Source organism: Vicugna pacos, unplaced genomic scaffold (genome assembly GCF_048564905.1).
Source record: "Vicugna pacos unplaced genomic scaffold, VicPac4 scaffold_19, whole genome shotgun sequence".
In the NCBI taxonomy this organism is placed as follows: domain Eukaryota; kingdom Metazoa; phylum Chordata; class Mammalia; order Artiodactyla; family Camelidae; genus Vicugna; species Vicugna pacos.
The window spans coordinates 28,160,768-28,275,291 of record NW_027328740.1 but is presented as its reverse complement, the minus strand read 5'-3'; the positions used below and the strand labels follow the sequence as shown (position 1 = coordinate 28,275,291).

The 114,524-nt window shown below is 44.6% G+C and overlaps 2 long non-coding RNA genes across 2 annotated transcripts; one reads left to right on the top strand and one right to left on the bottom strand.

Moving 5' to 3' along the window:
- Nucleotides 1-19,308: 19,308 nt before the first annotated feature.
- Nucleotides 19,309-24,475, bottom strand: LOC140693114 (uncharacterized). The gene is made up of 4 exons (XR_012068784.1): nucleotides 24,292-24,475; nucleotides 22,651-22,901; nucleotides 22,296-22,493; nucleotides 19,309-19,531 (listed from the first exon to the last, which is right to left on the bottom strand). It is a non-coding gene; the product is annotated as an uncharacterized lncRNA (long non-coding RNA).
- Nucleotides 24,476-52,491: 28,016 nt separating this feature from the next.
- On the top strand, nucleotides 52,492-109,856 carry LOC140693109 (uncharacterized). Its single transcript, XR_012068778.1, has 12 exons — nucleotides 52,492-52,766; nucleotides 53,219-53,358; nucleotides 57,797-58,015; nucleotides 81,236-81,357; nucleotides 81,794-81,854; nucleotides 82,013-82,110; nucleotides 82,388-82,612; nucleotides 88,659-88,858; nucleotides 89,162-89,288; nucleotides 101,220-101,346; nucleotides 109,169-109,218; nucleotides 109,708-109,856. It is a non-coding gene; the product is annotated as an uncharacterized lncRNA (long non-coding RNA).
- Nucleotides 109,857-114,524: the final 4,668 nt, after the last annotated feature.

Sequence of the window (114,524 nt, the reverse complement as noted above, 5' to 3'; positions counted from 1 at the left end):
CTGTGGTATAGTTTACAGGCAATTGAAGGGATTTTGAGAGGTAATTTTAATCCAATAATTGTCACTTTCTCTGCAGTAGATTAGGTCCAAAGTCATGGTGAATCTGGCAGGGATCCTGCCTGAACTCCAGCCTTGGACATTGGAGGACCCACCCAGGAATCATCCACTTAGCTCTCACCAAAAGTCACTGTAATAGAGAAGAACAAATCTGACTCCATATTGGATCTGTTCCTTTTCCTTTAACACTCTGCCGTGTTTTCTAGGCTTAGACTTGCTAGTTATGCACCTTTTGTAAAACAATGTTGCCTTTAGCCTGAAATAAACAGGAGAGCCTATTCCCAAAACTCTGAGCTTTAAGGATATAAATACTTTGCACTCCTATAAAGATAACAAGTGGCAGAATAGAAAAAGTTTGTTTTGTTGCAGGTTTTGCAGAAACACCATGATCTGACCCACGTGGACAGCTGCAAAGGATTCCAAGAACAAAGAATTCCTACACCAACAAGTTTGCAACAACCAACCACAGCCCCTCCCCTTTTTAGTAGAAAAGGAGCCTGAAGTTGACATGGGGAAGATGGTTCTCCAAGATATTAGTCCGCCATTATCTTGTTTTGCAGCTGTTTACGTAGACCAGGTCATAGTGCCTCTGTAAATCCTCTAACAAAACAAAAGTAGTTTTCTATTCTACAACCTGTTGTCTTTATACAAGTGCAAAAGTGTTAATATCCTTAAAAATCAGAGCCTTGAAAGTAGGCTCTCCTGTATATTTAAGGCTAAAGGCAACATTGTTTTACAAAGGTGCAGAGCTAGTAAAACTAAGCCTAGAAAAGAGGGCAAAGGGTTAAAGCCAAAAGGACAGATCTTCTATGGAGTCAGATTTTTTCTTTTCTATTATACTATATTCTATTTTTGTTTTAAGTATATAAGAATAAAGTTTAGCCTTTTCCCATTTTAAATTGTGCAATTTTAAGGAGCATTAATTGCATTCACAGTGCTGTGAGACCAGCACCACTTGTTTCAGACTATTTTCTTCCTCAAAGTAAAAGCTTGTATACAAAGAGCACCCCACGTCCTACCTCGCCCAGCCCATGACAAGCCCTAATCCCCTTTCTCTCTCTATGTCTTTACGTATCCTGGAGGTTCCCTATCAGTGAAATCGTATAAAAGGTGGCTTTTTTTTTGGTTTGTCTGCCCACATATCTTAAGTAGGGACGGGTGAATTATTTTTTTTTCACGTGAATTAGCATTTTTGTATTTTGAGAGGAAAGTCCAGATGGATTAAAGATGAGACGTACCATATGAAGCCCTTTTAGTAACTCTGTGTATAATCTCGGGGTAGGCACTGCTGTTCTAAGTGTGAAATCAGAGCCAGAAGGGAGATGCTTAGCTCTTCTTGTGGCAAAATCAAACCAAACAAAAGCAGAAAACAAAGGCCAAGAAAGACAGCTGGAAAGACAACCCACAGCCTGGAAAAACATTTCCTCATGACCCAAGGTCGGAAAAAAGCTTCACATCCCTGTGGTCCAAAAAGCTCTTGAAGCCCAGTGTTCTGAAAAGAAACAAAACACACAGAGTCAGTTCCAACGAGAGGCAGTGCAGGTGGCCGGTTTGTGCTGGAGATGCTCGACCTCTCAGGTGAGGACACAGGCAGACAGACAGACTGCAGAGACAGCATTGGCCACCATCACCCTGGCAGGTCTTTACCCCGGTGACAACCAGCCATGGTGACAACGTGAGCAGGCAGAGGCCCCAGGAGGTATCCTGGAAGGAAGAGCAAATGGACGCTCCTCTCCGGCAGAACAAGGTGTAGGATACATCAAAGTGCCACAGGTGCATCCCTTCCCTAGCAGTGCTGAGCCTTAGAGAAGATCCCACCAAAGTGCTTGCACAATTTTCAAAGATAATGTTTCTTCAGTAACATGAATTCAAAATAATCAATATGTCATCAAGGGATTTTCAGAAGTGACCTGCCCTGGACCCGTACAATACACACACATAAATACACACATATACACATAAATATATACACACATACATACAGGAAAAGAGACAGACAGACTGAAACACAGAGAAGCAGGGGGAGACAGAGAAACAGAGAGAGAGACAACTCAGAGAGGCACTGAGAGACAGAGACAGAGAGAAAGAACACTGGAGCTGGTAATGAGTGGAACTCACATACATTTTCACAAGTCAGTCTATGTGTCAGAACCTGGTCCCAAAGTCGATCCACCCTCCAGGGGATGGTGTGGGGATCCCACAAGGGTGTGGGAACAGAAGGCAAAAAATAGGAAGCCATTGTGGGCAGCCCACCACAGAGGCCGAGATGGGACACTGGGCCTGTATGTCAACATGACAGAATGACCTAGGAGGTTGTATGCCAGAGCGGACGATGTCAGAGTTGTATTTAATTTCAGTCTCACGACTGTGAGCGGGGAAGCAAGCAGCAAGGAAAGTGACTTTCTCCAGACCCCAGGGCAGACCCTGGCCTGTGTGGGGCGTGCTTTGCACTCCGCCAGCCCTCTGTGGGGTCCTTCCTTTGCTGAGTCTGTGCACGATCTCCCTGTGATGCCAGCCCGTGGGGGTGACAGATGCAATAGGTGTTTCTAGGTCTAGAGACAGGATGGCTTCTCTAGGAAGCAGGGGCCAGAATGATCCCCACTGTGCTGATGGGGGATTGGGGAGACCCTGAGAGGCACGTGGCTTGTCCAGGATGATAACACTGCTGAGTAGGGGGAGCCAGGTCTGAACCCAGCTGTGTCTTCAGAGCTGCGGCACTGGTTGCATCCAGGCCTCCCCAGGGCTATGAGGGGGCTGAGTTGGTGTCACTGCGTGTGGACATGGCATGGAGTGAGAAATGAGAGACTGGAAGCCCAGAAAGGCCCTTGAGGAGCTTTGTGTCAGGAGGAAGCTTGGAGAAGTGGACCCCAGGAAGTGACCTCACTTCCCTGGCAATAGAGCCCAACAGAACTTGGAACCGAAGTCGCCAGGCACCCACTCTGTAGAGAAGTCCCTACTCAGCTCACCTGGTTGGAGACAGAGGCATGTTCTGCTGCATCCCATTATCCTGAGGCCGCAGGCCCCAGAAAGCCCGCAGCGAGGGCCTCTACCAACGCTGCCGGCACTGGGTCAGGTCTCACCCAAGGCACCTCTGGCCTTTTGGCCAGAGAGACCCAAAGGTAACACAGGGAGGCCCAGGGCAGGCCCCTCCAGGCTGGGCCACCACTCAGATCCCATCCAGGTAGCCACACGGCCCCATCCTGCCTGGTGGAGGTGGAGCAGTCAAGTTGGGGATGGGTATCTGCCTCAAGAAAGAGCAGGACAGAGGCCTGGGGGGCCCGGTCACATAGACAGCCCAGGACAAAGCTGGCTGGCTGGAATGTGGAGAGCCCGGGAAGGGTCCTGCTGCCCGAGGTGGAGCCCATGCTCTCTGGGTATGTATATTCCCTCCCGGATGTCTGAGCTGAACAAGGTTCTGGTCTGATCTAGCAGCAGAGGGTAGAGTCTACAGAATCAGGAGTGTTCCTGGCCGGGAAGGACTCTGAGATTCCATGCTGGGTCAGCTGCTGGTCACTATCATTGCAGAGCCAGATACCACATATTGAAAAGAAGCTGATGAATAAGAACACCAACGCCCCCTCCCCAAGTGAAGGGCTGGTGTGTCACTCTTCTGAGGGCCAGCGCAGGCTCCTGGTGGGTCTGGATATGGAGGGGTCCCCACCACCATGGCCCACAAATCAGTGGGGCAGGCCTCCGACCCAGACATCACCCAGAGCTCTCCCAGGTACCTACCCGGGGCTGACGGGTAGCTCAGCACACCCTGGTCTGACCTGGAGCACCGTGCCCACCTCGCTGCAAGTCAGGTGGAGGACCAGGAGCCCCCGAAGCAGAGACCAAAGGTCATAAAAGCAGGGCTGGTGTATGTGTGTAGGTGAGGGTGGGGCGAAGGCTGGGCCACACAGGGAGGTGTCCCTAGAGGCTACTGTTGGGACCAGAAAAAAGAATGGCCTCAGAACACCTGTCTGGAAAAATTCAGTCACAGAATACATCCTGTGGCCACTTTCTGGGTGGGAGCTGTCTGGAAAGCTCTGGGAAGATTTCTGTCCTTGTAGAGGCACATGGAAAGGGAGGCAGGTGAGTAAATTTTTCCTCTCTCACAGCATGAGATCTTCCACAAGACTTAAAACTCTCTCCACTTCCAATAGTTACAGAGGAGGCAGGGGCAGGGGAAGATGTCAGAGACCAAAAATGGGACGAACTGGATCCAGCAGGAGACCTCGAGCTCCCTCCTGCCGCTCCTGCAGCTCCTCCTGAACCTGCGTCTGCAGCTGGACTGCTGGGCAACGGAGAAACAGTTCAGGCATCACCACCACCTGGGGTAGAGCCCCCTCTGCACCCACCCACACCTTCTTCTCCAAAATGTTCTCCAAAATTCCACCGTCAGTCCCCCCACAAACTTGACGTCCCTTCCGCTGGAGATGTTTTTGTTTCATTTTCTTTAGTTTCCTTTGCTTGTTTCACATCATTTATGACATCCTTTATTTTTCTTTTTAGAGTTTCATGTAATAAAATGTAGACTTTTCCCCTTTTAAATTGTGCAATTCAGGAGCATTAGGGGCATTCACAATGTTGTGCGACCATCACCACCATCTAGTTTCACACTATTTCTTTCCTCAAAGTGAAACCTTGGATCCAGAGCATGCACTCCCCTCCCTCCTCACCCAGCCCCTGACAACCCCAAGTCCTCTTTCTCTTTGCGTGTCTTTACCTCTACTGGTTGTTCCCTGCCAATGAAATTTTAAAAAAGGATTTTTTCCTTCCTGCCCACATGTTTTCAACTGGGGCTGAGGATTTTTGTTTGTTTTCACTTGAAACAGCATTTTTATTATTTTCAGGGGATATCCAGAGGGATTAAAGATGTGATGCACTAAATGAAGCCCTTTTGGTAACTCTGTGCATAATCTCAGGGTAGACACTGCTGTTCCCCCTGTGACACCACAGCCAGAAGACACAAGGGAGATGCTTAGCTCTTCCTGTGGCAAAAACAAAACCAAACGAATCAAAGAAATTAGTAAAAACCCAGAAAAATTGCTTGAAAGGCAAACCACAACCTGAAAAATTCATTCCTCATAACCCAAGGTTGGAGAAATTTTTCCCATCCCTGTATTCCAAAATCCTTTTGAAACTCAGTGTTCTAAACAGAAACAGAACAGGCATGGGCAGTTCCAATGAGAGGCAATGCAGGTGGCCAGTGTGTGTTAGAGATGCTTGACCTCTCAGGTGAGAACAGAGGCAGAGAGAAACACTGCAGAGACAGCATCGGTCACCATCACACTGGCGGTTCTTTAGTCAGGTGACAACCAGCCCTGGTGACAATGTAAGCAGGCAGAGGCTCCAGCAGATCCCCTGGAGGGAAGAGCGAAGGGACGCTCCTCTTCAGGAGAACAGGGTGCAGGACGCATCAAAGGGCCACAGATGCATCTCTTCCTCAGAAGATCTGATACTTACAGTTCATCCCATTAAAATCCTTACACACCTATTCAAAGATGCCTTTTCAAGGGTGTTCATCACAGCACTGGTTGAAACAGTCGGAATTAAGGCAACACTAATATTGATGGAGAGGGGATGGGGTCCATTCGTTCTGGTTCATGTGGATGAATGAATGCTGTTCAGTTGGAAAATTGGGTGCCCGGTCTAAACCCAACGTCAAGGAGGCCTCAGGGTGGAAGTATGCAGACCCACTCTCTGCATCCAGTGTCCCATCTGCACGACCACATGTGTGTGAAATCAATATAGATGGAAATTGATCTGATTGTGAGTGTGTGAGATACAGAGATGGAGAGAGACATACTGAGAGACACAGAGACTGAGACATAAGCACCAAATCATTCATGACAGACACCGCTGTGGGTGGGAATTACAAATCACTTCTTTTTTAGGCAATATTTCAATTTTTTGTACTGTGTCTGTATTACTCTACTAATTCTAAAAGGATTAAAATCCTATGCTAATGTGACCCATTCATTACTCATCTATGGAGTACTTAAAGTACATTAATCCTATTTTTAAAGGAATTTAAAGCCTTCTCAGGACTCAGTTCCATGTCAGCTCAGTGGAAGCAGAGGTTCTCCAGGAGGTCGTGTCTCTTCTGAATCAGCATCCAATAGAGGTGAGCAAGAAGTACCCGACTTGGACACTGAAGACTACAATAGATGAGAGAGTCTGTTGAGAGAAATGAAGACCTATATTCAAAGAGAATAATCCCATATTCATGGAGCAGAAGGCTTCATTCTACTAAGATGACAAATGTCCACGAATAGATCTAAGGATTCAAAGAATGCCTACCCAAATCCCAGGTGGTATTTTGCAGGAATTGACAATCAATCTAAAATTCACGTGGAAAATCCAGGGGGTCAGAATACATGAGTGAATCTTGAAGAAGAAGAACAAAGTTCGAGAAATGGAAAGTCAGATGGAACCCACGGTTAATACAAAACCTCTTTAAGCTGAAGATAACTGAGATTCAAAAGATGCAGAAGAAAACCTGTCATGGAAGCCAATTCTCTCCTTTCCCCTTTCCCTATTAAGTTAGGTTGATAAAAAAGGCTTTAACTTTCACCATTTAACATGGTAGGTACTTTTCTGGTTGGCTCCTGCGTGTGCATAAATAAAACGTTTCTCTCGTTCATCTCCTCTTTACTTCTGTGGGCTCTTTGGGAGGGACTCTGGATTATGGGGACCTGCTCTTTTCTCACCTTCTTTAGTGAGATCTTTTGTCCATGGTGAAGTTCTTAAAGAAAAGAAAAGTCTCATTGGCTTTGGGTCAGATTTGGAAAATGTATACCTTTGGAGACCCCCTGGAGGAACAAGGGGGTTCAATACTGCCTGGAGAATTGACTTGTCAAAATGCCTAACAAGACGCTATTTGCAAGGTTTTTTTTAAAAGATTCTTATCCTAAAACAAATCCCCTATCTAAACCTTTTGGATGATCAAATATAAAGAAAAAGGAGAATCATGTCTGGCCTAACACTTGCTTAACGAAACGGAAGGACAGAATCAGTTTCAGACCAAAACTAAAAATGCATTTATACCATCAACCCTCCCACTCTTTTGTACACTGTCCTCATGTAATCTGCCAGATGGCCCCCTGGAGAAGGCCCTTTGCCCGGAACTCGTGCTCAATTTCAGAGCTCGGCCAAGCGGGGGGTTGGTCCCCAGGGCCTGAGAGGGGCTATGTGTGAAATCTTCTCTGCTGAGACCCAGTGGGCTGAAGGGAACTGTGTTCTCTGAGGGAGAGAGAGCACACCGAGCCTCTGTGGATGCATCTCTGAGATCCTCCCAAAGGCACACAGCTCTAACTCTGGACACGGGAATTTTTGATTGGCATCTTAGTTGGAAATCTCCTCCTGGATAGAAAGAAGCAGATTCAAGATGTTGCAATTGGATGGGCAGGTCGGCCTCTCGAATTAGTCGATGAGGAGGACACGCAATTCTCTGCAGAAGTAGGAACACCCATCCCTGCTCGGCTGACGTCATGTACAGAGAAACAGAGACACGACTCTAGGGGGAATTCAAAACCCACCAACCTTTCTTACCGACGTCAACGTCCACACTTTATTCTCCTGTCAGGTCTCTGCACAAAAACTGTGGCTCATCCCCAAATATCACATACCCATCACCCTGTACCACTCTGTGTCTGTGTCCAACTCGAGCATTAAGGCCTGTGACCGTTACTGTTAAATCGTGTCCCCCTTTCAGCCCGTCTCCCACCATCATCCCAGCCCAACCTCAGTGTCTCTCTCCAGGTCAGCAGCACTCTTCCCACTTGCTTCCCATCAGTTTACCTTGCCCTGCTTCCATTGCTTATTCCCCATACGTTACCCACAACGGTCTTATTAAAGTATGAATCAGATCAAGTTGTTCCGCTTTGCAAAATACTTTCGTGATTTTCCATTGTATTCAGAAGGATATCCAGAGTCCCTACCAAGGCCCTATGTGATCCGGGCCCTCACCGATCTCTGCAGCCTCAGCTCTCACCGTTCTGCTCCAGCCCATCTTCACCGCCCCGATGGTCCCCACCAGGACAGCTGCGTTTCTAACTCCAAGTCTAGTACTTACACTTCTTCCAGCCTGGGAGGCTTTTCTTGTCTGTTACCTACGTGGCTTATTCTTTTGCTTTATTCAGGACTTTGTTCAAATTATTTACCCTCAGAGAGGACTTACCTGACCAGATTATTTAAAATAGCACGCACATATTTCCTATTCAAACATTTTCTCTCCTAATATGCTTTATGTTTCTTTGTGGCAATTATTAGTACCTGGCAGTACATCATATATTTATTTGCTTACTGGTTTACTGTCTGTCTTTCTTACTAGACCTATATTCATGGAACCACAAATAACTGTTTTAACCAGTAACTTTCAAACCACCTTTAAATGAATTCTTTTATAAGATGAGAATTTCAGAGGCTTCCACGGGTTGCTTAGGGGAAAAAAGAAAAAGGATTCAGGTTGAACTAATTTATTAAGGACCTGGGAGTTGGTTATTTATTTTATACATAGTAGTGTGTAGCTGTTAATCCCAAACTCCTAATCTAGCAAAAGTCCTAGCTGACTACTATTTTTAAAAGAGTTTTTTTCTTTTTAAACTGGGGTTGTTTGAGATCTCTTTTCTTCTTCATTATTTTTCTTTTTTTAAAGATTTTTTCTTATTATTTTTTTACATTGAGGTACCGCAAATTGAATCCAGCATGTACTCTACCCCTTGAAATATACCATCCCCTCCAAAGGGGATGAATTTCACAATAATTTGACAATACCATATTGAATTAAGATTTTTGTTCCATTTTCCCTTCATAGAGTTTATAACTGAGGGAGAGAGTCAGAGGAAGCCCTGGGCCAACCCTTCCTTCTCAGCGGGTCACTACACAGCAGAGGAGCTTGGCTGTCTCCAGGCCCAGCTCACCTTTCTGCTCTGAGGGCTGACTCAGGCCACTTCTCTTAAAAGTGGCGTGTTAGTAGCAGCAGAAAGCCAACTAGCGAGCAACAATGGCAAAACTGACCCACCTGCAGTTGGACATCATCTGCTTTGAAACGAACCTCTTAAATCTCTTCTTCATATTACTCGATGGTTTTCAAAAATATTCCCAAGGAGATGAATCTCACTGCATTTTTCTGGATTTCTTGGGTCTTCTATGACTTTAACTGCAGGTTTGATTTTCTGCACAACATCTGCAGGGAAGCCAGGCAGACCACGTGAACAGACCCTGCAGGCCGCGGCTGAGGCCTCCGGTCAAAGCATCCTTGTTGTGCAGAGCCTACGTTCATGGGACCAGTTTCATTACTGCTATAATTAGTTCTTATCCAAGTGTCCCACCGGAAATGTTTCTAGATAGAACGTGGCCTGACGCAGATGAGCAGTGGGGATGTGGGGTGCAGATGGCAGAGAGACTAGAAGGAGAAAAGGGAAATGTGTCTTCAGGCTTCAGTTTGGAAGATTTCTGATTTTTATATGAACATTAAACTTGGTCAGGCTGAAGCACCGTTTGCTCTAAGACGGGGTGATGTACACATATCCCTACAACTTCTAAAAAATATGTTGAAGCTGGGCGTGACAGCCTAGGGGACAGACAGCTTTGAGTGACACCTCCATTCCAGGATGCCTATGGTCTCGGGCTCACAAAGAGGAAAAGAATACACATATTTTGCCTCTGTAGTTCTATGTGAAATTATTTTGACCCTTGCCTGATGGTGTAAGATCAGAGAGCATGTAGTCTTTCTTACATTGCAAAGACGACAATTCTTCTTGATGAGTCAGCACACTGTTTCCGATGGCCCGGGGTCTGTGCCAGACATTAGCTGTCTAGACAAATACCACACGGCCCCCCATCCCTCAAGGAGATCACAGTGTGTCGTGGAAGATACAAATTTAAATAGATTTTCAAAACAATGTGGTAAGAGTCACTTGGCATCATATATACTATATGTTCAGAGGTGCTCTTGCACTGCCTAGGGCTGTGTTCTAGAAGGTAGGGAAGGTGTCAGAGAGGAAATGCTTTCTGCACTGACATCTGACGGATTCCAGCAAATCTCTAGACCAGGAGAGTGCGTGGTGGGGACGGGATTGTCAGCAGCTTGCCTGTCTCGTGCAGACCCCTGGTCATGTCTAAGAGCACTTTGCACATAGGGAAGGAACGTCAGTGAGGCTAGAGGCTGTGAGGAACTAACGGAATCTGAGGCTGAAAAAAAGCAGCAACTAGGTGATGAGAAGGTGTGACGTTAAATCAGGGAGCATGGACTTCCTCACACACGCAGCGTGGAATTCTTTGGGGTTTTAAGGAGGAGAGTGACACAGATTAGTCATTATAAGTGAGCAAAGTGGATTTTTCACTCTAAAGAACAGCACTGGGGAGACTAGCAAGGGGTGTGATTTAATACAGTGGGAAGCAAGAAGCAGGGACATAGTTGGGGGACATTAAGTAATAGAATTGTAGTACTGACGGGGGTGAGGGAGTGGAAAAGTAAAGGAAAACTCCCAGATGTTTGGCACAGAAAAGAGATGGGGTAGTGATGCCATTGTTTGAAAAAGTAAAACTAGTTCTGAGAGAGTGTAAATCCAGACAAACAGAGCTTGAGGTTTTTATGGGCTAATCAAATGGGAATGTCTACTTATCAATTAGAAGTATACTTCTGGGACTGAACTGAGATGTCCATGCTGGAAAAGATTTGACAGTTAATCAGTGGACAGAGAGCAGTTGAAGCCACGGGAATAAATGCCACCCACTGACAGTTTACCAAAGAAAAGGGAAGGAGGGCACTTCTGGTTCAGAAAATATGGCAGACCAGAATCTTGTAGACCCACTCACTTAAGACACATAAAAACGTAGGACAAAATGCCGCCAGTGTTTTTCTGTTTTTTTTAAGGGCACCTTTATTGTGGTATGATACCTGTACAATAAAATACACATATTTCACATGTACTACTTGGTGAATTTGATAAATGTCTACACCCAGAAAACCATAACCATGATCAAGATAGCTAACATGTCCATCACTCCCCAAGAGGGGCACTTTTCGATTCCCCATATTTATCCCTTCCCATCCCCTTCTCTCCCTGAGAACCATAAGTTTGTTTCTCTATGTCTGTGGATCTGTTTCTCTTCTGTATTTAAGTTCATTTGTGTCTTTTTTTGATTCCACATATAAGTGATATCATATGGCATTTTTCCCTTTTTCTTGTTTACTTCACTTAGAATGACTATCTCTACGTCCATCCATGTTGCTGCAAATGACATTATTTGTTTTTTCATGGCTGAGTAGTATTCCATTGTATAAATATACTACTACTTCTTTATCCAGTCACCTGTCAATGGACATTTGGGTTGTTGCCATATCCTGGCTATTATAAATACTGCTGCTGTGAGCATTGAGGTGCATGTGACTTTTTGAATTAAAGTTTTCTCCTGACATATGCCCGGGAGTGGGAAGGCTGGATCATGAGTTAAGTCCATTTTCAGTTTTTAAAGGAACCTCCACACTGACTTCTCTAGTGACAATGCAGCCCATCTTGTGAAAGCAGAGCCATGCTCAGAAAGTAACGGGTATTTCTAAGGGCCAGACATGATGCGCAGTGAGTGTGGCCTGTTCAAGAATCAGAGGGCAGTCTGCCAGGGCTGGAGGAGAGTGACAAGGGAAGTGTGGTACAGGTAGGAGTCAGACCATGTGGGGACATGGCAGGCTGGGATAAGGAGCCTGGACTTCCAGTAATCCCTTGGTAACCATGGGGCACTGGTTCCAGGACTCACCCTGAAGTCAACATCCATGGATGCTGACGCCTCTTGTATAAAATGACATAGGACTTGCATGGGACTCATGTACATCCTCCCATCTACTTTTATATATATATACAAACTATTTTTTATTGAGTTATATTCATTTTGCAAAGTTGTATCAAATTCCAGCATACAGCACAAGTTTTCAGTTATACATGAATATACACATATATTTGTTGTCACTTTCTCTTTCACTGTGTCCTCCTGTGTACTTTAAATTATCTCTAGATTACTCGTGGTATCTAATACAACAAGAATGCTATGTAAGTAGTTGCCAGTGTATGGCAAATTCAAGTGTTGCTTTTTGAAACTTTCTGTTTTTTCAACAATATTTTCAATCCACCGTTAGTTGAATTTGCTGGATAGGGAGCCCATAGATACGGAGAATCCCCAAGCTCCTCCTTCCCACATCCTATATTTTCACTGCAAGCACTGAAGGGGTCCAAACATAAAAGAGACCCATCTACCTGCTGGAAACCCTGAGAAATTCCGTCAGCGTATGTAGCGCAGGAGAGAAGGCTTAGGGCCAACTAGTGGGAAAGGAGGGCCTGCCTGGAGAGGATGGAGGAAGGACAGTAGTGGAAGCCATCACGTACTCTTACTGGAACTAGCTGACAGCAGTGAGGGACGCCAAGGAACTGGGTACACGTCACGTGTGGGGCGATCCTGGCCACCAGGTGCAGGGTTCACATAACTGGGACCCAGTTTGCAAGATCAAAATAACAAGGAGGCAAAGGGGCTGCCTCAGTCCCAGGATCCTGACAACGGCCACAGCGACGTGACCCCAGCTAATGCGGTTCCCCTAGTGAGCCAGTAAAAGGAAATTCTGAGCCAAGATATTACAGATTCCACCACAGCCACACGGATAACTAGATCTCTAACCTGACAAAATGTAACCACCAGAAACAGGAATCTTTCCTTTTCTCTTCCTTTGGAACTTTGGACAGGGAGTCACACATCTTTGAGGGGAACCACCTATAAACAAATAGAGAGCTCACTTTTTCAGGAATAAGCATGGAGAAAAAGAGTGGGGTGATGGTTTAAAGCAGAAGTCAAAGTTGAAGCCAATCTGAGTAATGGTAAAAACATGCTACTCAATGAATTCGAGTTATGGCAAAAAGAAGGAGGAAGGTTAAGGAAATCTCTATTAATATCCATTCACCAAAAAAGAATAGCCAGCCATAAAAAGACAGCACCTTAAATTAATAATGTTTTTTTTTTGGTGGTGAAAAACAGTGCCTTAATTTAAAACAAGGCTTGGGCCATCAACAACACTCTGAGAGATGTTGATGAGGAGAACATAAATCTGCATATAGATATGTAAGTTTTCCAAGTCCACCGCTCGAAAAAAATTAGTCAATCATGTGTCCAGTTGATTGGGAAATCCCAATAAGTAAATAACTCAAAAGTGGGAAAGACATGGGATTAAATATTGGTAGTGAGCAATGAAATCCAAGATGTATATACCTATATTTTCTTTGTTAATGTAACAAACTTAAAGCAACTGTCTAAAAAGTAGTAACTGGAGCACACAAACACACACACACAGTTTAGAACAACAGAGAGGTAAAATATGCTAAATTTATCATTATTGAGGAACAGGATCTAATAGATTATTTCATTCTTGAGACTCTTATAGGATTACTGGTCCAATTGAATATAAATTTATAAACTTAGAGATGATTTATAAAGATTCAGAGAGAATTTTCTTTAAGAGGCAATATAGCTTCCAAATCACTGAAGAGAAAATTAACAATAAAAAAATTAATTAATCCAGGTAATATGGAGTAACACTGACCATATTTACCACCCTAAAGTAAACCACAAAATGGATAAAATATATGAAGCAATGATTTTTAAGACACGTGGAAACGATCATCCACTAGGACCTTGCCTTGCCACCTCGATACCAAGGCTCCTAGGCCTCCTACTGCCATCACAAAGGATGTCCACCAGGAGGCGACATTTCCTTCCTCTGCTCCTACTGCAGAGCCAGTCCTGAGCAGTCCTTTTCCAGGTGTTGGCAGGCAGCTCCCAGAAGTGCTCTCGTGGGCCTTGGTCCCTTTTGGCCACCAGCAAAGGGATCAAGGATGAGCAGTGAGCCTCCTTCCTCATCCAAGACCTAGGAAACTATCTGACTTCTGAGCAGCCCTTCACTCTTGTCTGCTGTCTGGTACTCTCCACCTGGCTTCCCGAGTCCCCGGCATGGGCAGCCTGCACGCTGGACACAGCCCATCAGAATCTGTTCCCCCGCCAAGAGGCCACGCATGATTGTGAGCAGGGCTCCAGGCCTCTGGAGCAGCGCGGCTTGGACTGGGTCCTGGCCCTGGGCGCACGAGCTCCATGCCCTTGGTTGAGTCAGTTAACATCTCTAAGCTACAGTTTCCTCATCAGTAAAATGAGGACATAATCAATATGGAAAAAAACCAGAATCTGAGAGGGACTAAATTTCTGGTGATTGATAATTTTAATTTTGATTTATACAGCAAAAGACATCATACAATTTTTACTACTTCGTATTTCTAAAGGACAGCTTCTACTATTAAAAGTAATGCATGCACGTACACACAAACACACGTGCAGACACACTGGCTCTGGTCCACATACATCCCCACGAGCACACACACATGGAGTCTTGTACCACACACACACCCACAACATACACACAACCACACACGTCCTCAGGCGCACACACACACATAACATAGAGAACCACATACATCCCCAGGTGCAAGTGAGCACACACACACACAGTCATGTACCACACACATCCCCAGGTGCATGCGTGCACACACACACGTCTTACACACTTTGGCGTTATTCTAAATCAATTTACAATGAGGGTCACAGTGTCCCTTGTTTTATCCACTCAGAAGATCCTGACTTTGGAGCGTGAAGCAGGAGCCCCTCCTCTCTGGAGATGGTCTTTACCAATTACAGTCTCAGTAGAGCCAACATAACTGCTCTGGACCTTTGGAAGTGCAGGGCCAGAGCATACCTGGGAGCTCACATCCTATACATGTAAACATGTTAAGTGCAGTAGGTTCTAAAGTCCTGCCTTTACAAATAGACGTTCATTATAAGGTGGAAGGCCAGGTTCAAATTTAGAATTCCAAGACACAGGGGAGTCCGGCAAAGAAAGTGAGCGTGTGGTGAGAGCTGATTCCCAGTCTCTGACCACTTGCCTGACCCTTTTCTTCCCAATGCTGGGTCCATCCCTTGCCACAAGTGGCCTTGGATGTTCACAGGGGGACACTCAGAACTCACATCCGGGATCTGCTCATACCCTCCATACATACAGCTGCCCTTTGGCCTCTCTGTGAGTACTGGGAATCTGAACTTCCAGGAGAGCCGATGCAGGCACTAGGAATTGGTCAGGGGCTGCTGAGGCAGGGCATCTGGGGTCCTGGGTTTCTAGAGCACGGGATGGAGCCAATGACCCTGTCCCCTTGGCCCTGCTGACTCCACCCCATGGAGGGCGTGGCCAGAGGAAGTGTCAGGGCCAGAGGGACCCTCTGCAGTGCAGGACCCAGTGCAGCGGGCCCCCTTGCCGGGGCCTAAGAGCAGAAGGCCTAAGGAAAGTTCTGAAGAGGCTGTAAGGTATCTTCATTCCCATTAATTAAACAAAAATAAAAGCATACCACAGGCGAGAGTGGAAAGGGATTTGTTAGAACAAGGGAAGGCACTTGCCAAGGTTTGGCCATAGAGGGCTGGTGGGCTTGCCAGGTTGATGAGGAACCAAGAGGCCGTTAGTCCCCTCTGGGTCTAAACACCTCCTGAATTCCTCCGGGTAACACTGAAATGCAGTGAGACATGGAACTCTCTTAAGTTGTTAAAATCTTCATGGTGAGCCATTCAACTCTCTCCTCATTCTTGGCAACGAAAGCACGATAAACACAGGCCAGAAACTCATCAGCCTGTTGGTTGGTTCACTATCCGTCTGGCGCCTCCTCTTGTAGGAGCCTTTATCACATCACCCAGGGCTGACCCGGCTCAGGATTATAGCTGATTTTCCACAGGTGGCATCACTTGCTAGTGACATGAAGCAGGCACGTTTGCCACCTCCCAAACACTGAGGCTCCTCCTGGGAGGAGCCTGCAGACCCCCAGTCCAGCCTCTGCACCACGATGTTCCTTAGTGTCACTACCGGTTTGCTGCCTTGGCCTCTAGCTTTGACCAGATCCTCGCCAGATTGTCGATAAATATCACCCATATACCTCATCTAAGCTTGCGGTCCAGATGTGACCATGGTTCTTATTTTCTTCCCATCGATGGATTGTTTGATCTTTGTGTAATCGTGTCGGCAGGAAGGCCAGTACCGCCCTCTTGAGGCCTCCCCGAGCCGCCTCTGTGTATAACTGTCCTAGCGCCCCAGGGGATCGGGTCTGAAGCCTGGCACTCAGACACGAGGATGTCAGCTGGAGAGACAGGAATCCACTCCTGCCGTGGCTTCTGCTGTGGCTCAATGTGGCCATAAAAACGGATCCCACAGGCCCTGACGTCACTTGACTCACTGCAGGGATGCTCCCACACTGCCGCATTCCCCCCAGAGACCGAGGGCTTTTGGCTTGTTCTGGAAGGCCCCACCCCCGAGGGGACACTGGGTCCAGTGGAGCATCCAGCCTGCTTCCCCGCCAGCCCTTAGGGCCTTTGTGGGGCCTGGAACATCAACTACCTTCCCCTTAGGGACTCCTTTGTCCTTTCCAGCCAACAGACCTAGGTCATAAGCACCTTAACTCACCTGAGGGTGTTTTCCTCACTTCAGGGGCAGTGAGGACTGGGCTTCTTCACACTCCAAGTGCCCCCGGTCTGGATGCAGACAGTCTGGCTCTCCCCCCAGTCCTGCAGGTTCCGGCCACACCTCCTGCTGGTCACGGAGTCTGTGCTGTATTCTCTTCCAGGACAACAGGTGCACTCTGCCCCCCGCCCTGTCCCCACCAGCAGTGGCAGAGGTGGAGGACAGGCGGGTGAGCTTGGGCCTGAGACACTGCCCTGAAATCAGTGCCCCAGAGGCCGCTGGTGACTAGAGGGACCACGGGGAAGAAGGCAGCATGGGATGGGAGGGGGAGGAAGGTTCAGGATAACGAGATGAAAAGGGGAACAGATAGCACCGTGAGGACCTCGACCATGAAAGGGAAGAAGATAGACAGTGACAGCTGGAGCGGTGTTGGCGTTAAAAGCTGCGGGCATTTTCATTTAATTTTATTAATTACCATTACATATAGTGACATATTTTTATTTGATTAAAGATTAGGTGCCATGTCATATAACAGGATATAGTATATTATTTATTAAATAATACATAATAGTAGATATACTAGCATGTTATGTTCTGTTTATTTATTATCAGATAGTATATAATACATATGTAGTTATTTATATACATAATATATAATTCATGCATCTATATAATATATAACACATAACAATGTAGGATTATGAATATTATATTTTATAACAAGATTACATAACAATAATGATGTAATATTATCCATTGTATATCTTGGCTCATGACACATTCTCACCTTAGGTGCCTGTCAGAAGTATTTATGTATTAAAATTAATATTATAAGAAACAGTTGTGAACCTGTCACCCAGCACCAGAACAGGACTATTGACAGTGACATACTGTGTCCTATCCTGCCCTAGGCCTCTTCTCACAGGAAGTAACCAGCATCCTGAATCCTGGCTTACACTTGCCTTGTGTTACTGTCACACACACAACATTTAAGATCAGTTAAAACAAATGAACTGCAGGTACATGCAACGAAGTGGATGCATCATACACCCTATGTTAAATTGAAAAAGTAAGCCCAAGAAGGTAGCCTATAGTGTGCTAAGCTTTTAACTGTGTATATATATGTCAACTAAACTCACTAAATTAAGAACAACTACAGCTAGAGTCCAGGTGGGAGAGGGACAGATAAAAGGTGAGGTGAGCAGATTTGCTGCAGGTGAGCGAGTTCCCTTCAAGTAACATGTCATTCTCTCTGAAGCAGGAGGCAAGGCCATCTGCTGGGAGTCAGGGAAGAGACAGAGGGAAGCTTAGAGGTGTGCAGAGAGCATAGAATGTTGACACCACTGTGTGGCAAGTGGGGAAATGTGCTCACTAGAGAAATCCTGGAGGATTGCCTGGCAGTGGCAACATGCTGGGCATTGATTTGTAGTCTTAGAAATCTGTGCTGGGAGAGCCTGCTGCCTGCAGGCTCAGAACAAATAGAGCTGGGTGAACCGAGATGGAAGTCATCCTGGTGAGGAAATGAAAAGATCAAGGGTCAAGGGAGTTTTGTTTGTCATAAAGAGAGTGCTGACTGTGGATGCAGAGCTGGAAGGTGGGGAAGTGGAAGTAAGAGGAACGTGGACAGGTAGGAAAGCAGAGGAGTCAGTGCATGATGCCCCAGTGAGGGTGAAGGAGGGCCAACGAGGCTGGTGGAGAAGCAGCTGGATGGCTAGAGTTGGGCACATAAAGGAGAGAGGCTGGACCTGGGGTGGAGACACGCCCGGGTATGAGCCCGGGGGTAGGGTGAATGGGAGGTGTCTGGCTCAGGCTGACGGAGAAGAAGACCCTACAATGACCATACTGGGTGGTGGAGGGAGAATCAACATTGACGTCTTGATGGTAGGCGGTGAGGCAATACAGAGTTGGTGGTCCAGCTGCTCCTGACTGAGGCAGATGAGCAGGGAGGCCAGGGTGGCAGGCACTGCTAGGAATGGACTGGGTTTTCCAGGTGTTCCCAAGAGAGGAGGAGAAATCACCTCATGGGAGAAAGTGAGCACAAGGAGGTCAACCCAGGCTCCTGATCAAACGGAGAGTGTGAGGGGGCAAATCGTCAACTCCAGAGATGGTGGCCTAGGAAGCAGGGACCATGGGTGAAGTGAGGGGACACTCAGAGAAGAGAGAGAGATGAGTCTTCTGGGTGTAGGGGGAAGAGAGGCCCCAGGACAAAGGAGCACAGGGGCACAGTGATGAGGATGGACTGGCTCTGTTGTGACACTGCAGGAATGGCTGGATCTTTGTCCTGAGGGCTTAGTTTGGGGGGGCTACTGGCCTCATGAGGGCCCCCCTCTCAGCAGCCTGGACAGATGCTCCCGCTCCTGATAGCTCTGTGGCCACCACTGTTCCCGGAAGGGCTCTGCCTCCATCTTCTATCAGACATTCCTGCCCAGTCCCCGACTGCCAGCGAGGGAGCCTGGGCCTCAAAGCCGTTTGCCGTGGAGGGACACAGGCTCCTTGGAGAAGCAGGCTGATCTTATTTTTCTCCGTAACCCACGGCCTAGCAAAGCGCCAGCCTATGGGTGGGCCATTCAGGGGCTCGGATACTTCTTAAATTAACTCAAAGCAGTAGAATAGCAGAGCTGGAGGAAGTGACCACTGAGCTCACAGAGTTCACTGCCCACACCCCCATTCTACAGATGAAGAAACAGAGGCCAAGCAGCCAAGGTCATGCTGCTCTTTAATGCTGGCCTCTGTTGGGCATACCAAGTGATGAGCTGCACTGAAGGGCCTGAGAGGGGGCTCTGGGGTCAGACAGCTTGGGTTCAAGTCCCACCCCTGCCATTTACTAGCTGTGTGATTAATGACTGTCCTTCCTGTAAAGTGCCACCTCATTTGTTTGTCATGAACACAGAGTTCCTTGAACAGCAGGACAGAATTCTTTAAAGGTTTGCTGTTGCTTTTGTTACTATTATCACCAAGTGAACCCTGAAATGAAGAACAAAGACAGCAAGATTTTTTATTTTAAAAGATTTTAAAATACGATGATGACTGTTTGATTTAATCTATTCAAGTTTGCATTTGACCATTATTAACAAACAACTGCACAATGGATGACTTTTGAGGAAATGTTACTACATGTCTTTAATTCTCACTAACTACACAGGCTATTCAACAGGAAGCAATTTTTTTTCCAGGAAGAGGGACAAAAAGTTAACAATATCTCTGTACCTCTCGGTTCCCAGTGAGTTGGTTGTGATCTGTCAACCCAACTTTGGGGAAATGCCCTCTCCTCCTGGGCTCGCTGCACTGCCACGTGGCCTCCAGGGAGCGATTTACCCCCACACGAATCCAGTATCTTGGTTCATATCTTTGCTTCAGATCCCTCAAGGACTGCCCATGCACCAGGGCCCCATCTGCCCCGCCAGTCTCACCTGCTGGCCTCCAGGAAACTATCCTGGGTCTCAACCATCCTCTGTTCCTATGCCCGCCCCACTACTCTTCATTTTGTCCTTCAAGTGTGGGCTCCTGTGGCTTGCCACCAAGCAGGGGTCTCCCAGTCCTCCACCTTGGGGAACTGCATCGTCCTGCACAGTGCCTAGCGAAACTGTGTGGAGGCCGGAAGAATACAGAACAACAGGTGCTCAGAGGGGCTGCCTTTCCCACTGCAGGGGCCCTGGAGAGCTTTCTCCCAGCTGGTTATTCACAGGCGCTGAAGCTGTGGAATCTCGATCTTACCAATTTAAAGGGCATCATCACTAATTACAAAAGAAATCATTTTTTCAGTAGCAAAAGGAGAAAAGACTTTGTGCCCCATGCCCCCATCTTTCTTCCTCCGCCTTCAGAGGTGATTCTCACTCTCTGGGCAAGGGTAGAAAGCAACAAACAGAATATTATTTTTCAATGATTCTTCTTTCCCACTCTGAAGATTGCATCCCAAGACTGATGAAGGCTAGGATGGTTTGGCTTCCCTGTACTGAGTATTCAGAGGCTCAGGGTGGAGGGGGTTAGGGAGATAATTCAGCATTATGGAACCAAACAGAGACATTAAAAGGTTCTACTCTAAACAGAAAGGAAGCAGGATGCTATAGAAATGGGAAAACCATCATTGGAAATGACATAACGAGTTACAAGACAATAAACATGAAGATGTAAAAAAGAAAAAGTACATCAAAATACAAAATGGTGGGAAAGGGAGACGGTAGCAAGAAAAGATAGATTTTTTTCTCTTTCTTTTTCCTTTTTCTCATTATTCTTAGGATGTGTTGGAGCCTACGTGATTATCACTCTAAAGGAAATAGATATGGTAATGGGTTGATATACTTGAAAAATAGGGTAACCACAAATCGAAAGGATATAATAGAGTTAAAAAAAAAACCAAAAAAGAAACAAACTCTAAATGGCTTAAAGACTTAAACAGACAAGACGCTAAAAAACTCTCAGAAGAAAACATAGGCAAAACATTTTTTGACATATATCTCAGCAGGGTTTTCCTAGGGCAATCCACCCAAGCAACAGAAAATAAAAGCCAAAATAAACAAATGGGACCTAGTTACACCTATCAGCTATTTCAAAGCAATAGAAACCATAAGCAAAACGAAAAGACAACCTATGGATTGGGAGAAAATATTTGCAAAAGATGAGACTGAACATGGCTTAACTTGTAGACTATAAAAATAGTTCATACAACTTAATAAGAAAAAAAAAACAACCCAATCCAAAAATGGGCGGAAAAACTAAACAAGCAATTCTCCAATGAAGATATACAAATGGCCAATAGTCATATGAAAAAAAGGCACAATATCACTAATTATCAGAGAAATGCAAATCAAAACTACAATAAGTTATCATCTCACACTACTCCGAATGGCCACCATTCAAACATCCACTCACCATAGATGCTGGAGAGGCTTGGAGAAAAGGGAACCCTCCTACATTATTGCTCGGAATGTAGTTTGGTGAAGCCAATGTGGAAAACAATATGGAGATACCACAAAAGACTAAAAAAAGACATCATTTGATCCAGCAATCCCACTCCTGGGCATATATCCAGAGGGAACCTTAATTTCAAAATATACCTTCACCCCAATGTTCACAGCAGCATTGTTTTCAATGGCCAAGACATAGAAGCAACCTAAACGCCCACTGACAAATGACTGGATAAAGATGTAGTATTTATATATAAAAGAATATTACTCAGTTGTAACAAAGAAGGAAATAATGCCATTTACAGCAACATGGATGGACTTGGAGATTATCACACTAAAGTGAAATAACTCAGACAGAGAAAGACAAGTAACATATGATATCACTTATATGTGGAATTTTTAAAAAAGATACAAATAAACTTATTTACAAAACAAAAACAGACTCACAGACTTCGAAAACAAACTTAGGAGTTTGGGATTAACAATTACAAACTACTATATGTAAAACAGACAAACAGCAAGGATTCACTGTAGAACACAGGGGAAAATGTTCAGTATCTTGCAACCTATAATGGAAAAGAACCTGAAAAAGAATAGACTATGTATATGTACAACTGAATCACTATGCTGTATACCTGAAACTAACAAAACAGCTGTATATCTGAAACTAACAAAACATTGTAAATCAACCACATTTCAATTTAAAAAAAAAGATAAGCTCTAAATAGCTGTATTCAAAGAAAATCTTCAACCCTTACCTCTTACAAAAAGTAAAATGGGAAGCTTGAGCAGGACCAAATTATACTGAATGAGAGGTTACATACCTTCTCCAGCACGTGGCCCATGGTACACATACATCGTGTTTTCCTTCAGGTAAGAATGGCCCTTAATGCCCTGGGAGCGAGTCCTGCTGGGACAAAGCCTCTGTGGCAGTGGCCTCCTTGTCACCGCTCCATCTCACCAGAAGGCCAGGGTTTTCAGAGGGGAGGGAACACAGAGCTCATACACTTCAGATATATTTCCTGAGAAAAATTGTGGAAAGACCAAATTCACCTGCAGTGCAGGAAACATGAGCACGGCCCCTAAGCAGACTGACAAGCCCGAAGCAAGACGGCCCGATGTTCACATCGGAACCAGAACAAAAACCGTCTGGCCCCAGTTAAACGATCACCATCTCACCTGCAATGAACTGTTCGTACTCAGTGTCAGGGATGTTTCTGTTGAGACTTCAGAGATCAAAAAAGTCAGACCAGGGAATCCGGACCTGGTGGATGTCCAGGCTCTACCAATGGTAGAGGCGGCCCCAAGGGGGTATCACCAGCACCGACTCCTCCATTTTCAGCAGGGTCTTCAGGAGGAAGGCGATATGGATACAGACGCCCCTACGGAGGCTGAAGCCCTCCGGAGGGTTGACATAACACAGAAGGTACCTGGGAGGGAGCAAAGGAGAGCGGGTCTTCAGGGCCAGGTCTCTGCACAGGAATCCCGGCTTAGATAGAACAGATACAATGGGAATCTCTGCACAGCACATGGCCTAGACTCAAGACACGTTCAGCAGCTTCTGGTTTGTATAGTGGAGGCACTGCCCACCGATCTCTGTGTGGCCAATTATTTCGAGTCCGGGAGCACATGCAGAAGACATCTTGGCATCTGTCTATCAACGCTAAGCACCTGACTAGTACCTGAGCACCCGTTCTCCAGGGGCCCTCAAACTTCTTGGCCTAAAGACCCCTGTACACTCTTAATTACTGAGGACTTCAAAAGGCTGCTATTTATGTAGGTTAAATCTATCAATAGTTCCTGTGTTAGAAGTTAAATAAGAACTTTAAAAAATGCTTATGAGTTCACTTAAAAATAATAACAACCTACTATATGTTACCATTAATACTCTTAAGCAAAAAATAAGTATATTTTTCTAAACAAAAATCATTAATGAGAGGAATAGCAGTGATTTTAATTTCTGAAAATCTCTTTTGGACTGGTGAGAGCTTAATTCTATCTGTCTCTACATTACCTGTTTTGTGATATCACAGACCAGGTTTTCCCTGGAAAACCCCACAGGAAACTCGGGAGTGCAAGAGTGTGCAAAAGGCAGGTGACTTCCCGGCGTTCCTACGAAAATAGTCTTGCATCTCAGGGGCCTCGGACTCACTTTGATAACTGCTGCCCTACCCTAGGCGAGACTCTCCTACACAAGAGCCAGGCAAGTGTCCTGGCTTCTTTAATGAGTTACCGCAGCAACACCCCTCCCTTCTCTGTGTTAATGTTTCCCACAACCTCCATTACTGCAGATGAGGATGTAATCCTCAACTGAGGCCTCTAATCCCAGAAGACTACCAACCTTGAAAGGGAGGGCCCATCTACCATCTCTACACCCCGCACAGTCTATTTTGAGTCAAGCCCTAGATAACTGCTAATTGACACTGACCCTTGTCTTACTCCTGAGTTTTATCGAAGGAGCCAACATCTGGATGGAACTGAAATTTCCCTGCTGATATACAAGGCTGATAAACCACCCTATTCCAACATCTGATTCTGGGGCTCTTCAAAACCCGGGTAAGGCCCCGCTTCATAAAAGACGGGTCCTCCACCTGCCCTTCCCAGGGGTTCTGGGAGGCCGCGGCCACGCAGGGCTACCCGGACTCGCGGTTCAAGCCCCAGAGCCCGAGGGGGAGGAAAGCCGGAGGCTGTGCCCCAGCCCTGTCCCCCCCGCCCCAACCCGCTCCCCAGCACCACAGCCCTCCCCGGCCGCCACACCAACCGGGATCCCACAGCGGTCCATGTCCACTGGCCCCGCCAACGGCACGGCCGTACGTTTACCGTCTGTGAGACGCCGCCCCAGAAAGGATGTCGGCCGCCGACTGACGCGGCCAGAACTAGTGGCCCGGCCAAGCAAGCCGCCATCCCCAGCAGCAAACACCGCCATGGCTCCAGGCAGCTGCACACTTCCGGAGCCCGCTGCCTGCCCCAGAAGCGCACGCCGGCCCGCGAGGGGCGCGGCGTCTGTATCCATGGCAACGCCGCGGGGCCCTCCCCTAGCGCTTGCGTCTTCGTCCTCCCGAGGCTAGACGTGCGAGGGCAGAACTTTCGGAGCCAATGGGAGCCAGGGCGCGGCCAGGACGGGGGTGGGGGGAGGCTTATGGGGCAGCTGGGCGGGGCCGGGGCGGGCGGGGCCGCGCGGACGTCCTCACCAGCAGGTGGCACCGGCCGGAGGCTGGGGCAGTGCTGCCACCAGTGGGCGGGGCGGCGGTGCAGCGGGGCGGGGGCACCCTCACCTGTCTGTGTGCGGGGCTCAGCCTGGGCTCCGGGGCCTCCGCTTGCACCGGAAGTGGACCCAGGCTACCGGTGGGCAAGATAGAGGACTGAGCCCAGGCAGGCACGGCTGGCCAGGTAAGGCACCTGAAGTGCAGATCCGCCAGGCCGGCTGCCGGCCTTGAATACGCGCTGCTAGGCAGTTTCCAAGAAGACGGGATCTGTTCCAAGAGGGGAGGTAGGGCAGGGTGCCAGATGCCTGGTTGGGTGCGGTCTTACAGGAGAGCCACGTTGAGAGGGTGCAGAGCAGCCCCTGTGTTGGCGGGGCTAGGAATTTGGGGTATAGGGTGGGGATGATGTGTGCCATGCCCTGTGGTCTCCCAAAGAACTCGCACCCCCACGCAAAGGACCCTGCTCCCTCCACCCTTCACTGCATCCCCTGCCTCCCCCAGCACCACCGCCCCTGCCCCCGGAGTGTCCCATGACCTCTCCCCACACCAGGCACTGTCCCTGTTACAGGTACTTATCTCCTGGTGGTTCCAGCCCAAGGGTGGGGGCTGTATGTGATCAGTTAGGATGCCTGGAGCCTTTGTATGAAACCTCAGACTATAATGCAGGCGTGCACAGAGGCCCCTCAAACAGGATTCCCTGCATTCCCTCCCCACCACGCACCCACAGCGCAGCTGCCACACCAGGCCAAGCCTGCCGGAGGACCTCTGTTCCCTCTCCTCCTGTCCCTGATCAAGAGTGCACCGCCCACACTGCTGGGTATTTAGTGGGCCTTAGAAGAGTAGCTGGTATTTTCATGGACAAATATTTGCTCTTTTGGGAGGAGTTGAGTGCAAAGGGATGTAGGGTATGCCTTTTCTGTTGTCCTGGAACTGGTGACAAGGATGCAAACTTAAGTCAAAGCAGTTTTTAGAGAGAGCCGCAAAATATCTTACCCAAAGATCACTGTTCCCCAACAAAGGCAACACCACCTGGCGGGTGGGGTCCTGGTCCCTCTTTCTGGAGGTTGGGCTTTGCACCCTCCAGCTGGGACAGAGCCCAAAACAGCTCTGAACACGCTCCAACAGGCTTTCCCAGCACAAACTGCCTTTATTTTGAATCTGGCTGAAGGAAGCAGCTGAGAAATCTGGGTAAATCTTCCTGGGTGTAACCATGCCTTTTGTGCTGAATGAAAGAGTGGCTCTCCAAATGCTTACATCTTAGAACTGAATGTGTGTCGAAGCCTTCATGCATGTAGCATGTTGGAAACAGCGTTTCATGGTGAGGGGAACTATATAACTTACATGTGTATGGGGAAGCCCTCACTCCAACAGGCTTTTCCTGCACAAACTGCCTTTATTTCGAAATTGGCTCTTGCTGAGAAATCTTGGTAAGTGTTCTTAGGTGTAGCCATGCCCATTATGCTGGATGAAAGAGCGGCTCTACACTTGTTCACATCTCAGAAGTGAATGTGTGTTGAAGCCGTCATTCATGTAGCGTGTTGGGAACACAGAATTTCGTGGTGAGAACTATGTAAATTACATGTCTATGATGAAGAACTCGCTAGAACCGGGTATTCCAGCGCATACTGCCTTTATTTCGAAACTGGCTTCTCAGAAGCCTGTGGTCTCCACTGCAGGTCTGTCTCCAAACCCAGGGCCAGCATGGTGACTCTGCTCCCCCTGTCTATTCTGGAAGATCTAGGTGTCCTCCATGGCCCTTCCACCATTGTTTTTTTTGGAAAATTCCGCAGATGGAATGGGCCTGAGAACAGGAGAGCTGGATGCCAGAAGTCACTGCCCAGTGTGTGGCTCCTGGGAGGGGCATCTCCTCTCCGTGGGCTCTGATCTAACCTCCCCACTCCCCCACCCCCACCCCTCTCCTCCTGCATTTCCTGATTGATCCCTGGATAATGGTCCATACCAGGAATGACCTGGGAGAGGTTTTATGAGTCTTTAAGTTGAAAAAAAAAAGAAATCTTTAGACAAGTTACTGAAAGTAACTTCCAGCTTTACCGGGAAAGTCCTCATTCCAATGTTTAAGGCTAGTTGACAGGGTGTCAAATTGCTTAACCACTCACAGCTGAGCAAGTGCTACCTCTCTCTCCAGCTCCCTGCAGCATCCACCTGTGGCAACTTGGCCAAAAGAAGGCAAGAAAGCTCTTTACCCTCGCTAGCACCAGCGTGGCTTTGGAGTCAGTGGAGGCTGAGAGAAAGGGCCCCGCCCTGAGGTTTCGGGGGCCTCCAGCCACAGCCAGAGGAGCGGGGGTTTTCAGAGTGGCCCAGCAGGGAAACCAGGCAAGGCCACCTGGCCCAAGTCTTCCCTGCCCAGAGAGCCTCATGAACTGCTTTGGGCCACACTCCCCGTTTGGGCCCCCTGCAAAAAGGTACCACGGGAGCCACACCTGAGAAGGCAGAGGGACAGCCCTTTAGCCTGGGGTCCCTGCAGGTGTGTCCTGTGAGACCTGTGGCCACATAAGTTCCTTGTCTCTCCAGGTCACTGAAGGGACTGTGCTGGGCATCTTGGTGGTCAGGGACATGGGAACACCTCTAAACTCTGAAGAAGGACAGAGAGACTCTTCCTGGAAGCAAGGATTCCAGGGAGACACCTTGCCCAGAACTGGGGGACTGTGTCCTGAGTAGACCCCTGGGAGGCAATGTGGGGCTGTGGGGTCCTCTTCTGAGAAGGGAGCAGGTGTGTTTTCCGGGGGTGGGGTCCTGCTTTGTCCAGACATGTCCTTGTGTAAGACTCACTTACAAACACCTCCAAGTCCACCTAGGGGTGGCCCCAGAGGTGTGGGTAGAGGAGGAGAGTGAAGGGTGCAGACTTAGGGCCCCCCGAGCCACCCAGGGAGCCAAGGGTCAGTGGGAACATCTTGGGAGTCTAGTGCAGGGGTGGAGGACGAGCACTAAGAACATGCCAAGTCATGCAATAAAGTGACCTGTGACCACGAGACACAGGTGGCCGTACACCAAAAGAGGCAGATAGAAATTTAGACCCAGGATCTGAGAACCTTGAGAGGGGCTGGAGGGTCCCAGGAACCCTCAGGAACAGCTCTTCTAGGGGCACAGACATCCCAATACACACATTTCTCATGGAAGCTATTTGGGGTGCAAAGTGAGTTACCAGGATCCTGAACTTAGTATGGAATCCCACCCCCTTGTTCATCACGGTTCCTGGCAATAAATTGCTGTCATTTGTCCCTGGACATGCACAGGGAAGCTGACTGCTGTGGGGGTCACTGCAGGACTAGAATCTTCTGGTGTGTGCTCTGTGACCACAGAAACCCAGGGGGATTTCTCAACGGGAGAACCTGGAGACCATGCCTGCTAGGACCACCCTCATGGGATGGCCAAGGAGCTCGTGGTACCCAGGTCACCAAGTGACGAAGTTGTGAGGTTGCCTGGGGTATCCTGGGGCATGTAGATTTCTGAGGTCAGCACGTGGGCCCAGCACTGCTGGATGGTCTGCACAAAGAGGGTCCTGCCCTCCTGATGATGGCTCTTAACACCTGCAGGGAAACTGCTCTCAGGGCTCCTGGAGGTCCATATTGAGAGTGTCCTGCCAGCCTTGTGGGGTCACCTTCCCCTGATGCAGAAGCAGACCTCTCTCCCTTGAAGCCCAGGGGACACCTGGTTCAGGTCCCACCTGTGTGCCCTGGACACGCAGAGCCCCAGAGCTCTGGCACAGACTGGGTTGTGGTCGTGTCCGGGCAAAAAAGGCCCTGGGAAGGGGCTCATTCAAGGGCAGAGGCCACTCTGCAGGGATGCTGGACCTGGCAGCAATGCACTGCTTCAGTACTCCATTGGTTTGGGTTTCCAAGCTGTGGGATGGAAGGGCCTCTCCTTCCTGCGGTGCAGTCGGGGGAACTAGATCCATCGTCAAGGTCAGCCCTGAAAATGGAGGCTGCGCTACCTCCATTCCTGGAAAGAAAATCAGTCCCCTCCAGTCCAGGTGATTCAGAAAGTCATTCAGCAATGTTCGGGGCCCCCACTTTAGGCTTTGAATTAGAGCTGAGCGGCTTAGGAGGCCAGATCCCTGTCCGTGGCTCCAGGAGCAGGCTTTCTGCTGGGGGACAGGATCCTCACAAACACCTGTGTCTTTGTGGGACACTCCCCTCTGACAAGCTGGGAGGCAGGGTGCAGTTGTGGGAAATCGTGTTTACATGAGCAGAGGGCCACCATGTGGTGGCGGCACAGGAGACTGTGAGAATGAGTCCCACAGCCTTTCTGGAATCAAAAAACTGGCAAATGTGAAAAAGTGCATAATTTGTTTTATTGAACAGGCTGCTTATGTACGTTTGGAGGACCAGGTTCAAGGACTCAGCATCCCTCCAGGACAATAGCCTCAAGAGAAGAACAGACAGAGCAGGAGGAGATCTGGGGTTTCTCCCAGGAATGAGGTGGAACAGGGATTTCTGCAGATTTGCAAGGAGTCCCCGACCACTGAGCATGGGGTTACAGCCCCACGAGACCCCTGTCATGTTTGGCTTGGGCTCTGGCTCTGGCCTGCTCATGTATTCTTCCAGCAGACTTCCAGAAACTCAGAGGGTGGACTTAGAGGGGCTGCGTTTGGAACCTAGTGAGGAGGTGGAGGGTCCTTTATATTGAGTCCCTTCATCCTAATCACCGTAGCTGAAGCCCAACACCCCCCAGGCACCCATGGTTGCCGTGGAGGGAGAACAAGCCTGGCAGGCGACCTAGGGGTCCCACTACTGTGTCCTTCTCTTGTCTTCGTTCCCTTTCACCCCGGAAGGTGTGATTGTCTCGTGTCATGGTGGCCTCCACAATGTCCCTCCCAGTAATCTCTCTTCTCCATCAGGTGGGGTTCCCAACCCCGCTCAGCCTTCTCTTCATGGATGCTGAAGGATCAGGCCCACCTGAAGTTCTGAGCTTGAGCAGTAAGGTGGAAACAAAGAAACCAATGGAAACAAAGAAGCAAGTGATTGTGGCAAACCTCCCCACCACAGAGAAGCTTCCGTGAGTGGAAGGGAGAGTGTGGGCATGCCCGTTTGCTTCCTGTCTCCCAGTGCTCTTAGCTTTCTTATTGCCTACCTGCATGGTTACAATAAATGATCTGCAAAACTGAAATTATTTACTCTCTCACTTTTACAGGAAAGGATGGCCAGCCTCTGGTCCGGTACCAGGCAAGAAATTGGAGTTCCTTTCCAGTTTGGAAACATTTTGGCAGGCCCAGGTTTGCAAAGGTCTGTAAGAGTAGTTACGGAGTTTTGCTTTTAAACTTTTTTACGGCTGTGTATACTTGTGAGATGTGGTTGTGTTGTGTAATTCTGAGCCGGGATTTTCTCAAACTGTTTCTCACTTCTTACACCAGACATTCCTAAATTCCAAGTGGAACTGCATATTAAGGAAGCCATGGAATTTAGCAAAAGGATACAGATCTCATTTCCTTTTAAGCATCGATGTACCTCCATCATGGCAGTATTTGTTATGTGTTATTGATAGGGGAACTAAGTAGTAAACAGATTAATAGAAAATAGGGGATTTTAGGTACACAGGTTCATCTTTTCAACATTGTTTGTAATATTTGCAGTTTAAGATGACCATTCCTGAGGAACAGGCAGCCTCTTAGAATGAAATAGCATTTCCTCTGAACCATAATTAATTTTTATTTTGTAGACAGCAGGAAGGGTAATAACGCATCAAACATTTGGGGACGTCAAAGAGAAAATGTAACTTTCTGGGAGCGCAATCCCCCGCCTCCCCCTGCCTTTTTACTGTTCCATTCTCCCTGGAAGGCTCTTTCTTATCTTCTGCTCATGGCTCCAGTAACTCTTTCTTCCTCCTTGTTCCTCAGCTGGTAAGGTTAGTTTTATACTTTGAACAAGCAAACAAGCCAACAGAAGAGAAATTTCACAAGCAACTCCCAGCACATCCGCTCGCCTTCTGATGTCTGTGACCTTCACTCTCGGTGCCCCACTGCTTATTAAAAGTGGCATCGAAAGCCAGTTCCTCCAAAAGTCCCCGAGGCCCCATCCCTCCCATCTTCTCTGGGTTGTCACTCCCAAAACCATCCTCTCTTTCACTGCCTCATCTATTTTGTTCTCCTGCTAGTTGGCACCCATCAGTATATAAACGTCCATCCTCTTAAACCAACAGCTCTCCTTGACCCTAATTCACCCCCAGCAATTGCCACCCTGTGTCTTTGCAGCAAATCTTTAAGGAGTTGTTTAAACTCACTATCTGCATCTTCTCTTGAGCCATCCCCTTTTACACCCACTCTGGCTTTTCGCCTGATCCCTCGCTCTATGGAAACTGCCCCGTCAAGGCCATCAGTGACCTCATGTTGCTAAATATAGTGGTCAATTTTGACTCCTCATCATGCTTGGTCCCTCGGTAGCATTTGACCCAGCTCTTCCATCCTTCCTACCCCGTGTTCCTGCTTCACTCAACCTCCAGCCCATCACTCTGTCTGTTTCTGCTTTTGGCCTGCTGGCTGGTCCTTTGCCAATGTCTCCTGTTTTTTCCAAACATATACTGTGGGTGTTCCCCAGGGATTGTTCCTGGGCCTCTCCTCTCTCTCTCTGCTATTCCTTTGGTGGAAGCAACCCAGCCTTGGAAATTGGCATGCCATCAATTTCTCGATTTCTCCATAATTCCCTGATTTCCCCTTTCTATCTGAGCCTTTATCCCTGAGACTCACATCACATTCATTTCCTTTCATTCATCTTGCTTTCTCATTCATACATATGTTCTACTATGTAATTACTTTTCCAAATTTTGAATCAGTACATATATATCATGTAAAATGCTCAAATATGTATTATTTCCACTAAGATGCTAATTCTACCTTAGAACATTTCTGCACTTCTGTATTTATTTGAATAAAGGGAATAGTATTTCTACAAGCCTCATAGTTAAACACTGTGTTAGTTTGGGGCTATTATGTAACATGAAATAATGGTACATGAACATAGTCGTTTTTCATTTATTTTTATGTAACACTGAGATGAGGTTTTTGCCCTGAAGACTGGTTTTATTGAAATTTTACCTACGTTACGGACAGTCAGTTTATGTGAAAGCCCTCATTTCTCCCCTTTTTTGATATATGTTCCATTTGGCTATATATAACATATAACTTGGCATGAAGCAAAATTCCCAAATCATTCACATAATACAATTAATATGTTTAATTATATTTTTTAAATGTTAAAAAGAAAAAGAAAACAGATTCCTCTACCTATTAGGCACTTCTGTGGCAATATGTAACACACCCCTTAACCATGACATTGAAGAACTGAGCTGATACCAGCCCCTTTCCACCTGCTCAGCCCCACCTTTTCCCATCCCCTTTCCCATCCGGAGAGGACATCCCTCCCATTATCCAGGCCCAGATGTTGGAACCATGTCCTTTCTCTCTCTTTCTTTTACACTCACAGACAGCAAATCCAGCTTGTTAGAAATTTCTGGATATTCTGTCTTAATTAAATACCTGCTCTCTGCTCCCCGCCCTCCTAAGAGCCACCTTCAGCCTTTCCTGGATACCAATAGCCTTCTGTTTCCATCTTTGCTTTCCTACAATCTCTCATCCACACAGAGTCAGAGGGAGCCTGTAAAAACATACATTGGGGGTGGTGGGTGTTGCTCAGTGGTAGGGCGCATGCTTAGCATGCTTGAGATCCTGGGTTCAATCACCAGCACATTCATTAAAATAAATAAATTACTTCCCCCCAAAAAACACAAACACAAAAGCATAAGTTGGACTACATCACCCCTCCCCTCAAAACTCACTAAACGGGTCACCATGTCATTAGGAGCCAAAGTCGTCACAAAGGCCTCAGGACCCGGCGTGCTCTGCCTCTCTGCCCACACTCTCCCCCTCACTCTGGGGGCCTCTGGCTCCGGCTCTTCCTTCTTCCTCCGGATCTATTCTGCTTCAAGTTCATTACTCCGTGAGATCTGCCAGGATTGCCTTATTCTCTCCTGCCTGCCTCCCACCCCACCGCCATCACCCGAGTTTGCTCATATCACTCTTTTTTAAAAATTTTTCCAAACTCTTGCTACCCCAACATGCTGCCTGTTTCCTCTGCTAAAATTCTGAGCCCCCAGTGATGGGGAGTCATGTCTATTTTGTTGACTGATAAAGCCCGAGAGCCTTGGGAACGGTCTAGTTAGGAGATTCCCGTATGTAGTAGGAGCTTATACACATTTGCTGAATGAATGTAGATGCCCTGGTCCAATCCGATGGAGCACTTCTGTGACGTGCTCAAAGAATAACTCTCCTTTCCACCTGAGAGGGGGTGACAACTTCCCTGCTGATTAAAGGCAAGAACTTTTTGCTTTATGCTGTTAACCTTAGGCGGGGAGACTGGGGGATCTTCATATATATTTTTAAATTTGGTTCACTCTGCAGTTGGTCTTTGGTCTCTGTATAATTTTGAGAAACTCTTTATAAGTGATCATTCTTTGATCAGATTGAACAGGTTCCAGGGGGAAGGACCAAGCCTGTCCCATCAGCCATCCTTTGTGTCTTGTCCTGGGACCCAGTGGATGCTCAGCATGTAAGTGAACCGACAGGAGTGAGTGAAAAGATGGGAGCATCTCATTATTGTGGCGGATCTCTGTCCAATGCCTTGAGATTTGGGGAAGGGTTTACGAGTGCAGAAGGGAGAGGTCAGGTCCTCTGTGCTTTTCCTGAGTGCCCTGGCCTTACCCATTCCCCCAGCCCCCTCTGGGCAGCCAAGCCAAGGAGCTGGGCCACCAGGGGTTGTGCTGATCAATAATCCACCTTCACCCCAATTCCGGGGGTAGGTACACATGGTTGTAGACACTGGAGTCAAGTCCTTGGAGGAATTCCTCACCGAACTATGTTTTGGACCTTTTATTTTTCTCTAGAACCTCCAGCTGAAGAAGATTGTCTTAGACACATGAAAGTTGAGGACACCTTCTGTCCCCTCGCAACCCAGGTGGGCCTGGGAGTCTGCTTTTTCTATTGCCGATGGGCTCGTGTTGATTTGGGCATCCCTGTGCCTGAATTCCTGCAGTACACTCGGTGGTAAGGATGGGGGTGCCTGGCAGGGAGGGAAGCGGGTTGGGAGACTGTACAGCTGGGCTGATGTTAACCTGGGGTGAGCGGGAGCTTGCTGATGCATGGCATCTCGGGGCAGGGAACTCTCCACACTCAAGAGGGGTTCCCACTCCCGCAGGGTCCCTTTGATCAGGGTGCTGGGCTGTCAGGGGACCACAGGGGTCCCAGTGAGGATTAGGGTGCCTTCAGGCAATGGGAAGTGTGGGGTCCAGTGGCAATTGAATTAACTGTGCACCCAAACCCAGCCCCCACCTCTTTCAGCCTGTTTCCTAATCTGCAAAACTGGAATGTTATTAAACATCTCGCGGGGTCATTGATGGGCTGGGACAGACTACACAGTCAGGAGCTGGAATTCTTCTGTCCCCTGATTGTTTGCCTTCTTTCTGACTATTTGCTCTCACAAGCTCAGTCTCTCTGTCTCTCGCTCTTTCACTTCTAAGTTTCTCTCATGCTCTGGTTTCATTTGATTTCCAACCACCGCCCCTCCCCTCCGCCAAACTCCAGATGAGTGAACTTGATTTCTATGTGTCAGTTCCAAATTCCCAGGAAAGATGCTCTGTCACCCTCTGGATCTTCTGTCCAACCCATGAGTTGTGGCCAGATGAGCGAGTCCCTCTGGGACCAGCAGAGGGTCTCTGCCCAGCCCCCAGCCACCACTGTGGGAGCACATAGCTCTCCGTGGAGGAAGTACTGGCTGTGACCTTGTGTCACTAAGTGTGAATTTATGTCTTCTCTTGAACCACCTTCATCCTCCTAAACAAAGATGAAAATTAAACACTCCCGGGATTTGTGTCATGGAACACTCAGGGTGGGGGCTAATGGGGCTGGAATTTCTGCTGTATTTAAGGGGCTACAGTGAATCCCCAACGAGAGCCTGCAAAGGGAACAGCACCAGCCCCACCCGGCACTTAGGGCGCTGAGTCTGCGTGACGTTGAGCCAGGCTTCTGACCACAGCTCAGGGGTCTGGTCTGACCAGTTAGCCTTTGAAACCAACCAGCTTTGGATTCCTCAATCCCACCCTGAGGTTTTACCTGAACCATCAGCTTCTGTATCTCTGAAGACAGATGCTGAGGACCCGTCACGTAAGCCGTTCGCACAGCCCTGTTCAGGCCTTTGTGCTGCACGGTCTGCCCGGCGAGCTGACCGAGGTTGGTATTTTACTGATGTTAGAAGTAGTCTGGTTTCCCGATGTACTGTTTCACTGAGCAAGCAACAGAAGCCACTTCTCGCTGATAAAAGCAGAAAAGGGACATAATGTAAAGATACTGGGAGGGTGTGTGGAGTGGCCAGGACCGGAGCCAACCCAGGAGCTGTAGGAGGTGTTAGGGAGCCCCAGGCACCAGGCTGGGAGGGGTGCTACCGGGCCCCCTGCCACCCCAGAAGGGACCCCCTCCACCCGACCCTCCACCTCACTCACTGCAGGTTCATGTCCCGGCAGGGCCAGGTCACACTGAAGCCACCAGCACACACCTCAGTGGGGGAGCTGGCCCCGTCTGAGCTGCGGGCGTGCCTGGTGTGGGGAGAGGCCCAGTTAGAGGAAGGCAGTTCCCCTACTGTTCCGAGTTAAGGTGCAAGTCAGTGCCCATCACTCAGGAGAGCCAGGCTGGACGGACCTCATTGTGGTGACTAGGCTGTCTGAGTTCACTTATTACTTTCTACGTTTGAAGGCCCTGGAGGGAGAAAAAGTGAAGGTTCTAGTACTTATTTTGTGTTTCCCACGTACCAGGTGTGGTAAGCAAGCCACTTCAGACAAGGCCCGGAGCAACCACGTAAATAGGCCATGGAGCAAGTCGTGCAGTCAGGCCTCTGTGGTCCCGAAACCCGTGTCCCCATCCGCTCCATAGTTACCAGTGGAAACTAGGGGGATTTATGGGACTGTGTGCTCCTGTGGGGGCTGGGATATGTGTGTTTAAGTCCACATCTTCAGAAACTCGGCTAGAACCACAGCCACTGATTGCACGGTGGCAGAGGAAGGGAGGATTCCAGCCTCTGGTCCAGCTCGTGTGGAGCTCAGAAGTTCTTCCTCCTGTCCTGAAAATAACACCAGATCTGAGGGAGCTGCAAACCCACTGCTCTTCTTAGATCCCAGAAGACTGAGAGGGAAAGCTGCTCCCAACTCAGAGAGGTTGCAAAGGGAACAGCGGGCAGGCTTGGAGAGTCACAGCTCCCAAGGCAGAACCTGCTTTTGTAAAAACCCTGGGGGCAGGCAGATTTAACAGGTCCCTGAGGCCAGCAGGAGGCTCAGTGTGGGGAAATCAGAGTGTGACAAGTCCAGGGGGCCAGTCAGAGGGGCCCCATGCTCTTTTTCATGTATTTTACATCCAGGACCATGTCCTGTTCTCAGAATGAAGGTCAGAGGATAACTCCTCATGCTTCCTGCCTGGAGAGGAGAAAATAACTGTATTGAAATACACCCAGAACATTCTGTTTCATTGGGGGAAGTTGTTTTTTGTTTGTTTTTTTAATGAGAAATTATTTTACCAGAGCCTAACCAACCTGGGAGAAGGGAAATCCCTTCTGTGTCACCCAAATTGGGGTGGGGGGAAAGAGACACACTTGTGGAGGTCACAGCTCAGGGCACAGGCTCAATGAGAACTAATCACAGGACTGCAGATGCCCTGCTCTGTCCCGCTCCCCCAACACCTTACCTCCATGTCAGTAGGGCCCGTGTGTAATAACAGGAATAATACTAACAGAAGTAAATGTCTCAGGAGTGTCTAGGGAAAACCCAAAGACAGCGGGGAGATGAAAACAAGGACACACAGGCTGTTTTAGCCTCTCACACCAATAGCTGTAGCAAACTACACACAGCCCAGCCCCAGTAGATAAACAGACAACCTCACAGAAGAAATTATTTATTTTGGTTCTCTTACCCAGTGCATTCCATGGTGCATCCTCGCCTAGAATTGAGTGGAAGCAAGTCCATCTCAGAAGGGACATAACTGAAGAGGGATGGCTTCCCAGACTCTGAGGGGCAGAGAGAGCACCAGCCTGGGTTAGAGAAAGGTGAGGGGTGGGGTAGGGTGTGGGCTGCCTTCTTCCCCATATAAGGAACCTTCCTGAGGCCAGCACAGTAGGAGGGAGGGCCATGGGGTGGAAGCAGCCAGACTTCATCCTGAGAACTGTTGGGATGCCTCAAAGGGACCATTCAGGTGCCCAAACTGGGCCCTGATTGAGGGAGCCAGTCGGTCTGACTCAGAGCCCAGGACTGAGGTGGGCTCACAGCAGGCTGGTATTACTTGGCCGGATCCATTTCACTTCTCCGAAGCCCTGTGTAAAACATGAAGCGTGGACGGCCTGGTGAGCACAGCTCTGCCCTCAAGACCGGTTTCAACTCCTCTCTTCCCAGAGAACAGCATCTCTGAACCCGTCCTGGGTGACCTCACAGAGATCACCCTAGTGGCCCAGGCTAGTGACCAGGAACATGTACCTTCCTGCAGGCAACCCCTGACGTCCACTGATGCATCATATACTGGCAAAGAGTGAGTCACTGTGCATTGGTCTAACAGCAGAGACTCTGCCAAAGGCCCAAGAGGTGGTGTGTGGGACATGCAGGGGTGCAGGAGTGTAAGCAGTGCAAAAGTGTAACTGGTGACAGGGGTGCAGGGGCTGTGGAGGGCGCAGGCATTTCAGGGGATGTGGGGGTGGAGGGATGCAGAATTGCAGAGAGTAGCAGGGGTGCAGAGGTGCAGGGAGTGTAGGGATGCAGGGAGGTGCTCAGGGACCTGGCCAGGATAAGAAGGCAAGTGCACATCCTTGCAGTCAGCCTGACCCCGGTGGGCTATTGCAATGCTTTTGGGCGGCGGCGGCGGCGGTGGCGGTTGGGAGGCTGCCCGGGCAAGCCGATCGATTTCTTCTCTTCCCTGCAGCCTGGCCTGGGGTGGGGCTTGGCCGCCGGAGATTCGCCAGATGTTGCACTCCAGGTAAGCTTGCTCCTGGGAGGTGGGGCGGTTAGGTCAGAGGGCGGTGGCAGCGGCAGAGGGGCGGAGCGGGCCTACCCCTGGCGAACGGGTGGAATAGCTGCCTTGTCCCGGCTGCTGGGCCTGGGAGCGGCCTCTTCTTCCCCAGGTCGCCGGACACTCCTGTCCCACTCAGCTTGCTGAGTGCGGAGTGGGGGCGGGGCCGTTAAGGTGCGGGACCCACGGGGGGAGGGAGGCTGCCGCGGGGGAGCCGATCAATTCGCTCCGCTCTCCCCAGAGGCGGAGCCAGGGGCGGCTTCTGCTGCCCTAGAGGCGGGACGCGGGTCTCCAGATGAACTTGCTCCTGGGAGGCGGCGGCGGAGGCGGCAGGGGCAGGGGATGTGTTCCAGGGAGTTGCTCCATTTCTTCTCTCCCCCACGGCCTGGCTTGGGGGCGACGTCTGCCGCCGGAGATTTGCCTGAGGTCCGACTCCAGGTGAGCTTGCTCCTGGGAGATGGGTGCGGTGCGGTCAGGGGGCTGGTAAGGTGGTGGCTGCAGGCATAGGGAGGCTGCCCCGGAGGAGATTGTGGATTAGCTCCATGTCTGCACCGCGTGGCCTGAAGGCGGCCTCTGCTGCTCCAGGTCCCGGGACACCCCTGTGCCACTTTGCCTGCTGGGGGCGGGAGGCAGGGTAGTCAGGGTGCAGGGGTGGCGGTGGTCGGGGGCCTGCAGCGGGGGAGCGGACCATTTGCTCCCATCTTCCCCGCGTCTTGTTCTGGGGGCGGTCGCTGTTGCCCTGTGTTACGAGACGCGTGTATCCTAGTCGGCCTGACCCCGGGAGTTGGACTTGGTACTTTGGGGGTGGTGGCAGCAGCGGCAGGTTTTCCCATGGAACTTGTCCATTTGCTCCCACTTCCCCCCATGGTTTGCCCTGGGGGCGGTCCCTGTTGTCCCAAGTTCGTCGGACGTCCATCTCCAGGTCAGCCTGCTCCCTAGAGAAGGCCACTGTGAGGTCATGGGCAAGAGTGGTGGCTGCTGCGGGGGTAGGGGCTGCCTTGGGGAGCTGGTGGATTGGCTCCCGTCTCCCCGATGGCCTGGTGTGGGAGTGGCCTCTCCTGCCCCAGGTCACCAGACTCACGTGTCCTACTCAGCCTGCTGGGGGAGGGGCGCCCTGGGCGGTGCCTTTAAGGTGCGGGGGTGGCGATGGCGGGGGTAGAAGACCTGCAGCGCGGAGCCTGTCAATTTGCTCTCCTTTTCCCCGCGAACAATCCTGGGGGCGTCCTCTGCTGCCCAAGAAGCCGGATGCCCGTCTCCAGGTCAGCTTGCTCCTGGGAGATGGGCCCGATGCGGTCAAGGGGCAGAGGCAGTTGCGACGGCCGGCTGCCCCGCCTAATGGGGCCACTTCTTCTCCTCTCCCCTGACCTGGCCTGGGGACGTCCTCTCTGGCGCAAGATTCGCCTGACACCCCACACCTGGTCTGATTGCTCCTGGAAGGTAGGCGCGGTGAGATCAGGAGGTGGAGAGGACAGGGGCTGCCCCTGGAGAGCTGGAGGATAAGCTCCAATCTCTCTGCAGGCCTGACGTGGGGGCGGCCTCTGCTGCCCCTCGTTCTCAGGTCACACTTCTTCGGGTCATATTTCCCCGGGGTTGCGGTAGGGTGCGGGGGCGTCGGGGTGTTGGCGGGGGTACGGAGCCTGTCACTCGGGAGCTGGGGGTTTAGCGCCCATCTTTTCCGCAGATTGGCCTGTGGGCAGCCTCTGTTGCTCCAGATCGCAAAGCAATTTCCCTGACAGCTTAGCCACCAGAGGTGGGCAGGATGGGCTGAGAGGGCTGAGGCAGCCGCCAAGGCAGCGACGGAGGGGGCTGTCCCTGGCCAGCTGGTCAATTTGTTCCCATCTCAACCTTTGCTGCCCCAGTTTCGCAGAACGCCCTTCTCCAGTTTATTCTTCTCCAGGGAGGTGGGCGCAGTGCATGCAGCCCGAGGTCTGGGCTCTCCCTTGGGAGGGGCAGAACTCTCTTGTTCTCCTTTGTCTTTATTCTTCAGCGAAGTGGTTACTGGACGCAATTCTTAATTCTGAGAAAGTGTAGCCTGTGTTATGGAAGAGCTGCTGGACAGTGAGGTTTCTGGGTGGATTTTCACATCAGCTGATGCCCCAGGCAGGCAGGAAAGCTATTACTCAGAGCTTCTTAGTCTGGGGTTGGGGATGGCCCCGCCATCCTTGCCATGCTTTTTAAAAATGTGTTACTCCCCTCTTTTTCCTAGGTGACATTTTAGGTTATTGGGTCTCAGATTGCTGGCACACTCATCCCTGTTCTCAGACATCTTTTAAACTTGGGTGAAGTGATAAGTAGGGGAAGATGATTTACTGAAAGCTAAGAATACTTAAATTCGCATTAAAGCTACATTCTGTCAATCTTTCTAAAATGATTTTCCTCTGATTCTAAATCCACGACCTAGTGAATGTTGTACTCCTGTGTAAAATCATTGATCTTCACATCACATTTGTTGAGTGGTCAACGAGATTTGTTAATTAGATTATTCCTGAAAGGAAAAGTTCAGGCTTTTCAGAATTCCTTGTCTGATGTCACCCAGGCAGTCACAGTAGAAGACAGAGCTGATATAAAAATCCCTCAGCTGCCTGAACTGCAAAGCTTCTGGGATTACTGATCCCTGAAATGCAGGTGACTCTTGATGATAATCTGGGGGATGGTTTAAATGATCAGATTCTTCCAGTCCTATAAATGGGTTCCGTGGCCCCAGCCCCGGGAGAACTGGACATAAGGGCCATATCGTGTGTGGTGGGATGGGAAGGCAAGGTGTAAGAGCTGGAATCACTGAGATTCCACACTCGCTAAACACAGACTCCAGAGCCTAATTGTTGTCAGGTTCTGTTCTGGATTTGAGAGTGTGTTCATACATGATTCTTGCCCTTCTGGAGTCACTGCCTGGGTGGAAGTAACCTTTACATAGATCTGTGGAGGATGACATTTAAGTAGATGGGCTGTTATGGTTCTCAATGTGCCCAGGCTTGCTCTTCCAGGCACTCGTGGGACTAACGCGAGTCATGTTATTCACTCATTCACTGATTTATTACCCTTGAATTGATCACTCGTCCCACAGTAAGTGAAACAAGGTAACAGGAAGCTGAGTTTTGTCCCCTCTCCTATCACTGATTGTTTTTCAGTCGGGCGCCCTGCGTATGCATTGTGAAACGGTGGTATTTCGTGCCCAATGGGGCAGCACTGTCAGTTCTGAGAATCAGGGGAGACACATGGGTAGGACAGCACCCTGACACACATGGCACCCCCCATCCCGTGAGACAGAATTGTCGATGCTCAGGTGACCCGATGTAGACTGCGGTGCTAAACCTGAGCATGTTTAGTTATCCTGGTGGCTATGAAAATACAGACTACCAGTCGCTACCTCTGGAGACTCTGAGGGTGTGCACCCCAGGATTCTGCATTTTAAGAAGCACTTTAACGAATCCTGATGAAGAGATCTGAGTGTCCCACGGAGAAACACTGGTGTGCGAGGCACCAATATTGAGGATTCTCAGGGAACGATGTCTTTTTAGGATGGTCCATGGGCCCTCACTTTAGACTTTTGCCTTGAGTTTAATTTTATGTGTTCAGAAGTGATGTCTTTCAATTCCAGTGCAAGTCAGCATGCTCTGTGCAGGGATTTACTCTCAGTAGATGGCAAAAACTATGATTCTTCAGGTCACCGAGCTACACTGTGAACGATATTTTATTTTGGTTTTCTTTGTAGCAATGCAGAGTCTCCCGAGAAGAGATTTAGACTCAACAGCTTTGTGTCAGACTTTGGAAGACCGCTGCTGCCCAAGGTGTTCTCTGGCAGTGCAATGATGAATCTAGGTCCCTCTTTCACTGCTACATCAATGAAGTGGACCACTTGGACAAGGCCAAAGCTGGTATCCCTACCATAGCCCTTTACAGTGTTATTCGGCTCCAGGAAGCCATCAGATGCAGCAGGTGGCCAGAGGAGGAGCCGAACAGACTCATGAAATGTGACATCCCCAACTTTATCAACACGGACCAGAACTCTGCCTTTGTGGAAGATGATTTCCTGATTTTGTAACTACCGATTGTTCTAGAAAATAAGCCAGTTGCCCAGAACTCCCACAAAGACTTGAATTGAGAAACGTGCTTTCTCAGGTATCTTTCTGAAGATGTGAAGTCTGTCTTTGTATGGAAGGAAGTCCCCTTTCACAAAACTGAATGTGTTTGTGTCTGAGAGAGGGAAATGGAGACAGAAAGACGAAGAAGCAGAAGAGAGCCCCCTCAGAAGAGATCTAGTTAAGGTGAGTTTTTGTGCCTTTAAAAAACATTTGGGGTTTTAGGGGGAACAAAGTATTTACACTGTCTTATTCTCCTCATTGGAAACCTTGGCCCCGTCGTCAGAGTCAGCGGCCTTGAACGGGGGTTGCACGCTGCGTTTCATCTGGCACTGCCACTTCCACGCTCTGCCTTTAGCACGTTGCTTTGCCTGTCAGGGTTGCCACCCTTTTAACTGTAAGGTGAGGAGTCTGGAGTAGATGATCCACCCCAGCTCTGCTGTTTTGCAAATTTCTGATTTCGTATTCGGATGAGTCTGGGATACACCCAGAGCAGTATAAACCAGGCCCTACCTCCTGCCTATTGCTGGGGCATCCCTCAGGTCTGTGCCTTCTACTCAACCCTTTACTGAGCCCAGCTTTGGTCAGGAGCCCAAGTGCCTACCGGGATGGCAGGGGACTTGTCTTTCGTGGTCACGGTGGCCAAGAATTCTATTGGTGTGCTGAAACAACTCTTCTGAGATCCTCCACCCACCCCTGCTCATACCTAATGACAGCACTACGGTTCCTTTCCTAGGAGGAGGATCAATCCATGGTGCATTTTATGACAATCCTGTCCCCAGGGATGCACGGAAGTTTATCAGCTGAGTGAGGGGAGGTGCCTCTGTGTCCCTGTATCTCTGTCTGCTGACAGTTCGCTGCCACCGGCTACTGAACAAGAAAAGTGCTATTCACCATGTTGTGTGTTTTCCAAATGTGTAGGTGATGGTCTTGTGGCTCGTGCGTGGGCTTTGATTTGGGATGGTGAAGGGCTTATAAATACCTCATCAACATGTATTCGAGGTGGCCTGGTGCCACACAGATTTGATTCATGAAGGCATCAAGCCTGCACACTGGTTTGGAAACAACTTGGTTTTGATCATTCACACTGCATGCATGACTCGCTGCTAATCTCTGGGTGGTTTTTTCATTTCAGATTTATTCACCCCATGTCTTGCTTAAGCTGAAAAATACATTTATTTCACCAGAATATTCTCTGATTCTTTGTTTACACACATCCAGTTTTTTTAATTCCTTTAAAAATGATTCTGTGTTTATAATGCCTCCTAATTTCTATCATCTCTATGTTGCCAGTGGCCTGAGACATGCACCAGATTTGATGCCGGAACAGTTCCACCAAAAGAAATCCCTTTGCCGTAATATCTTTTGAGGAAAATATTATTCTTTAAGGCTCTAACAGTAAATCGTAGAAGAAAGCATGGAACATTTCTTGTAGTTAATACATGTTCATGCGAAAAGAAATGATATTTTCATTAAACAATGTTGATTTTAATAACTTTTACAAATGTGAACATTATTATTCATAATTTAAGTAACCAGATAAAACCACAGTTATTTATTATGAAGATTGAAAACTATTTACATGGTCTCTTAATTAGAAGTAGCTTTATTAGAAGACTGAAGGGTATTTAAAAGATGGAAAAATACCCATGATGACACCATCATTTTTATTAACTAAATATCAAGAACTGTGCAGGGATAAGATTTAACCCTCTGCAAACTGCCAAGTTAGCATGAGGTAGTTTGTGGATGCTGCCAGAGGACAGGACACTCCCCCAGGATCAGAGACAAAGGACTCCCTGCCAGCACAGAAGGCAGCCTGTGGTTCAAGTTCATATTGGTTCCTGAGTTCCTTTCCTATTGCTGTTGTAACAAAGGACCACAGACTCAGTGGCTTAAAGCAATACACATTCATCTTCTCACTGTTCTAGGGTGCAGTAGTGCAAAGTCAATGTCAGTGGACTAAAACCAAGGAGTGGCCAAGGCTAAGTTCCACACCTAGGCTCTTGGGAGGGATTCATCATCCTACCTTTCCCAGCTTGCAGAGGTGCTCACACTCCTTGGCCCAGGGCCCTGTGTCACTGTGACCTCTGCTGCCACTTTACATCTCTGTCTCTGACTATATAGATATAGAGGAAGAGTCTTCTACATCTGGTATGGACCCTTTTTCCTACATGGACATTGTATCCTTATTTATGTGCAGATGAAAACCCCTTCCCTCCAGGGTGCGGTGGCATCAGCTCACAAGATGACCACTCTGGGCTTTAAGTGTCCTCTTTGTATTGTCATCAGGGAACTTCTCTCTCCATAGTTAGCTCTGTGTTACTTTGTTGTTATATTTTACCCAGAATTACTGAAAGTTTTACTTAAAAGGGATCCTAATTAGCTCTGTTTACCTGTTTCCAGAGCTGAAAGCTTCAGTTCTAGAGTATCAGTTTGATTTTTCCTAAAAATACATTCCAGTATATTTCTCTGGTGAAAGTCTCTACCCTGTTATCTATTCTCCCATCATTTCCTTATTTTCTTGAATATATTAAAAGTATTTTATAGCCTTTATTGGTAACTCTGATGCCTACATCACCTGGGGTTTGCATCCTTTGTCTAATGCTCCTTATTCTCATGTTATCTGTCATATAGTCTGGACATGTTGCATGTCTAGAAATTCTTTATTACATGGCAGACATTGCAAATGAAAAATCCATGTTATCTTCTGTGAGAGCTTTTCTACCTTCCCGTTAGGCAGACAGTGTGAGGGACTGATCATGTCACTCCAATCAGGCGCTGAGGTGGATCAGGACTAAAGTGCCTTTTTTCTTAAAACAGCTTTGAGGTATACTTGGCAAAATAATTTTCACACGTTTAAAGTGTACAGCTTAATATGTTTTGACGTAAGAATATCCCCAAGGAACCATGACCACACTCAAGACAGTGAACATACCCATCACCCACAAAGCTTCTCTCCTGACTTTTTTTGTCCCTCCCTCCCTCCCCGTCTCTTCCCCTGGGAACCATTGATCTGCTTTCTATCACAACATATTGGTTTGCATTTTCAAGATCCTTATATGAATGGATTCATGCAGTATCTACTCTATGTTGTCTGACTTCTTTCATTCAGTGTAATTATTTTGAGAATCATCTGTGTTGCTGTATTAATAGCTTATTTGTCTTATAGTAGAGTATTGTTTAGTGCTGAGTTTTTACTGAAGAGTTTATTGTGAGCAGTGTTTGTATAGACCATCATTTCTTTCTGCATTTACTTCTTGATGGATGCATGGGTTATTTACAACTTGTGCTATTATAAATAAAATAGCAGTGAATATTTGGTTATAAGTCTTTGTATGGACATATGCTTTTCCTTTCTAAAGCACCAGATGAGGAATGTCTGGATTATATGGTACATAGGTGTTTACCTTTTTAAAAGAATCTGTTAAAGACTTTTCCAAAATGGTTGTACTATTGTAAATTCCTCGTGGTGTGTATCAGTTCTGGTTGCTCTACTTCCTTGCCAGCACCTTGTAAGGTCAGTCTTTCTAACTGTATTCATTCTAGTATGTATGTGAACTAGTATCTCACTGTGGTTTTTAAAAGTATTTCTCTAATCATTAATGACACCTTTAATCAGCATCTTTTCATATGCTTATTATCCATCTGGATATCTTTACTGAAGTGTGTTTTCTGGCCTCATTCATTCAGGTGTTTGAATTATTATTGAATTTTGAGACCTCTTTATTCTGGATCAGATACAAAGAGAGACCATTATCAGATATATGATCTGCAAATAGCTTCTGTCTATGGCTTGTCTTTTCATTTGCTTAGCAGTGTTTAGAAGAGCATTGAAGAGTCTTCATGTTCATAAAGTTCACTCTATCAGTTTCTTTTTAAAATAGATGATACTTTTGGTGTCATAGCAAAGAAAAATTTGCCAAACCCAAGGCCATAAAGCTTAAGCCTATGCTTGTTCTCCTAGCTGTTTTATAGTTTTAGATTTCCTATTAAGATCTATGATCCATTTTGAGGTAAATTTTGTATATTTTGTGAGGTGTGAATCAAAGTTCATTTTTTTTTTTGCGTATCACTATCTAATTGTTCCAGCACTACATGCTGAAAAGATCCTTTCTCCACAGCATCCTTTTTGAGAATCAATTGTCTGTATAAGTCTTGGTTTAGTTCTGAACATTCTATTGTGTTCCATTATTCTATTTTCCTGTTTTACACCAACACCCTAATTTCTGATTACTGTAGCTTTATAAAAAAAAAGTTTGAAAATCAGATAGTGCAAGTCTTCCAACATTGTTTTTCTTGTTCAAAGTTGTTTTGGATTTTTGGGATCCTTTGAATTTTTATATGAATTATAGAATAAGTTTTTAAATTCCTTACATGCTGTTCTGCCAAAATTCCACCCATGTCTTTGGCCGTCTCCAGAGCCACATTTTCTGAAGAAGTCTCTCTAGATCCCAGGTGAAAGGAATTTCCCTTTCGTCTGTGCTCAAATCACATTTGATATTATTTGATTCCATTTAATCATATTTGCCTGTATGTACTTGTCTGATCTTTCCAGCCATTTAGTAAATCTCAAAAGATTAGGAATCTTGACTTGGTTCCCTCTGTGTGCTGAGAAACTAGTTCTATGCTTTGCAGGAGTGAGCCCTGCAGTAAGAGGTATCTGCAGCACACATCTAGCTCATTGCTTGAATATTGTCAAGGAATTCTGCAGATTTAGAATTGTTTATTGATTGTTGTCTCCAAGACGGCTCAGTCTTTTTTATTTCTATTGCTACTGCTGCAGTTTCAAAGAACAATGGGCTAGTTATTTTGCAAATATCAAATCATACTCTAATTGTGTTGTCACGCAAATTATGTGCTGCTGTGTCTTAACAACCTGCTTAGTGTTCACAGGCTCCTTCACTCATGGAAAATTTGGGAGAATGTCATATCCTTAGAGATAGCAATGCTGTCTTTGGCGACCTGAGCAGCAGTATCTGAATTCACTCCTGCTATTTTTCCAGTGTCCCCTCTAGACCTCCTCCAGCCCTCCATGGGGGGCCCTGCAGTTCTGCCCTAGAAAAGCCTGTTGCTTCTCAGGAAGACTTCCCTATGAAACATAATCATGTCCTTCTTGTGGGGACATTCAGTCCAGAGACCTGAAAGCAGGGGAAAATGTTCAGCCTGCTTTTGGTAGAACCTAAATTCTTCCATACTTGTTAGAAGCAATTTCAATGAGGAAACTGTTTTGACATCTAACAAATCAGCAGAAATGACTGATGAGGAAGATCAGCTTCCCCATCCCACTCAGTCGTCATGTTGATGTGACACACACATTGGCAAACATTTTCCCCTGTGAGCAACGTAAAGTTCAAGACGTTATGAATGGCTTTTTATTTTTATTTCTTAGTCTTTCCACATTCACTGTGTCTCGTGAGATTATATGAATCCTGCTTATTTTCAGCCCAGCACTAAACTTTTTAAAAGGATCACGTGTTTAAAAGGCTAGTGGACAATTTTTTAGAAGACAGAAATCCTTAGATTTTGGTCCCAGAGTTGAATCTTGGTTAGTGGTGAATGAAAATTCCCGTTAAAATTTTAAATTCAGTGATATAAAGTCTTAAAAATAGTTAAATATTAGTCAATTTCATTAAAAACTATAAGAGTTATTTACCTTTAAGCCTGTTTCTGGGGCAATTTTGCAATGATTCCCTCCCTTTATCGATTCCCTCTTTATCAGAATCCTTGAGAGGCCCCTGTCATCATTGTCAGTATCATCATCATCATCATGGAACTGATTCTTCTGGAAGATTCTGGGAAAATAAAGAGATGGACGGGATTATGTGTAGGTCAGTGTGTGCATGTACAATAAGAACAGCTGTCAGGCATTAGATGCAAGATACCCATTTCATTTAGGGGAGAATGTGGTCATGAAATCCTGATGTGGTGAATGAAGGAAGCGGTGGGAACAGGATAGTCAATGCAAAGGAGGAGGAAGTGAGTGAGTTGGAGAGCATAGATCCTTGGTTAGTTGATCAGCACATTGGTAAGAATGAGGGGAGTGTGATGGCAGAATCATGTCCCTCCCCGGCCACAGGGTAGCCACCTGTGACATGTTACTGTACATGGCAAAAGGGATGACAGATATTTTAGGATTAAAAATCTTAGAGGATTTCTGTCTCCTAAATTGTCTATTAGTTAGCCTTTAAACCCATGATACATTATTATAGATTAGTGCAGGGGCACAAATAAAAAGGATTCATATAATCTCACCAGACAAACTGAATGTAGAAAGGATAAGGAAGAAAAACAAAAAGTCACTTGTAAGTGCCTTGAACCATAAATTGCTCATGAGGAAATGTTACACAAGGTGAATGTCACAGCCACATACATACTGCCTGAGTGGGATGGGACAAGGGGATCCTGAGATGAGACAATAGGGTGAGTAGTCTGGATTGTCCAGGTGGGCTGAATGTAATCACAGGGGTCCTTAAATTGGAGGATATTTCCCAGCTGAGTTTAAAATCAGAGGGAGGTGTAGCAATGGAGCAATGTTCAGAAAGGCTGCTGACCATGAAAATGGAGGAAGTTGAGGGGCACAAGCTAAGGAAGGTGGGTGACCTCTGTAAACTGGAAAAAAAAAAAAGGAAACATTCTCTTCTAGACCCTCTAGAAGGAAGGAACCCTGCTGGTATCTTGAATTTATCCCAATGAGAACTGTGTTGGATCTCTGACATCCACAGCCATAAGCTGATAAGTCTGTGCTGGTTTAAGCTATTAAGCTTAATGGAATTTGTTACAGTGGTAATAGGAAAATAACATAGTGAGCGGTAGTGTAAGGGATTAAAGGTCTAGGATGGGGTGTGGAGAGAATTCTGACATTTACACCTAAAAAACAACCAGGTGAAGTGGGAAGGTGTTTTAAGGAAGTCCTACCTGGCAGGGCTGTCAAGCAGACTGGAGTGAGCGAATCCTTGGAGTTAGAGGAATCAATTAAACCTCTACAAGGAAAATAAGAAATAAAATGTAGCAGGGCTTCAGTGTTAGTAGATGTAGGAATGGAAATGGGCAGAGAGATATAAACATTATTTTGAAATTAGCTACAGGTTTGATGACTGCATGTTTGGGAGAGTTAGCCGATGTGTGGACTGAATGCATCCCCTCAAAATCCATATGTCGAAACCTCATCTCCCAGGTTGATGATATAAGGATGCGGGGCCTTTGGGAGGTGATTAGTAGGATAAAATGAGGTCATGAGAGTATTGCCCTCATGAATGGTATTAGTGTTCTTATACAGGGCCCCAAAGTGCTTGCTTCTCTCTCCTCTCTGGGCCATGAAGATAGTGGGAAGACAGCCATCTTCGAGCTGGCAATCCTCTCCCAGATACATTGACCTTGAAAGCCTCAGCCTCCAAACCATAAGGAATATGCTGGTTGTTTAAGCCACCCGACACACGGTAATTTGTTACAGAATCCCAGACTGACGAAGACAGTGGAGAATGCCACTGCGTTTGGCACTGATTGCCTGGAGAATGCTGAAACCTAGGGAAGTGGGCAGCACAGACATTTACTCATTTAATCCTGCCAACACTGTAGGGGATAGAGTCTACATTTTCCTCGCTATTTAAAAGGTAAGGAAAAAGAGGCACAAATAATAACAATGACAATGACAACAACAACAACAACAGCAACAATAATTTGTCCAAGATTCACACAGAACTCCCTGGAGGGAGAGTGAGAATTAATACTTATGCAGGCTGGCCCCAGAGCCCCTGCTCATAACTACTAAGTCAGATCACCTTGCTTATTTAGATCAGTTTTTTTTCAACTGTGATATGAGTGTACTGTGTCCAGTAACTTATAATTTCAAAATACCTCACTGTAAGGGAAACATTAGTTGCAGGCATTACAACCCACAGAAAGCTAGACATACAAAAATAACTTGTTAGGGCAAGATAACCAATAATGTTTTTAAATATTATACCTGCTGACCCTTTGCAATAAAGTGTTTATTTATAATTCTGTCTGGCTACAGAATAACATCATAATCCTGCATGTGGCTGGTGGCTCCCGTGTTGGACAGCAAGGGTCTAGAGAATTTAAATGACTTGCCCAGCCTTGCCCAGGAAGCTCGTGGTGGGATCAGAGCTATAGTCTGGGACTGTTCCTTCCTATCCAACAATTCCCTCATGGAAGTTTAGAAGCTTCTCCTTTGGTGCCCAGCTGTCTATCCGTACTTATGACATCTTGTCAGGTGCCACGGCCTGCTCCTGAACATCAGCCAGAACCCACTTCTGCTCTTTTTTGGCCAGGTAATACCTTCTAGCAACTTCCATTGCCTTCTTGGCATCAGTTTTTACATGGAAGGGTAGTGGCTAGAGAAGGAAATGTGTCCACATGACAGGTTTTTCATAAATATAGTAGGAGTGGTCAAGAGAAGAAAACCTCAGGAATACGAGTGGAAGCAGGTCATTTAATATACCAAATGCGTACTTTCAATGTATGTTTGTGTTTCCGAGTCCACGCTTGTTCTACTCGTGCATTATAGGCCAACACATCAGGAGACAAGGATTTGGGGCAAGAAATAGCGGCTTTAATTTGTAAAGCCAGCGGAGAAGATGGTAGACCAATGTCCTGGAGAACCATCATCCCAAGTCAGAATTCAGGCTCTTCTTATATTAAAAAGGGGAAGCGGGAATGCTTGGTTGTTGCAAACTTGGTGTATGAATTCTTTGTTGTTAGAATCCTTTGTTCTTGCAGCTCTTCACCTGGGTCAGATCCGTGTAAACCTCCAACAAGCAAATGTTATTTTCTATTCTGTATCTTGTTATCTTTATACGAATGGAAAAGTGATAATATCCTTCAAAGTCAGAGCCTTGAGAATAGGGTCTCCTGTATATTTCAGGATCTAGGCAACATTGTTTCACAAAAGGTGCAGAAACAGCAAGACTAAGCCTAGGAAACAGGGCACAGGTTTAAAGTCAAAGGAACAGATCTAATATGGAGTCAGATTTGTTCTTTCCTATTTCAGTAGTGCCATGGAGAAGGCACTGTGGGCAGCTTTCTGTAGGGTCCTGGAGGCTTTCTCTCTCAGCCTCTGTGCGCCTCTATTGAAAACCCGTCATCGCTATCTGGCCTGCTGGAAAACCAGTCCGCCTGTTTTGCCCTGAAGTTGTGTTCTGTTTATAACTCATCTCTACTCCTTGGAAAACAACTCAATAAAAACTCAGTTGGTTTCCCACCAGCCCTGAGCAGGGGTGAGGGATAGCATGTTATTATTTTATTAAAAAAATATATAAAAGAGTTTTAAAACAGCACTGGGCACATAGGAGAGAGACAATCAATGCTTCCTGGCTTAAATCGAAAATGATGACTCAGTGAGTCTATGGCTGCTGTATTTGCTGAGCTAGTTACTCCTTTGCTCCATTACACATTTATTTTAACTGAAAAAGAAATATATGCATATGGTTAAAAAAATTCAAACAGAGCAAAAAATACTCAAGTGAAAGAAGTTTTCCCTCATCCTCTGTTCTTACATGCCTCCCTGGAGATGCCAATGTTTACAATCCTTTGTGTGCTTTTCCAGATATGCTATGCAAGTTCCCACCAATGTATGTAAATTCCTTTAAAGTTTTACTTATTTTTAACTTTAAGGGATTTAAATCCTCAAGTGGCTTCTGCCACAGTAATAGAAAAGAAGAAATCTGACTCCATATTAGATCTGTTCCTTTGACTTTAACCCTGTGCTCTGTCTCCTAGGCTTCTTCTTGCTTGTAAAACAATGTTGCCTAGAGCCTAAAATATACAGGAGAGCCTATTCTGAAGGCTCTGACCTTTAAGGGTATTTAACACTTTTCCAATCATATAAAGATAACACGTTGCAGAATAGAAAATAACGTTTGTTTTGTTGGAGGTTTACAGGGATCTGACCCAGGGAGATAGCTGCAAGAACAAAGGATTCTAACAAGAAGGAATTCCTACACCAAGAAGTTTGCAAAAACCAAGCACATAGGAAAGCAGCCTGAATTCTGACTTGGGGAGATGGTTTTCCAGGACATTAGTTTGCCATCTAGGTCTACAGAAACTTGCTATTCCATGCCCCAACACTTGGTCTCCCAACTTACTGGCCTGTCCTGCACTGAGGAGAATGAATTTGGACTCAATAACACTTCTACCTACCTAGCAAGTTGGACACTGGGACTGAGGGCAGCTCTCCCACACACAGGGGCCTATGGTGAGCCCTTGATTATTCCCCGAGGTTGGGGTGTGGTTTACCCAGGAGGGATGGGGACTCTACACCAACACTCAGGCAGTCTGCTCCTTCTGGGGCTCTGACATTTTACCTCCCGCTCCCTGCCAGCCCAACATTTGGGACAGTGGAGCTAAGGCAGAGATCGTGCCTGCCTGTTTCCCAGCGTGTAAAAGGGGAATATGTACTCTTCCCAAGGTAGTTCTGAGAAACAACACCTGCGGGTGCTTGGTTCCCTGAGCAACAGTAAACCTAGCTCCTTGTGGGGGCAACGGGTATGATACCCGTAGGGTTTCTGCAGAGACCTTAGCTGGAGGGCTGGGCCAGGGACGTAAAATATGAGCTGTGGGCAATGACGGGTAAGAGAAGGGTGTATAGGCAGGACTGCTGCCTCCTTCGGGGTGCCACAAGAGGTAAAACGCTTTCTCCCCATCTCTGTTACTCCCCTCCCAATTCCAGATAACTGCCTTCCCTCTGCTCCTCCTGTCCATGTGTCTCCCTCCACTTTTCCCCGCCTCCCCTCCTCCTCCCCTATTCTCCCTCCCTCGGTTCCCCTTCTCTCTCAGGACCCAGAGCGGATCGCTGGCCCTCCTGCGCATGCGCAGTTGCTGCCAGCTGGACCGCGGGTTGGAAGCTCCAGCTCCGAGCCGGGGATCGGCCCCAATGGCTTCTCAGCTCTGTCGCCCTGTAGGCCTTTGGCTACTGCCTGGGGCCGGGGCCTCTGGCTGTGGAAGTGCAAGGTGAGGGGATATCGGGAAAGGGGTGAGGCGGCTGCGGGAGGGCGGTCGGCGTGTCACAGCCCCCCAGGGCGCCAGTCAGCGTGTGTTCAGCTGGATTGCTCGGGCCAGACCCCTCTGCCCGCGCCACCTGCCCCGGCGCCCCGGCCACAGCTGTCCAGGGCCAGGTGTGCCCCTGCGCCTCTTGGCCCAGCCGGGCTCCCCTCAGTCCGCGGCTGGCGTCCGCTTCCCCTCTTCCGCCCGCGAGTCCTCCCCTCCCGGGCTTCCTCTCCTAGGCCGCCGACCCGTCCCCACCACTGGGCGGGCTGTGTCCCGGGCGGGCGGGGTCTGCACACCCGGACGGGGCGGGCGGCTTGGGCTGGGGCTGGGGCTGGCCTCCGAGCGGGGCTGCAGCCCGCACCCCCCCTTTCCCTCCCCCCTAGGGCTGCCCTCCTTTCCCTTTCACCCTCCCTCAGGACCAGCTCAGTGGCGTGTGTGCTGCTCCCCGGACTGAGAGCCTCTGGCTGTAGCGCCCAGCTTCACCTGGTGGAGTCGGGAAAAGGGAGCATCAGTGCTGAGCAAGCTTCTGTCTCCTCCCTCAGTGTTTCTGCCGCAGGTAAGTATCTTGAACACTTTCAGGTGTTATGATGGCGGTGCTTGTTGATGTCACGTGTTTTTATAGTGAGAGGGATTAACAGTGGTGAAAGCAGGGCTTGGTTCTGTTAAAAATGAGCTGAAGGCATGAAGCTGTGATATCCTCCTTCCTTCCCTCTCCAAGGGTGAAACGTGTGACAGTCAATTTTAAAAAGATAGTTACAGTCCCTAGCTAGCCCAGCCCAGCTAGTGTGTGTTAACAGGAACAGCATCACCAGAGGCCTTGGAGACCCAGGGATATTGCAGTCCTAAAGAACTCCTGGCACAGTTTGGTTTGTATTGGTTTTTTGTTTTTCTTAAATTGTGGGACAGACTAGTGGTATAAAAAGAAAAATATTTGTCAAGAAATATTTTTTCATATAACAGCGTTATTGTGATATAGTTCACACACCATGAAGTACATCCATTTAAATGGTAAAATTCAGCAGCTTTTAGCATATTCACAGTTGTGCAACCATTATTATTCCAGAACGTTTTTATCACTTCAGAAAGAGCAGTGGAAATTAATGACCTATCCACCCCTCCCCAGTGGTGGTTCTAAAGAAATTTCTTGGCTAATCTTGACCATAAATTCACTTGTTACATTCCAAGAAAAATCTGGTAGGAATTCTAATCAGAATTGCAATGAATCTGTCTATCAAAACAGGAAGAATTAACGTCTTTATGGCACAAACTTCTTCTACCCATGAATATATTTCGGACCCTATATTTTCCTCTGTCCAGAGCCTGGCCCATGGGAAGTCCTCACTACTTGTTGGGCTTGTGAATGATGAGATTCTATACATCGTTAGTTGCAGCTGTAGCCTTTCACAGAAGAGAAAAGAAACCTCAGTGAAGCAAGTGACTCTCTGATGGTCAGAAAGAGTGACAGCCATTGCTGGAGTGATCCAGTGGACTTGGTGTTTACAACCAGAATTCTCCACCACCTACAGCTAAGGGGATTAGAGTGTTCTTTTATTTTTTCTTAATGGCGTTGCTTTTATTTTTACTTATTTTTTAAATTATTTTTTATTTAAGTGTAGTCAATTTACAATGTTAGTTTCAGGTGTACAGCAGAGATTCAGTTATAAACATATGCATATGTATATACATATGTTTTAGATTGTTTTTAGTATAACTCATTACAAGAAATTGAATATAGTTCCCTGTGTTATATAGCAGGTCCTTGTCATTTATTTTATATTTACTAATTTGTATCTGTTAATCCCTCCTTTCCTGCCTGCTAAATACAGTTTGCTTTCTATGTCCATGAGTCCATTTATAGGAGCACCATTTTTCCTAGTAATATATGCTCTTTGGCTGCTTTCAGTTTCAGTAATTCCATCTTATCTGTGGGCGCTTTTCTTCTGGTTGCCTTTATGTGGTTTGCACACGTGGTAATAGAGATCTTTATTTGGGAGAACTCCAGGTCTCGTGTAGTCCCTGGTACAGAATGCCCACTGAATTGATGATTGAACTGGGAAAAAAGCACAGTAAATGCTGGAATTTCCACTATGGTTGAGAATTCCAGGTTTCAATAACCTGTTTAGACAACCTTACTATTGGCTGCACCCATACTGGGTAATTTGGTGGAAATTCATGGTATGGTGGTGTAGAGACGGGACCTTATATTCTTCTTCTCTTTCTATTTTCTAACACTCATTTTCCTGGGCCTTCCAGATCCTCCCCCAGAAGTGCCCAGGGCTGGCTTAGTGCTGCACTGAGGCAATATTTGTTAATAACGCCCTTTCCTCTTCTCCTCTGAGCCTCCGTTTCTTTCTGTGCACAATGAGCGCTTAGACTAGATAAATACTTTTCAGTTTCTTTTAAAGCCATGTTTCCTTTGAGAAACAGAAAATGCAAATATCTCCTCTCAACCCAACCCTTTAGATTTTGGTATGTCCTCCAAGGAGTGACATAGCTCTTTGTGAAAAATTGATGTGATTTTGATTGCAGGTGACACAGAAAAGACTCTTCAGAGATTTATTGCAGGGAGAGGGCAGGAAAGAGGCAGTATGTGACACTTTCTAGTGTGAGCAACGGAGCAGGGACTTGGATTTAAATACGGTGTCTGACGTGGCCTCTCTCTAATCTTGTAGAATGTGATAAACTTCTCTACCTCAGTTTCTTGATGTGTCAAGTTGGGGTGATAATATTTTAAGGCTTCTGTGAAACATTATACAAATAAGACATTTGTGTCTCGGTAGAAACAAGATCTGCTAGGGATTCAGGGATTTGTTTAAAAAAAATTCTTGTCCATAGCACTCTGTCTGTGTGTATTTAGAAGTTCCTGGAGGGTGAGGGTGAGTCTAAAGTCCATTGTGGGACAGGTGGCCCATATTTCTCCGTGTCCCAGTTTACCCCCTACTCCCCAGTCCTCTTCCTCAGTCCAGGATGAAGTTCCCTAGTAGATTTACACAGAGGTCTTGTGGAAATGGCTTTTCATTTTATTGTTTCACCAAGAAGGGCTGCCATCATGATCTCTGTGGTCAGGTTTTGAAGGGCTGCCATCATGATATCTGGTAAGAATTCTATGCAATTTGGAGTTCCAATTTAATGAAAAGAAAAAAATTACAAATAGAAAATTAGAACAAGGGTGGTGACAGGGGCTCTTTTAAGTGGACACCATTAGCTTTGTTAGCTTCAGGTGCTGTGGCCTGTTGCCACGAGGACCCATCCTCTTGCTCTGAAGTTGGAGGGACTAGTGGGCTCAGTGGGAATGTTAACTGAGTGTATCTCATGGGCTGGGCATTGTCCTATTTGTACTGTGTGTTCCTTATTTGAGACAGTGAGCTCACCTAACCTCGATAACCTCTTTAAAATATTAGACTTTTAATTTTGAGATGTAATGTAGATTCCCATGTGGTAGTAAGAGATTATATGGAGAGGGCCTATGGACCCTTTGCCCAGTTTTCTTAATGGTTCCATCATGCAGTGTTGGGGTACAATTCATTACTGACTCACTAACAATTTGAGGTTTGTGTTATTGCCCTTATTTCTATTCACGATTAAACTGGGGCTTCGTGAAGCACGCAGGCCTGTCCAGGTCACCCACATTGTTAATGCAGAGTCGGGTGAACGTGGGCTTGGGATTTCCAGGCAGTACCATTATGATGGTTTGTGGCAGGGAGCAGCATTCACTTTGCTTGTTTATTCATTCATTCAACAAACATTTATTGAGTAAACTCTGTGGGTCAGATGCTTTCATAGAGTTATCTGATTCTTCAGCAGTACTGAGAATCAGGTAATGTTTATATTTTTTAATCTGAGAAAATTAGCTCTGAGAGGTTATAACCTCCCCAAAGGAAGTATAACTCATAAAGGAGGGATAGAACATGTGTACAGTCACCTCCTTTTATGCAGGTGGTACCCTATGCATTTTACATTTTCAAACATCCGTAATCCAGATATATTCTTGTAAGGCAAGGCTTTTTTTTTAATTGAAGTATAGTCAAGTTTACAATGTTGTGTCAATTGCAAGGTGTTTTTTGACTTTTGAATTAAAAAATACTTTTTCAGGAGGGAAATTAGGTGTATTTATTTGTTTGATTTTTTAAAATGAGGTACTGGGGTTTGAACCCAGGACCTCGTACATGCTAAGCATGTGCTCCACCAATGAACAGTACCCTCTACCCCAAGGCAAGTTTTCTTATCCATTATTATGAAGCTTAGGAGTTCAAATAAATTGAATAGGAATCCAGATCTTTTGATCCTACTGTGGTCCTTCTCTTTATATTCTGCTGAAGGGGGTTGGGGAAGCATTTCCTTTGTTCATTTCTTTATTCAGCATTTTTGAGCAGTGACTTTGCATCAGGGCCTTGCTAGGTGCTTGGAAATAGAAAATAAGAAATGACCTTTCTCTGCAGAGGCAGGAAGCCTAGACCAAAAGCTGGGTAATGTGATCCGAGCTACAGTAGCCATATGCAGACTCTGAGGACAAACTGTACCCTTGGATTTGCTTTGGCTTCCCTTGTCTTCTGGCTGGTACACACCAGGTCACCGCAACCCAGATGGGCCCGTAGCACACAGCAGAGAATGTACCTCGATCTCCTCTCCCCTCTCGGCAGGGCCTGCAACATGAGCATCCCTGACTACGTGCAGTGTGCTGAGGACCACCAGACTCGTCCTGTTGTGGTCCAATCCATAGAGATCATCTCAGAGGAGAATTTCTTTTGCATCTATCAGCTACTCACCTCGGTTAGCCATATCAGCCCTTGTGGCTCCCAGTGGACACTCTGTATCCACTACAGGCACCGCTATGTGCCCGAGAATCGGTGGAGCGTCTTCCAGAAACACCCCAAGGTCGTGGGCCTTGTCACCATTACCGAATGTCTCTCTGCCAAGGCCTTCGAGAAGCTCCACATGCAGAGGAGCTGTATGGTGCATCGCTTAATGACTCTCAGCTTTTTGTCTTTGTGCAGCATGGGGAGGTAGCCGAGCAGACACGCACCGACGTTGCCTTCAATCTAAGAGTACTGCAGGGTGGTGGAGAAGAGGATCGAGGACTTCACTGAGTCACTCTTCATCTTGCTCAAGTCCAAGTGGCTGGATGGTGGCCCCAAGAATTCTGGGGACAAGATCCCCCTCCCCTGCATCCCGTTTGAGAAGGAGGACTTCATGGGACTGGACACAGACAGCAGGTAAGTTTACCTGGAAGCCAGTCCACCTTGGCTGTGTGCTGGATTGCTTCCCTACATCCAGAAAGGGATCAGCAAGGAAGAAGTCAATCTTGTAGCCAAGGGGGGAGGGAGGTGCAGCCCGCCGGTTTCCAGACATTTCAAAGTGAATCCGCCTTTATTTCAGAGAGATCCTTTTAGGGTTAGTGTGGACACTTACTCCCGCTTTACAGCCAGGAACATGGTGGGACCCCTGGAGTTGCTGTCCAATAAAGTAGCCAAAGCCACATGCTAGGAGCACTGGGGAGGAGGCTGGACTCAGCTGAGATGTACTGTAGGTCAAATGCACATCAGACGCTGAGGCTTGTCTAGTAAAAGTACATAAACTATCTCTCTACTTCCTATATTGATTACATGTCAAAATAATAGTATTTTACATACAGTAGATTAAGTAAGATCTGTTCTTAAAATCACATTCTAGTATTTGTTTTTTGTTTGTTGGTTTGTTTCTTTGTTTCAAATTTTAAACGTGGCAACTGGGAAACTTTCTTTACATGGCTCTCATTTCATTTCTGTTGCGCAGCCTGTCCTGGTACATGCTCATCCCTTTGCTTATAGATGAGATGCTGAGCCCCGAGAGGCAGAACGAGGCGCTGGTTGAGCTGCGGCTGGAGCCGCTGTCACCTGCCTCCCAGGCCCAGCACCTTTTCAGCTCAGGCCGTCTCTTCCTGCCCGACAGCCACCATGCCAAGTTAGGACATCAGAAACACCGCCAGGGACTTCCTAATGAACTCCTTATGCAGGGAAAGGCGTATCACGGTGTATGGGACAGAGCAGGGAAATGTTCATTCCCACTTTGTCCCTGTGATTAAGTCAATGGCCCCACTTTGCCTCGGAAGTACAGATGAGCTCTTCTGGGCTGCCTACCCCCCACCTTCTGCTCTGTTTCCCCGTATATCTATCGTGTTTTCCCTCGGGCTGAAGAGGGTGAGATGCCTTTGCCGAGACGTGGTCCCCCTTTGCTGGGGTGAGTGAGGGAAGCTGTGTCCCCCCGGCCTACGGCCTCGGTCCTTGAGTCTGGAGAGGGCTCATGGTGGTCCCACAGGTGGCGGTCAGAAGACCTGGCATGTGCTACCGGGCCCGCTTTGGAGGTGGTGCTCTGTGATTCTTGAACTTACCTAAGATCAGATCCTACTTTCTGGTTGTTGGTAAGTTGGAGGAGAAGATGCTAGGGAATTAATAAAAAGAATGTCTAGACCAGCCCTGTGAGTGAGAAGCACAGGGGACACTAGTCCCACCTGCGAGAGCCCACCTAGCAGGCTCTGGATGAATTTTCTGTTCCTCCCCAGAAATACCTCTATGGCTTAAGGAAGAGGAGAGGCATGTCGTGGCCATGATCTGTACTTGTCCTCACAGGGCCCTGTGATCTACATGCCCGCACTCCCCATCTGCTTCTTGGAGATGAGCTGGCATGTTTAGGAGCCTGGGCACTGCTGAGGGCATAGCTCCCAGCACCGTGCTACACAGAGTCTCGCTCCGTTCACCTCATCTGTCAACTCCTGCTGAGGCCCCAGACATTAGTCAAGTAGGTGCATCAGCGAAACCTAAGCAGGGACCACCTTCTCCCCCTGGACAGACTGGTGAGTGAGCAGTGGAAGCCTGGAGCCCTGCCCCAGCCCCCACGCCAGTGCCACTTCTTTTGTCATAGGAGGCACTGGTGACATTTTTGCTCAACAAATGCTTGTCTCTGAGTCTGCAGACCCACCAGAGAATGCCAGCTTGTTTTTGCCTTTTGAAGTCTGCCCTTGGGACTTGGCGGAGTAGCCGGATGTGTACTTAGCCCACAGTGGTTCAGCGCATTAAACCTGCCTCCTTGTGGGTCTGTCTATTCTGGTACCATAAGGGCTCAGCCAGCATCTGAACGTCATTGAGATAACGCGGCCAGTGAGCTCGGGTCAAGCACATTCTCCTCCAGTCACTTTTACTCCATTGTTTCTTTTACTATTCCACAGTCATTAATTTTTTAAACAATGCTTTGGTGCAGGAGCAGAGCCTCATTCTCTCCTGCTACTCTTGGTGGAAGTGAGTAAAACGGTTCAGACTGAAATGCGACAATAATTTGTAGCTCAAAAGCTGCCTAGTCGCTTGTAGGTCGAATTTTGGTTAGGGGAGCTGAACACGTTGTGGTCCCCCGGCAGCGCCGCTCCCCTCAGGCCCCTGCTTTCCCTTGAGCAGGAGGTGAGGTTGGGCCTCACCATCCCCGCGTCCCTGGCCTCACACACTCACATAAATTCTTGTACATGCAGTCAAAATTATTTTTGTTCTTGTGTGATTCTAATTTTCTCTTGTTCCTCTTTTCCTTTTTCTTTACTCCTTTTTCACTTGTACTGCCCAGTGAGCATGTTGTTGCTTCTGAAAATGTGGGCTGTGCACACCCTGCATTGGAAATAGCCAGATTGCCCTCCGTACAGTCTCCATCGCTTTAAAAAGCAACAACTTAACAGCTGTTTTGATCCATCTATTATCTTAGTCATTTTTTATTTTCTAATTTTTTGGAATATTTGCTTTGTTAGCTCATCACCCACTGGTGTTTGATACCTGTTGAAATCCTTGCTTTTGAGGAACATGTTTGGTCCTCCTTTTATTTGATGACAAATGCGCCCTTATTAAATTTGTTTCATTGTTTTGAAGAAGTAAGATGTGAATTGATTTAGTCGGCTGCTCAGGGATTCTTTTCATGGAGTATTTAAACTTGTAAGGTCAAACTCTGCAGCATTTTGCTCGATTCCTGCTTTTACACAAACGTGCTCAGCACGCGGTTCCTGGCTGTCGCTGTGTGACGTGCGTGACGTCGCTTCCTGGCCGGCGGTCACTGGTGAGGATGTGGCCGCCACGGAGGTGACAGCTGCAGGGGACGCTGTTGGAGGAAGAGGTCACCGTTTGGTTCTTTAATTTTTTTTTTTTGCATTCAACTTCCCCGTGCCATTTACTTTACTTTGCCTTCATAAATGGGCAGAATTGGGTCTAAAATCCATGCCACTATTTTTTCCCTTTACGAGGCTGGTTTTTCTGAGTATCAGGACAACATGGCCTTCTCCTAAGTAGCTGGCTTACCTGGATCTGTTGGGCAAAGGGACTGCTAAAAGGGCCGTAGCTTCCTCTCTGCTCCAGCCAGTGGGCATTCAGAGCTGGGTCTGTGGTTTGCCTCAGCAGCCGTGCAGACCTTCCTGCCTCGGCCTTTACTTTTAACCCATGTTGGCAGTAAAGAGCTGAATCCGTTTCTGTTGCAGCTGACGCCCACCACGTGGGCCCCCTAACGTGTCGTTAGTTTGTGGTAGTCAGTCCCCAACACCCCAGTCAACAATGAAGGAAGATGATTTGTCCAACCCAGGACCTTGGATTCTCAACCCTACCCTGGTTCATCTCACCTGGTGGAATTGTTTGGCCACCACCATCATGCTGACCATGAGGCCTTGTTTCTCCTTTCATGCTCTGGTCCAAATGTGGACACTTCATTTTTCACTGAATTTGTCTCGCTTGAGACAGGCCAGAATATCTGAATGAGTCCATCACATTCTGGGTGGGGAACAGAACAGAAGTAAGTGTCGCAAGTAGATGGAGTCTAGGCTGTCCGGGTTGGCAAATGCAGGCTGGGATCTGTGATGGCTGGGCTGTACACTGGACACAGGCCTTTCCCATGGCTCCTGAGAGCCCATGAGTTGAAGTGATAACAGCCTTGCGTGGGTTCCCCCATCCTCATCTGCTCATTGGCAAGTGTGTCTGCTAATTAGGAGCTCCCCCAGACCTCGGGCCCTTCAAAGCTCAGACCATGGGAGAACCTTGAGTCCCTTCTCCTGGGCCTCCTGTGTGAGAATCCACTGCCTTCTGAGGTGACCAGCGGCAGGAGATGCCTCCCCATCCAGGGAGCACCCTACGGAGGACTGTTAGTGCACCATGCTGTGAGCTTGTGTGTTTCCGGCCATGGTCCCTACAGAACTACACTTGAGATGGGCTTATTGATGGAGATAACAGGACTGATTCCAGGGCAGGGCCTGGGGGAGGGAACAGTGGAAATTGAATGTGACCTCAGACACCTCGGTGGGTGCTGGGGCTGTTACTAAAATGGGGAGTCTGGGAGATACCTGACAGGAATGGAATTCCAGAGTAAATGGTGGACATGAGGCATTTTTAAGATGCCATTTGTCATCCAAATTAGGACTTCAAAGAGGCACTCGGGTCGATGAGCCTGGGGCTCAGGTGAAGGAGCCGGACTAGAGATACACGTTGGGAGTCGTCATTCTTAGCTGGTGTTCACAGCCTTGCATGTGAATTAGATCATCTCGAGAGCTGCAGACTGAGACTGAGGGGGGCAGGGCTGTGTCTTGGTTGGAGGAAAGCCCAGACCATACAGCTCTGGTGTGTCAGTCAGTGGCGTTTGCCATTTTCAAAGCAATGCCAGTTATCCTTAAGGGGCCAGGGGCTGGGCAGGGCCAGCCAGGAAGAAATCTGAAGGGAGGGTCGTGGCCACGTGTGCGTCTTGGGAAGGTGCAGAGGCTGCAGGGTACGGGAGGGTAGACTCCTCAGAAGCTAGAGTTGCAGTGAGGAGTGGGGAGAAGTTAGTCACAATCACCTGTGAGGGAGGGAGGGAGGCCTAGGGAGCCCCACCTTACCGGACTCGCTTTCCCATGAACAGAAGGCAGTCAGACAGAGGATCTGAGGTGAGAAGGGATGGGCACTGGGAGGGGAGCCAACCTGGAGAATGGTGCTTGCAAAATTCTGGAATAGTCTCCCTGAAAAATAGAGTCAAAAATACCCAGACTCTTAAGAACATTGTTAGTGACTTGGGAGGAGGCAGTTGTTTTTCTGGCCTCCTAAGGGTAAGGCATGTATCCAGGGATACACAGAAGATACGGGCAGTCTGTTCCAGGGGCTTGATCGTTACCGGGGGAACAGTGCAAGTTTAAAGGGGGAGAAGGGCAGCGGAGGGAAACTAGCCAGGCCCCGTGTCAGGTACCAGTCGGCCGCCCTACTTGCGTGTTTCATTCACATCCATGCCTCCCAGGTGGGCGGTGGCAGCCCCCTTTTGGGGATTGGGAAGCCTTCTCAGAGGGGTTAAAGAATTGGTCCATTTAGCGACTAGTAAATGCTGTAGCAGGATTCAAGCAGGGCCTTGTCAGAATTCAAGGGCATGTTCTCTCTACTGTTTCCAGTACTTCCCTGTTATACCTGGAATGGTGAAGTGGGTCAGTTTTGGAGCCTTTCAGAAAAAGTATGATTTAAGCGCCTCTGGACTGTTTCACAAAGCTCAGCATTCTTTGATGGTTCTGAAGCACGCAGTGATTTTCGTCCCAGAGAGGTAACGTCTAACTCCTTTGATGATGACGTGGTTGCAAATGGTGTACAGGTGCAAAACCAGACTTTGCAGCTTCTGAAGGGAAACTCTCCAGTTCTCCCTTGGTCGGCTTTCTTCCACGGGATGTAACTGTGCTGCAGCGTAGGCCTGAGCTTTCCATATGGAGTGAGAGTTTAATATCCGATGTTAGCATAAAACGGTCAGATGAAGAAAATCGAAGTTGACAATTTATTTTTGGGTTTCATTAGTCAAGATATACTATCAGTTAATGGCCCATATAGCAAATGAAATTGAGTACAGGACATTGCATTTCTTACTTTCTATTTAGAGTTCTCTTACAGAATAATGTTGCCTGCTTTGGAACATCAGCTCCACCACTCACGGCACCTATCAGTGTGTTGGTGTGATTGCATTTACAGAGTGAATGTAATCTGGGCTTCCTCAGCCCCAAACACTTCAGTGCAGAATCACGGGCTGTAGACGTCTGTTAGTCACGCAAATACTTCTAAAATTATATGATTCCAGAAAAGAAAGAAGAGAGAGAGATTGCCTTTATCAAATTTCCTTTCAGTTCTAAATGAAAACTGTTGTTGAGCAGCTCTGGTTTCCTTTGGATAAGAATATATACATTTCTTTGCATGTAACCTGGGTTTTGGGCTAGAACACCAAGTTCTTGCTGTCCACAAGCCACAAAAATAGTAGCCAAATGGCACACGTGTGAAATATTTTATACTTTTTTCTGAGAAAGTATCCTTGAATTTGGGACTTGGGCTGTGATTTCTGCTTTTTGATTCCCCCACCTGTCTTGTAATCTCTCACTCCTTCCCACGTGGTTCCCAAGTGTTCGTGGTCTCAAAGGAGCGGGCAAACACCCAGTTGGTCACCATGTACTGCTGCTATAGATAGAGCCCAGACAAGACTTAAAGGACATTATCAGAGAGAACTTCCTGGAAGAAATGGGCTGTACATTCAGTTGTGAGGACAGAGTAAGAGTCAGCCAAGAGAAGGAGTCAAGAATGTGGCTCAGGTCGCAGGTGCAGCCCGGGCAGAGGCCTGGAGGCTTTTGGCGTGGGGACCCGGGGAGAGTGCCCTGTGCGGTCCAGGGTGGAGGGAGCCCCTGCTGGGGAGGACACTGGAGAGAGTCCGGGGTGTAGGGCTTTGGAAGAAGTTGAGTTTTACTAGAACTGACACAGTAGGCAGTGAAGGGTGTCAACAGAAGTGACCCTCAGGGAAGGTACTTCTGGTTTTGCTTCTGATATACTACAGACAAAAGGGTCGGGACGGGTGAGAGCAGGTATGTCTGTCCCTTTGAGATCCAACCCGTCATTCATTTATTCATAATACGTGCACTTCAGTGAGTCTAGGGGAGAGAGAGTGTAGCCACATAAATAAGCAAAATGTATTTGCTTCTTGAGAGCTTAGCGTTGTCAGTTAGCCTAGAATGTTCTAGGAAGAGAGGAACAAATTGTGGAGGTTGGAGGGAGGGAAGGCTTCCTTGGGAAACAGTCAAAATGAACCTGGAGGCAAGTGGGAAGTAGGAGCAGGTCAGGGGGCTCCTGAGGTCACTGGGGACCTATGTACTGAGATGAGGCTGGGCGAGCAGGGTCTGGGGTGGGGCTAGAACTCTACCAGGGAGCCTCTGAACTGTTTGAAGTGGGGTTGATGTAATCAAATTTGTGCTTTGGGAAGGCTGTCGTGGCTTTGTGTGTGTGTGTAGCGGGGAAGAGGTGGAGGGTGCCACCAACTGGGGGATCATTTGAAGACCATTCACAGGCTGGGATATGGGCTTCGGGGCTACTTGGGGACGGCAGGGGCAGTGTGGATGCCGGCTTTTCTTATGGGGGACTTGTTAGCGGGGCTGCCCTAGAGGCACCTTGTGGCTGGAAGAAAACTGATGGAGGCTGCCAGGGGGACATTCCTCTTTTCTCCTTCCCTGCCTAGTGTGATTATCTTAGCTCAGCCAACATTTGGAACAAAAGAGCTAATCTCCAGGGTTGCCCAGGCCTTTGTAGAGCTCCTTCGAGTGAGATCTGATAGGATTTAGGTTTGTGTTCAGATCTGGATGTTCACTTAGCTAGAAACGTCCTGTCATTTCGATTTCCATAGGGGTTTTTATTCCTGATAAAGATTGCTTTCTTGGTGAGAGGAAAATTATTACAGCTGTTGTCTTTTTCAAAAAAAATCATATGTTTTAAGAGCTTTAATATTCAAAAGAATAGGAATATATAAAATATTTAAGGAAGTCTTTGGTGTGGTTTCTTTGCTTTCTGAGCTAATGTGGACTTAGAGCCTTTGTATTACTTAATAGCACATCCTTGTCAGTATTTAAAGAGCTGTTAGTGAGCACCCCAGGCCCCACCTCTCAAAGAATCGTTAAAGTTTGCTCTGAAATAGTGAGGTCATAAACGTCTTGTTTTCAGAAATCAAAAGGTTTTAAATACGCACCATAGCTCCATTTATAAAATAATAATAAGTTCAAAATTAAGAAAATGGAGGATAATTGATTTTTTTTAAAGCCTAAACATAAACTTTCTTGTGCTAATTTTGCAACTGGAAATTTTGAAAAGAAAAATCCTACTGCAATATCATCTACGTGGTATATATATATGAGTTTCACGTTTGAAATGTAACTGCGCAGTGGTTTTCAAAGTCAGGAGCATTCCAGCTCAAATACTGGCAGTGGTGGCTGCTGGTTTTCAATGGAAGAGCCTAAATTTGCCTTCTTAGCTTTTTTTTTTTTTTGTACTGAGAAGGTTGAGTAGTGCTTTGCCAGCATGATTTTCGGGCAATTTGAGGGCAGCTGTCGTGTTCCAGCAGTGAGATATTTCCATGCATTTTATTTTCTGGACATCACCAGGGCACATGTGGGGTTTGTGCCTGCAGGCTGGAATGCTGCAGGACTCCCTAATCCATCACCATTATGTCCTGGTGCTGCTCCGGTCAGTGAATGATTTTCTGTGACTTGGAGGTAATGTGGTCTGATGGTGATGATCAGACGTGCAGTTAAATGCTATTAATTGAAATAAGAGTAACCTAGAAACATTGCTCTAACAATATAGGATGAGGGAGGAGGATTGGCTGAGCTGCTTGCAGTGGGATGTCTTCTCAGGTGACTCCCTCACCGTGATTCCTGCCAATATCCGCCCCAGCCCTGCACGGTAGTCCTGCCGAAGCAAGCAAGCACTTTGCTCAGAAACGCACTGAATTTCCTTGCGCCTCTGTTTGTTGGCTTTTTTTTGAAAACACATTTTGCCCTTTGCTTAAATGCCATCCATGCTAGTCACCCCTTACACTCATTCTTCTGGACCTCGTCCATACATAGCTGCTGAATGGATGAACAGAATGTAGTATCTCCATGTAGTGGAACATTATTCACACGTAAGAGTGAATAAAAAAGAAAAAAAAAAGAGGAAAATGAAAAATGCCACCTGTTTTGGGAAGTCCACCCTGACTGTTCAACCCACACTTTTCCCTTTGAAACACAATCACTTATGCTCCACTCTACTCTTTTTGATACTACTTACCACCTTCTAATAATCTTTAACGTTTCCAAAAAAAATAAAAAATAAAGAGATGCTGATGCCACTTCAAAATATACAAGCCTTGCTAACAGCATGTTAATTGAAAGGAAGCAGACACAAACGGCCAGATATTGTTGATTTCAGTGATCTGAAAAGCCCAGAAAAGGCACATGCAGAGGCAGAGAGCAGGTGATGGTTGGAAGGGGCTGGGTGGAGGGGGATTACGGAGTGAATGCTAGTGATAGGGGGATTCTTTTGGGCTGATGAAGTGTTCTGGAAATAGAAGGTGTTGAGGGCTGCACAACTGTGATTGTGCAGAAGACTGCTGAGCGCTGTGTCTGGGAGTGCCTGTTGTTGGGGCATCTTTATTTTGTTCACATCCTGCAATGTGAAGGGCCATCTTCTGCTGTGGTCATTCTACTCCTGTGAGTGGTGAGGGTCAGGACTTTGTAGAGTCCTGTTTCTTTTCTCCCTCTGGCTGAGTGTAGGCAAAAAAATTTAAGCCTGAGAAAGTGCTCCATCTACAGAAATGTCTTTCAGTTTTGCCTGGTGTAAAAATCTTGAGAGCTTTTAACCGTTGAGGCTAGTCTGTGGGGGTAAATAGCCTATGAAGCCTGGGTGAGCCCGGGAAGAGCCGCGCTTCCCTCCCAGACACGGGTGGGGATTTCACCCCCTTTCAGGCAGTGAAGGGCCCAGACCCGTGGGCAGACTTGACAATCGTGAATATTTACGTGTATCCGCTGCTTCATCTTGGATATTAATTTCAAGCTGAGTCAGTTTGTGACGGCAGCCTCATCCTACATCAGGAATTTATAGTATCTGCTCTTTGAGGTGAAGACCTGACAGACTTGATTATTTAACAGTCTGCTTTGAATTGATATCTCAGATTCCTTTGTCAAAAGCAAAACAGCAGAAATACAGACGTCCTTTAATTCCAATGTGACCTGGAACGGGTTTAGTGTCTGTGCCTCAGTGGCCTTATCTGCGGGTGGGGAAGATGATAACAGTGCTTCCCTCAGAGGAGCTGGTGAGGGGAGAGTGAGAAGCACAAATGGAGGACTTACACGAGATGCTCATAAATGACCGAATTTAGTGCTCTCCGCCTGGTGAGGCCTTAGGGGTAGAGATGTCAGAACAGAGCAGTCCTAGCCGGAGCTCGATACGTGATGGTAGCTGTTATGATCAGTATCACCACTGTGGGTTATCAGGTAGTTTTAAGACTTGGTAATATGATTTCATGAATAATGTTAAAAGACTAGACATCTCAGATCCAGTTTACATAGTCCTCAAGATTTCTTCTGAGAATTGGATGGTTTCTTCCCTATCTTAAATCTGAGATGAGTCTCTAAAAATTTCCGTATTCCTCCATCCTTTTGCTTTAATTCTCTATTTCTTAAAAAAACAAAGTTTTTAGATGGAGTTACTGGGGACTGAATTGAGGGCCTCATGCATGCTAAGCACATACTCTCCCAAATGAGGTATAATCTCTTCCCTGATTTTTTTTTAAATTTACATCTTAATTTTCAGAGGTTAGAGGCCTCTAATTATTTTTCTGGAGACTTGTCCATGGACCTGTAAATCTACAATTAATGGACAAAATTTGGTTTATTAAAAAAAATTCTATAGAATATTCTACAGTCCACCCAAAAGGAAATACTCATGGACTTAAAATGTTTCTCCTTTAAGGTGATTTCTCCTGTTTGGTCGAGCTTAATTTGTTAACAGCCATCCTCATCATCATAATGACCAAACTCGCTGTGAGTGGACGCCTAACTGAGGCTAAAATGCTTTGCTCATATTTTACTTCATAGCAAGTGTTTGATTGTAGGTATCAGTGTCTCCTTTTTTGTAGCTGAGGGATTGAGAGATGGGTCAGCTTGCCCCAAATGACACGCAGCTGGCGGTGGCTAGCTCGATGCTGGAATCCAGGCTGCACAGGATGAATTCTCAATTGCTCCTCTAATCAGCTTCCCGTTGAGTGTTTTCCCGAACTCCTGTGAGCCCATAAATGACCGATTTTAGCTATCTCAGCCTGATGAGGTCTTCAAAGGAGAGACACCAGTGAGAATGAGAGGCAGAGTGGCATAAATTAAAATTGTACATTTTCACAAATGTTTTATTCTCAGGTAATGACTGTAAAGGAAATAGTTTTTTAATTTAGTGCTTTGTGAGAACTAAAAACAAAACATTTAAAATAACTATTGTGCAAGAGAGAAGTGGTCTTTGAAAGTCCAACTGTTGCTAATGATGTTACTTGTTTTTTCTAGTGGTGCTTATTTACTGAAAAATTTCCAAACACTGAATTTGTTTTATGTAGTCTTAGTATGAAAGAAAACTTTGTCAGTGAGTATTGTAAGTAAAATCCTTACTCTTTTCTTTCCTGATGATGAATATCTTAGTTGTTTACATGGCTTAAGTATATTTCGTCATTTGTGAAATTTGAGTAATATGGTTTACCTTGTCTGACTGTGAGAGCTGGACGCCTTGTATACAAAGCACCGTAGAGGTGCTTAATAAAAATGTGCTTTCACAGTGACTGATAGTTTAGAAGTATCAACTCTGAATACTAAAAAGGGTAGCTTATTTCTGATGCATATTCAATATGTGTATATATGATATACATTAATATGGCTTCAAGTAACTAGGATTGTTTTTTTTAAGTGCAGTATGAAGCTTTAATGAAATCTGTGTCATTCTAGTGAGACAGGGACTACTTAAATTGCCTTAAGCAGACGACCTTGAAGATTATTTACACAGAATGTAAGCTCAGAATTCATGTTGCCGTGTAACCATCCATCAGACATTTAATTTCTCGGGATCCTGACCAGAACCATTAAGTTTAGAAGAATCCACATTGATTATTATCAGGGAATAAGCTTCTCTCTTTTGTGACTAAAGAAAATTTTGATTTTTTTCTGCACTCTTTTCAGGTTTTAAAATTTCAAAATTTTGATTTGACATGTCACTTTTTTAATAGAGAGAATAAAGCTCATGCTGTTTTAATATGTAAATAAATGTTTTTGTATTTCAATACCCTTCTATGATTTCCTGGCTCTTTGAGAAGTATTTTGCAAGATACTTAGATTACCTACTGTTGGAAAAATACAGACGTGACTTTTATGAATATAGGCCTAGTACAGTTCTGTTGGTTTTTACTACAGTGCAAGACATGAGACCTAGGAGAGCTTTGCTGCTGATTGCCAGGAGGACAGATCTCAGGTCTCAGTCTCCCCTCGTGTAAAATGAAGTGGCTGGACTGGATTCTTTCCTCTTCTAAGATGAGCTTCCATGAGCCTATGTCTTTTGTTTATATTTAGGAGTATTAGCAATATCAGATTAAATACTGAATACCCCTCCATCCCCCCGAAGCAAAGTGCAGTATATGCTACATAAGCTTCTAGTTATCTGATTCTCGTTTCTCATCTTACAGTCAATTTTTGTGTTGCATGTTTCCCGGCAACCTGGAAGGTCTTTTTAGCCATAGGTGGCGCTGTTGCAACTTTTTACAGTCTTAATTTTTCTGTTTGTAAAATAAGGCTTAAACAATGTGATTTTATTTTGATTCCTTTGCTTAATGCTTCAGAATAGCACAACGTCCATTATGTCTTTCTACCTGGAAAATTTTTTCTGCTTATATCATAGTTTTATTCTTTTATCTCGCTGTGAACATTTCAGACTTGCTGTGCAAACAATGGCAAAATCGGGCTTTTCTTCTAGTGTTAGAAACCAGTGAGCCGGGATATTATAAAACAGCTAGAAGCTGCCTCTGGAGCACCATAAAGCTGAAAGGTGTGTTGAGTTCCCTGAGTATTGACCCCGCCGCTGTGTGTTAATTGGTGGGAGTTGATTTGGTACATATATGATGGGGTGTAGTTTCTTGACTTGGGTTTGCCTGCACGTGCTGACACTGAACCATGTGATCCTGAGTCAGCTCGTTCTGAGTTTTCCCCTCGTCTGTGAGAAGGGGACACTCATATCTGCTTTGTAGAATTGTGAGAATTAGTAATTATGTAACATGTTTACCACAGTGGGTATGTCAAGAGAGCTCATAAACTTTAGCTGCTGTTTTGTGTGCAGCCATCATTTTATAGTCTTTGGTAATTACAAAGAAACAAGAAAATAAGAAAAGCTGATTTTATGATGAAAGATATTTGAGGACGTTCCATAATTCCTACACCCATAATTTAGCATCAGCAGAGTCAGAACTGTTACACAGTCGCCCTGGACCAACGTTAAGCCACAGAAATTTTTGTTACTTCATATATGTTGGGGCCTAAGGGGAACCAATACTTATACACATGTTGTCTCCAGCAGCCAACTGAGAGATGACACAAAAGAGTAGGCAGGCGATAAATGTCTTCTTTGTTACTGATGAAGCCACGTTCTCCATGAACTTCAGGGCTGTGGATAAATGAGTGTCATGATACTGTGTCCCAGAAGTAGAGACTCACCCTGTCCCAGGTATCTCTGGGCCACAGCAAGCCTTCCCTTGAGAGAATGAGCCCCATCATGCACAGGGCTGTTCTGCAATGGAGCTGAGCATCCAGGGTGCTTCCCTAGGGTAGTCAACACTGGAGGGAAAGGAAGGGTTTCACATGCCCTGCTTGTCTCCCCGGAATCACAACTCAATCTGTTAATGTGAGGAGGGCTAGCTGTGGGCCAGGGGTCAGGGCTGTGAAGGGAGTAGCACTCTGCATGGCCCAGAGGAGTGGGGAGGAGGTATCCCTTCCATCAGTTTAAACAGGTGGTGGGATGGAACAGAAGGGTTCATCCCATGAGTTTATAAAAGGAGAAATAAGAATTTCCTTTGGGTATTAGTCTAGCCAGGAAACACAGAAGATGATTAGGAAGGAGACTTGTAAACCACTGTAATATTAATTTGACATTTGTTGAGCACCCAAAATGTGCTACATTCTTTTCTGAGCGTTTTACAGAAATGAATCCTTCAATCTTCTCAACAAGCGAGTAAGGAAGGTTTGATTGTTATCCCAGTTTCACAGTGTGGAAATTGAGGCACACAGAGGGTAAGTTGACCAAGGTCACAGAACTAGTAAGTGGCAGAGCAAGTATTTTAACCCTGGCTGTATGGTATTGTGGCTCCCAGAATGGGCTTTGGGTGTTTAGATGTATCTGCATCCCTCGATTTCTGTACGTCTGTGCATCAATTAGCCCAGAAAGGACAGGGAAAGGAGAGTTACACAGGTGCTCACAGTCGTGTCTCGGCAACTGTCCACGAAGAGTGCACCGTGATTAGAATTAATTGTTTTCCAGGCAGCAGATCTGTTGGTATAACAGAAATTTAGTCCATTGAATTCATCTAGAAATCCTTCCTGCTCTGCTTCTGTCCACACTTGCCATGTGACTGCCTGCCCGTGTTTGGGCCGTGGAGGAGAACATATACTCATGGTTGAACTCTGATATTGCAGTCTGGTTCATAGTTTCACATCTTCTGTTACATTAATAAGTTAAATTTCTGGTTTTCTTGCATCAGTGTCTCATGAGTTTGGTTAATGTGAAACCAGTCCATGGGAGCCCAGGGGTTATGATGGTATAAATTTTTAGCACGTTGTGGCACTTCTAGCCATGCAGACATGACTGGGGGATGTACGCCTTTCTCACTGATTTCTCCCAACAGCAGGGTCCTCTCACGGATGTGAGGCTGGGAGCTCTCTGAGTAGCTCAGTCAGAGGCCAAGTCCACCAATCCGAAAATGATGAAGTACCTGGAAGTGGGTTTAATAAAAGTAAAGGGCTTCCAGGTAGTCCGATGGGCTGTTCAAGAAATTTGGTGAAAAGCTGTCCACTGTCTGTGGTTTAGCTGCTTCTTTGCTGTTGAAAAGTCTGGAGTAGATGAAGGGATTTTAAAAAGCAGAAAGGAGTGATTTCAGGTGGTACATCCACACCGGGGAGAAGTGATGGATGACCGCCTGTGTGAGGCACAGACAGAGTCTTACAAACTTCATAAAACAGCTTCAAATGCTCTGCCATCTGAGTGCGCTTCATATGGGGTCCAGTTCATCACTGGTCACGCTGTGAGGGCAAGTAACTGACGATGGCAGAAAGGACACGGAGGCATCAAAAAGGTCTCACTCATGTTCCCTGTTTAAAGAATGTGGCACAGTGTATTATATTTGAGCTGGTTTTTCACTGAACAGTTTTTAGTGTTTTCTGGGACTCCCCAGTGCCCCAAGGTTCCATGCAGCTGGGTGTCCCCTCATTGCAGCTCCGTCAGCGCTTGCCCTGGGCTGATGTGGTGTCACGGGAAGCAGGACGGTCAGCGTCCCCGGCTCCTCTGAGCTCCGTCTCCTCATCTGCAGAGCCTGGTTTCCCATCCGTGTCTACTTAGTAGGGTTGCTGAGAATCACACGTGATGGTTATCAGGTGTGATTTCTGGTTGTCTCTGCGATTGGCAAATAGCCAATAATTGATAGAAACTCTTGTTTTTTTTATTGTAATTGTGTCTCCTAGATTGCAGTGGTTTTTAGTCTGCATTTTTTTATAACTTTACTCATTTTTAAATATGCCCTTATTTTATTTATTTTTTTTTTGAGGTACTGGGGACTGAAGCCAGGACATTGTGCATGCTATGCAGGTGCTCTACAACTGAGTAATACCCACCCTCCTTTTCTGCACTTAAAAATAAATATTGCAATACACAAAATAGCTCTTAAACTCCATCATGGGACCTGGTCTCTGTATAGGCAAATGAACACGTATACTATTTCAATAAGAATAAATGCTGTTGAGACATAAGTTTCTGAATCTGTTAATGTGCTTAAAAACGATCATAGCTAGTGATAAACACGAGACTTAGATCCAGGACTTTTTAGGGTATGTTTTGCCATCATGGGAAATTACATTCTACCGAGAAGGCTAATTGGGTCTCTTTGATATTTGGATGGTTTAGCAGGTGATCAAGGCTTTCCAAAGCTGACAGTTTTGTATTTTAAACTAACTACAAAGTTATCTTCTAGAAGATGGAAATCCTAAGCTTGTGAATTTCCCAGTAATCCAGGGGGTATGTGTCTGTGTCTGTGTCTGTGTGAACGTTTGTGTGTGTGATTTCAGGAATGTAGAAATAAGTTCCATATAGACTTCTGATATCTTTCTCTTCCAGTTCAAGGTTTAAGCATATACTTACACAAATAAATTGATTTTCTTTTGTCATTTGGCATATTGGCGGGAATAAGAGGTTCTCATACTTGTTTCAGAAGGGTTGGGAAGCATGAGCTTAGAAAACGGGAGGAGAAAGAGGCAGGGAGACACTTCACACTTTGTGCAGTATATGAGAAACGGTAGCTTTTCTTTTCTCTTTTCTTCTAAAGCAAACTGGCTCTGAATTGTAACACACTATTACTCAGAATTGCTTTTCTAATCAGATACAAGTGCCTCAGATTTTTCAAGGCAACATGAATGATGAAATGTGTTTTAGCATTTATCTTTAAAAGTAGTTTTATTTCTCAAGTAAAAGACTATAGCCTGTTTCTTCCAGCGTCTCAAGAAATTCTCATTGATCTATGTACATGTTCTATGTGCTTATTTTCTTTTCTTTTTTTTTAAGTGCTTGTTTCATTGTGGTGTGAATCAATGTTTAAAATTTCTGGATTTTGATCTTTAGAAAATGCTGATATATCAGAACTGTTAAAAACCTGATTGTTCTTTGGTCCTTGTTTGGTGGGGCACCCTATTGATTACTCTTGTCTGTTAAAGAGAGAAATTCTTCCTCTAGCCTGCAGATCATTAAGTGTATGGTTTGCAGTATGCCTTTAAATTTCATTGAATGCATTGAACATGATTGTCCAGTGAATTTTGAGTTGACTCATAGTAATGACTTTGCTTTGATTCTGTGGCTTTTGCTCCTCTCCACAAGAGCTTGAATTCTCTGTTGCATTTTGTATACGTGTTCTTCACAGTGGAAGAAATTTTGCATTTTTTACAGAGGTGGTTTTTCCTAACACCTCTGAATGCCTTCTGTAATTGATACAACAAAAATCTGTTATTTCAATGCTTAATTATTTCATAAACTAGTTTTTGGCTTAATCAGAAACAATGACAGAGTGATAATAAAAAATAGGAAAACTTTCCTTCCTTTGAAGAATAGAAATCAGGTGGTCAGGCTCACCCATGCTTTGGGCCTGACACACTTAATCTCATGTCATTGTGTATCATGATTCGGAGATGGAGTTGCTTCAGGTTTATTGATTTTTGTTTTAACATTTGTGTTGAATTCTTTCTCCAGGCTTATGTATCCTGTTGGGTTTGTTGAAACTGTAGAAGGGAAACAAAAGCTTTTTTTGGTTTCCGGAGGCCTGAGTTGCTGATGATAAGGGTTGAGGGTGGGCTGAGGAACAGAGTGACACTCCCTCTGCTCCCAGCTGAAATTGATGAACAATGAAATCAATTAAGTGTATCGGTATTTGACCAATAGAAGTTAGCGAGCCCAAACTGGCTAGTTATGCCCAAAGAAAGTACTGAATTCACCTGCAGAATTAGGTGCTTTACCAAGAAGAAGCAGCTTAGAGCAATCAGAAAAATCAGTCCTATGATGAGATATAAAGTAAATATAATATCTTTTATTTCTGAAACTTTTCTACGTTAAGTTGTGTAGAGCTAAAATTAAGTTTCAAGCACCAGGAGTTAACAGTGTGGGTGGTTCTGTATGATCATTATTCAGGAATGTGCCTAGACTCTGCTAGAGTGGCTGAAGCTGGCAGGAAAAGACCCAGAGCCAGGATTTGTCACCTTAGGGTGTCCTCCATAATGGTTCCATGTGGGAGCCCATGATTGGGTTAACAAATTGTAACAGACCCCAGCCGCCTGTCAAATTTAAGAAGAAAACGTATGCTTAGTAACTGCTTTGCAAGCAAGTGCCTGTGCATCCTCACTCCTGTCTCCTTGCCTTAAAAAGCAGAGATAATGCTTTGCTTGCGTAGATGATGTTTTAGATAGCACTCTGCTCATCGCAAAGCAATGACCCAGGCCCACAGCTATAAAGGCTGGGCTTGTGTGCAGTTAGATACTCTATTATCCCCCAAGCAAGGACCTAGCTGGTCTGGTGGTCTGCTTTGTAATTCACATGTCTAAAGAATGTATCTTATTCCCCTCACCCCATGACTTACCTAAAGATACACTAAGCCTTTGTACTCATGGTGGATTCTACAATCTCTGTCTCATCCTTCTTTCCCCAAGTTCCTGCTTACTATCACACAACTGTTAATGACGTTTTCCTTTGATTATACACAATAAATATGGGATCATTTGAGAGGCTCGTGGAGTTGGGTCCCTACGCCCTCTCTCTTTCGTGACTTTTTCCACAGAGTCTTGAGTATTCATTCCCTGTACGTAAGACTTCTGCCAGCCAGAACCCACAGTTCCAGGTGAGAAGGATGCAGGCTTTATCTCTCCTACCCGAGGGAGAGAGAGTAGAAAATTGAGATCTGCTCTTCCGTGGTCCCTTCCTGCCCCAGGTCTGCTCCAGTTCACCTGCAGCCTTCTGGCCTCTGCTCACACTGCCTCTGTCCCAGGACTGACAGCAGCCTTTTCTTCTCTGGTAAACATTTCCTGTGCCTTTTAGAAGTTGGTCTCTTCTCTGCAATACAACCCTGGCAGATGTGATGGTGGTAAACGTGCTGGAGGGCAGTCACTTGGGGACTGCCAGGAGCCATGCTGATTCTCCTGAGTCTCTCATTCGGGGTTACAGAACTGTCGAGCAGCAGAGGAAGCCCTTTAACGTGAGGCCAGCTCAGCATTGCATCACTTTCATTTTATTTTTGAATTTTCAGTGGAGAAATTATTTGTAGCAAACTGTTCCAGATTTTTGGCTGCCTGCTTTCCTCACCACCATTTCCTTGTTGGCTCTGGTGCTTGTTGTAAGAACCAGGTTTCTTCTCTGGTTATTTCTAGCAGCTGGGCTTGCCGAATCCTTGATCTGCATTTGAAGCAGAATGCTTCTTCGTGATGTCAAGCTGATTTTCCTATTTCTGAATATTTCGTGTACACTCAGCAACTCTTTCAAGTGAAATGCTCTTGTCCAATTCTGTTAACCCATATTTGCCGATCTCCTGCTTTCATGCTGAGGGCAGTTTCTTCTTCCTGTAATAAAAGTTAGCAATTTGCATTTACTATTTGAAGGTTCTGGCCCTAGGTGCTTTTGTCCTTAACAGTTTTAATACAATTCACCCATTAAAATGTGCAGCGGTTTTTACTCAAAGCCCAGAATTGTGCATCGCAGTCAATCTTAGAATATTTTCATCCCCCAACAGGAAGCCCTGTATGCACAAGCAGTCATTCCCATCTTCCTCATCCTCCCCCAGCCCCAGGCAGCCACTCTTCTCTCTCTATGGATTTGCCTGTGCTGGACATTTCATGTAAAACAAGTTATTTCATGTAAATGGAACTGTCTATTGTGACTGACTTCTTTCACACTGAGTAACTTTTTCAATGTATTTCCAGGTTGTGGCCTGGGTCAGTACTCTATGCTTTGCTATTGCTGAATTATATTCTACTGTATATCTGGGCCCTACTGTTTACCCATTCATCAGGTGATAGTCGTTTGTGTTGTGTCTGCTTTTTGTTTGTGAAGAGTAATGGCGCCGTGAATACTCCTGTAGGAATTTTTATGTGGACATTTGTTTTCAGTTCTCTTACTTGTGTGACCAGAGAGCAGAAATGCTGGGTCATTCATAAACCAAATGTTCAACTCTCTGAGGACCTGCCAGGCTGTTTTCTAAAGTGGCCACCCTGTGTTACATCCTCAAAAGCAAGGGCTGCGCGCTCCGCTTCCTCTGTGTCTTCATTAGTGCTTGTTACACATTTTTTTTTATTATAACCTATTGTAGTAAGTGTGAAGCGGTTTCTCCTAGTGGTTTTGACTTGATTTCTTTTACAGCTAATGATATTGAACATCGTTTGATTGTGCTTATTGGCCATTTGTATATTTTCTTTGAAAAATACATTTTCAGATACTTTATACACATTTTAATTGAGTTCTCTTTTTCTTGTTGAGTTGTAGGAGTTTTTTCTTTTATTTGAAGATACAAATACTTAATCAGATAAATAATTTGAAAAAATTTTCTCCTCTCTGATGTTTTTTCACCTTCTGGATGGTGTCCTTTGAAGCAAATTTTTAACATTTGATGAACTCCAATTTATCACTGTTTTCTTTGTTCCTTGAGCTTTTGGGGTAATATTTAAAATCTGAGGTATTTTATTTAAACTTTTATATAAAAAATAACTTAATTCTTAAGACTGTTCTAGGAGATGGGTGCTGTGGCTGTCCCCAGTCTATGGATAGGAGACTGAGGTGCAGAAAATTTCACTGAAATATCAGTGTCACAGCTACCCAGTGCTGTGGGATTTCAGACCCTCATGTTTGTCCCCAGCATTTGTGATCTTCACCACCATGCTCCACTACTGCCTGGAATCATTAATGAAAAAGTTTTCCTTTTTTGATTTCTTGATTGTTTGTTTTCTCATTGGGGAACTCACCTCTTCATTTTCCTTGCAGAGATCTGTGTAGGTTTATTTTAGATCTCATGTACTTATTTATTACACAGGCTCCAGCGATGATTGTGCCTAGTTGATCTAATCAATTCATACTCAAGTCTTTCCTGCTCATGACACTAAAAAGAGAGTCATGATTTACATAATGCTCAAAGAAGAATGTACTTGAGTGATTTTATTTTTCTAACCAATCAAACAAATCAAATAAAAACCCGGTGTTGGAACAGATTATAAGCCCTGCAGAATAGGGTCACTGTCTTCCTTGTGTTTCATTTGATTTGTCACAGTGTCTGGATAGTGCCTTGCTGTCCAGCAGTTTTGTGAGTATACGGTGCTCGTGAATCATTGTAAGGAAAGAATTTTGACAACAGACTGTGTTGTTCATTTCACAAGGGAAAAGATCATATAGAAATACTGCTCAGATTTATTTTAAAATTAAGCTTGGTGTTTTGAGAAGGGTTCAAGAAACCATACAAAAATCTTTTTCACTAATTTTAAATCTATCTTAGACACATTATGCATACATGGCAGAGTAACTTATCAACTAGTTTTGACAAGAGGAGTGTATTATTGATTATCTATTTTAGTTGAAATATTCTACCTGGGATAAAGTAATCAGTGCCCATAAATGAACAAATATGTTTGTATTTCTATGCAACATGGGGGCAGACTTCATATGTTTTTATATAATATATATGACTGTGTGTTTTAATCTGTCTGTCAGTGTTTTTATAGTTTTTCATCAATGTTGTAACTTTAGAATTCTTCTATGGAAATCACCCCCAATTCTAGTGCAGTTTGTACTGTGTATCCTGTCTTATGCATGGGATTCCACTGTCCCCTCACTGAGGAATTTCCTCTCCTATTGGGTTAGTAGCAGAGTTAAAGGAACTGTGATTTCTAGGCCTTTGCTCTCCATGTGTTTGCAGTTGGCTGTCAATCAAGATTTTGTCTTTCGTGAGTTTTCATTGTTCAATTAGAATTTTGGAAATAACAATTAATATGTTGCAACACTCTCCCTAGAAACTTGATGTGTTTGTGCTTTTCCGTTTCCAATTTACAAAAAATGTAAATGCACTCTTGTTTTTAAATAGTCCTTTTTCACTAGATATTTGTTTACTTCTTTATAGTCAAAATATTTTTTTCCCAATGAATGAATAGGTTTGCATGTTTTAAAAGATACCTTACTTTTTAAATTTCTTATTCTAACAGGTATATTCGTTGTACAGAATTTAGAAAATAAGGATAAACACAATTATAACTTAAAAATGGCCTCTAATCTCACCTGGAGATACAGTTGTAAGGTTTGAAATTGAGAATTACAAGTCCTCTCAAACTGTTCTTCTATTTCAAGTACGGTTTGGTTACTGAGATCCTCGAATTCCCATATGAATTGTAGCAGCAGATAGTCAGTTTCTGCAGAGGAACCCACTGGGATTGTGATCGAGTCCACGTTGAATATATGGATCGCTCTGGGGAGCACTGCCATCCCAAGAATGCTGTCATTTGATTCAGGAATGTGCGTGGTGTGTCTGTCCAGGTATTTAGGTATTCTTTAATTTTTTTCAGCATTGCATAGAGTTTACATTGGATTATTTTACTATATATTTTGCCTTTATACTGAGGACAAGTGGGCAAGGTACCGGGATCAGAAGTGTATTGGAGCTCCGCAGCTTGCTGCCACCATGGACGCTGTGCTCTTGCTTCGCCCACTGTACAATGTTGCACAAAATAGGACCTAAGTAACTCTCTCTTGAAAGAATGATTATATGATTGCTGGATGATGCTTGAGAGTCCTTGTGATGATGTCTTTTTCCCAGAATTTCCCCTCTTCTTTACTATGCCCTTTCCCTTCCTTTCCTCCAGCCTGTGTTTCAGCCTGCCTGTGGCATTGATTTTCCTTGTCTGTGGACTCTTCCTTTCACTAGTTCGTGATAATGTTACATGTGAGATGTGGAAACTTGCTAGATGTCAAGAAAGAGGAAATCCATTGCATTCTAGTTTTTTTAGAGTGTGCTATTGTATTATCGATTGAAATGAAATCAGGCTGACCCATTGAGCCATCCCCTGAGCTCTTTTTGCCTTCCTACAGGTGATACTGCTCTCGTTGCTGCATGTGCCCTTCCCCCAGACTTGGTTTTGGGGTTGAGTAAGTCACCGTCACTGGAGCCCTCTCTTTAAATGATGAAGAGAACATTTGCTCTTTCTCCCTGTTTGGGGACTTGGATGAGATGAGGCAACAGATAAAGAATGGAGCCCCACCTCATTCTGACCCCCGCTCTTTCCGTTCCTTTCTCCAGGGGAAGAGTACAATTCAAAAATATAAAGATTGTGAACTAATGAGATAGACAAGACAACCGATCATTTATTAAATACCCTTTCATGCCAGAAACAAATGTATTATACACACAAAAAGCACATAAAATACGGTAGTACTGTGGTTACAAACGTGGGTCCGAGTTCGAGTCCTGGTCTGGAGTGACAAGTCCTGTGAGATGGAGAATTGGTAGGTCGGCTTAGCCTCTCTTGGACTTGTTTTCTGTCCTGCAGAGATGGGGCTCGCTAGGCGTCCCTCCCCCGTAGAGGTGCTGAGGGGTGTAAAAGACACGTGTAGGCAGACCGAGCACAGCTGCTCTTTCCTCGTAAGTGCAGGATAGCATCGCTTTTGCGGTGATGGCTTTATGACTGCACCGTGTAGACTCTCAGTGCTCCAAAGGGATGCCTTGCAGATTGGAGATGGGATTCTCACTTCTGTATATACCCAAGGATTGTGTTATTGGGCCTTGCTAATTTGACTCTATTCTTTAGAAAGTACATAATGTAGATATATTTTTCAAACATGCATGATTTTTTCTTTTATTATTTATAGTTCTACCCTCTCATCTCTTGGTGTGACTTTTCATGGAATCCAGGAAACAGTCCTAAGCAACCTGCCTCTTCACACTTCTCCGTGGTGGTTTCCTTCCCTGACTAGAAGAGGGTTTTGCATAGGTAATTTTGATTGCTCCCCTTCTCTTGGAGACTCTCTGTTTTTCTGCCCATCTCTCACCTGTCCATCTGTCCATTTCTCTACCCACTCATTCTTCTGACTTGTTTCAATAAGCATTTCAGGCAGCTTACAGAAGAACAGGTACCAAATAAACAGGTGAGAAAATGGGGCCAAGTTCATACAGTGAGGCTAGGAGTTGAGCCTGTGTGAAAGTTGCCAGCGTGAGACACACGCCTCTGCCTTGTGACTTATAAGATAGACAACATCAATGTGCCTGAAGCTCCCAGCAGACACAGGGAAACAGGGTTTGTGGGAGATGCTCATTGGCTGTGAAATAAATAAGTGGCTTAGTAGAAGCCCAGCCTTTCCAAGTACTAAGGCTTAGGAGAATATTTTAGTGTCTTCCAAAATCAGATTATTGCATCTTTTCTTTTTCAGAGTTTTATGTATAGTTGGTTTACATTCTATACCTGGAAATTTCTCCAAAACTTCTGCCCACGTGAGTCCCATGACTCGGGAATGGGGTGGTTCTGCTCATTGACGGGTGTTGGCCAGAAACGGAAAATGACAGCCTCAAAGGAGCCTGGGATTTATCAGTTATGTTTTGTCAGTGCTGTAGATTTCAGAAAATGCTTTCACCTTTTCTTTCCATCTGAGGCAGCAGCGCGCTCTCTTACCAGCATCAGGAGCTCAGGGCCACGGGATGGTGGGGGCTGACTGCACTGCCGTCAAGACAGCTGAGCTAGTCACTGCAGGTGTGGTTCTTTTACATACTGCAGTTCATGCTCTTTACTAGAATGTTTCAACAGGGAGTTAATTAACTGAGTTAATTAACATTTTATAAATATGATGCTTTGTTGAAAAGACAGTCATAGGCAGAATATAAGTTGTGATCACTTTAAAAATGGTTTCATTACTGAAATTTCAGTAGGAAAGATCCAGTTTATCTTATTTCCGCCTCTCTTTAAAAGTAACAAAGAAACAAGACAGAAAAAGCAGAGGATGATTTCTGTTCTTCCTCTCGGCTTGCAGGCGCCCTCACCTCCAGTGGCATCCATCCAGACACCAGCACTGACACTGGCCGTGCTCAGAACTGCCTCAGCCCTGAAGACACATCTGACAAATGGAAGGGGGCCGCGCCCTGTTACAGCAGGTGCTCTCACTTTGTGGGTCCTTATGTAACTGCGCGGTGTTATTCAGGATCGCCCTTTCTACACTTTGTGACGCTGCTGCGGTGTCTCCTAGTTATTTGTTTCTGTAAGTACTCGTGTAATTTTCCAATGTGTGGTACTAGACATCTAAAAATGCATTTTTCAGATGAAAAATAGTGTGTATTTAATATAAATGTATGAAAAAAGGGTCAAATGGATCTATCCTGGTGCCAGTACTCAGAGATAATAATTAACACATTAACATCTATTTTCTGTTCTTTTCATCAGTGTGTATTACCTCTGTCATAAAAACCAGCGAGCAATGTGTGCCTGTATACTGTGTGGAGACCTCCATTTTCCATTCGGCTTATTACACATTTTTCTACAATATTCTATCTCCCCTGGCATGATTTTTAATGACTAGTATAGCATTCTGTCTTGTGGAGTCCTCGTCCATTTTACTTTGGACTTAAATAAACTTTTAAATTCCAAGTATACTTAACTGAAATTCTGAAAAGAGATCTGTTGTGGTACCGAAAGTCCCCTACATCCCTTCCCCTTTTTTCCTGAGAGTAAAAACTGCTGACAATGTGGAGTATATATTTCATGACCTTTATGCCTATGTCATATAAATAAACTCATACATACACGTATATGAGAAATCTATGTCTATGTGTGTGTATATATGCTTTATTGAAAAATAAGGCCATACTATATGTTTTCTGCAGCTCGGTTTATTCACTCAGGTATATATCACAGACGTCCTCTCCCTCCAGACTCACCCGGTCCTTTCAGATAGAGTAGAGGGTTTTCCTGATATGCAGGTTTGGTCTCTTGTGTAAGGACACCTTTCGTGGGAGCGTACTGTGGACAAGGCCTTGGACCACGCCGAAACACCGGAACTTTAGTGCCCACAGCTCACCGTGATTTACCGCATCATTGTCTTGATGGTGGACACTTAAGTTTTCTCCATTTTCCACTGTCAGAAAGGGTGTTTGACTGGCATACTTCTTATACAAACATTCCTGTGATCTTGTATGAGTATTATTTTCGTTAAGGTTTCTGGAAATTTAGTCCTTGGATGTGACAACTACATAAATCACAGGCTCCTTTCAAGTGAATCAAGAAATTCCTTCTCCTGTGGGGCATGAAAAGATGTAGAATAACTTATGTAACCAATTCTCTATCGCTGGATATGATTTCACTTCAGCTTTTCTTCTCACCATTGTAAACAGTGCTGTGTAAATGCTCTGATAAGTACATCTTTTTGAACTGAATTTTTCTAAATGAAACGATTCCAAAATGTGGAGTTCAGCCTGTGTGTACACACGTTTCTCAGAGTTTACATATCCATTGACATGTCATCCTCCAAAAGATCGCTCACAGTTTGTTCTCTCAAAGATGGACACTAGCTAGAATATCTTTTAAAAATATGTGCCAATATGATGAGCAAAAGTACTTTTTCATTGTTTTAATTTGCACTTGATGACCAGTGAGGTATTGAGCATTTTTCACTCATTAGCCATCTGACTTTTAAAAAGTGAATGATCTCTTTTGTCCTTTGCACACATTTAAGTGAGGCAGCTTCTTGTTGCTTTGTGACAGCTCTATGTATATTATGAACATTAACCCCTTGTCTTCATCAACATGTATCAGAGAGCTTTTCCTTGTCATATTTTGCCTTTCATTTTGTTCAGTAGGTTCATTTTTGTTGTGGCCCAAAATAATCTTAAGATTGTAAATGTCTTCTTTTGGGGTTTTATTCCTGATATTATTCTTAGAAATACTTTCTTATAATGGTATAAATTTCTTCTGTAGGTTTTTTTAATCTCTAAGATGGAGATGATGATGGTACTTGTTATAGTGAAGAGAAGTTGAATTAATATGAGCAAAGAATTATATTCGCTGTTATTAGTACTTTCTAATATTCACATCACATTCTGTAATTTTTCTTGCGGTCATTATGACTGGAATAGAATTTGTTTTTTCCAGGGGATTCTCTGATTGTCCCAAGACAATTATTGAATTCCTACTTTGCTTTTTAACTTGAAATCCCACCTGTAAAGAATACTTATGTACACTAGAGTCTCTTTTTGAGCTCATGGTTTATTTTTATCAATCTTACTTTCTTACACTAGCACTATATCTTACATATTGTAAACATTTATTTAATATCTGACAGTGCGATTTTTTGATTCTCTTTTCGATCCCAAATTTTCTTGGTTAGTATTATGACTTTATTATTCCTGAAGAATTCTAATATAATTTTTCAAGTTAAAAAAAAAAAAGAAGTGCTCTCGTGGGATTTTTTAGTACTTTTGAATTATCTTTAGGAGAACGTACATTTTTACAAAACTGCTTTCCTGCATACAAAATGTTGATGTCTCTACTTTCACACCTCTTACTTTACCCCACAGTACAGTCCTGTACTTCCTCCATGTACAACATGGGCATTGTTTTTGAGTTTATTCCAGATTATTGTTGATGTTTTTGTTAATTATTTAAGTCAGAATTTTTTGCTATTGTATATTTTAACTGTTAAAACTGACACCTAGGAAGGCAGATTCGGTTTGTAAATACTCACTTTGTAACTTCTCATTTAAAATTGTAAGTATTAAGTACTTGTTACAGAATCCTTTCTTTTCTGTTTTTAAAAATTTGTTTCCAAGATTCTCAAAATGGTCATAGCAAAGTAGTATAGGTGGGGACAGAGATGGAGAGAGGTAGTGTGGCTCATGTACAAACTGTGAGCACTTTCATGGCTGTGTTTACGCTGGAAAAGCCGCTGAAGTGTCCAGGATAAAACAGGGGTGGCTTTGTATGCAGTTGAAAGCCAGCTTTCTTGCCTGGTGAAGCCTGGTGGGCGTGACAGGTAGATGATCAAGGTCGAATGGAGGTTATTGGCTGCACAGAGCGCTGTGTCTGAGAACTGGAGAATATCGCCATGGGAAATGCTTGGTGCCAGGAACAAAGCAGAGGAGCTGGGGACCCTGTGTGTTAAGGAATTTCCAGCCCTCGGAGTGGGAAGATCAGACTCTGCATTCAGATCTGAGTTTGAATTCATCCTCTTTAGTTTACTTGTCCTCTGACTTTGGTCAAGCTATATACCCTATTTCACTTCCTGTTTTCTTATCTCTCAAAATAGGAGAATTACAGCCTGCTGCCAGATTGTTTGATCAGGTTAAATAATTAGTGTCTATAAGATGCCACGTACAGTCACAAGCTCAGTGAGAAATGGGCTGTCACCTGTTCTTCTGCAACTCAGTGCTTGACAAGACATGTGGGAAAGCCAGTCCCTAATTTGTGTGTGATGCAAGTAGGAACAAAATTAATGTCTTGCCTTTCCCTAGCAGTATACTTACAGCTTTGCTTCATTTACTTCTTTCCTCCTTTCCTTTCCCCTTTCCCATCCTCCACCAAAAGATCCTGAGACTCTCTCAGAATAGTAGATTCAAATTACTTTAAAGGTTGGCTCATCCTCATGAAATGATAGTAACATAAAAAAAATCTGTGCACATCCCAGAATACATTGTATTTGATTTACACACACACGTGTGCACACATACACACACACAATCAGGCTACCTTCCACTTGCAGAGGGATAAGGACCACTTTTTCTGAGTTTTCACTCACTGAGCTTGAGAACAATGTCTCTTACACAGACTTTCACCAGGCTTCGTGCATGGTGTTTTTAATTGAATTTCGGCTTTGTGGCCATAGATATAGTCTCCTAATAGAAGAGAGAAAGTGGAGACATAGACATTCCGCTGAGATATTGGTGTCATCATATTTTAGTTGGAAAGGACTTAAGACAGCATAGAGTCGTAATATTATATGGGTGAGAATCCATGATGTTGTAACTTGGACAAGAACATGGACCTTCTGCCGTCTTGTCCACAAAGGTGAAGAGGCAACTGGGCAGGGGATGGTAGGGATCCTTCTTGCTTGAGTTCCATGTTCTTGCTAGTTTTCATTGCTCAGTTGCCTTTAGTTTATGTCCATGAGGCCTCTCATGGGAAGGTCACTCTGTCCTGATAGATTGAGTTTCTTATCAGCAAAAAGCTCTGGACCCACTCATATTTCCCAGAGTTTTCTGCTGACCTGCTGACACTTTATATAATTGAGACCTAAGAAACTACTGAATATAAAATCCTTATTGTTATTGTTTGCCCTCGAGTTCCATAGGAAGGGGTGCTGTCTCAGGCTGTCTAAAGCCAGATCTGAACAAAGATAGGGTGACAGGCTGTGCTGCTGGTCCTCCACAGTTGAAGGGGATTTCCAACTTAGCTTTATATTCAAGGCAGATGAGTTCAAATCTTGCCTTTACCAGTTATTATCTTTGTGAATTTGGGGAGAAACTGTACTTTTTTGTGTCCAAATTTGTTTATCTGTAAGTAAGTTCAGTATTTATTTTAAGGTTTCTGTTTTAGAATTGAATGAGCTAATACTCTCATTTATACCTAAACTAGTGATCTCATGGTTCTATGCTGGTGCCTTGGTAGTTGATTACTAAGGGACTCCGCAGTGAGATTGGGGGTGGGGGACCCTGGATAATAGAGCTTATATTCCAGGATATGCTTGTAAAAGACTGGATGTGCAGTGGATTTTTAGTAAATATCTACTCCTTTCCTAATCTGCATTGATTGTGTATATATCTTTATACTAATATATGAACAATTTTTATTGCAATTTAAATATCTTTGTAGTATTTACAATATCTAGTTATAAAAATACGTGAAATAAAAAGATTTGAATTTATTTTCTTTTCAATAAGCAAAACAAAATAAAATAGAAAAGAAAAAAGTTTTGAAGGAGTAGAAATAATTTTATTTCTTGGAATCAATTCCTTGTAATAGGTTTTTTGTTCATGTTGTTAAAAAGCATATAAAATTGATAGGTTGTGAAATACTGGAAATGAGGAAACAGTGGAGACATACTACCTCTAAGGCAGTCAATTTGTTACCAAGTCCAAACTCGTTCTGCTTGCTGCATGACAGGCCGATTAATCGGGAGATGAGATGTTGGAGTAAGGAAAAGAGACTTTATTTGTAAAGCTGGCAGACCCAGAAAATGGCATATTGTTATCCAGTAGAACTCTCTTCCCCAGGGCAGAATTCAGTCTCCTTTTATACTAAAAAGCGGCAGGGATGTGGCTGGTTGTTGCAAACTTCTTGCTGTATGAATTGTTTGTCCTTGAAATCCTTTGTTCCTGCAGCTGTCCATGTGGGTCAAATTATGGTGCCCCTGTAAAACCTCCAAAAAAAAAGAAAGGTTATTCACTATTTTACAACTTGCCATCTATACATAAGTGTAGAAGAGCAAATATCCTTAAAGTTCAGAGCCCGGAGAATAGGCCCTCCTGGATATTTCAGGCTAAAGGCAACTTTCTTTTACAAAAGGTGCAGAGATAGCAAGTCTGAGCCTAGAAAACAAGGTACAGGATTAAAGCCAAATGAACACATCTAACATGGAGTGAAATTTGTTCTTTCTATTACAATTTCTTTTTCTCCCTCATAAATAATTTTAGTAAGAAACATGAGCAATTTTTTTATTTTTGCTTCTTAATAAAGGACTACAACTACAATTTAGTGAGCAGGGATGCTGTGCGTGCCTTGGTGTCACAGCAAACTCTTGTTGGTGGTGGTCGACCCTGCAACATGCCTGATGCCCCGTGAGTGTTGGTGAGGGTCCCCCTAACCAGGGGCTCTATTCAGGAACCACCATATGCGCGTTGACCTCTGGCACCTCTTTTTCAGCTGCAGGAAATTTTTTCAGATTCTATGATAGAAAAATCACTCCAGCTAGGGATAATCAGGGAGTAAAGGAAGAGGAAAAGGGCTTGAAGTAGAGTAGAAGAGAAAGACAGAAGCTCAGGGAGCCTGGGGGCTTGGCAGCGCTGCCTCGGGAGAGAGAGGAGCAGAGGTGTGGATGGGACCGGCTACAGAACCAGCTCCTGCAGCTTTCCCTGCACCCAAGCCACACAGCTTTTAATAGGGCTCAGGACTCTCTCCTGGCTGGATGTCACCCTGGGCAGAACCTTGAGAATCGAAGGTAAGGGGTGGGCAGCACTCACCTAGGGGGTCACTGAGGACTTTGGTCAAGTCCACATTGACTTTTCCAGTCATGTGCCTTCACCTGTTCTTTATCTCAGGATCTGAGAAGCAGGAGCAAGGAACTCAGGGAGAGATGCAGGAAGATATCTGACTGTGTTAAGAGACGACAGTCACAGTGACACTGGGAGCGAAGACACTTGCAGCAAAGTAAAATAACTTCACAACCATTGCATCAGAGCTGCATGTGTGAGAGAGCCTAAGCCTGTCTCAGAGTGCAGGGGACAAGCGGAATGGAATGGTAAAATTAACACTGACAATTGAAATTTTGTTAAATAGCCTGCTACTTTTAATTTTATCACTTCAATGTATGCAGGTGTATTTCTATGAGCATTTATAGGTTCACACAACCCCACCAGCCCCTCTTGCCCCCATGGGGGATGGGATTTCTCAAGCACAGTGCCCCTCCTGCTTGCTTGGGCCACGCTGCGGGTCCTCACCTGGGGCCGGACTGCTACAGTACACTGAGTCCCCGAGGCACGGCCTGGGATACATGACAGGAACAACTGTGCTCTTGGCTGAGGGCCTCCATTTCCCCCTGCAGTGTAAGAATGCCGGTGACTCAGTTAGAAGCATGCATCCAAGCCGTCCTTCCGTGTCATCACCATCTAGAAGCGGTGCCTGAATCTTCTGAATTTCTGCAGAATGTGGTTTACAATCACCTTGAACAAGTGAGTGTGTGTCCTCTTTCAAGTGGAGGAGTTACTGCCATTTTCCTGGAACTTACTCACCACTAGTCCATCTGATTTTTCTGTGCTAGGATTCAGTATGGCCTGCTAATAACTCTGCAGTCAGGTCTAGAAACCCTGATGAAGAGGATTATTTATTTTCTTTCTTTATATGATAGTATTTTACTTTCAAATTTCTGAGTTTTCAGTTCTTGGAGGAATGTTTTGGGGGTTGGAGAAACAATTTTGCTCTTACCATCTTTGTGACCTGTTGCTATATGCGTCTCACCTGTCTTCTGTCACTTGTGAGGCGGTTCTATTTTTGACCCTGTCCGGGTTGTTCATATTTTAAAACATATAATCTGTAAAAGTACAGTCCCTTTTACTCTGAAGACATTCCACAAATACTCCTTTAATCTGGGTATGGTTTTAAGAAGACACAATATTTGGAATATATACTTGCAGGTTGCCAGTGCAAAATCCCCAAATTAATAGTCGAGCTTAACATCTAAAATCTTTCTAATCTACCATGGATTTGTATGGATAAGTGAAGTAGTTTGCTAAGAACTCAATCCTCCCAAGCTGATGCTCTGCCAGATGGTGGAGCCGAGGGACGAGGGTGTGTCCTGCCCTTACTGAGCTGACAGTTTCATGGCAAGGACCTTCACCAGGTGAAGAAATTGAAGTTTCTTCTAAGAACAGTGGGTCTGAAATGAGTCCAAAAGCGTGGGAGAGACACAATCACATTTGTCTCAAGTAGGGGAGAGTGGCTGTGGGGCCACCTGGGAGACTCATGAGTCCAGGTGGGCAGTGTTGTTGGCTTCCACTTGAGCGGTGGGACGGTCAGTGGGTAAAAGCGAACAGATTGAAGGCATGTTTAGATGGTAAAGAGGAAAGGATCAATGCTGTCTGTGAAGGTAGGATGGAGTAAGGCCCAGGTTTCTGGGTGGATTAATGAGTTAAATAATGGTCCTGCTGTGTTCTGAGGAGGGAAAGCAGCAGAGGGAGTTCTGGGGGAAAACTGATGAGTTCAGCTGTGGGTAAAGTGAAAGGCTGTTAGATGTGTGGTCTGGGAGCTCTGGTGAGAGCCAGTAGTGAGTAGGGGGCGGGGAGAGAGACTTTCAAATCATTTTGTCTTGTGAAAATACATACAAGAATGAGTAATGACACAACCCCTGTATATTCTGGATTTAAAACCCAGTAACATTTTGCTATATTGACTGCAGGGGTTCTTAATTTTTTAATAGAAATAAAATAAATAGAAACAAAATAGTGGGGTTAATGAATATCTTAGAGTTGATGTGTGTCCTTTTATGTATTTTCATACCTCATCTGTTTATAAACATAATCTACAAAAAGTTAACTTGCTTAGCATTAGAGTTAAACAGAGGGACGTGACACACTCTGTTGGTGGTTCAAGGTGATTTCTTGGGCAAATTATGTAGCCTCTCTGTGCCTTAGTTGCATCTTCTGTGACTGCCCCCATGCCCCTCATCACAGCTGATTTCCTAGACTTGAAGTTGGGAGGGAGGCTGCTGAAGGGAGTAAGAGGTGGCAACTGCTAGGGTCACTGAAGAGAGAGACAAAAACAGATTAAAGCCGAGAAACTGAGTGCTAATACCCTCAAAGGAGAAAGAATCCCTTAGTTTTTTGAGCCACTTAGCCTAAGAGAACGAAAATCATGTGGATCCAAAGCTCTTGAGCATATGAGTATTGTGGGTGGGAGGGTTTCATCAGAAAAGGGTTGAGAAAAGGCCTTTTGGTTTCCTTTTACGTTTCCAGTAAGGATGAGGCGCAGAAGAAAAACCACCCGTTTCACAGTAGAAGGTGCTGTTTTGTGCGAAACTGTCCGAAGGTTGGAAACCATTCATCAGTGGTGCTGGCAAAAGAAGAGACTTCTGGATTGGGTGGGGCACTTGCTGTGACTTCCAGGTGACCTGCTGGCTGGGGGCTGTGAGGCGGGCAGTAGGTTTGCAGTGTGACCTGGGTATAATCCCTGGCATTGAGGCTGCTGATCTGACTAGCAGAGCTGGGCAGACACCGTCCTAACGGGGCTGCTCGGGATGAGGCCTGGGACACCTGCCATGCTGAGGGCGAGAGGAGAGCTCCCCTGAGGTTGTGTCCCTGTGAAGATTAGAAACGTCCTCCTGCAGGGGAGGAAGAGCCTCTGAGCAGCGGGCCGGATGCACAGGCAAGACCAGCCTGAGCACGGAGATTTCAGGAAGCCGGAATTCATACAGGCCCGAACAGCCTTGTTCCTGAGAAACTGGAGGGAAAAGATGCTGCAAATGCAGGCTAAGTTCAGACACTATTGTGTGTCATGAGTGATAGGAAAAGACTGTTCAGGCAGCCACGAGAGAACCCTGTGGTTGTCCCAGTTGGGCGTCACACAGGAGGGAGGAGCAGAGTTATATACTTTGCCACTTATTAGCTGTGTGACTTTGAGCAATATCACCCCACTTCTCTCTATATATATCTACATCTGTAAAGAGACACAGTGACAAGCTCGTGTCATCAGAATGCTTTGTTTAACTCTGATCCCCTTTGTCCAGTCCTGTCAGTGCTGCCCTGCAAGGTTCTGCAGCGGCTGCTCTTGCCCTGTGATGGGAGGGCATAAAAGGGCATTGTAGCACCCGAGGGCAGAAAGGGGTTGCTTTAAAAGCAGACATGTAGCGTCCTGCAGCTGCAGACCTGCAGGCAGTTTGGTTCATGGTCGTGGAGAGGACTTTGGAGGCCTTAGCGTCGTCTTAAGACTTGTTTTCCCTTGGGGACCTGATTTGCCTTTGCAGATTAATGTTGAAGATTTGGGCTTCTGGCAAAGCTGTTTTCAGAGATGGGTATATACGTAAAATATCATATAAAATAAAATGATTTATTTAACGTGTGCGACTTTGCAGCTGTTGGGAAGAGCTTTGTTGGCCTGGTCTCCACGGGGGACACCAAGGGTCAGCAGAGCGTGCGGGAGGGAAGGCAGCCTGCAGTGCTTCTGCGGGGTGTTCTCCCCAGCAGGGCGCTCTGCTGAGTTGTCTCTTCTCTGAGTTTGGTTGCCAGAGGAGCAGACAGCAAAGTAATGAGTTCTGGAGGGATTGTATAATGACAGGAAGAAATAGGAACCTGGAGATTTTCTGGACTAAAACACGCTTTTGGTTCCTGATTCAGTGTGTTCCATTACAGAATTGATGAGTTGTGTCTATTCTGGAACGTCATTGAAATAAACGTTCAGCCTAAATGTTAAGGGCTTTGATTTATTTGGCTGGAGGACTCGAGCCGGGATGACAGCCTCTCAGATCACTCTGAGGGACTGCTCCCAAGAGGTAGTGGAGGAGCTAGGATAAATAGAATCTTTACAACAAAGATCAGGTAATTGGAACAATAAAATATTGCTTGTTATCTAAAGAAAACCAGATATCTCAAGTTCAAGTATTTAGTGGTTTTCTATGTATGGTGGGAAGCAAACATTTGGGTCATTGAATTCATTCCTTTGGCAAGCACCTGGCTATCTAGGGCCAGTATCCTGTCCTTTCTTGCACTGAGTCTGCTCAGAGGGCACCACTGTGAGTGGCTGAGAGGCCGGGCTGTAGGCATGAACTCGCTGGGGGTTGGCAGCAGCCGCTGATGATTTGGATTCAGCATTCTTTGTTTACTGACATGGTTGCAGTATTTTCATGCACATTGTAGTATTTTCATTCACAGTGTTCCCCCTTGGTCCTAAATTCGACCAATATTTTGAGAGACATTTCATGACCAATTTTGTCCCACGGTGCTAGGATGGCTCATTCCTAGTTCAGGTGAAGAATCTTCTGAGTTGCCATTCAAGGTGTTAGTTTTTTTTATCAGGCCCTGTTGATACTAAAAGTTCTCTGGATCACCTGTCTTACTACTCTATTATGATCCAGGAAGTGTTTACCCATCTTTGCTCATTCCCATACCTAGAATCACACTATTATATTTATTTTATTCAGGGTTATAAATTTTATCTGTTTCTTCAAGATGTTTAGCCATCATCCATCTTGTGGGCCTAGTTACACATTGGGAAATGTAACAGACAACAATTTTATAAAATAGACAGGATATAAGTAATACAGCTAGTAACGTTAATAAAGTCACGAGTAAGAATTTAATAGTCGAGAAGTTGTATTTTTGGGTTAAAATTTTGCTTGTGTTTCTGAGTTTGATCCTATGAGAAAGTTCATATTTATGGTCAGGGTCAGGGCAGGTATTAATTGGCCAGTTGAAATCTCCCACCTTGTAAGATCAACAGTGGCCTAAACAGAACTATAAATTCTTTTTAGAATAACGTTTCTGAGGGCTATCTAGTTAGAGCCTTGGAGTAGGGAAACCCACCAAGGTAACACAGAAGTACTAGACATAGGTAATTTATCATAAACTGAACAATTGGAGTAGTTCATAATCAAAGGTTGGAGAAATTATCAAAGTAATTGGTATACAGTCCTGGTCCGGTGTCTTGGGTCAGCAGTCTAGCTCAGATGTCGTCTTCTTCTCATCCTGGTATGGAAGCTTTTTCTCCATTTGGGCATTGTTTTAAGGTGAGCAGTGCTCTATAGGCCAGTGCACTGCAGGGGCTGTTTCAGATAGGAAATGAATCCGAGACTCCGTTTCCTTCAGCTTTGGTGTGTATGGTCTAGTTAAGAGTATCTGAAAAAGGGTCTTTCCATTCAGGTTGGAGACAGTTCTTTAAGTCATGCCTGTTGCAGTATGTATAATCCCCTGGCTGCAGGTCATGGGGCATTGGAATTTTACCCAAGGATAGATTACTGAGCTTCAGAATCAAACCTAGAGTATTCTTTTCATAATTCAATTAAACTGTACAGCAGTGTGACATAACAGCAAGGAATGATCTGGGAAGTGTCTTAGTAAATATGGACCTCAATTAACAAAACTAGAATTTAATATCGACTAAAATATAATTTTTTTCTCTCTAAAGTTACCCTCAGTTTTCTCAAATATAGCCAAATCAAGATTAATTTCTTTACAAATTAAATCTGATTATTTGATCATATAGGCTTTTTAAATTGACTGTGTTGGAAGTTTTAATACGGAGTCTCAGGGTAGAATGTTAATAAGGTTTTCTAAGGCCAAGAAAGCCACGTCAAGGCTTTTCATGGATTTTTGCCTTACAGATTTAGGTAAATTCTTTTCTCTTTAAAATCCTTAAAATACCTTTATACTCCTATATCTCTTAGGAGATGATCTCCCTAATTTGTCTGATAGAGCCACTGGGGACCTAAGTATTTTTAGTCTTTTGAGGGATCAGATAGAGAGAAAAGATAACTGTTCCAAGTCTGTATACATAGTTATAATTTATCAAATTGCTGTGAACCATAACTAGCTTAAGGAGAAGAGATTCTTTATGTCTGGGAAACAGGTTAAAAGGCAGTAGTATTTCAAACAATATCAAAAATTATAACCATATTCAGCTGGTTAATCAGTCCCATGTAACTAATTCTTTTAATGAGAGTTTTCATTAGAACTTTAAAATGTCTTACCCAGTTTAGTTCAGTGCTGTAGTTTGAAATTTATTAGAAATCAGTAAATCTCCTTGAAGAGAAAGCATTTTGCAAAACCATCAGAAGAAAACAATTAACTGTCTATAAATGACAAAAGATTTAAAAGCATGGTTAAACACCGTTACACTATAATCAATAAAGAAACCTGTTCACTATACCCATAATTATCACTGGTAACATTTCAGATAAACCAGAATTTTAGGGAGTCCATATAATTTCTACAATACCTATATTAATAATATTTCTCATTCAATATAACCTTAGAAGTTTTATGATTCATTTGACAATTCCATGTTATTTAAAATGCCAAATGAAACTTTATAGTTAAAAATCTCTCTTTGGGATGTTTCAGGGGCCTTCTGTAGCATCCCAAACTTAACTGGAGATTAAAAGAATTTTAATTAATTAAATTAATTTTTATTTAATTAATTAGAATTTTATATTTGGGGAGCTTTTTGAAAGATTTCAGAACACTTGATCAGATAAACATATAGATCACTGTAATGTAGTACTAATTCATTAACAAGAAAATATGTCAAATGTAAAGGCAGAACAGATCAGCTAAGTGGTATAAGAAGTTTTACAATCTGTTACTGAAGGTGGATTAATATTTTAAGAAAATTTTTTCCTCTTAACAGAGAGAAAACCAAATCTAATCTTGTTCCAGCTAACTTCTAAGATTCATTTACGTTGCCCAATTTGATTCTAAACTTAGCCAATTCTGACCACGTACAAAACTTTCCTCAGGGTTCCTTTTCCACAAGCCTTCCACAGCTTTCTATACTTATATTAGTGTGTCCCTTATTTTGTCTTCCATTCAGAGGTAACCAGCTTCAGGAGAAAGTCACTATTTTTCATTAACAAAGTATTATTCCATTCTTACATCTTCCTTTACGCATTTATATTACTTTCCTAGGATACTGAGATCATTCCCTTACTAATAGAGACTATTTCTGTGTGACACCAACCATTTATTAATATTTCTAAACACCTTTAGTTTCACTGTAAGAGGAAGTTAAATGTTAAGTAATTCATATTTCAATCTTATTTTATCTGAAAATGGCATAGATATTTAATAAAATCTTGTCATTTAACTTAATTTAGCACAACTCTAGAATTTAAAGATATCAAACATTTAGAGATTATTTTAAGCATACATTTTAAAAATATATTTTAAATATTTACCCAAAGCTCTCATCTCATTTACATTTAATTTACTTAAAATTTTACCACAGCACATTACTGTTATTTTTTTTTGACAAATCTGCAACAGATATAACAGGATCTTATTTGACTTTCATTAAACCTAGGTACAGTAAAGGTATTATAGTTAAGATGGATGATTTTAAAGATGTCTACATTTATTAGAACATACTTAAACTAAACAATATCAAATATTACCTTAATATTGAATATTTTCCAATTCACATGACACTGAAAGTCAATTTGTTAAGTTTTTATTTTAAAAATACTTAATTTTTAAGCTCTTATATTTTTACATCAATTAAGCAGAGCTCTTTGACTTCGAAATTTTTTTTTTTAGCAGTAGAAATATCTCACTTCTATAATCTGTATGCAGGCTTATAATCAGACAAAAGCTAGAGATCTCATAGCTTCACTTTAAAACTTACTTATATTTATAATAATAGTTGGAGTAAGCTGAATTTGCTTGCTCAAATCACTAAGGCTTACTATTTATGAAACAGATAATTAAGATTTCCTCACAAAGTCTGAAGGACCCGTCAGATTTCTGAGTTCTAAAATGCCAAAAATTTCATGGCCTCAAGTTTTATTTCGTTGAGCTAATTAGGCTCAGTCCTAGGTCACTGTTTGTTGTATTTATATTTCTGATCTGCAAGACAAAGACACTCTCTTCCAGGTCCCCAGATAAATGCTCTGTCACCCAGACCCAATTTTATCTCCTTAATTGGCATTTTTGTATCAGTGAGAAGAGCTGTAAACAAAGAATTCCATGTTTTAAAACTAAGGTTTTCTTTATTTTGTCTTCCAAAGCTTGCATAAGACATTTATTAAGGTCTCTTTTCCTTGAGTTATAAGTTAAACCCAGGGTAAACCTATTTTTTTTTTTTAGCTACTCAAATTACTTTTTAGATTTACGTTATATTGGACGTCTCAAGTAACTATATTGGTTTCCTTTAATTTGTTCAATTAATATTTTCAGAGGGATAGACATGTGCCCAGCCTTATAATACCAAGAAGGGGAAGCGTTTTTCCACTGAAACATATCTATCCCACAACATAAGCAAAAGGTTTATATAAAGACCATCTAAATATACCAATTTCACAAACTTTTATCTCAATTTTATTAAATCTTATACCTTTAATTTTTATATTTATTAAGTTTAATCAATAATTCTTATTTCTAGAAGGAGTGACAGAAACCTTTTTTTTGTGGGTGTACATTGTATATAATTTTATAGAAGTCTCTAGGATGCCCAAGTTTCAGCCAAAGAGCTTAGGCCCTTCTCGATTTTTAATTTCATTAATTGGTCTGTTGTCCCAATCCTTGATCAAGTATTTCAGTCTACATATAAATATATGTTAAACTGTGGTAAATAAAACGGACTTGTTTGAACTTTAATGTTGGGGGGGAGTAGGTGAACTCTTTGGCCCTTTTTTTTTAACTTTACGTAGTGTAGTATCAAAACCCTGTATGTAAATCCAAAAATGTCCATTTTATTGATCTCATTCAAAATAACCATATAAAAATATTTATCCTTTTGGGATAAGCCACTTATCTGTTTTTTTGACATTTTTACAATCCTTTTTCCAGTTATTCAATCTAATTAACATTAATTATACTAAGTTTTTATTAGCATCTCTAGAAACATTTATCAGAAAGGAAAAACAAAAATGTAGCTTTTCAAACCAGTTATATTTTTATATCTGAGTTCTTAGGTTAACCATTAGATATATTTTTCTGCATTTAAACTTTATTTTAATAGGTACCAATAAAACAGCCGTTTATAATGAGATCTCTTTAAACTTTCACCAATTAAAAAGTTTTTCCAAATTAAAAAATCCATCATATGGCCATCAATTTATATATATATAAATAAATATATATATATATATATATATATATAGTGATTTTAAACCAATAAGATGAAGAGGCCCTTCCACATGAGAGTCAGGGTGTTGCCTAAATAAAATTCAAAGGTTTACTCTCCAAAAGCTTAAAGCCTTCGTGGTCCAGGCTGATGCAACAAAGTTTAAGATGGCAAAATATCTGAAAATTGGTACAATCAAAGAATTGCTTAGAATCCCAATTTATTTGCGTGGCCACCGTATGTACACAATACTTGAACTTTTGTATGGCAGAGTCCAAGGTTTCCTTTAAAAACTAAACTAAACATATATATACTTACATGCACACACTTAAAACATCCAGAGAAAGATAAAACGTTTACATTTCAAGGACACAGGAAGAGAAATCCAAGTTCCCACTAAAGGGGATTTTGTTTTTATAAGTTCAGAATGCCAAAAAATGTTTTTATCAGGCCTGGTTATTTCCAGAGTGAGTTTTTTTTTTTCTTATTCCCGATTAATGTTGTAAGTTTTGTATGTACATAAATCTGGCTGGGGTTTTACTTGGAGACTGGCAATCTGTCATTTCTTTTTCTTTTCTTTTCTGTTCTTTATTTTTTTTTTGAAAGTTCTATTCCCCATTGTAAGGTCGGGTTCTCAGAATAAATTTGCTAGTAAGATTTCCCACAGGGACAACTCTGTGGCATGAAGTCTTTGTGTCTACCACTCCTGGAAGATTCCCTGTCACCTGAGAATGCTGTTACCAGCCAGGAGGATGGTCCAAAATTTGGAGTTGAAAGTTTCCCCATAAGAGTTTTACTTTTATCCTGAAAAATTCAATGGAGGTAACCAAATTGAGGAAAACATTAGACCAGCCTCTTACCTAACCACTCAGTCCTGAACCCAGTGTCTTTCAACTTGGACCCACTCGGGATGTCTCCACTGGGTGGGTAATTCACCTCAGTTTCTTTCAACTGGAGGGCCACGTACCTGGATACACCGCCAGATAAAACTTAGGATCATCAACCAATATGTGAGATCTGAGAACCAGGAGAGACTCAGCCAAATTCATCTGGACCCCCCGAGGAGGCGGATGAGCACAAAGGGCCACTGCTGGTACCAAGGCTCTGGTTACTTGGAGAGTTCAGGTGGAGAGAAATCTGCTGTGGTGCTTCATGGTGTCCAAAACTGTTGACTGAAATAAACGTGCAGCCTAAAAGTTAAGAGTTATGTTTCATTTGGCGGGAGGACTCGAGCCAGGATGACCGTCTCTCAGAACTCTCTGAGGGACTGCTCCCAAGAGGTTGAGGAAGAGCTAGGATATATAGGAGCTTTACAACAAAGACCAGGTTGTTGGAACAATAAAAGATTACTTGTTATCTAAAGAAAGCCAGGTATCTCAAGTTCAAGAATTTAGTGATTTTGTATGAATGGGAGGAAGCAAATATTAGGACTCACTGAATTCATTTTTTAGACAAGCACCTAGCTATCTCGGGCCAGTAGCCCGTCCTTTCTTATTCTGAGTCTGCTCAGAGGGCACCATTGTGAGTTGCTGCAGTGGCTGGGCTGCAGGCCTGTCCTCGCCGGGGAGTGGCGGAAGCCTTTAATGACTTGGTATCAGTATTCTTTGTTTACTGACATGGTTGCAGTATTCTCATTCACATTGTAGTATTTTCGTTCACAGACCGAATATGGATCATCTGCAAACTTGGAAAGCAACCGAGATGGAATTACTGCAGATACCTTCTGCTTTAATAAGCCGTGTGCAAACATAAACACGGAGGAAGCATACACTTGGATTTGGAGGTGTAGGAAAGGGATCCTGCACATTGCAGGAGAACGCAATGCAGAATTCCTTAAGTCCAACTTTCTTTACTGTAGTGGTTTCTGAGAACAGTTTATGGTAATTAAACAACATTGACAAACGGTGGCACACATTGCTTTTAAGGGATGGCCGGCTGCAAACATTTATATTGGACAGGTGGAATTCATAGGCAAGTGGTCAGGTGGATGGGAGAGAGATGGAGCCAAGGCCTGGGCCCAGATTCCGGTTTAAATTGCCATTTCTTCACCATAGGGCCTTGGAATAGAATGCATACTCTCAACCTGTTGGTGAATCTGTGAAATGGGCATGATAATATTCATTTCTTCCTGGGATTGTTGTAAGATCTAAAGAGTATTATAGCACACATGAAGCATTTAACACCCTGGCACTTAGCAGTGTTCACTGTGTGGGGCCGCCCCGCTTAGCGTGCGTCAGAGCCGTAAAGGCAGCATTTGTCTGTTGAGGATGCACTTGTAGCCCCTTGGCTAGGTTGTGAATTTGTTGATTTCCTTTAATACTTGTAACTCTGTGTGACATGGGCAGTTATTTTCATGGACAGATGAGGAATCTCAGGGTAAAGAAGACTGTGTAATTTGCCCAAGGTCAGACCATAATTTTGGGTGCAGGGGCCTCAGTTCAGCATGGGCCCCTGGGCCTTCTGCTCTCTCCGTTCAGCACCAGAGCCAGATATGGAGTTGGCTGTTTCCCTGCCCAGAATATCCGGCAGGACCCAAGACACACCTGGCCCTGTGCTGCTTGAGCAAAAACTCCGGAGGAGAGGGAGTTACAAAAGGGATAAACATAAAAACAGACGACAGCAAACTGTGATCAGCTCTGAGAAGGAAAGGAACACGTCTCGCCGTGCAGAGCTGGGAGCTTTCCCGTCTGGGCTGCTCTGGGGGTGTTCATCTCAGCTAAACAAGTTCTGCTGTTGCAGCAAGGCAGGAAGGCAGGGCGCATGTGGGCAGGTAGACAGGGCCTCATTGATCGTACTCATTCCCCATTAAGCGGCAGCTTTCACGGGCACTTACCTAGTAAACATTGGCCATAATCTTCACGCAATTTGCTTGGTAATTTTATTGACCCCAGCTTTGAGATGAGGTCATTGAAGCTGGGGAGTTTGTTGCATGCCCGTGATTACCTTGCAAATACCCCCACTGGTCTTTCAACCCAGACTGGTGTGGCTGTCATGCCCCATCCCTGTGAATGGCATCGTGTAGCTTCTCCCAAGTGGCCCAAGTGACTGACATTGATATGCTTAATTCGTAGGAAATGGTATGTGGCAATAAGAGAAAAAGATAGTAAGAAATTGTTTGGAAAACAAGAAAAAAACCTATTCTTCCCCAGCTGGGGGAGCGTAACCTGTATCACCCACCCTAATCACTGCCTGTCACCTCCTCCCTGAGGATTCTGTGTTCAGAAGCCACTCTGAGCCTTGGGAGAACATTTTTCCTCATGACACTTTTGACTAGGACCCACGACATCTCTGTCCCTGGTTAACACTCTCTTCAAAGCCGTTTAAATTTTTTGCAGGTTCCTCCACTCTGATGTAAGAATACCCTGTATAACTTCTTGATGCAGCTCCTTAATGAAGATCTTGTGATGGATACCTAGCCAAAACTGGGATGTATGCACATAGTGACTGCAACTTCAGCACATTGTGAGTTCATAATCAGAGTGGTGGGTGACTCAGGAAAGGCTTTTTTAAGGTAACAAGGGGAAAGTGAAAGGACGCTTGCTGTGTGAGAAAGAAACATCTCGGTCACAGCCAGCAAGACACCTGTGTTCATGATGGGGTGTGGCGAGTGCAGAGTTCTCACAAAGAAAGAAGTGATGTGATGGGAGGGAGGACAGTTGGGTAATTTATTGGGGAGGAAAAAAGTGGGCTGAACATTTCCTGGTTGAACAAGAGGATTGTGACATGACGTGCTTGTATTTTGGAGAGAAGGGTTTTGTGGGGACAGGCCTAGGAGTACGCTGTATGGCTGGGGAGTCAGCACAACAGAGAAACACAGAGAACCGGGCAGACCCCAAGGCCCAAGCTGGGGGAGAGGCTGCCCGCAAATTGGAACCCTGGAAGCTGGTTCTGTCCCTTAGCTGGGGCCTCAGACGTCACTTCACAGCCCAGTCCTGTTGATACAAGAATAAAAAACGTTGGGCATGAGAAGGGCTGTGTCCCAGGCTTTCGTTGAGCCCCTGGGATGTGCCCCACCAGATTTTGTTCTTTGACTTCATGCAGTAAAGAATTCAAGAGCAAGCCAGTGTTGAGTAAAGGTATATATATTCAGACAGATACATTGAAATGCAAGAGAAACGTCACGAGGTGTGGGGGTTTCATGCACAGATTAGAAGTAGGTACACACCCCACAGACAGAAGGTCTGTCTTCTCCAAAGAGGGACAGAGAGTGGTGACCGCGAGGTGGCGCTGTGTTGCTTGTTTTCTTGGGCTTGGTGGTTTCATATGCTAATAAGTAGAAGGACCAGCCTTAGGGCAAGGGGCTAGGATTCCCAGGGAGTTGGCCATTTCCCACCCTTTGACCTTTTGTGGCTATCATTGGGACTGCCATGGTGCCTGGGGCATGTTATTCACCAGGTTACTATTACAATGGATGTTTACTGAATCTCAAGATCTGCTAGAAGTTAAATCTCTTCATCCTGAGCCTCAAGGCCTATTGGGGGTTGAATCCTTCACCATTTTGATGTCAATTGCTGCGGCCTTCCTTGAATGGCTGTGCTCTTCCCCCTTCCATCCTGTATCACTGTGATGACACAAAGACAGCAAAGGCCGGGCCCTAACCGTGCTCCTGCATTTAACGGCAGGAGGTGTGGTGTGGGCTTATGATGACTCTGAGTGTTGAGAAGGATGTTTCAGATTTTCCCACGTGAGACATGGCGACTTACCAGCAGCCTCCCCAGATTTATCTCACGGGCATTATCGCTTGTGTTGTTATGGAAACAAAAGGCCAGCCAAGAAATAAGAATCACACAGAGGGTTGGAGTACTGAGATTTATTACGCTGGCGGGCTCAGAGGGGTTTCTTTTCCAAAGCTCTGAGCACCTCCAAGACGTGCACATGAGGTTTTATAGGGTTAATTACAAGTATGGGGCTAATACCCAATAAGGCTCAAACAACAAAAAGCAAGGAATCAGTACACTGAAGCTTATCAATTTGGAACAGATCACGTTACTGACAACTGTTGACCTTGGATTTTCGGGTTAGCTTATTAGCCCAGTAAACTGACACTAAACTTCAGATTTACCAGGTAGCCCAGCAAAACTTAGATCAGGAAACCGACACTTATCACACTTTGATTTGTGACTTAGCTTGTTAGGCCAGCTGTGGTTTTCCTTCAGTGTCACTTATCTTTTGAATTTTTCTTTTTTTCTTTTTTTTAATATTTAATCCAAATTTAATATCAGGGTTCTTTGGGAAAGAAATTTCTCTTTTTCTTTTCTTTGGTGATCTTTTAGGGGGGCAGTTAATTAGATGTATTTACCTGTTAGTGGAAGCCCTGGGGCTTCAACCCAGGACCCCGTGCATGCTAAGCACACGCTCTACCACCCGCCCCATCATCTTTTCTTTTTGGTTTCGCTGCCAAGAATCCTACAGCTGAATTTCTAGTCAGCCTTAACACTTGCCCTGACTTCATGGAATCCATTTTTATGAGTTTACTTCCCCCTGGTTTCATTTAAGTATTGAATCTCCATTTTCTCTTCACTCTCCGTTTTGCCTTTTGTTGTTATGGTTGTTAAGCTGTGTTTAACAGAATTGTTTAAATTCTCTTTTAGCAAGAGGCTGAATGTAAATAAATATGTAAGCAAACAGCACAATTAAATGCTTTTATACATTCTGAGCTGTTTAGTAGTAACTTAAAAACCGAATTGAATATTAAAGTGATAGCATTTTAAAAATATTTTTTAATTTTTCATAAAAATATAGCTGATTTAAAATATGATATTAGTTTCAGGTGTACAATAGATGCTCCATTTATAGTTACTGTAAAACATTGTCTGTATTCCCTGTGTTGTAAGATACATCCCTCTAGCGTGTTTACATTACATGTTGCAGTTTGTATAAGAAAGTTGGGTAACGCAGAGTCTGGAACGTGGCTGTGTATGACTCAGGTTCACGCTCACCCTGCCTGTCAGAGCTCAGGCCTTCACTCCTTTCTGCAGGGGAGCGAGTGGAGGCAGCTCTCATCAGCGCTGTCACCACCCTCTGAGTGGCAGTGACAGCAGTGACTGTGTGTGGACGTGCAAATTGTTTTTCCAAGAGCTTTATATGAGTTTCTGCATTTAATAATTAAAGCCCTCCTGTGAGGAAGCGTTTTAAGTTTTTAATGCATAATACATTTTATTTTGATATTGATAGATTTCAAACCTCTGGAAAATTTACAGGAGTAGTACAATAAACGCTTAGATACAGTTCACTTTAAAGGGCACTATTTGGCTTTCTGTGTCTGGCTTATTTTAGCATAAAGTTTCAAGGTTCATCCATAATTGTAGCCTGAATCAGTACTTTATTCTTTTTGCTTGATAATATCCTTTTCCTTTGTTTTCGTTTTTGGTCTATTTAAAAATATTTTCATTGAAGTCTTGTTAGTTTATAATTTTGTGTTAGTTTCTTGTGTACAGCACAACACTTCAGCTAAATAGGAACCTACCTGTATTCATTTTCATCCTCTTTTTAAACATAAGTTACTATAAGATATTAAATATATTCTCCTGTGCTATACAGTATAAACTTGCTGTTTATTCTTTACATACTCAGTATCTGCAAATCTTGAACTCCCAGTTTATTCCTTCCCACACCCTCTCCCCACTGGTAACCATAGTTTGGTTTCTATGTCTCTGTGTCTGATTCTGTTCTGTAGATAAGTTTATTTTTTTGTTTCTTTCTATTTTTTTTTTTTTAGAGTCCACATGTGAGCAATCTCATATGGTATTTTCCTTTCTCTTTCTGGCTTACTTCACTTAGAATGACATTCTCCAGGTCCATTGATGTTGCTGCCAATGTCATTATTTTATTATTATTTTATGGCTGAATAGTAGTCTATTGGACAAATATGCTACAACCTCTTTATCCAGTCATCTCTCAGTGGACATTTCGGTTGCTTCCATGTCTTGATATTGTAAATAGTGCTGCTGTGTACATTGGGGTGTAGGTGTCTTTTTCAATTAGGGTTCCTTCTGGATATATGCCCAGGAGTGGGATTGCTGGGTCATCTGGGAGGTCAATTTTATGTCTTTAGAGGAACATCTATACACTTTTCCACAATGGCTCCACCAAACTGTATCCCCACCACAGTGTAGGTGTGTTCCCAATTCTCCGCAGACTTTCCAGTATTTATTGTCAGTGAACTTCTGAATGATGGCTATTCTGACTGGTGAGAGGTGATACTTGATTGCAGTTTTGATTTGCATTTCTCTGATAATGATAATGAATATTTTTTTATGTGGCTACTGGCCATTTGTACGTCTTCATTGGAGAAATGTTTCTTTAGGACTTCTGCCAATTTTTGAATTGAATTGTTTGTTTTTCTTTCTTATTAAGTGTAAAAGCTGTTTACATATTCTGGGAATTAAGCCCCTAGCAGTTTCATTTATTGTAAATATTTTCTCCCATTCCATAGGTTGGTTGCCTTTTTGTTTTGCTTACTGTTTCCATAGCTGTGCAAAAGCTTGTAAGTTTAATTAGATCCCTCTTGTATATTTTTGGTTGTTTTTCTATTGCTTGAGTAGACTGCTCTAGGAAAACATTGCTGAGATGTATGTCAGATGTTTTGCCTATGGTTGCTTCTAAGAGGTTTATAGTGTCTTGTCTACATGTTTAAGTCTTTAACACATTTTGTATTCATTTTTGTATATTCTGTGAGGGAGTAGTCTAACTTCAATGATTTACATGCAGCTGTTAAGTTTTCCCTACACCATTTGCTGAAGAGGCTGTCTTTACTCCATTGTATGTTCTCACCTCCTTTGTCAAAGTTTCAATGACCAAAAGTTTGTGGGCCTATTCTTGGTAAATGTGTTTATCCGTTCATTGATGGATGGATATTGTTAGTAACTTTTGGCTACTCTGAATGATACTGCTATGAATATTGATGTGAAATTTTTTATGAGAATATGTTTTCATTCTGTTGGCTGTACATTTGCCCCGCCATATCTGTAGTTTCCACTACATGAATCCAGATGGTTGATTGTAAAGGGACTCGAACATCCTTGGATTATGGTATCCAGGGTGTGGGGTTCCTGAAACCAACCCCCCAAGGATATTGAGAGATGACTCTATATGTAGGAGTGGAATTGCTGAGACATATAACTCTAAGCTTTTGAGGAAATACCAGACTTCTCCAAAGAAGCTGCAACATTGTTCCTTTCCCCTGGCCGCATATGAGGTTTCTCTGCCTCCTGAACGACATTTGTTATTGTCCATGTTTTGGTTATAACCATCCTAGTGGGTGTAAAATGAGATCTCATTTTGTTTTTGACTTCCCTAGTGATGCTGAGCATCTTTTCATATGATTATTGGCCATTTGTATATCTATTTAAATTCGTGGTAAATTTAAAAATTGGGTGTATTTTTTTGTATTGTTCAGTTGTAAGCATTCGTTATATATCCTGGATACTACTCTCTTATTAGATACATGCTTTGCAAAATTTTTCTTCTATTCTGCACATTGTCCTTTAACTATATTTTTTTTAAACATTAAAACAATTTCTTTACAAGGGAGGTAGTTTGATGTAAAGATTTATTTTATTTTTTTGCAAAGCACGCACTCTCTGACTTGAGATACCCTTTTCCCCTGTCATTTCACTTTCTTGATGATGTCCTTTGTAAGAAAAAGGTTTTAGTTTTGATGAAGTCCAGTTTATCTGCTTTTTCCTTCTATCACTTGTGCTCTTGGTTTTGTATCTAGGAAACCAAAGCCTATCCTAGGCCCACAAAGATTTATACTGTGTCTTCTTTTAGAAAGTTTATAGGTTTAATTTTTACATTTCTGTCTGTGATCTATTTTCAATTAATTTTATTTGTTATATAAAATATGGGTGTTCAGATTCCAGATTGATTCTTTTGCCTGCAGATACCCAGCTGTCCCTGAACCATTAGTTGAATAGACTATTCTTTCAATGGAGTGTTTTTGGCCCCCTAGTGGAAAAGTGTCTGTAAATGTAAGTTTTTCCCCGTGGGTTTTTATTGTGTCTCTTAGACTTATTTATCCAAACTTATGCCAGTATCATACTGACTTAGTACTATAGCATTTTAGTACACTTTAAAGTGAGTCCTCCAACTTTACTCTTCTTTTTCAAGGTTGTTTTTGCTGTCCTGGGCCCCTTGCACGTCCATGTGAATTTTGGGATCAGTTTTTCAATTTTGCATAGAAGTCAGCTGGAATTTTGATAGGGATTCCACTGAATATATAGTTCACTTTGAGGATTCTTAACATTTTTAATAATATTGTCAATCATTCCATGAAAATGGGATGTCTTCCATATATGTAGATCTTTTAAAATTTATTCTGGTGATACTTCAAAAAGTTCAATGTACAAATCTTGTAAATTTTTGTTAAATGTATCTCTCAGTTTATTTTTAATGCTGTTGTAAATGGAAAGGCTGAATTTCTTATGGGTGGGACTATGTATCAATCTTCTTATTTGTAGAATTCCTTCACAACAAATACCCTTGGTATATATTTGCTACATAAATCTATCCACAACTATTCCCCGCCCCGTGTTATAAGAAACCAAGACCCAAGGTAAGCTACTTGAAAACACCTATGTGGAAGTGAGAAATGAGACCCTTGGGTGGGTCTTTGTGCAGATGATACTGAGAGCTTATTCTGAATGGCTTCTTCTTAATTACTTTTAAACAACCCTTTCAGTGTATTTAGTCAGATACATTAAGATTATGCCCTTTTGATGTGCGGAGTAGCTAAGACTATAATTTTCAAATAAATTCTAGTGAGAGTGTTGTACTTGAAACCTAATTTGCATCAATCGTTGAAGATTTATGTTTCAGGAGCTTTGACTAAAGAACAACTGTCTTTATTCTATAATGAGAACTAAATGCTCAAGCAACATGTAAGAGTTTGAGCAAACTGCCCCCGCCCCGTAGTGCTGGGTGGCTGCAGCTGTAACTGGAGTCAGCACTTACCTCTCCCAGTATGCTTGTGCTGATCTGCTCAAAGTGGTTCGTCCAACAGTTTGTCAGTAGTCTGTTGGACAAAGTCATAAAACATTGATTGAAGGTTGCTAGAATGCAATATATTCTTATTAATATTAAGTAAGCACATATTGAATGCTTACTGTATGATGGAATTGTCCCTCAGCCTCACATGAATATTATTTCTCTTGAAACCTCACATATTTCCTTGTTATTCTCACTTTACAGATAAGGAGACTGAGAATTAGGTCTTCTCTCTTTGGGGGGAGCTCATTATTAATGATGGGCAGTTGTAAGGAAAAAGATATTGATTCATCATGAGAAAACATTTTTGTGAGAGTCAGCAATGAAGAAGATGAACACTGAAGAAGGTGATCATTGTTCGAGTGAGACAAGCCCTGGGTTGTGCGGAGTCAGCATCCCTGTCCTAGACACGGCACGTGTAGAGCTGCGTGGTGGGTAAGGCGGCGCGGCCGTGCAGGGAAAGCGGATGCTGGGGCCTTAGGCTGTGCTCAGGCCTGGTTGGGCTTTCTCCTAAGGGGAGTGAACCATCATTGACAGATTTTAAGTAGGAGAGTGGGGTGCTCTCATAGTTCATATTTGTCTTCTAGAATGTTTGGAAACATTTAGAAGGCTTGGCAGGAGATGATGTGATGAGTCAGAGTAGGGTGGCTGCGAGGTGTAGCAGTGTCCAATTTTCAAGTGGTTTTCAGGCCCAGGCTTGTGGCTTAGTAGCCGTGTCAGTTTGAATGACGCACGCAAGGAAGTGAAACAATTTATCTAATCAATTGAAGCAGTGATGTACCCAATTCCCAGGACTATTGTGGAGATCCAGTGAGATACACTGTGCAGTGTGCAGCGTGGTCTCCAGCAGAGGGTCAGTGCTGAGTGAGTGCCAGTGAGTATCTGGTAGGTCAGTTGAGGGTAGTGGGACTCGGTGTCTGAGGATATCTGGTCCCTGAAGGAGGGGTCCATTCACATCTGTGAGTGATGGGCCTGAGTTGGGAGACGCAGGGAGACCTTACCCTCCGACCAGGGGCCCTGGTAAGGACGGCTATGGGAGGAACACCGTGAAGTCAGCTCTTTGCATGTGGAGTTGGAGCTGCCTTTGAGACAACTAACTGCAGTGTCACGAGCTTAAAGAGGAGATCTGGGCCCAGGTTGTGCATTTTCCTAAAATCTCAACTCCTAAGGACGCCGAAGTATTGATCACTGAACGTGAAGTCATACTTTAAAGGACAAACGAATAGTAGTATTATCTCTGTCATCAAAGCTCACGTCTATTTATTCATCACTCACTTTGCTAATTGGGTACTTACAGAGCTCACTTCACCGTCCTCCCGTGGGCTCAGGCTCCACAGAAAAGAGCTGGTGAGACTCCCTCTTTTCTAGAATAAGACACATTTAGCTTGTAGACTTCTGTACCTCGCCAGACTTAGGAAATTAGTTTGTTGGTTTAATTGTATTTTCTGTTGGCCATGTCCTGACAGGAGAGAAATTTTACCTCATGGTCATGTTTCAATTAGCTGTTACTGAGAATTGCTGATCTGATACATAGTGTATGTATTACATTAACTTTGTAGAGTAGTTATCATTTTTCTGTCTTTGCCCTTTAATTTTGTTTGCCCCTTCAGTGTTCTATTCTTTTTGGGGCCTTATTTTTTTTTAATTAAAAAATGTCTGTTAGCAGTTAAGAAAAAAAAGCACAGAAAAAATGCACATGAGAACTAAATTTAGAAAATGTCTAGTGTGTTTTCTGTCTCGGCAATGGAGGGTACTAGAAACTCCTGAAAACCTTCATTACACAAGTTCCTTAAAATGCTGATTGAGAAATAAAACCTTCCTTCCTCATCTTTCAAGCTGCACAACTCATTGTCAAGAAAGTGAGGGAAAATTCTCAGAAGCCAAGACAAACGAGAAAGCAGGGTTTCTGAGAGATACGTGAGCGTTAGAAGCCGTGGTGTGCTGGTTGGCTCCTGAACTGATTTTCAGTTGCCTTGACAGGAGGGAGGGATGTGAGCCCCAGACCTCTCACACTAGGAGTTGGATGGGTGATCATATAATGGGCCAAGCCCATCCTGAGAATCTTGCTTTACTAAAGGGTGAAATAGGAAAAAAAAATTCCTCAAAACAAGAAAGTAAGAAAAGTCAATTTTGTTGGAAGAGGGGAAAAATAACAAATCCAAAGTAAGGATATAGTTTAAAGCTGTTCTGGCATGAGAGTGACCACAAACTCCTGGCAGAAAAGCACAGCTACTCCTTGATTGATAAGTTGAATTTTGAATGAATCAGTGAACAGCTATTCCGAAAAAGGCCTCCAGAGTCTTGTGGATCAAGATACTGGACAGCAAACACCTCTCTTCCAAGGTCTCATTCAAATAACCAGAAAGGTTTTAAAGGAAACTAACAATAATCTGAGTTGTATTTATTGACATTACTATATGCTAAGAATTCAGAGGTGACTATGGAGTTGTCTCCTATTTTATGGACCTTATTTTCTCTTTGGGGAGAAAAATGACATAGTTGGGTATCTTGGTGGAGGGAGGTGTTAGTCTGTTGCAATTAGCCAGGAGAGGAGATTAAGAAAACAGTGAAAGATCGGTGAACTTTTTAGCTGAGGACAGTCTTGTTCACTTGGCTTTTAATTGCAGGCTCAATGAGCTGTCACTGGAGGGAATAGATCTTACGGAGGATGGACTTAGCTCAGGCCTCTTTTGAATGGACAAGTGAACCTGGAAAAAGACAGTCAAATCTGTGCAGACATTAAAGTTCACTTGAACGTGCTGCATCCCTGAGCCAAAGATAGGACAAATATGCAGCAATTCTTGAGGACAGAAGAGTGGTTTTTAAGGTTCTCCAAGAATGAATCCCATGGAACCGAGATGGCCAGTTGTCAAACTGAGACTTTGTTCTTTGGACGGTGTACCCAGCAAGGGTATTGGCCTTTTATATGTTTCCATTTGTCTTTAATACATGTCTGTTGATGAGGACATGGGCACAAATGTTTGACACCTTGTCGAGGCGATTTTGGATACCTGCCTAGAAGCACGGGCACAGTTGTGGCTGCTTCATACATCTTGCAGCCCATCCCTTTCCCCGGCTCCGTGATCACGGCAGAGTGGTTCCTTGTTGACCTGTCCGTTTCCTCTGTGACATCATAACCCATGAAAAGACCGGAGCATATTAACTTGGCTTTGTTAAAGTCAAAGAAACAGATCAAATATGGAGTCAGATTTGTTCTTTCCTATTTCAGTAGTACCATGGAGATGGCAGTTTGGGCAGCTTTTTGTAGTGTCCTGGAGGCTTTCTCTCTCAGCTTCTGGGTGCCTCTATTGAAAACCCTTCATTGCTGTCTGGCCTGCTGGTAATGCACACTGCCTGTTTTGCCCTGAAGATGTGTTCTGTTTATAAACTCATCTCTACTCATTGGAAAACAACTCAAGAAAAACTCAGTTGGTTTTCCACCAGCCATGGGCAGGGGTGAGGTAAACCGTGTTATTATTTCATAAAATAATAGTAATAATAGTAATAGTCATAGTAGTAGTACTTGTAGTAATAGTAATAATAATAATAATAATAATAATAATAATAATAATAATAATAATATTAATAGAAGTCTTAAAACAGGACAGAGCACATTGGAGAGAGTCAAAAAATGCTTTCTGGCTTAAATCAAAAGTGATGACTAATGATTCCATGGCTGCTGTATTTGCTAAGCTAATTACTCCTTTGCTCCATTACACATTTCTTTTATCTGAAAAAGAAATACAAGGAAATGGTTTAAAAAAAACTCAGAGAACAAAAATACACAAGTGAAAGAAGTTTTCCCTCATCCTCTGTTCTTTCAGCCCTCTCTGGAGATGCCTCTGTTTACTATCCTTTGGGTGCTTTTCCAGATATGCTTTGCACATTCCCACCTATGTATGTAAATTCCTTTAAAATTTTAGTTATTTTTAACTTAAAGGGGTTTAAATCCTCAAGTGGCATCTGGCCGGGTAATATAACAGAACAAATCTGACTCCATATTAGATTTGTTCCTTTGAATTTAACCCTATGCTCTGTCACCTAGGCTTCATCTTGCTTGTAAAACAATGTTGCCTAGAGCCTGAAATAAACAGGAGACCCTATTCTGAAGGCTCTGACCTTTAAGGATATTTAACACTTTTTCATTCATTAAAAGATAGCAAATTGCAGAATAGAAAATAACGTTTCTTTTGTTGGAGGTTTACAGGGATCTGACCCACGCAGATAGCTGCAAGAAGAAAGGATTCTAACAAGAAGGAATTCCTACACTAAGAAGTTTGCACTAACCAAGCACATAGGAAAGGAGCCTGAATTGTGACTTGGGGAGATGGTTTTCCAGGACATTAGTTTGCCATCTAGGTCTACAGAAACTTGCTATTCCATGCCCCAACATCTGGTCTCCCAACTTATTGGCCTGTCCTGCACTGAGGAGAATTAATTTCGACTTGGTAACACTCCTATCTACCTAGAAAGCTGGGCACTGGAGCTGAGTGTTATGGAAACAGGCCAGCCAAGACAAAAGCACCAATCGGAGTGTTGGAGTACTCAGAATTATTATGCCGGTGGGCTCAGAGGGGCTTCGGCTCCGAAGTTTTGAGTACCTCCAAGACGTGCACATGAGGTTTTAAAGGCTTAGTTACAAGTAAGGGGGCATTAGCCAATAAGGCTCAAAGAACAAAAAGCAAGGAATAAGTACACTGGAGCTTATCAATTTGTAACAGATCACATTACTGACACTTGTTGAGCTTGGAATTACGAGTTAGGTTGTTAGGCCAATAAACTGACACTAAACTTCAGATTTACGAGATAGCCCAGCATAATTTAGATCAGTAAACTGACACTTATCACACTTAGATTTGTGACTTAGCTTGTTAGCCCAGCTGGACTTTTCCTTCACATGAGGACAGCTCTCCCACACCCAGGGAACTACTGTGAGCCCTTGATGTTTCCACTAGGGTGGGGTATGGTTTACCCAGGAGGGATGGGGACTATGCACCAACACTCAGGCAGTCTGCTCTGTCTGGGGCTCTGATCTTGTACCATCCCGCTCCCCGCCAGCCCAACACCTGGGACAGTGGAGCTAAGGCAGAGATCCTGCCTGCCTGTTTCCCAGCGTGTAAAAGGGGAATATGTGCTCTTCCCAAGGTAGTTCTGAGCGACAACACCTGCGGGTGCTTGGTTCTCAGAGCAACAGAAAACCCAGCTCCGCGTGGGGGCAACGGGTGTGATCTCCCTAGGGTTTCTGCAGAAGCATCGGACGGAGGGTTGGATCACGGTGGTAAAATTGAGCTGCGGGGCTTGAAGGGTAACAGAAGGGTACAGAGGCAGGTCTGCCGCCTAGGGGTGCCCCAGAGGTAAAGCTTTTTTTCTCCAACTCCTCTAAGACCCTCCCTTCTCCAGATCCCTTCCTTCTCTCTGCTCATCCTGTCCATCTGTATCCCTCCAATTTTCCCGTCCTCTCCACCCGCTCCCATCTCCTCCCTCCCTCGCTGTCCCACCTTCTCTCACAGAACCCAGAGAGGATCGCTGGCCCTCCTGCGCATGCGCAGTCAGTGCCAAGTGGTCCGCTGGTTGGGAGCTCCATATCCGAGCCGGGGATCGGGCCCAAAGGCTTCTCAACTACGTCGCCCGGTAGGCCTTTGGTTCCTGCCTGGGGTCGGGGCCTCTGACTGTGGAAGTGCAAGGTGGGGGGCTCCTGGGAAAGGGGTCAGGCGGCTGCGGGAGGGCGGTCCGCCTGTCACAGACCCCAAGGGCGCTAGTCAGCCCGTGTTCAGATGAATTGCTCAGGCCAGACCCCTCTGCCAGCGCCACCTGCCCCGGCGTCCCGGCCACAGTGTCCAGGGCCTGGTGTGCACCTGCCATCTCTCACCCAGCCGGGATCCACTCAGTCCGCGGCTGGCGTCCCCTTCCCCTCTCCCTCCCGCTAGTCCTCTCCTCCCGGGCTTCCTCTCCTCGTCCGCCGGCCCGTCCCCGCCCCTGGGCGGGCTGTGTCCCGGGCGGGCGGGGTCTGCGGACCCGGACGGGGGCGGGCGCCTGGGACTGTGGCTGGGGCTGTCCTCCGAGCGAGGCTGCAGCCCGCGTCCCCCTCCCCGCTTTCCCTGCCCCGCGACCCCGGGGCTGCCCTGCTCTCCCTTTCCCGCTCCCTGAGGACCAGCTCTGTGGCGTGGGCGCTGCTACCTGGGCTGAAAGCCTCCGGCTCTAACGCCCAGCTTCTCCTGGTGGAGTCGGGAAAAGGGAGCGTCACTGCTAAGCGAGGTTCTGTCTCCCCCCTCCATGTTTCTGCCTCAGGTAAGTACCTTGAACACTTTCAGGTGTTATGATGGCGGTGCTTGTTGATGTCACGTGTTTTTATAGTGAGAGGGATTGCAGTGGTGAAAGCAGGGCTTGGTTCTGTTAAAAATGTGCTGAAGGCATGAGGCTGTGACATCCTCCTTCCTTCCCTCTCCCAGGGTGAAAGGAGTGATCCTCGATTTTCAAAAGATAGTTACAGTCCCTAACTAGCCCAGCCCAGCTATTGTGCGTTAACAGGAACAGCACCACCAGAGGCCTTGGAGACCCAGGGATATTGCAGTCCTAAAGTGCTCCTGGCAGAGTTTGGCTTGTTTAGGTTTTTTGTTAAATTGTGGGACAGACTAGTGTATAAACTGAAAAAT